Source organism: Triturus cristatus, chromosome 11, assembly GCF_964204655.1.
Source record: "Triturus cristatus chromosome 11, aTriCri1.1, whole genome shotgun sequence".
In the NCBI taxonomy this organism is placed as follows: Eukaryota; Metazoa; Chordata; class Amphibia; order Caudata; family Salamandridae; genus Triturus; species Triturus cristatus.
This window is the reverse complement of record NC_140594.1, coordinates 52123511-52245406: the sequence shown is the minus strand read 5'-3', so window position 1 is coordinate 52245406 and position 121896 is coordinate 52123511. Positions and strand designations below refer to the sequence as shown.

The 121896-nt window shown below is 48.5% G+C and overlaps 1 protein-coding gene across 1 annotated transcript; it reads left to right on the top strand.

The window, feature by feature from the left end:
* Positions 1-7270: 7270 nt before the first annotated feature.
* Positions 7271-83530, top strand: UFD1 (ubiquitin recognition factor in ER associated degradation 1). The gene is made up of 12 exons (XM_085633663.1): positions 7271-7495; positions 10378-10510; positions 14106-14138; positions 22247-22368; positions 23515-23645; positions 23819-23891; positions 25554-25622; positions 60865-60930; positions 70752-70799; positions 71197-71285; positions 82409-82490; positions 83404-83530. The coding sequence occupies exons 1-12, from the start codon at positions 7493-7495 to the stop codon at positions 83473-83475; spliced, it is 921 nt and encodes a 306-aa protein (XP_085489789.1). The 5' UTR covers positions 7271-7492; the 3' UTR covers positions 83476-83530.
* Positions 83531-121896: the final 38366 nt, after the last annotated feature.

Here is a 121896-nt window from a genome sequence, read left to right as displayed (position 1 = left end):
GACTTTAGGGCGTTGAATGCGATAACCATAAAGAATCGGTACCCCTTGCCTCTCATCAGTGTACTTCTGGAACAGGTCAAGAAAGCTCGTATCTACACCAAGTTGGATTTGAAAGGGGCATACCATCTGGTGCGCATGAGGGACGGAGACGAGTGGAAGACCGCCTTTAAGACCAGGTTCGGCCTTTTTGAGTACCTCGTCATGCCGTTCGGTCTGTGCAACGCCCCGGCAGCCTTTCAGTACTTTTTGAATGAGGTATTCAGAGAGGAGTTGGATATCTACGTGGTCGTATATATCGACGACATCCTCATCTACTCGTCCAGTGTGGAGGAGCACGTACACCACGTCAAAGCTGTGCTCCAAAAGCTGAGGGAAAACAAGCTGTTTTGTAAACTCAGCAAGTGTGACTTCCACGTCACGTCCGTGGAATTCCTCGGAGTGATGCTGAGTACAGAGGGACAGGAGATGGCAGAACGAAAGATCAAGGCGGTGAAAGAATGGCCGGTGCCCCAAAGCGTGAAGGACGTCCAAAGTTTCATTGGCTTCGCCAACTTTTACAGGCGGTTTATAGATGGATTTTCAGGATTGGTGGCCCCAATCACACAGCTACTGAGGAAGTCCAAGGGGTTTGTCTGGTCCCCTGAAGCGAACACAGCCTTTGAGGCCCTGAAAAGCGCCTTTGGTAAGGCGCCGGTGTTGGCTCACCCCGATCCGGATCTCCCCTACGTGGTGGAAGCGGACGCTTCGGATGTGGCGCTGGGGGCTATCTTGTCCCAACGCAACCACGACACAGGGGTGCTTCATCCCGTTGCGTACATGTCCCGCAAACTCAACGACGCCGAACGCAACTACCATATTGCGGAGAAGGAGCTTCTTGCAATCAAGGACGCCTTCACCGAATGGAGGCACTGGTTGATGGGGGCAAGACATGTGGTATCGGTGTACACGGACCATCGGAATCTACAGTTCATGACGGCCGCAAGACACCTTTCTCCCCGGCAGCTGCGGTGGATGATCTTCTTTGCGGGGTTCAACTTCCGCATCACATATCGGCCGGGGACGGAAAACCGGAAGGCGGACGCCCTGTCCCGTCAATCTGCAGTTAAGGAACCATTGCCTGCGACCGAGCGTTCCATCATTTCCCCGAGGATGGTATTGGGGGTTATCCAACCGGATACTTTCCTGAGGGGAATAAAGAGAGGGATCAGGTCGTTCGCATGGCGGAGGTGGCTCCTCAGTCACAGAGAATGGCAGCTGAAGGACGGGATACCCCTAAAGGGCAGGTGCCTATTGATACCCACGCCTAGGCTAAGGAAACAAGCATTCACCTGGTGCCATGACTCTCCATGCGCAGGTCATTTGGGCTTTGAAAAAACGGTGGCTAGCATGGGACGGCATTTCTGGTGGCCAACCATGAGAGTGGATGTCAGGAGGTGGGGACAGGAGTGTCCTACGTGTGCTACCATGAAGGCCGACCATGGCCGAACCCAAGGGCTCTTACATCCACTTCCGACCCCGGATAGACCATGGGATAGCATATCACTGGACTTCGTGGTGGGCCTACCGGTAGACCAGGGGATGACGGCAATACTGGTGGTGGTGGATTACTTGACGAAAATGGGGCACTTCATCCCCTGCAAGAGAGTCCCTACGGCCGGGGAATTGGCGTCACTACTTCTAAAGAACGTGGTACGACTGCATGGATTACCTGGGGTGATCGTGTCGGACCGGGGGTCGCAGTTTACTGCGCAATTCTGGAAGACTTGGTGCACTGCGCTGCATGTTAAGACCGCCCTGTCCACCAGCTACCACCCTCAAACGGACGGCCAAACCGAGCGCCTGAACCAAACGCTCAAACAGTATCTGCGATGTTTTGTGGACCAGGGCAGGGAAGAATGGGTCGACTTGCTATGGGTTGCAGAGATAGCCTATAACAACGCCACTCACAGCTCCACACAGTCTTCTCCGTTCTATAGCAACTATGGCCAACATCCCAGGTTCTTGCCATTTCTACATCCGTTCAGAGAAGACAGGATTCCCGCCACAGCGGACAGGGTGGCACACATAAAAGACACGTTGATGCGCTCAAGGGCTGTCCTAATAGAGGCCAAGAGAAAATACAAGGCTGCGGCAGACAGGAAGAGAAGGCCCGGGCCACTGTACCGCACTGGAGACTACGTCTGGATATCCACAAGAAACATGAGGTTTCGAAAGAACAGTGTGTTCCATCCCAAGTACATGGGCCCCTATCAAATTGCCAAGTGTATGGGTCCCGTGAACATGAAGGTGTGCTTGCCCCGGTCCTTGCGGATACACCCTGTCTTTCATGTATCATTGCTCAAACCTGCACCCTCCAAGCCGTCTGGGACACCTAGGCCGGTATGCGTGGATTCGGAGGTGGAGTATGAAGTATCGGGCATACGGGCGTCCAAATGGCGCAGGGGGAAGCTGTGGTACCTGGTTGCGTGGAAAGGCTATGGCCCGGAGGAGCAATCATGGGAACCGGCTGAAGGGGTTCATGCTCCGCGCTTGGTCTCCTTGTTCCATCGGCGTTTTCCTGCCAGCGCTGGACCCGTGGGGAGCCGCTGAGAGGGAGGATGTACTGTCAAGAATTCCTGTCATGCGAGGGGAAGAAAACGGTAACCAGCGAAAACAGACTACATCTCCCAGGATGCTTAGCGGTTGAGAGGTTATGTAAACAAGAGAGCTGTTACATAACTCCAGGAAAACACGCCCTTATGTAAACAGGAGAGCTGTTACATAACTCCAGGAAAACACGCCCTTATGTAAACAGGAGAGCTGTTACATAACTCAAGGAAAACACGCCCTTATGTAAACAGGAGAGCTGTTACATAACTCAAGGAAAGCACGCCCTTATGTAAACAGGAGAGCTGTTACATAACTCAAGGAAAACACGCCCTATAAAGGGAGGAACCGGGAGGTACAACGCTGTCGGATATTGTGTTTACACCGACGTACCTGCTTCGTGAAGAGCAGTGTTCCGGAGTGGAGCTCCAGTAAAGCAAGAACGGAGGTAGGTCGAGTCGTTACTCCCTGGGCCGTGTCTTGCCCCATCGTCACCTGTGAAGGACCCGGAAGCTCTACCGGTCAACCATTGAGCTTCGCTTCTTGACTCGGCTGAGTCAAAGCGCAGTGGCGCTTTTGCTGGTTGGAGTCGTAACTCCCAGCCAGACCAGAGATACAGGGGCTGCCAGCTGTAACGCACACCAGGAGGTGTTTGCCGCGTTACAGACTCGGAAGTCCACAGGATCGATCGAGCGGCTGCTCTCGGTTCAGTCTTCTTGCTATTTGATTGGGGTATCGGTGACGCATCACCAGGAGGTGACTCCGCGTCCCGGTGCAGTCTGAGGAAGAGGTTGAGCGGCTGCTCCCTTCAGGTAGAGACCCCGGCTGGGTGTTTCCCTGACTCCTCGATTCTCCCCAACACTCTTCGTGCCCCTCACAGCCTACCGATTGGCATTGTTGGCCATTTCATTCTGCCCTCTGTTGGCATACGCCGGGATCGGCGTATATGCAGAGGACGGTTAGGACCATCCGTGCGGTGGGCTGGTAACGTACTTAGCCTGGAGGATTCCAGTGACTATAACTTTTGTTTATCTTTGTATTATTTTTGCCTTCATTAAAATAACTAACCCTTCACAAGTGGTTGCGTCCTCATTATCGTGTCTGTTAAACGATCCTGAGGCGTTCAGGGCGTTACACATAGGCCAGGAAATGTCCCATCGGCAGTTCATAGTCCTCGGGTAGTTGACTGAAAGGTATGAGTGTTCCATCCATCCTTAAACAAATCTCCAAGAGTACTCACTCCGGTGTCCACCCTTGTCACCAGGCCATCCCATCCTATAAGTTCCCAGAATGGTGCTATGGTACTGATCCGTATAGCTGGAGAAAAGGTACTGTAGGAATTCAGGCCTGATTTATTTTCTTCGGCATGCATTCGAGCCCGATATACACAAGTTCAGGCAACGGAGCTGCTCTATTAGCCATGCAGCGACTTAAAAGCCTTATAGAACTCGATGGGTAATCCGTCCAGGGCCGGGGTCTTTTGTGTTGCTGTGCCCCTGATGGCACCACGGATGTCCTGTAGTGTGAGAGGGGCGATGGGTAATCCGTCCAGGCCCGGGGTCTTTTGTGTTGCTGTGCCCCTGATGGCACCACGGATCTCCTGTAGTGTGAGAGGGGTGTTTAGTTCCTCCCTTTCAAGGGGGTCGATGGTAGGTAGTGTGAGGTGTTCCAGGAAATCAGATACATATGTGCGGTCTTCCACTGAAGGGGGATCATATAGTCGCTGGTAATACATTGTGAAGGCTCCATGGATCTAATTAGGTAGTATATGTGGGCCAGAGGTTATCTAATCATTGTGATCACTGGTGTCGTACTACGGAGGAGCCAGGCCAGCCTGATTTAATGCCTTCGGCATGCATTCGAGCCCGATATACATGAAAGTTCAGGAAATGGAGCCGCTCTATTAGCCATGCATGACTTGCCTGTGCCTCCTCCAGTGTGGGCTGCGTTAAGGGGTTGTCCTTAGCTGCAGACTCCTGGGCACCAAGTGATGACTCAATCTGCATTAGGTCACTATGGAGCTTTGCCCTGGCCCCCCACCACTGTTCTGGTGCATTGCCCCCTCACCATAACCTTCAGTGCTTCCCACTCAACTAGTCTGGAGGTGGCTTTGTTCCAGTTATCCTCGAAATAGTGGGCAACAGTCTCATGAGTCTCTTCTCTGAAGGCTTAATCTTCTAGCGTCACTGGCTGTAATTTCCACCTGGGGGTCGGGGTGCATTACACCCCCCATCTAAGATGGATCTGTAATGGGTTGTGTTCCGAGAATGTCCTTCCTAGGTACTCAGCATTCATTACTTGAGCCTGAACTGTGTGATGACAGAAAATGTAGTCTAATCTGACGAGTAGGTAATGTGGGACAGAATTAAAGGAATATTCCCTGATGCCCTGGTGTAGCCTCCACCAGCTATCATGTAGTGACCATTGGCTAATCCATTGAGCGAGACAGGCTGCTGCTGATATCTCTGGGGAGGCCGGCTGTGGTGGTGTGTGAACGATGTAACTGTGGATCGTGGATGCAATTAAAATCACCTCCATTTAGCCAAAGAATTTGGGCTTAGCAGGTAAGAGCCAGGGAGAGACCTGGCTCGAATGCTGATTGGGCCATGTTTGGTGCATAGATGCTTCCTTTTAGAACTGGTCTACCATTTAATAGGCCTTCCTCTAGAACATGGCACTCCTCTGGTCTACCTCCACCGCAATGTGCAGAATGGACTCCAGGTCAGATCCATATAGGCGCCCTAAATAAAGCCATTTTTTTGCTTGAAAATCTCATACCTATAGACTGGGAAGTGGCCCTCATGCACCCACGAGAGACAGCAATCAAATTAGGATTGCGCCTTATTCAATACAAGATCCTTCATAGGGTCTACTATGATAGGGAACGTCTACACAGGATGGGGAGGGTGGACAACCCTGCATGCCTCAGATGCTGGGCGGAACATGGTACGTATATTTACACTCTTTGGGAATGCAGCTACATCCAGCCCTATTGGCGCACAATAGTGGAGGAATTAAACAAAATACTCGGGGCAAACATGGAGATGGATGTGAAATTCTTACTCCTAGGAATTCCCACGGATATTGACCTGCCACGCTATGGGTTCCTACTGGCCAACTTGGGGTTAGTGGTGGCTAAAAGGGATATTGCCAAGTACTTGGATGCACATCACCTTCCTACACTTATGGAGTGGAAGTCCAACATGGATCTCTACATGGCGGCTGACAAAGTGGTTTATAAGGCGAGGGGCTGCCAGCACAAATTTCCAAAAATTTGGTCCCCATGGTTGAAATATTACAAACTAGAACTTGGTGCAGAGGGAGGAGCCCTTCCATTGACTCATACCGGGTCTACACCTGGCCCTTAAGAAATTTTTCCCCACCATCCATTCGAGATTGGAACTCCGGGAGGTCTTGCCTTGTGTACTTATTGGACTTTCACTGTTGATGTGAATGTATGTATTTTCTTGAAGAATCCCCAGCAATGTTCAGTGTCCATTATTGTAACTCCATGCACATTTTTGATCGTATCTTTGGTGTTGATGATTTCTTTTCCCATCTGTATGTTTTGTTTTTTATTGATACAGGAAAATAAAAATAAAGTTATTTAAAAAAAAAAAGAAAATCTCATACCTAAGCAAGCTGAAACCTTGGCAGTTGAGCACATAGTTGTAAAGTTTCCCAGGTCCATGCATGATGTGCTGCTCCAGTTCCAAGGGGAATAAAACCTGGATGGGAGCAGCACATCACGGCTTGAGCTGGGAAATTTAGCAGGGCTGTTAGAAAAGCAAAACTACAGGGTGTGGTGTCTGCTTCCAGCTTGCTGCTCAGCCAGTGTATGGTGTAGAATGTTAGCATGAGTGTATGATGTCATAGAGTGTTGTGTGCGTGCATGAATGTCAGTTGAGAGTAGGGCTGAGCAGCAAGCAGGCTGCTCCTGTTGGGTTCGTTAATTGTACCTTACTTCATTTATTGGTTACCTAATAAACTACATGAACATACCATCTTGAATACGGACCATTCTTCCATTACAACACAGGGCCCAAAACGAAACCTATAGTTGGTTGGTGTCGCCCATGATGGAGAAAGTTTGGACCTATGTCTATTCAAGTAGAACGTCTTCTTCTCTGTATTTCCCCTTGGAGCCTCACCACTCCACCGTCCCTGGACTGTTCAATTGCAGTTTTGTTTTATTTTTGATAAGTGACACGCTGTCACAGCTGAGTTGGTTGTCGCTGTCCATTTGTAACAACCACAGACATTTAAAATTGCTCTTTCTAGTCCTATTTCTTCTGCGATGGACACACCGAGCAAAAAACCACCAGCAGTAGCCCAGTGACAGAGCACTCTCACTGTGCCGCTTTGCATAGAAAGAGGACTGGATAAATTCATTCCGCTGGGTTAACGTTGACGCCATATTGAAAGTTGTTTAGTAAGTGTAAAAATGATGCATTGATGTTCATTAAAGTAACTTTGACTTTTTAAACTAAAAGAATAGTAAGACAGTGAACCTTTTGCATTTCATAGTAAGAGGCGTCGAGATATATGTTACTTGTTACTATATTATTGTTGAGTTCACCAATGTCTTTTTACTAACTTGAAAATGTAAATGGTTTCGTTGTTATTAAGTTGGTGTAATTTGTGTAATAAATATAGAGGTCTGGGTGCAGGCCAAGGTATGATTACAGTGAATCAAGCTATAGTCCAAGGTGGCCGCCGGAAGAAAGTACTGTACGCTGCCTGACAGTGCTGGTCATGCTGGTCCATCTTCCATGACGCCGGCTCTGACACTCGGCACAGTTTGGTTGTTATTATTATTATCATCACTGTAAAGGGAAGACAGAAGCGTCCTGGAGAAGAGGGAAGAACCTTAGTAGTTCTAGAGCCCCCTTGTCACCCCGCCACCATGGTAAGTCTTTCATGTGGGGAGATTCTAACCTTCGACACAACTTGGGGATCAGTGACTTAAACCGGGGACATCTGATGGCATAAATAAGGAACGTTTGTTGATCTATAGGCATTGAACATGGGGCCACATAGAGGGACCTGTGGAGGGGGCGTCTGATGGTTGGGACAAGTACAGGGAGCACGCTTTTTGTTATCAAGGGGAAGACATCAATGGGACAATTAGAAGACATGGAGAGTCATCCAAGGGGCGCAGAGTGGTATGGAGCACTTCGGGGCCAAATAAGAGAGCAATTGGGCAGAAAAAGTGGGGCGCCTAGGATCCTAAGTAGGGACATTTGTGGTCCTGAAATAGAGTCCTTCGTGGACCCAGACATAGACAAGGGGGTCATATTATATTGCTTTGTAATAAGTATATAGCTCCCAGAATGCAACCATTCTGCCCACTTCAAATATGGCAGGACTCCTCTCCTGTGCAGCTCCTTAGCCAACCCAGAGGTGTGGCTACCAAAGTGGCTACATGCCCCATGAAAACTGGTTTGGCAACTGGTTTCTCTCTCCTGTCCCTAGCTCCAGCCTGTCTGGCTGAACAGTGGGGCAGCCCCTCTCCCAAGGGTTCCCCATTTGCCCTTCAAATGCAGCTTCTCCTTTGTAGCTCGCTATTTGGTCCAACACCTGTGTGGCTTCTTGAAGGAGAGAGGTGACACCTCCTTCCAGAGCAGGCTCCTTTTGTATCCTTTCCTGGGAGTCATTAGCACGTCTTCCAAGGAGTGCAGAAGACTGTTAGCAGGACAGATTCAGAGTGCAACAGTAAACAGGCACTGGAAACCTTGGGCAACTAAAGTGGCAACTTCTAAAGTTGCATTTTGCCCACCAGTGTTATATAAATTCGATGTAACCAATTAAATCAATTTTAATGCACTTATTCTTTTGCTACCATACAGTACCAAACTTTATTGGTCCCATTCAGAAGTTAGCAGGGCTGAGGTGTTAGCCTGTAACTCAGTACTTACTAATTGTGCTTCTAGAATTTGCACTGTAAAAATAACAATGCACGGTGTTTACTGCTGGGACATGTTTCACTTTTTAACATACAGCACCCCGCCTTAGGGCTTGTTAGGTCTCCCTTGGGAAGGGAGGGCGCTTACTTGTATTAAAAAGGGAGGTTTGGGGCTTTGCCATTATCTTAAATGGCAAAGTTGAGTTAGCAGTTCAAAACTGCCCTTCCAGTCTGCAGTGGCAGACTGGGAACCATGTTTTATCTTGTCGTACTTGTGGTGGCTGAACTAGTGCTTCAGTACATGAGACAACTCAACCTAGAGTCCCTAGGTGCACCTGGTACCATATACTACGGACTTACGAGTAAGTTGGGCTATGCTAATTGGGGACAAGCCAATTAAATATGCACCTATTTAAGAATCAGAGCTCATGCACGGAGTCCTGTTTAACAGGGCTCAGGGTATTTCAGAGCCATTACTCCAGTACCTAGTTGTCAAAATGGTGGAAAAAGTGGGGGGGTAAACCGACAAAAAGTTTGTTCCCTTACAGTAGGTGATAAGTGATCTGTACTTTTAGTGTTTGAGATGAGCCTCGCTACAACTTCAGGACTGCCTTAAAAGGAATCAGACTTTATTTTAGAAAGAACTAGGGATTGGACTGGGTATGGAGGGCTTGAGTGAGAGCAGGTATTTAGGATTACATGTAGCGCGGAGATCCTATTGAGTGTCTGTCACCCAAACTGCTGATTTTCCTATAGGCTAGCCACTCTCTGAACTCTGTCTCTAAAGGACTGATTACGAATATAGGCTGTATTTATCACACATGTTAGCGATACCATGGAATACGTTATTTATCGAGTGCGATAAATACCATCTATACAAGTTGTTGGGGAATAACATGACGATTTTGGTGTTTGTTTAATGCTCCAAACCCGCATAATAGTAAATATAGTATGGTTTTTCGTCATTAAACTTCGGCAGGTTTGACTTGTTGAAATTTAACAAAGGTTGCCCTATTTAACACATTTGACAATTATCGAATGCGTTAAATAACAAATAACTCGTAATTCTAACCCAGGCATAAATAAGGGTTTGTGCATGGCTAGAATTTAACAAGAATGCATATTCAGGCCCTGTAAATGGTTGTTCGTCTCGTTACATCGTTAGCAGACACTTGTGGTCTGCCAATCTCATCCATTGTCTCATATTTGGCTGCAGGTACCATGGGTCTTGCACTTACTTGTTGCTTCAGAGTGAGTGTCCATGGCCTGACCTGGCAAGTTGCATATGTCGGACATAATGCATGCCTCATAATAGCCCTCTTTATGTCCTCGTTTGCTGACACCACTCCCCTGGCTATAGCTGCATGTGTGCTGCAATATCCTTGCATGGCCTGGTGCTGAACAGGATGTCCATCCTTTTCCAGCCCTGTCACTCTTGACTGGGTGGATGTCTGGGGGTGGCACAGCCCTTCAACACTGTGCTTAACCGACTCTCCCAGTCCATCTAATGCTATAGACTGGTATCACTCCAGACCTTGTTCAGCCCAGTGCTAATGAGGTGGCACAAGAAGGCTGATACTGACAGCTGCTCAGAATTGGCCCAAATAAGTAGTACACTACCAATCTCACTTGTTGTCTGATTGAGCACCACGAGTTATTGGAGCTTTCCCATAGGGTATAGAAGTGTCTTTTTGGGGAATTTGCTTTCACGCCTACAATCTATATGCGTACGATTGAAACTTATCCAACACTTCACCCAGTCTGATCTTTCTTGTCCTTGTCTCTGTTAAAACAGTTACGAGTGGTGGTAATATTTGGCAGTGATCATCGTGTCAGTTGAATACGTTTAGTGATGACTAACTTGTTGTCCCCCTTCTCTTTTCTAGTTTTCCTTCAACATGTTTGACCACCCGATCCCGCGGGTCTTCCAGAACCGCTTCTCGACCACGTACCGCTGCTATTCGGTGTCCATGCTGGCCGGCCCAAATGACCGCTCGGACGTGGAGAAAGGAGGAAAGAGTATGTGCTTCAAGTGTTGTCATTTGTATGCTTCCACCGCTTGCATGAAGACTTATCAAGATGTGACAATGGGCCAGATTTAGAGTTCAGCAGTAGGGTTAATCCATCGCAAACGTGACGGATATCCATCTGCCATATTACAAGTGCATTATACAGGGGCTTAGCTTTAGGGGGGTGTTACAACCCCCTAATAAGTTTATTTTCTGATGAATAGTTGGGTACAGGTGCTTTCCATTAGGTATGGTGATGTCTGTCGGATTTCAACTGGCATTTTTGCATGCACACTGACAAAAACACAAACACATTCTCTCTGATCTCTGTTTTGAAAGTCCTTAAAATGTTGGTCATTTTACAAAATACTGTGTTCCTCTCACGTAGTACTCCTATCAATTTGCATTCCTCTCCCTTTCCACTGCCCCTTAATTCACTCTCATGCACCCTGCGTGTTGTATAATGTATTTTAACAAGATATGCCAGCTGATTGTTGGGAAATCTGAAGCTTCACCTCCCCAATCTTTCTGACCAAGCTACGCCCCTGGCATTATATCCAATGGCAGTTGTAATACGGTGGACAAGATATCTATCACGTGTGCTACTGAGAAACCCATCCGGTGAACTCTAAATCAAGCCCTATGTTTGTTTTACTCCTCATTTTATACCTTGCGATAACTGAAGACAGGGAAAGTGTTGGTAAAATATTGAAACCACACAGCTCAAATTTGGGGTCTATGCAGTGATAATTGGAGTGCTACAAGCCGAAACACGCTATAGTTACAAAACGTACTCATTATCACAAGATGTTCAATGTAGAGAATTGTAAAATGTAGGAAGAGGGATCTTCATGCACATTCCAATTTAATGTAGCTGTCTACAGATCAGCAATATCCAATCAATATGCTGATTGCATTAAAAATAATTGTAATTTAGTGAGTTGAGCACCAGTTGCACAGATGTGTGTACACAATACTCAGGTTTTGTGGCATGTAAATGGTTACGGGGGGTGTGTGTGTGTGTGGATGTGTTATTTATGTTTATGCATGATTTTCAAATTCATTATATATATGAAATGTTATACTTAGTGGAACGTTTTCCAAACGAATACAGAAATAGTTTCAGCTTATTTTTTCTGCTCCGTGCACTGTGTGTGTTTAGTGAAGGATTCTCTGGCCCTATAAAAGCAAAGGGCAGAGGTAGGGAGAGAGATTTGGGATGGGAAGGGGGTATGGCTGACCCTTTTGACTCTCTTATTTATCCCAGTGCACCACTAGTCTCCCTACTGGGCAATGAGCGGTGCACTGATATAACTAGTGGTTGTGAAGGAAGATCTTAAATAGGTATCAGCAACTATAAGGAATTGACGTTATACAAAAATGGATTGTAAAAGTGGTTCAAATAATTCCAGATTCACCCAGAATCGAATATGTATTGTCTCATCTGTTATCCATCTTTTACTGGATGAGTCACAGTAGATAAATTACCTAGCAACAGATTTATTTCTACTGAAGTGTGGAGGATCTTCTAGAATGCATCCAGCCTGCTTTAAGAGTGTGCAAACATTAGTGCATAGAATGAGCTGCACGTGTAATGTGTTTGTATGGTAAGCTGGCATCGCTATGGTGTAGGAGATTCCATTGTTCGTCCTGCTGGACCCAACGTGGCGACTTTGCCCAAACAAAAATCAGACCTGACCAATGAAGAAATGAGTACATTTTAATGAATGCAGGGGAAACACCCTTTATAGTGGGGCACAATTGGGGCTGACTGGGCAAAGTGGACATTTTGTTTCTGCACCTTGGCAGAGCTTCCATTCTCTATAAAGTGACTCCGACTCCTGACAGTGACCAGGTGCTGAGGCCGAGAGATTGCTTTGGCATAGAGTATCTCGGGGGTCCCACAATTATGATGAATATGCATTTATTGATTGATTTTGTATTGTCTCTTATTGTATGACCATAAACTAATCTCAAGAGCTTAACTAGCCCATAGTTTTGGGAAGGGGTTAGGTTTTGGATGTGGTTGACGTGTGACTGACTGACTTATGCCTAGCCAGAGCCTCATTTCTTATCTATCTATCTATCTATAGATATATATTCAGTCAGTTTTATACATTAGTAGAGAAGATATGTGGGACCTACCCTCCACACTCGTTAACTACTTTCCAAGGAGCCTTTCTACCCTCCTGAAACCTTAACCTGTCACTGGCTCAAAGCACCAGGCTGGGCTGGCCTTTCCTCTCATGTGCAGTACATGTGTTCCAAGAACTGTAAGAATGGAGGCCATCCAGTCATACCGTATAGTAAGATCAGGTAGGTCATTCGATAGAACAGTAGGTTAACGCCCCTGATACTGAGATCTCTGAGTACCCGAAATGTCTCAATTTCAAATGTTAGCAGGGTCGGTTCAGCATTTCTGCAGGGCTCAACAAAATGTCTGCTAATAATATGTATGTATATGCCATGTAAGGTTTGAACCAATGTAAATATAACGGGGACAAGAAAATATGTACAGATCTGCTTTAAAATGTTAATAAAAACGATTGGTTTAAAAAATGAAATACCTGCCAGTGATTTGGCCAATACCATTGTCTCTTCTTTGACCCAATGGCGAAATGTTGACTAGCAGTTTTAATATAGTTTTTCTTTACAAACTGCATCCAATGAGGCTCGGGTGCCTGAATAGAAGATATTGTGTATCAAGATTTCATTGGGTTTACCCCTCTGACTGTGGTTCCACTTTAAACAAGAAAGGTTCCATCCCTGTCCATAAAGTAATTTAGGATGTGAGGGCTTGTTCAATGCCTTACTGTCCATTGAACAGGGACAGCAAGAATCTGGCAGTCAGAGAGAAGGGCCTGGTGCACTGAGCGCAGTCCTAGCGGGAGATCTAAATGCTCTACCAGTTTATGTATGGGCAGTGGGTGCTGATGCTGGATGCTAAAGGACACTCACAACAGTGTCCTTTGGGTGTACCAGTCCTCATGGCCTTATACCACAGAGCTGATTGACATCAGTCATGATTTCCATTGGCGCGTGCACCCACAGGCCCAGGGTCACCTGTTGGACCCACAGGCTGATACAGTAGGGATTGCGCATTGGGATTTAGAGTCAGGACCCTACCAAGGATTATAAAACCCTGCATTGGTACGGCCTAAAGACCCAGTTTAAGTATTCTGTTAAAGAAGTAAAACATTTGTGGAGAGGTAGGGCTTTCATGGGCTCACTATTGATTCCGGGCAGATTGTAAAAGATTGCCCTACCTATAAAGCTTTAGGAGAGCCTTACACTGTTTGCCATGAAACAGTCTCACAGCGTGAAGCTCAGAGGTTCTTAATCTGAACCTGGGGCCTTTTTTTTAATGTGTTGCTGGATTTGATATTCATCGAATTCTGTGGCATCTACACAACGTTCTGCACTTGTCAGTTTAGCGGGGCGCTTGGTCCGGGAGCAAGGTTATCTGTTCTCCTTGATATGATTTGTTTTACATTTGTAATAATAATGAAGAGCTGGGGTCAGAGCACACCACCGACCCACTGCAGGATGTAGCGCGTGATGTTTGCTAGTTACTTAATGTTGTCTTTTTTTCTTTTTTTCTGTAGTAATTATGCCACCATCAGCCTTGGATCAGCTCAGTAAGTATATGCAACTAAAACCCATAAGAAGCTGAGTTTGAAAGCTTACTAGCTGGCACCCTAGAAAAAGCTTCCTTCTGTTTCTGCTTGCTTTATTTGTAGGCTAGATTTGTCTATTCAGTCTCTAGTGGCTGCTGGGACGTTTCTGCCAGTCCTCAGCAGGATATCACCAAGTGGTCAACCACGTTAGTAGTCTGTCCTGACCCTTAACCGTATATTTGGGATGTAAACCAAGTTGTGTTTTAATTCCATTTGGTGCCTGTTTTATAATTTGCTTGTGCATTGCACACCTGGGAAGATTGTAGGGTGACTGTGTGGACATGTGTCGTTTGCTGATCAGTCTAAACAGCACCGGTCTTCCTACAGCCTGATTTTCCTTCTTATATAGAAATGTCATACCCATGGCAGTGATTCTCATTACTCTTCACTAGGGTTCCTGATTGGATTTAGCACTTGCCCATGAACAACTCATTACAGAATTTGGTTCCCAATAAATCACTGCATGCTCTGAGATTGTTTATGCATGGTCAGACGGAACTGGGAGACAGACATTGGCTGTGTTATGGGAGGAGGATGTGCAGTGTGTATAAATCATGGAAAACCCAATCACTTACAAGTGAAGCCTGGTGGAAGTACCCTTGCCATCAATGGAACATCATCGGGTTCTGTTGGCATAATTGCAACATCAAATGGTGTCCTACATGGGTCCAAGTCTCTGTACTATTGATGGATTTTCTCATGTTACAATCTTCAGTGAACCCCCAATTAACTACAATTGAAAAAGTAACGTATGACCGAAAGATGTATTGTTGATGCATTTGAAGAACTGGCTCCTTTGGCTAGGGTTTTCCCATGGAGGCAGGCCTTTGCTCCTCCTCTTTCTGTATTCATTATTTAGTTCCACTTCCAGCTTACGCCAACGAGCCTTCACCAATCTCTTGAGTCCCATTCCTTCCACAAGCACCTCAATACGGCACAACCTACCCCGGGTCCACCCTTCCTTCCTCCAACATAGACGTCGGTTTTTTTGGCACCCCTGCAGCGAAGCTGACCAAGGAAGGATAGACAGAAGTGGAACTAGAGCCACTGGTAGGTGCCGCAATGAGCAGGCAGCCAATTAGTAAGGTCTGACTATATCAAAATGAAAGAGGGTTTAAAAGGAGGAAAGCGGGGGGCGTGGCCAAGATGGCGGGGTGAGCGGACGCTTCCTCCCGTAGCTCCTCCGGCCCGGCCAAGCTAGAGCCCTTTTCTTATGCTTTTCTCCCCCCGCTGAGGCTCAGCGCGGGAGAGGAGCGTGGCGGAGCATCAGGGGTGCACATTGGTGCTGTTTTGGTTCGGATCGCCTCGGGGGAACCCCCCCAAAAGTTCGATCGAGACCAAGGACCGACGACGGCGAGCCCGAGGGGCGGAGCGCATTGGAGAGCTGTCCGGGCGCCTCGGCTGGGCCTGGTGCTGAAAGTTGCGATCTGGAGGGGATCTGGCCCGCCGTTCGACGGTGACTGAAGGAGCCTTGCGGGAAGGGACCCGACGGTGTGGAAGGCTTGGGACGGATGCCCCGGCACTCAGACTGGTGACGGCGACGCCCCGCACTGCGGAGGCCCTAACCCCTAGCCGAGGTACAGCGGACTCCCTGATGGGGTTGGACCATCTAGGCCCCTGTGCGTGACAGACGGGGGCCGGTGGTGGAACTTATTTACTGTGGGGTGCCTCGGGGGGCCCGGTGGTGTCGTCGGGCCTGGTCGTTTTGGCCTGCTCCGCCCGGCCGCCATTTTGTCCCCGAAGGAGCAGTGGTGGCAGCCTTCGCCGGAGTCCTGGCTGCTGGATGCAAGCGACCCCCGCTGCTGCTGGGCTGATTACCGGAGGGATGTGCTGATGAGACCCCTCTGCTGCGGCCCCCTTGGTTGTTTCACACAAGCTCTTGCGGCTGACGGTGACCGGACTGGGCCGCCATTTTGTCACCTGTGACGCAGCGACCTCACTTGTGGGGGATACCCAGGTCGGGTGCTAGCCGGCGGCTGAGCATCCCTGGAGTGCCTGGATCGGTGCCCGACTGCGGAGCTAGCGATGTTTGGAAGAGGAGGCCCGAAGAAAGGGGACCGTACCCTGCCGGACATGCTTGGCAGGGCCCAGCACTTGTGGGACAGGACGCAGCCCTCGCCGGGGCCCTCCCGGGCTCCGGCGGATGTGACTGGAGGGGAGCCACCCGTCACGAGGGCCTTTATGGAGGAACTGTTCAGCTCCCTCAGGGAGGACTTCCAGACACTGAAGCAGGAGGTGGCCAGCGAGGTCCGAGAAGTACGCAGGGAGGTGGAGGGCCTTGGCGAGCGTGTGGAAGCGGCGGAGACGGAGGGCCAACAGCGAGCGGAGGAGATAGTCCACCTCCAGCAGGACGTTCTTCGCCTCCGGGAACAGTGTGTGGAGCTCCAGGCCCACTCCGAGGACCTTGAGAACAGATCTCGGAGGAACAACATCCGAGTGCGTGGCGTGCCGACTGCGGACGAGGGGTCCGATCTGGGGAGCTACTTGCGGGCCCTGTTCCGAGAGATCCTGGGGGAAGCTGCGGACTTTCCCATCAGCATTGACAGGGCGCACAGGGTTGGCCGGCAGCGCCAGTCATCGGCACCTCCACCGGACATTCTGGCCTTCCTGCCCGACTTTCAACTAAAGGAACGCTTCATGGCTGAAGCCCGCAGGAAACAGCCCCTGACTTTCCGGGATCGGCCGGTGGCGCTTTACCAGGACCTCTCCGCCATCACTCTGCAGAAACGCAGGTCCTTTAGGATTGCCACTGACTTTTTACGCGAGCATGAGACGCCGTACTCTTGGGGTCACCCCTTCCGCCTGATTTTTCGGTGGAATGGAGTGCTACACCAGCTACGCTCCTTGCAAGACATTTGTGGTGTCCTGGGGCTCACGGCGGCGGAGGAGGAGGGAGCTACGCCGTCGTGGAGGTCCTCGGAGAGACGGAACCGGCGGAGGTCAACGAGGCGGCGCTCAGCGACCAGTGTGGGGCGCCCGGACTCCCCTACCATCAGAGCGGACATGGCCGACGCCCTGAGGGTGGCGGCCGGGGACTCGACCGGCTCCTCTAGCGTGGCCTTGACGGCCTAACACACACTCCGGGGGGAGATGTCTTTAGCTTCTTGACAAGCTTGGTACGGGGCGGGGGGGTTGGGGGGGAACGGTTGGGGGTGAGTGGCTGGACGTCCACTTTGCTCTTTTCTACGGACTTGCCCGTTTTGGGGCTTGACTGAGACTATGGGGTGTTTGAGTTTGTGGGTGGCTAGTTGCCAGGGTTGGGTTTTGGGTGGGGGAGGGGGTTTTTTTGGGGTTGGGAAGGTCCCGTCCGATGTTGTCTATGCCCGCTTTGTTTTGGCTTGTCCTGCGCTGTGGCCCCGCGCGCCCCACCCGCTGATTCCCTGCCCATTGCATGGCGCTCCCGACCCCCGCGAGGAATGCCGGGCCTAAAGGTAGTGACCCTTAATGTTCAGGGTCTGAACAACCCGGTGAAGCGCAGAGCGATCCTGTCGCTGCTGGAGGGGACGCAGGCGGACATTTGCCTTTTGCAGGAGACACACTTATTGCCCCGAGATTGCCATAGGATGCGCTCTGCTAAGTTCCCTACCCAGTTCTTTTCCTCGGCAGCGAACAAGACGGCGGGGGTAGCCATTCTCCTAGCGAGCTCCTTTCGGGGGGAGGTGTTGCATAAGTGTGCTGAACAGAAGGGGAGGCTCCTTGCGTATCGCATGCGCCTGGGAGGCATAGCATTTACGGTCGGGTCCGTTTATAGCCCAAACGATCACCAAGAGCGCTTCCTAGATTCCGCGCTGGTGGATGTCACTGCTTCCCCCGACCGCCACATTATCTTGGGGGGAGACCTCAACATTGTCTTTGACTCTGCGACGGACAGATCGGCGCAGCGCTTCCCGCAGACGGGGGAACTGTCCCAGGCTGGGAGGGCCCGGATTGCGGAAATGGATCTGCACGACCTCTGGCGCTCCATGCACCCCACGGATAGGGACTACTCTTACTTCTCGCACGCACACCGAACCTACTCACGGCTGGACTACCTCCTGGTGAGTGGACCGATGCGTGCCGCTGCCACGGCGGCGGACATCGGGGTCCTGACCCTGTCTGACCACTCCCCAGTCACCGGCGTTTTCCAGTGGCCGGCGGCCTCCCCCTCTCGGGGGGTGTGGCGCCTCCGGGATACCCTTCTACACAAAAAGTCGGTGGTGCAACGCATCGGGGAGGTCATACAGGACTATCTCACCCACAATAGCAACACTGACACCTCGCAGGCGACACAGTGGGCGGCATTGAAGGCCGTCCTCCGGGGGGAATTCATCTCTATCTCGGCAGCTGAGAATAGGGAGCGGCAACTGAAGAGGGATGAGCTGACAGCTCAAGTCCGGGAGCTTGAGCAGGTCCACCGCCGTACGGGGGCGCCAAGGGTGTGGAGGCAGTTGAAGGCAGCGAGGAAGCTCCTGTCGGCTCTGGATCTTGACAGGGCGGAGTATGCCGCCCTACGCTTGAAACATGCCTACTACACTGGGGGGGACAGATGTGGCAAGCTCCTAGCACACCGGCTCCGGGTCACGCAACAGCGCAGCGTTGTGAAAGAATTGGTGGGCGCGGACGGGGGGGTTGTCTCCGGGGACGCGGAGGTAGCGGAGTCTTTCCGCGGCTTCTACGAGGCGCTGTATGCTGAGGAGCCCTCCTCGCCACGGGATGCCGACGGCTATTTGGAGTCGGTGACCCTCCCGGTACTGAATCCGGCTCAGGCTGACCACCTGGAGCGGGACATCCATGTTGAGGAAGTGATTTCAGCTATCGCGCGGCTGAAACATGGCAAGGCCCCGGGCCCGGACGGGTACACGTCGCTATTTTACAAGACTTTTTGCACGGCCGTGGCCCCTGTCCTTACTCGGCTATTTAACTCTTTCTCCGAACCCGGAGCCATCCCTCCGGACCTCCTGAGGGCGACGGTCGCGGTAATCCCGAAACCTGGGAAGGACCGGGCCCTCTGCGGCTCGTACCGACCCATCTCGCTTTTAAATGTCGACCTCAAGCTGTACACGGGGATTCTCGCGTCCAGGCTGAGTCCACACCTCCCCGACCTGGTGGAGGCGGACCAGGCTGGTTTTGTGCCAGGCAGACAGACGGTTGACAACACCAAGAGGGTGACGCATGTTCTGGAGAAGGCCTCAAGGATCTCGGGGGAGCGGATGTTGCTGTCCGTGGATGCGGAGAAGGCCTTCGACAGAGTTCACTGGCCGTATCTTGAGCTGGTCCTCAAGAAACTGGGAATCGGCGATAAGTTCCGCACCATGGTCTTTAACTGCTATAAGCATCCTTCAGCGTCGGTGCGGGTCAACGGGTGTAGCTCCGGTGGCTTTGCCATCGAGCGCGGCACGCGGCAGGGCTGCCCTCTTTCGCCGCTCTTGTTTGCCCTCTACATGGAGCCGTTTGCTCAGAGGATTCGTAATAATCCGGATGCCGTCGGGGTCCGGATGGGCCAGTACGTCCACACCGTCAGTCTCTACGCGGATGATGTCCTGCTGACTTTGGACGACCCTAGGAGGTCGCTGCCTGCTTGCCTCCGAGAGCTGGACGCCTTTGCGGGGGTGGCCGGCTTCAAAATGAATATGAGCAAGTCGATGGCATTAGACGTGTCCCTGGCTGTGGAAACCAGGAGGGATCTTCAGCGGCTCTTCCCCATGCAGTGGTCCTCGTCCACGGTGCCGTATCTGGGGATTCTGCTGGCGCCTACATTATCGGGGATGGTTACGGCCAATTATGCCTCCCTCAGCAGGAAGATCAAGGACGAGCTTGGCCGCTGGAACAAAGGCCTGCTGTCCTGGCTGGGGCGAATCGCGGCGGTCAAGATGACGGTGTTGCCCCAGATACTATATCTTTTCCGGGCCCTTCCGCTCCAACCCCCGGCGGGCTGGATACGACAAATGCAGGCTGACATCTCCCGCTTTGTCTGGCAGGGCCGCAGGCCACGCATGAAGAGGGTCCTCTCCACGCTTGCTCTGGAAGCGGGGGGTCTCGGCATTCCGGACCTCCGTAAGTATTTTCAGGCGGCACAGCTCCGCTATCTGGTGGAGTGGAGCAGGTGGGAGTCCGACAAACATTGGCTCTTCCAAGACCAGGCAGTGGCGGGCCGCACCTTACAAGAGGTTCCATTCCTGCGCCGCGCGCATCGCCCCCCTAATCTTTACGCTTCCTTTGTTACGCGGGTCCCCCTGCGGGTGTGGGACGCGGTCTGTGAGGCCCGGGGCCTTACCACCTTCCCTTCGCCGCTCACGCCCATTGCGGGCAACCCGGACTTCTCCCCAGGGATGGAGCCGGGGGTTTTCTCGCACTGGGTGCGGGCGGGCTGCAGGGCACTCTTCCAGATCTATGGCCCGGAAGGAGTGGTTCCTTTTCAGCAACTCCGCCAGGAGTTCGGCCTGACGGAGCTGGACAGATTGCGCTACATGCAAGTTCGGCATTGGGCCCTCCAGCCCCAGGTGCGTGCCACCGCCGCCCGTCCAATTACACCGTATGAGAGGTGGTTGGCTACTCGGACCTCCGACGCTAAACTGATCACCGATCTGTACAAATACCTACAACCCCCGCCGTTTCACTATGACAACCCGGGGAGGGAGCGTTGGCACAGGGAATTGGGTAGGACACTCAGCCACAAGGAATGGGACAAAATTGCGTATCGGGCGCGGCACTCTGCATACCACACCGGCCTTACGGAGACCTTTACTAAGGTATCCACATACTGGTACTACACCCCGGAGAGACTGTATAAAATGCATAAACACACTGACAGGGGGTGCTGGCGGAGCTGCGGGCAGGAAGGTACCCTTACACACATTCTTTGGGATTGCCCAGTGCTGACCGCCTACTGGAAGGAAGTCTTGGACGAGGTGGATAAGCACTTTGGGATAGAGCTACCGCGACTCCCGGCGTATGTCCTGTTGGGCCTCCCCAATGACCTAATGTACCCACTGAAGTCCCGTAGGGGTAGGCAGATCGCAATCGCGCTGGGGTCTGCGGTTCAGAACATCCTAATCCACTGGCGCACAACCACCGTCCCCTCCATCACCGGTTGGTTGCATAGGCTCTGGCATGTGCTGGGGATGGAGAAGCTGTCGCTTACGGTTGCGGGGGAGATAGACCAATTTGAAGAGCTGTGGCAACCCTTTCTAGCGCTGCTGTCCACTGAATTCCGGGAGCTCACCTGCCCGAAGTATCTTCGGCTGCTCAGGCTGACGCCGCCGGTGACCCCGGCGGACTAGCTTACATGTGAAACGGGGACCCCCCGGGGAGGGGGGGGGGGTGCGGGGCTTCCTGGTTAGGATTACTCTGATGCGGGACCATAGGACGGGGGGGGGGGGGGGGAGTGTTGTTGTTTCGTTACTGGGAGGATGGGGGGTGGGGGATTGTGTTCTATTGAGGTGTTGATGGGGGGGTTTTTATTGTTTAGATTTGGGGTGTCGGATACGCGTGCGGGGATTCCACAGCTTGTATTTCTAGCCTTCATTTACTGTGTTTTTTCCCCCTGACCCACCGCGCTACCTATTGCCAACCCTCTGGAGTTGCACCCTTTTTCTTTGACTGTATTCCATGTATCCTGCCCTCCTATCCCCCTCCCCCATGGTTTGTTTTGTCTTAATAAAAAACGTTTTAAACTTAAAAGGAGGAAATCAACAAGGACATGGGAGATAGCAAAAGGAACAAGCAGAAGATGACACCATGCTTTGGGGGAGAAGGATAGAGATCATACGTTCGGTGGCCAGGGGAGAATTTGTTCAGGGAAATTTAAATAAAAAATGACACCATGGAATAGCCAAATGGCACAATCGTTGCTTAGACTTAAGCATCTCAGTTTTTAAGTGCTGCATGTGTACTAAGGCAATTTTAACAGCCGGAGATTGACTCAACAGCATTAGACCCACTGTATGCGTTTGAAAGTCCTACAAATTAGAGTTCTGTAGCTTGCCACAGATCACCCGCCCATATGTACATTTCTCCAGGCCATCTCACAGGAGTCTTTTCTATTTATTGTGCTACCTTTAATGATATCACTGCATTTTGTTGTCCTCCAGGTCGACTTAACATAACCTACCCAATGTTGTTCAAGTTGACCAATAAGAATTCAGACAGAACAACACACTGTGGTGTGCTCGAGTTTGTGGCTGACGAGGGCATCTGTTACCTTCCACATTGGGTAAGTGCACAACTGGGTGAACAACTTCAGGTATAAAATAATTTTCCTTTTAGCAAGGAACCCTTGACTAAAACATTTCTGTTAGTGCAGCGCAAGAGCAACAACCAGATGTTCTGTGAAGAAAAGATAGTTAAGTGCATAGAATTTTGTCCAGAAGGATACTTTGTTTCAAAATAAATTACTATATTCCCCGAAAAATTCTGAAATGGACACCAGGCAGGCATGAATTTGCAGAAATGAAGACATTCCCTGAGAAAGAACCATCCACTGGGATTTGTCTTATTTTTCTGCCAGCATAGTGTGTGTGTGTGTGTGTGTGTGTGTGTGTGTGTGTCTGTGTATCAAAGGAAGGCACTGCAATGTCTTCTAAGGACAGGATACTAGAAACCACAGAACCACTGGTGTTCTAGTTGAAGGTGCACAAGTCCCATCATTTTGAGCACCTGTGCTGGATAAGCATGTGACACCTGTGGCGATTTGTAGCATTTGTTGGTAAGTAAAAAGAGGAACCGAGTGAGCCCAGCTTCAATTGGTTTCAGTTGGTGTTTCAGGCCAGGTAATGAAGCCATTCATGGGCAATACAAGTCTTCAAGGAAACTAAGTCCTGTCTTGGATGATTTGCATATGACTGGGTCCAAACTGGGGTGGTGTGGTGAACAAAAGACCATCCTTGTGACTGGGGGGTGAATATTTGCATTGTCCAGCGTTCCGTTCATCAATTGTTTCTTTTGCATATGTCGCCCTAAGTGGGATGGGTATGCCCAGACGTGGGTCCCTTGCTCACTACACCACTTGATTCAAGCTAGCCTGGCTGATGAGGGGTGATGCCCTGAAACCGGTCCCAGGAGGCTTGTTTCCGATCCAGGGAGGACCTGGCTTGGCAGTTCGGGCTGGACTGCTCCCACAAGGAACAGGGTCAAGACTGATTTGCATATGGCTGGCTCCAAACTGGGGTGGGGTGGTGAGCAGAAGAATGATGGATTAAACCCAGATCCTTGTGACTGGGGGTGAATGTTTGTATTGTCCAGCATTCCGTCCATCAATTGTTTCTTTTGGATACTGAAGGGACAGCTTTTCTTTTCAGTATCTGCTTTTTGCTTACAGATGCCAATGTCTATCTTTAAATCACACCCTTTGTTTCTTCAGATGATGCAGAACTTACTCCTAGAAGAAGGCGGTTTGGTGCAGGTGGACAGTGTTAATCTTCAAGTGGCCACATACTCCAAATTTCAGCCACAGAGCCCAGATTTCTTGGACATCACTAACCCCAAAGCAGTGTATCCTTTCCGCAATGGTCCGAGTCCTCTTGGTTTGGAGGGAAGGGGTAGTGTTCACTGTCCATCCATGTTCTAGTCGACGCCAGAGGTCGGTGATCCTTCCAGCGCGTGCATGTCTCGTTGGATGCATATTGTCAAAACAAGAGTGTCTTTCATCTTAACTCTGCCCTAAGATTGGAAAACGCCTTACGGAACTTTGCCTGTCTGACCAAGGGAGATGTGATCGCCATTAACTACAATGAAAAGGTAGGGATGCTGATTCAGTGATTTCAGGGAAGGGGTGGCAGGGAGAGCGCACTTATGGAATACAGAAATATCAAGCTGTCCTAGGTCAGGTGTGAATAATGCATCCGTCCTGTTGTTTTCATTCTGCTACTTTAAGACCAGTACTTCTCTTGGGAAATCAAAACTACAAGGGAAAAAAACTGCTTTGGCAAAGCCAGTAGGTCTGACATTGCCAATTATTAAAGTAGTTCCTAGCACCGTGTGTGGATGTGCTCCAATTGAAAGAGCAGAATCCCGACACTCACAACGAAGATAGTTGATATCCGAAGTGGATTAGCCCGCTGCCTCATGCTATATGCTGTAGTGGGTGAAAGAAATGTGTGAATGACACTACAACAGACCAATTGATAAAGAGGGCTGGCTGAAAGCCCTTGAACTAGGTATATTATATAGTTTTAGTAAAATCTGTAGGTCTTGCTGAATGCCAGACTTACAAAGGCTACATAAACCCTTTGTGCATGACACTGGATAACTTGAGAACTTTCTATGAAAAAAGATGCACAGCACATATTACATCAAAGGACGCCTGAGAAAGCGGAGGAACATACTACCAAACGTTGCAAATAATGCCAAAAATAAGATGCCAGAAGAGTTTACTTTGGAATTTTACAAGGTCATTTTTTGTGTTTCGTGAATGATGGGGTGCTTATAAGCAAGTTGTGATCAAGCTGGAAAAACTCTATTAATTATCTATTGCTGTGTGGTACTGAGTACATGTTGGGTAAAGACCTCTTTTCTGTTCAAAAGTTTGGGAGCAACAGAATATGCAGAGTTGTAGTATACTGTCCGGGATGGGGAGCTGTCCAGTTGTGGGTTCAAACCTCATTGTGCTCGACAGTTTCAAGTTGTACGGATAAAGCCCAACAAGGCCGAACATGCCTGGTTTGCTTATATTGCCATCCAGAGTAGTTATCACTTTTTGGGGGCACAGCTCAGACTGTTTGCCTTGTAGATGAAGGGACAATTAAGTTAAATATAGAGGAATGGAATGCACTAGTTATTGCCAGTGGTACTTATTAGTCAAGAATTTCCACCCATCTTGGGCTTTGAATCTCATACTGATTGTCTCTCTTTTTTCCTTGTCCTTGAGGGTTTCCTTTGGCTCTGCTGCTCCTTTTTATATTCTCCCTGAAGTTCAACCAGTACTCTGATTTCCCCTTTCTCTTCCAGCCCCTATGGTGTTTCCAAGCTTTATAACTGCTTTCCTTTTTCTAATCGCTGAGGATTTCTGACACTCCACTGGTGCCTTCATTTTGCACTTTCCTGCGGCTCCTTTCCTTTTGCAGTCCTCTGGGTTATCCTGAGGTCCTGTTCCCACTCTCCTTTTCCCAGCCCCTGGGGCTTTACTGATCTCTTCCTTTCCTGACCCCTAAATCTTCCTGAGCCTCTGCCATGCTCTGCCTTCTTTTGGCCCCTGTGGTTCGCAAAGGCTCTGCTGATACTTTGTTTTCTAATCCCTAACTTTTTGTTAAGCTAGGCTGCAATCTTTCTTTGGAACTACTGAGGAGTCCTAAGTGTTGACCTGGCCCCTTTGAAGCCCCACATCCCTGCTTCTACCTTCCTTCTACTGTGAGATCCTGGCATCTTAGATACATATGTCTGTGTTTTCTGCTTTTATTGCAGATCTATGAGCTGCGTGTTATGGAGACTAAGCCCGACAAAGCCGTATCCATCATCGAGTGCGACATGAACGTAAGTTTAACTTGACCTTTGGGACTATATTGGCTATGGTGCTGAAAGGATTGTTCAAGTCTCTTGATATACCTGTTCTGCTTCTTCTCTCTACCTGCACAAGTTTTTCCTCCATTTTCTACCCCCAGAGATACCACCACTCAGAGTACTGTACAGTACTAGCTCCAGTCCTGGTCTATAACATTATTGCTTCCACTCTGCCTCTGCCATTTCTGCCTCCACCATCACTCTCTCCTCCACAGTACTACCCCCACTCGCTGTCTGTACTGTCTTCAGTCTCAGCCCATCCTTAGCAGTACTGCCTCAACTCCATGTTTGTACAGGTACTGCTGCCTGTACTTTTTAGTGTAAGCAGTACACTGCCACCCTCTACCAGCACTTCCTCCACTACGTACCTGCAGGTTGAGTAGTATCCCAAGGACTAGTGTTAGCGCCAGGATGTCAGTCTGGTTAACCTACACTTCTGGACACGGCAGGCTGAGCACTTCCAGGCAAGAATTATGTAGTGCCTGTGAGAAAGTGCCATCTTTCTTGCATGGTATGCCCCCACTTTTTGCTGAATGTACTTTGACTGAGTGTGCCCTAGGCTCCTGCCAATCAGCTGCCCAGAGCCTATGTTCCTTCCCTAAAAACCGTGCTGAAACCTAAAACCCAAATTGGCTAACCCTGGCCACAAGTCAGTCCCTGGTAAATGGTACACTAGGTACCCAGGGCCTTGTGACCAGGGAAGGCCTCTAAGGGCTGCTGCACTTATTGTGCCACCCTTAGAGGCCCTGTACCCTGACACAAACACACTGTCCTTGCAGGCTGGGTGTCTGGGTATAGAACAAAACAGAGAGTCGACATGGCACACATCCCTGTGTGCCATGCCCCCCTATGCCAGTGGTGTGGGTACAGGCGCATGAGCCCTGTGCCCCTACAGTACCCAGGTCCATTCCTGAGTACTGTAAGTGCAGTGCAGCCATTTAAGAGTATATGGTGCTGGGAGCTTGTCAACACGAACTCCACAGCACCATGATGGCTCCACTGAAGACTTAGAAGTTTGGTATCAAACTTCTCAGCACATTAAACCCGCACTGATGCCAGTGCAGGATTTGATGTACAATGCACGACAGAGGGCATCTTAGAGATGCCCCCTGAACCTAACCTACAATCCACGTCTAGTCTGAGGGGCTGCCTAGGCTGCCACACAGCAGACATGTTGCTGGACCCCTGGGTAGAGAGCCATCCGCTCTCCTGGGCCTTCAACAATGCACCTCCTGGGCGAGGTGCTAGGTCTCCTCCCCCAAGATGGGCAGGGGAAGCTTCAAATGCATGCCGCCTTTGTGAGCTTCTCCAGGCCACTTGCTGTACTCCGCAACTGGCCCCTACCGGTTTTAAACCCCCACTCTGGCGGGAAGACAGGCCGGAAACCCCAAGTAAGGACGGGGGGTGTGCCAGCCTCTGCCAGCTTCTGCCAACCCTACCCCTCAGGTGGGGGAGGCGATGTGAAGCACATCTCCGGGCCCTCGCCATCTTGAAGATGGGGAGCCCTACCCCATCAGGACTAGGCCACTGCCCCCCTCTCACAGGAGAGTGGCAGGATAGGGGGTGTACCCACCCCAGGACAGGGACCCAGTGGTCCCTGCCCTTTACCTACCTTTAACGCCCCTAAATTTAGTATTTAGGGGCACCCTGAACCTTTCTTCCTCAGATCCAGATGACGAAACAGCAAGGAAGATCAAGAAGAAAGAAGACCTGCCGTGCAGCTGCTAACAAGAGGAAGACCCCAACTGCTTTGGCCCCAGCCCTATCGGCCTGTCGACCCTCGAACCTGCTCCTGCTAAATCCTGGCATCTCCCGTGGCCAGCAACCTCACAAACCCCGGAGGACCTGGCTACCTGGTGACTCTGAGCATCTGGAACTCCCACGAGCAGTGGCACTGCTCAAAGCAAGTAACAGACCCCTGGCATCAGCGAGGAACCGCAAACCCTGCACACTCTGCACCCGCCAAGCCTGGCCTGTGCTGGAGTGGACCAAGACCCCGAGGACGTCCCCCCGGCGATTGTGAACCAGAATCCGTCACCCAAGGACCCACCTCGACGCTCCTGACGACGCCTGGAGCCTCAGAACCAGGGACCCCCCCCTCAACCGCGATCAACAGAGGGTAAGATTTCCCGACACCAAAAGGCACCCATTCACCCGACACCCTGCGGCCACCTGTGCCCAGCTCCTGGGTACCTACCTATCCTCCAACTACCCAACTTACTTCTCGAAGTGGTGGTCGCACCTGAAGATTCTTCGCCCCTGAGCTTGCAGCCTTTGTTCGTTCTTGATATTCTCCATTGCAATCCATTGAGCACCCAACAGCTCAAAAGCACCCTGCACCCAGCCGCCCGAGTGGCCCTGGCTGTGCAACCTCTGCTCTTACCTACTTCCCCTTTTTCCCTGAGCAAGTGACCAGGAGCCCAGCTCCCACAGCCACGTGGCCTGCTAGCCAGCAGCCACCAACCAAGGGACCCCTGCCTTCCATAGGATAACATTGGGCCTAACTCACTCTGCACCTGGCTGCCCCTGTACCGCTGAGGGTGTAACAACTGTACTTACCTGACCCTGGGAGACCCCTGAGTCTATGCCCAGAACCTTAACTCTGCCAGTCGAGTACTTACCCAAAAGCCGATAACTCACTTTTCTTCCATAGGGTAACATTGACTGGTTTCACTTGAAAATTCTTGTATGGAGTTTCTAAACTTTAAAATATTCGCCTAAAATCAACCGAGTAACGAAAACAGAAATACTCAGCTGCTATTAGGAGAGATCCCAGTGCTGGATTAAACCCAGATCAGTTGACTGGGGGTGAGTGTTTGATTTGCTCAAATGCTCCGTCCATCATCCCCTTTGGTATCGCTTTGTTCGCTCTAAGTTGGCAGGGTATGCCCAGACGTGGGTCCCTTGCTCACTTTGCCACTGGATTCAAGATAGCCTGGCTGACGAGGGTTATGAACCCGAAACCGGTCCCAGGATGCTTGTTTCTGGTCCAGGGAAGACATGGCTTGGCAGTTCGGGCTGGACTGTTCCCATGAGGCACAGGGTCAGACTGATTTGCATATGGCCATGTCTGAACTGGGGTGGTGGAGTGAGCTAAAGAATGATGATGGATTAAACCCAGATCAGTTGACTGGGGGTGAGTGTTTGATTTGCTCAAATGCTCCGTCCATCATCTCCTTTGGTATCGCTTGGATCTTGGTTCCCAGCACTGACCCTGATAAGTAATTACAACCTTACTTACCGCTAACTCAATTTTCTTCCATAGGAAACCATTGACTGTTTTTCTGTGAAATTTCTTCTAAGTGTCAATTTTTGCAAAAATACAAATATTCTTTAAAAATCGCACCAACTGTGAAAACGTAATTACTTACCTGCTTTAAATAGATGCCCCAGTACTGAGCCTAGGAGCCCAGCACTGGGTTACAAAAGTAACGAGAACATACTTTACCGGTAACCTGAACTTTCTCCCATAGGAAACCATTGACTGTTTTTCTGTGAAATTTCTTCTAAGTGTCGATTTTGCAAACTTACAAATATTCATTAAAAATTGCCTGTATTACCTAAACGCAGTCTATCAACTGCTTACAGGTGGTATACTAGTGCTGGATCCAGGATCCAACACTGAACCCGAAAAAGTCACCATAGCCCCACCTAACTGCAAAGTGAATTTCCTCCCATAGTATAACATTGGTAATTTGTTTAGAAAAAGTTTCGAAGTGACAACTTTTAAAATACCAAAATATTGCTTAAAAATCACAACAGTAACTAAAACGTATTTACTCACTTGTTTCCAAGAATTGCCCCAGGACTGAATCTAGGATCCAGTTCTGGATTTAGAGAAGTAATCCTGAAAGTAATCAATTGCATTTAACTTAAAATTCCTATTGAGCTCAATGTATTATTGTGTTTGAAATTGTGTTGCCTATTGCAACAAACTGTAACTATTGCATTCAAAAGTCAATTGCCTATTGCAAAGTATTTAACTAAAGCATCTCATTCTGAGAAAGTATATTTTAATACCTATTGTTGGTTCTAAAATAAAACAACCATATATTTTTTGTATAAACCATTGGCCTAGATCAGTTATTGAGTGTGTGAGACCATTTGCTGACAGAGTGTACAACAAATGCTTTACACTGTCCTCTGATACTGCCTTACTGGTCGACCAAGCTACCACCTTAGAGAGTAAGGTTATATCTAACTTTAGCCTCTGCCAAACCTCTGGGGACTGTGGACTCTGTGCACACTGTACCTATTTGGGAACAGTATATACAGAGCCACTTTCCTACAGTGCCTTTGTACACTGCCTAAGACTGCTTACCCAGTACCCAAACCTGAGCAAGCCAAGAGTCTCGAGTTCTATGCAAATGCAAACTGCGATTTGGACTTCGGAACAAAATAGACCAAATATCCGACCACCGTTTCTGAAAATAGCCAAGAATTAGGGTGCCGGCATGAATAATATGTTTTTATGCACCGAGAATTTCCCCGTTTTTGCATGCAACGGTTCTTTGTGGCAACTTTAAGCAGCATGGGGCAGATCGTCAGCAGCTTCAGTTGGTGTTCGAGCACACCAGACAAAATTTAAACACGTAATGCCCCCTCTGCTGTACTGTGCTGTGATGCTGGGACAGACTGCTCTAGAATCTTTCAGATTCTGATAGGAAACTTTGAATTTGTATGTGAAATTCTATCCTTTGTTCTGCTGCCAGCTTCAGAGGTATGGGAGCCCCATATGACCAATCTTTATCCTCCCACCAATCAACCACAAGGCTATGCAGCCATGTTTAAATGGGAGTCAGTATCCAAACTTGCAGGAGCTGTTTCATTCCATCTGCTGAAGGCTGCCAGAGTAGATAGGGCTGCAGCACTGAAAAATTGCCCTTCGCTGCACTCCCTCCACTCTCAACCTCATCACCTCAACAGAACCTTATCTGGCTGTTTTCCATATTTCAGTGTTCAAAGGGGGTTTCACTGGTTGCTTTGCCAGATGCCTCGTTTTTGACAAGTGAATTTTGATTGGTGCCCATCAGGGGGTTGTATGATTGGAGAGGCAACATTCCTGAGGCAGAGCCGTTTTCCAGTCCGCAAAGACAGCACCTGGTGTAAGATGATCCCTCTTCCCTGTGGGCACTAAAAGTAACATCTCTGATAAATTGGAGGCCAGCATGTTACAAACAATACCACAAAATAAGCTTATATATGCTTATTCTGCAAGGTGGCATCACATTTGGCAGTAACATTATCACATGTCTATATTACCAGTCCCTCTGCTTGCCCGCACTAATATCAGTGGTACAGCTGGTGTCTCCTGGATGTAACACTCCAGGTGAGGCTTCCAGACCTGGGCACAGTACCCCAGAGGTCTCCCCATGAACAGGACACAATACACTAGAGGCGAGCTCCAGAAAATAACCCAGCTCTCTGACTTGTAACCTTCAGTACAGAACACCATATAACTGGGCTGCCTCCTGAATGAGACACAGTATGCCAGAGCTTACCTCTAAATGTAGTAATAATACTCCAGGTGGGGCATTGAGAGCTGAATATAGTGCTCGAGATGGGACATGAAGTACATGATACCACACACAAGATTTACCTTTTTGGACCATATACAACAACCCAAAAAGGGTCACGGTCCACCAGATGTGACCTCTCAAGTTATGATCTGTACTCCACAAGCATTGAGAACTAGACACACAATATTCAGGGTGGCCCATTATGATCTGGATAAACTATACCATATTAACTATTATGATGTTGCACAATGTACAGCTGTAACCCACCCACATTCCTTTTGTTGTTCCAGCAGCTTTGGCATATTTATTACCCCCATGCATACTCTACAATATCAATAGTAAAATTAGGACAAAAGCTGGGTCACAAAAGGCTAACTGCCTTTCACTTTTCCCAAGTGTGTGAGGAATGTGCCTCTGCAATAAAAGAGTACAGACCCCGAAGAAGGGTGAAAGGCTTTTAAGACTCTTTCATCTCTCAGAGAATGTCTTAAACCTTGAAATGCAAGACCTGGGTGAGGCCTTCTGGACTCTGAATCTCCAGCCCATCAGTGTGTCAGGGACACCATCTTGGTGCAGGTGTGCATCCACATGTGGGACTGCCAGACCTGCGACGAATCAGAGGAGGCCCTGCGACACAAGCAGGGCCGATCGCTGGCTTGCCAACTGGGCTGTGAGGTATACCACAAGATGGTGGTTGCTGGGGCTGCCTAGCTTTCTCGCGGGCAGCACTAGCAGCGGGAAAGAGATGTCTCTGGACATCGCATACCAGGCATTAGCGAACACCTCTGGTGATGCCTGAACTGATACGGAATCTTCTGACTGCAACTATTTTTTGTGTGCCTAAGACTGCATAGATTTCTTGCGGTGGCAGCCGGGAGCACCAGGCAGAAACAGGAGGCTAGAGGGGGAGCCACACGCAATTTGAATTGGACTGGCTTCTAGGGATTGGGGACCCATGGAGGCTGGAGGGTTTGTGATTCTCAGGCTCCTTCGAGGGAGAGCATTCACACTCTGGGCCCCTGCTCATCATTAGGAACCCACGCAGTGGGGTCAGGGGACCTTCCTCAGTGTTAAAGAATTAAACTCCAGTGGATGCATTGGGGGGTTATCAGGGGAATCTCTTGAAGTCCTCGTCCGGGGCGTGGCCTGTGGAACCCTGTCCAGAGAATATAGCTAGAGACTAACAGAGAGCAACAAGTTTCTGGAGCCCTTGTTGGTGGGGGACCTGCGTTCAGGTGTGCTGGCCCCACCTGCCCCAGCAGCCCTTGGCAAAGAAGCAAAAGAGGACGAGTGCTGTTCATGCTGGCAAGCAGCTGTTGAAAGAAGGTAGAGATCCCAAAGATAGCCAAATAATAAAGCCGCTCCCTGGGCCCCTGCTGGACTGAGTATGCACCGCTGTGGCGTGAAGCGGAACGCCCACCACAGAAAAGGCAAAACATAGATGTGATGAGTGGGAAGGGGAAGAAAGAAACCTCCACTATAGACCTGGTTAAAAACAAAGCAGAAGCAGAAGGCACCTGCATGAACAAGAGGACCACCCCAGGGTCAAGCCCAGAGTGAGGTATGGAACCCTAGCCTGAACCTGATCAGGGCATCATCAAAGACCTCTTGCTGCAGGCCTTCTTTTAGGTCAAAGATGACATCCCATCTGTCAAAACGGACATAAAAACATGCGTCACTACATCGTCGACCTGGACAGCCGAGTGAATGACATGGAGAAAGGTCTTCATGAACAAGTGGACGGTTGTGACTACCTACAATAGTGCATGGTCTCTCTCGAATCACAAGATCTCATCATCCATGAAAAGTATGAGGACCTCAAGAAATCATCATGTCAAAACAACATTTGCATACGTGGGGAAACCTTGGGAGATACCAAGTAGTGACTTCTAAAGTTACGCCCAAGATCTGTTTGAAGCGATTCTAGAAAGGGTGGTCCAGGAACTGGTCAAACTGGACAGAACCCCCACGCTCCCCAAAGGCAGGAAATGAGAACCAAGAAAAAAAGGTTTATGCTGTTCCTACAAAATGAGAGCGAACCTGACCAGAATGGTTCAAAGACCTGCTACCAATAAGAGCGCCTAACCGGAGACATAACCTCAGCCCAGCGCCTTATTGATTGTTTTTACTTAAGGTAGGAGACCCAGTGATTTAAAGTTGTCGTCTCTGGTACTCCGAACCCTATTTTAAACTCACCTACAAACACTGGTTTATCTACACTCAGTAGGCTCCCTCACCCCCACGGCACCAAATGGCTGTTGGAAAAGATCTCCGCTAAAGTGCGCCTACTATAGGGAGCCCGTCGTGTATTGCACCGCCGACCCGACGAGGAGCAGCCCGATGATGAACATGACACCCTACTGGGTGTGTGAGGGCATTATAATCCAATACAATGGATTCCCAACTTTGAACCATTCTGGTCAGGTTGGCTTCTGTTCTTTTCATCTGACTCTCATTTTGTAGGAACAGTATAACCCTTTTTTTCTTGACTTTCCTCTGGGCATTTATGCTGGACCTTCTCAAAAGCCCCTTGTCCCTCCTTTGTTAACAGGAAATCAGAGCCCCCACGCCCGGTGGATGTTTTGACTTGGATCCAGTTTTATGGGGATGCCGTTATGGATCGAGTAAGAGAATGTGGCCCTATCACCTTCAGTAGATCATTGCTCCAACTGTTCCAAGACCTGTCCTCTATCACTTTGGCAAGGCTTCGGTCTTTCTATGGGAAGCACCTTTGCTCCTAGTATAGCATGTCTATACATGAGCCATTTTGGAAACCAACATATTTGGAATGCTAACCCATACACTATTAACATCTGTAAGTGGTATCGCTATATCGATGACATTCTTATGGTATGGCGAGGCGATACCCAGAGCCTTTCTAACTTCAGTCTGTGGATCAATGATCTTAACCCTCATTTACGATTCACCGTCAACAAAGACAGAGAAACCATCCCGTTTTTGGACATCAACATCATTGCTAAAGATGGCACTCTGTGTAGCTCGCTATATACGAAACCGACTGACAGGAACAGCCTGTTGAGATTCGACAGTGCCCATCCGCGATCTCTCAGGGAAAATCTCCCGGTAGGACAATTCCTACGCATACGTAGAAATTGTTCTGAAATTCGAGACTACAAAAAAGAGGCAAAGACACTCACTAACAAACTGAAACAAAGGAACTATCCAACTAAAATAATCGAACAGGCTAATAAAAGAGCACGGAATACTCCCAGAGAGGCCCTGCTCGAGACTCAAGAAAGACAACAACCTCAAAATATGATCTGTGTTACCACTTTCAACTCGTCCTCCAACGATGTTAAAAAGATCATAAATAAAAGGTGGTCCATTCTCACCTCCAACAAACTTTCATTGAACAAACCCATGTTCTCCTTTAAAAAGAACCGTAGTCTGAGAGATACCCTGATCCATACAGACTCTTATGGAAGTGTGGGTCACGTTCAAACAACACTATGGGATACGCCCCCAGTGACTGGACATTACCCTTGCGGGTCCTGTGTGGCTTGTGAATTCACTAGAGCTAGCAAAACACTTGAACTCGGCCTCAACACCCCCTGGGAGCAACGATCTCATACCAACTGCAACTCTGAAGGGGTCATCTACCTCATAAAATGTCCATGTGACTTGACCTACATAGGCATGACCAGCCGAAAAATAAAAATTCGGATATGCGAGCATAGAAGTACCATCAGACGCATGGTCACAGCTACTAGACTCACCACACACTTTGTCGAGAAACATCATAAAGACACTGATATACGATGGACAGTCATTGAGAAGATCAAGGGCACCAGGAACCTACAGAAAAGACTCCTAGAGAGAGAACAACGGTGGGTGTATCGTCTGGGAACACATGAAACAGGATTAAATGACTCTATACCGTGGAGTCAACTAAATAAATAAATCAACCCCTTGGATCCTCCACCTGTTGACATTGAGCAACAGACACTCCGTCTGAACTACTTATTCACACTACTGACATTGTACATCCCCGCTTCTAAACCACTTAGATGCTGGTTGGGTTTTGGTTGTCACCAGTATGACAACATATTCTATCATAGAGTCACTTCAGCACTCAAGCAAGATGTCTTCCACTAGATTAATAATGGGCATTATTGAACCAACCATTCATCCCCCGCCTCTCAACCTCTGTATTCTAATTATACACCAATGTCGAACCATACGCAGACTACTATCGATCAACGAACGAATGACTATTACCATTTTTTTAGTCTTCACGTCTGGGCATTGCTGGCTATTTACGTTTTATCAGCGGCGTTTCTTAATATCCGGTTCTATTTAACCTATGTCCCATCCGCTGCTCACTACACACGAGCGCCCAGACTGGCACTCTAAACCCCCCCCCCCCCCTTGTTTAATTCCCTCTGGGTTACACACCCAGCTAAGATCAACTTCCATCTTTTGAGCGCCCAGACTTGCACTTGTGTCCTTCCCCTTTTTGATTCCCTTTTGACCCTCTCCGGGGCACAAATTCACCAATACCCAGCGTAGATCGCTCACCTTCAGTTCAGCCATCCATTATGAACTACAACTCCCATCTACCCCACACGCCGTGACGTCTGACGTCACTTCCTGTAACTAAGGGGCGTGTTTTTCAATCAACCTTCGATTACGGCGCGCCTTCCCCGTTATATTTACCCGTCCCAGGCTTTACCACTTTGCGAAAGCCGAGGACCAGAACCAAACAGGTAGCGGGCAGGGCGGTTGATCTTAACGAAGTAAGTACTTTTACCCACACGATGTCCCACTCACTGTGTATCAACCTCCGTTCCATGACCCCACCAATACGGAACGACCTGCTGTCATTTTTTCCAATTTACCGCGTGACACACTTTTCATTCACGGTTCCCCCAGGACAGCCCCATCTGGCCCCTGGTCCTGAGAGATTCAATCTACCTTCCCGATTTGGGTAAAGTATAACTGTAGATATATCACGTATGAATGTGTTGTATGCATGTGTAGTATGTTTTTTTCAGTCACTTATTTACCTGCCCACTCGTAGCATAGTTCTTGGTATCGCCAGGAACATACATGGTTTTTAATGTGCACTAGTACCTGGAGACACTGTGTGCACGCTATTTTCAAAAGAACAGACATCACTCTGTTATCGCTAGAATGCGAATCATCTCGCCACACTCACAGTATGTCTGTCACAATTTCTACGATATGTTGCAGTCATTATGAGTGGCATGATAGGAGGACACTCCTCTTCACGTGAGCATGCACACGAGGATCCACGCATGTTCACGGGCGGTAAACACTGTACCGCTCTAAGAGAAATGAAATAAGCGGCAACCTGACCGCTGGTACTTTTATATGTTGTTTGTCTCTACTTCTTCCCTTACAGATGGAGCCTGGCAGTTTACACACATCCACTGTTAATTAAACCACGTGGAGCAGCTACTCTGCCCTCACTATACTGACAGGATAGGGACACCCCATAACGTGTTAATTACACTCACATAGGGGAGTTACTTTTTTTGCCCTGAAGAAAGTCCTGGACCATTTTTTGGCCCCTTTTCGGACTGAAACATGTCGGCACTAGGGTCATAGGACCATAACACTCCTAAAAGACCCAATTTTTTAAGTATTTTAATTACCCGGACAGACCCAAGAATAAAGGGATACTGGGGATCTGTCTTAGGTATTTTATCTAGTTAACTCCCTCTGTCGTAGAACATATTAAAAGCACTCCCAACACTGTGGTCGAGCCCACCCGGACTTCTAGGGGTCTGGGTGACCCGATGATGAAGCATGACACCACTAGGGTGTGTGAGGGTAACTTAAAGAAAGACTTAGTTTCCCCACGACCACGGTTGTATTAGGCACAACCTTGAATTCTCATTTCTCTTCCCCTATTCCCTTATTTTACTAGATCTCCATAGATCTGTTAGAGTATTTTTTGTGCATATATTCGGTCTTTCAGGGCCATCACAGAACAGCTGATTATGAAATACACCAAGTATAGAGGGGGCGGGGGTGCATGGCTTCGCTGCGAAGCGTTATGGCCCGAGTTAGAGCGGCTCCTCACACACTGACTCCCTTCCTGTCACCCATAACACTGATCCGACCCCCAAGTGGTGACAGCGTCGTCGTAACCTGTGAGGGTGCTGCCGAAACCAAAAATCGTCATCAAAGGACCCGTATCAGCAGAGATACGGCCACTGTCACTTGCGGCCTTCTCTGGGCTTGGAGCCGGAAGCTGCAATATATATTCTGGCCGGGGTGCCAAGGCAAGAGGCGATCTGTGCCCAAAGTGACTCCATGGGCTGGGCCTACGGACCGAGGAAGAGGGAGCATAGCAGAGCGGAGACTCCGGGCCAGGGCTGTACAGCATTGACACAGCTGCCCTGAAGATTATGAGGTGAGCCTGGTCCTCACCGGAGGCAAAATCCTGATGCGTCGCAGCCGGGCCTGGGAGAGTGCGCCGGTAACTCCGCAACAGCGGTCTCTGCCCCCGGGAGTCGTGGCAGGAGATCAATATGGCAGAGGAGGAGGGGGCTATCCGGGCCCATTGGGACAGCGAGCCGGTGCACCCGGGGCCCCCGGAGAGCCTATGCTCCCCAGGTAGCCAGTATCTTCAGCCGTAGCCATAGCGCCCAAGCATAGCCCAGAGAGGAGACGAGGCGAGTGCAGTGGCTGGGCTCTGAGGGGCCCTGAAGGGATGTGAGCGTCCCAGGTCTGGTTGGCCCTAATAACCTGAGTGAAGCCCGCGGCGTTCACACGGCCCCGCAGTGAGTGACCATCCTGCCCTCTGTGGCAAAGGTGAGGAGAGCGCTCGTTGCGCTGATGAAGGAAGGCCACCTCTGGGAGTAAGGTGGTGGTAGAGCGCCGCACCGCCAAGCCACCTACATCCAACTTCCACATAGCACCTGGGGGCACACAGGGGGTGAGTCCTCCCCAACCCCCCCCTCCCCCCCCGCCTCGCCTCGACAAAGATTTGGCATTTTGGGCCCCGGTGTGGACTGACCCTCCGCCTGAACCGGTACAAACAGCGACTCCTGCAGTGAGAATAAACCGACTTGGAGGGAAGTGTCGACGGTTACGTCAGTGCTGCAAGACATGTCGGTTTCGAGGGGCCCCAAGATGACCCAACAAAATAAGTTGGACAGATCTGCTCTTCCGAAGGCGGCAATCACTGAGCATCCTACCAAGGAAAAGACGGCGGCAGGACCGGAGGAGGATCTCCCTGAGCTCACGTTAAAAGATGTCATGGAGGCCATCTCGGGGGTAAGATTGTCTCTGGAGCAGAGAATGGATGCAATTACATTGGAGGTGATGCTCATCAGGGCGGACCTCACCAAAATTGGCGAGAAAATAAAGCAAATGGAGACACCACCATCAGCCTAGTCGATAATACCTACCAACTCCAGCACGAAATACAAGAACTACAGGCCTTCAGGAAATTCGCAGAGGATAAATTAGACGACTATGAGGGGCGCACCAGACGCAATAACGTGAGAATTATAGAGGTGCCCGAAAAAGCGGAGGGGCAAGCGACCAAATTATTCGTGGAGGACCTTATTCTTACTCACCTGCAATCCAAGGGCCTGTCAAAATTCTTTGTGGTCGAAAGGGCCCATAGAGTCCCTCGGGTGCGACCAAAGCCTGAAGCCCCTCCTCGCCCTATATTGGCTAGGTTGCTGAACTTTCGTGACCGCGACACCATCCTACACAATGCCAGGGTGGCCCAACCTCTTCGCTACGAGAATGCAGAGATCTCTTTCTTCCCAGACTTTACCCAGGCGGTGCACAAACAATGACTATCATTTCTCGCCGTAACGAAAAAACTTAGAGACAAAGAAGTAAAGTATGCAATGCTGTTTCCGGCCCGACTTTGAGTGGAGGCAGATGGGAAAGTCTGTTTTTTTTAATATCCTGAAGCAGCTGCGGACTGGCTGGAGGGGTGCCAAAGAACATAACACTCGTTGAGTGTCTGACCCACCCAGGTCCATGGCTAAGGCTTTGTTCTGAATACTAGGTGCCCTAGACCGGTTTTATCCATCTAATTGTGTAAAACCCTGTAATTAGCTTGATCAGATGTATTATGTTTTTCAAGATATCCTCCTGTAGTTGACCGGCCCCACTCGGGGAGTCACACTAGTTAGGGGGGGGGGGGGGGGGGAGTGGCGGAGCATCCCACCCCCGCATTAGACTACTTTTAGTTTAAGTTTGGGCAACTGGCACTCTGCATAGTTGTTCAATGGGCAGTTTAAAGCCCAGAGTGCAGGGGAGCAGGGAGGGGGGTAGTTGGGTGGGGGATGGGGTTTTTCGATATGTACAAGTTAAGTTGACATGGTTTATCCGCTTACTAGGAAAGGAATGCACAATTCACACATGTTATAATTAGCATACACTGGGACAAAAGCTTTAGACTCCTGAGTTGGAACGTCAGCGGGCTTGGGGACAAATTAAAACGTTGCATAGTTTTACAATTACATCAAACAACACTCCCCGACGTCGTATTCCTTCAGGAATCCCACCTTGTGGGCAACTTCTGTAAAGTGATTAATAGATGGGGCTTCAGGCTCGTGGCACACTCTGGCTTCACCACTGGCTCCAGTGAAGTGTGCATCATGTTAAAAAATTCCTTTCCCCTTTCCATACAGCACACCTGGAAGGACAAATTGGGCAGATATACTGCGATCTCGGGACAATGGGAGGGGAAAACACTCCCACTAATGGCAGTCTATGTCCCGCTGGGCCTCCAAGGCCGTACCTTCAAAGACTTGGGTACCTTCATGCTTTCGCTCCCCAAAGGGCATCTAATCATAGGTGGAAACTTTAATTCTGTGGTATCGGGATCTCTTAATCACCATCCCCACCCGCAAAATTGGCTCCTCGTATCGATGGCTACCGGATTTTCCAGGCGCCCTAGGCCTAGCAGATGCCTGGAGGATGTACCAACAGATAGCGTTCAGCATACCTTTCATTCAGGGGCACACAACAGTCTATCCCGGATCGATTATATCCTTGTACCAGCATCTCGAATAGCAAACATCTAGGAAATCAGACACCTGGCATGAGGTATATCCGACCACTCCCCGATGTGGGCCCAACTAGTACTGGGTGAGAAAAGGGTGGGGAAGATTGCGCCCATCAACCCATAGTGCTCCCATCAACCCATAGTACCCCCACAACCCCTTGGTCAAGAAAGCACTCATACAAGCCCTGGATAACTACTTCCCTGAAAATGAGGGGTCGGTAGAGTCTTCCCAAACCCTTTGGGGAACATTTAAAACAGTAATAAGAGGACAGGCTGGCCCCCCGTTAGCTGGAGCGCATAAAGAGAAACTGAAGGATCTTGTTCTCGCGGAGACAGAAGTCCTCTGGCTGGAGGAGGAACTTGCAGAGGAGATTCCGCAGGAGAAACTGCATGCCCTGAAACTCAAGAGAAACGAATATAAATCCATAGCTACTGACATGGCCAAAACATTGGGCAGGGACAGAGATAGCAGAGTGTTTGATTTGGGAGACAAAGCGGGGAAGTTAATTGCCTGGCTGGACAGGAAATAAATGGCGAGCAGACTAGTGCCAGAGTTGATAGATGAATCGGGTGGGAAAATTACTGATCCCCAAGCAATCGCTAACGAATTCGCTGCTCACTATAGCACTGTTTACCGAGCAAGCACAACCCTATCAGAAGATGATTCGCGGGCTCTGCTTCTAGACGTACGGTTGTCCACCCTGTCTGCAGAGGAAAAGAGCGAGTTAGATAGTGACTTCACCAACGATGAAATGGCACAGGCGATCAGAAGTCTCCAATCCGGCAAGGCCCTGGCCCCAATAGTCTACCCATTGAGATGTATAAGCTAAAGCCGGACAAAATAGCCCCATACCTATGTGCCGTGTTCGAGGAGAGACGAAGATTGGGTATGCTGCCGTTGGACCAGAGGGTAGCAACGCTGGTTACCATATACAAAGAGGGTAAGCCAAAGGATAAATGCTCATCCTACAGGCCCATCTCCTTACTCAATGCGGAACCCAAAGTCCTTGCCAAATTGCTGGCGAGTCGCCTCGCCCAAGTGATATGTAAGTTGGTGCACCCTGACCTATCGGGCTTCATGCCCAATCGTTACACCGCACTAAACCTACGTAGAGTTCATGGTGTGCTGGGAAGAGTGGGTATGATTCAGGAGGCTGCGGTTGTGGTATCATTAGACGCCACAATGGCGTTTGACACCATAGAATGGCCGTAGCTCTTCGCAGTCCTAGCGAAAATGGGATTTGGGCCCGGCTTTATCGAGTGGGTCCAGCTCCTGTACGCGGAACCCCTGGCTCACGTTGTGGTCAACAATAAGAAATCAGAGGTCTTCGTACTGGGTCGTGGGACCAGCCCGGGCTGTCCACTGTCACCCCTGCTCTTCGCCCTCTCCCTGGAGCCATTGGTGGCATGGATCCGCAGAGACCCAATAATACGTCGGCTGAGATGGTCGGCAGAACGGGAGGACCAAATCTCTCTCTACGCGGACGACATCCTCTTGTATTTTGCAAAACTCCCCAGATTTGGTCCCCGCAGGGTATTTTAGGGAGATAAAGGGCCTGCAGAGAGAATTGCTGTGGGCTGGCAGGCCCCGTGTAGCCTTGGGGATCGGTCTTCCGGACCTCAAAACATATTACTGGGCAGCCCACCTGGTCACGACCAACCACTGTACCTATCGCCGCTGGGATGACCCAGGATACGCTATGCATAAATGGCTACTGCCGGGTGGAAATTATAACATGGCTCTTTATTCTAGACCCCCGACGATCCCCCTTAACAGGACCGATTTAACACTCAGTCCAGGTCTGACATGCAGCAAACAGAAGCCTGGGGTGGCAAGGGAAACTTACGTTGGCAACTCCCTTGTGTGATGCAGAACAGCTAGGTACCCTAAGGACCTCGAAGGGGTTTGAAAAATGGGATTTAATTGGGATTTCAAAAATTGGTGACCTCTGGGTGAAGGGCGAGATGATAACATTCACTTTGTTGCAGCATGAATACGACCTAGCAGATAAGGAGTACTTTAGATATTGTTTTTTTTTTTATGATGCAGTGGCGAATAGTTATGTGTATTTTTTAATTTATTTTTTTTTTGTACTTTTTTTACTGGGATTTTGTAAATAACAAAACCTGGTATTATCAATAAAATCAATGGTACATACATGTTGTTTCTTTACATTACTTATCAAGTGCATGATAGCTACTTTTTACTAGAGAGGTTCCATAGCGCTCCGCACTAATCGTCCAGGAAGGTTATTAATGCTACACAGATCATACTGTGGTATTTACTTCAGTCACTTACATCTAGCGACAAGTCCATACTTGGGGGTTCACAGATATCTCCACGGTAAGCGTTCCACTTACCCCATATCCGAGTCCATTTCTTGGGGCATCCTCTATGGGTACATACCGATTTTTCAGCCACTATTATATTGTCCATGTCACAATACCATTGGGGAAGGGCAGGGGCTTGTCATGGAACCCCAGCGTTGAGCTAAGTTTCGCTTCGCCACTGTTATACCTAGTGTCACCCAGTCCTGAATCACATGATTGAGATCTGTGGGTTCCCAGATGTTAAGAATGCATCTCTTTGGTTCTGGCAGAACCGTGACTTGCGAGATTGTACGCATAACTGCCTCCCAGTACCTTACAATCTTGGCGCATTGCCAAATCATATGTAGGAATGTGCCTGGGTCACCACATTGATGGAGGCAGAATGGTGTGTCTGATCTACCTATTTTATTAAGGAGCATGCTTATGTAGTATGTACGATGCAGAATTTTTAGTTGTATTAATTTGAATTTAGAAGATATCGCCACTTCTTTGAGGGACGCAAGTGCCTCCTGCCGGACGCAAGTGCCTCTTGCCAGTCTGTGTCATCCAAGTCTCCCAGCTCCGATTCAGAGTACTTTAGATATTTGCAAATCTGGCACGCGCTAGTGTCATGCCTACAGAAAGGCCCCTCTCCCCCTGAATCCTCGCCATTAGAAGACAGGCTGCTTGACGGATACTTGCCAAAGAAAGCTATATCTCTGACCTATAAAAAAAACTGATTAACAATACCTCCGACCTCCTTATGCAGATAAGAGAGCGCTGGGTGAGAGATGGGCTGGAACTCGATGACGAGGAATGGCAGGAGGCGGTGGCCTCCCCTCGAGAGGTGGTGATCTCTGCTAGGTTGCGCCTCGTTCAGCTTAAAATATTACATAGAGTTTATATCTTGGGGCTCTATCAGGTTCGAATGGGAAGGGTTGATGGAGGAGAATGTAGAAGGCGGTGCGGTCATGTTGGCACATTTATGCACATAATATGGGATTGTGGGTGCATCCAGGGATACTGGAAAAAGATACATGACATTATGAGTGAGGTACTGACAGTTGTTATTCACCCTGAAGCTAAACGATGCCTTCTGAACGTATAGAACCAACTGATCTAAATAGCAAAGACAAAATATGGGTCACGCTGGGTCTAATGGTGGCAAAACAAAACATTGCACGACATTGGGGAGCAGTGGTACCACCCGAAATCGAGGATTGGAAGGGAGATATGGACTGGTGTATATCAAGGAAAAAACAGTGTCGTAGCACGGAGTTGCCAAAAAAAATGATCCTCTATATGGAGCAAATGGAATGACTACCGGGGAAATATATGTATCCCTCCGACTGTTCCCTGAATTGATGAGCCATCTGCACCATGAACGTCGTACCCCCAGATGCAATTTCTGTGTGACATTTGAAAACTGTGACTGCGATTTTATCTTTGCACAAATTCCTCTTAATGTACTCTAACATGTCGAATTTCTCATGTTTAATGAGGGGGCACCCATTCCAGATTGTTTTCATGTGAGAAAGCAGACAGCATGGCTTGGCTTCCCTGAAGGAATCATGCACCTTGCTCGTATTGCAGGAGCAGAGCAAACTTTAGCGGGCGCATCGGATATGAGTGAGAAAGGATGGGACAATTACAACTTGCTAGTGAAGGAAGCCAAAACCTGGCATAGAGCAGATCGGGGCAGGCAAATAAAGTGTGCTATCGCATCTGTTGCATGTGCAGATGTGGGGAGAGTGTATGCCCAGTCCTTCCAGGTCCCCGTTGAACTATGGCACAGGATAACTTAGGCACCACATCAGTGAGACAAGCGATGCTCTATTATAGAACACAAGACTATTGGAAGGCTGGGGAAAAGGTTGTGGGTGGGGACAAGATAGTGGGTGCAAACAGGGCCGTTACACCCCGTTGTGGGAGCTTTAATGCCATTAACAAGTTTACTTCTCACAAGACACACTCATCCCTAACAGCACATGATATCTACTCTGCATGTCTCCTTTCCACACGTTCATACATGTGCTAGATAGAAACCTGCAATTGAAGATAGTGACATATAATGTCCAAGGCCTAAATAGTCCCACAAAATGTCTGCATGTCCTGGATGAACTTGAGGGGATGATAGCAGATGTACGCCTCTTGAAAGAGACATATTTGATAAGGGAGAATCATCGTCGATTATGCTCGAGTTTCTTTCATGCACAGTACCAGACAGAAATTTCTCATCCCGATTATACACGAGACAGTTCAAATCTCAGACAGACCAGTTATAATTGGCAGTGATTTTAACTATATGATGCACCCTACACTTGAGAAATCATTGACAAATCATGCCAGTGGGTAGTGGAAACAGCAGTTCTTTTAGCCACAAGCAAAACATTGCTCAATGACATGGGATTAGTTGACTCGTGTCGTCTTAGACATCAACTCATGACCGGTTATTCTAATTTCTCTACAGCCCACCAAAACTATGCATGCATCAGTCACATCTCGATAGATCAAAGACTAGTGCATAGAGTTCACAAGGTAAAGCAGGAATCCCAAACTGTATCCGATCATGGTCCGATTCAACTTACTATTCAATGACCTAGGAAATATAGAGACCGGAAGGCACTTGACATCTGACCAACTCGCTCTTAAAAGACCCAGTAGTCCTCCATAAAATCTGCGAAACAATATGGGAGTATCTGACCCTTAGTTATACCGGAGAAATTATTCTTGGATTGGTGGTTTGCCCTTAAATTATTTGTGAAAGGGGTATTTATTCAGGAGGCAAGTCACCTTTGTTACTTGAGGAAAGTTGCTCTTGAATGTCTCAGTGAGTAATTGGTACTCCTGGAACAGAGTGCAAATCAGCTTCATTCAGGGCGAGGCGACAGTTTACCTCGGTGAGAAGCCAACTATATCCTGGCTAGAGTTAAGAGTGTTCTTTCACGAAGAGGGCAGAAAAGGAGAAGCCCTATTGACAAACATGCTGTGAGCAGTACAAACATGACGGTACATTGGGGCGTGCGAAGAGCAAGGTCCAAAGAAATAATAAGGGCAAACTACAAGCTTTCCACGTATATTATATTATAAGGTCTACCCATCAGACCCAGCAGCAATAAACTCCTATTTCAGCTATCTCTTCCTGCCTGCCTGCCATGATTACCTTGGTAGAAAAGCCAGGCAAGGATCCCATTTTGTGCTCGTCATATCGCCTATTGTCCATGTTCAACACAGACGCTAAGATCTTCACCAAGATGTTGGGGAACCACATGAAAGGGGTAATTCTACTCCTGATACACCCCAACCAGACTGGCTTTTTCCTTACCAAATCAACTAGAGACAATTTGTTATTGGACTCATTTGTATGGCGCAACAAATCATCCCCAAGGGGATCTCTCGGCGCCTGAGAAGGGACCCCCTATAGACAGTAAGGTCTTTAAAATAGCCAGGGCTGAAGCATTTTCTTGAATTGAGATAAATTGGAATAGGCCCGGATCTCGTCGGGGAGACTGTTCCAGTGGCTGGGGGCCAGATGAGAAAACGCACACCCACCCATTTTGGCCTTCCTTATTCTCCGTGTGCAGAGCAGATTACGAATGCTAAATCTTAGCATTCAAGTTTCTTCATCAGATAGGCAGGGCCAGTCCCCTGGAGAGACTTAACCTCTTCTGTGCCCATGACGAGATAGTCTCGTCATGGAGCACGGTCGCACTGTGCCCATGACGAGACTATCTCGTCATGAACCCCACCCACTAATGCAACGCCCGGCACAGGAGGGGGAAAGGGCGTGGCACAGAAGGGGTTAAAAACCATACATAACAGCTTTAAGATAGCTCGTTTCCTGATAGGAAGCCAGTGTAATTGGCGCAGGAGAGGTAAAGAGGGGGTCCGCGTAGGTTTATTGAGGGCAAGGCAGGCTGCCGTATTTTGAACCACCTGCAATTTAGATAACAGGTCTTCCCTTATTCCAACCAGCAAAGAATTGCCATAATCCAGTCGGCTAACTAAGAGCGACTGAATGAGAAATTTTCTGGCATTAAGCGGGATCCAAGGGAAGATCTTTCTAAGCATCCGCATAGTTCCAAAACAGGTGCCTGACAAGGTTTTCACCTGTTCTTCCATAGATAGTTTGTTGTCAATTCTGATGCCTAGGTTCTTGGCCAAAAAGGTTCTCTATCTAATAGACTTGGTGCAGAAACGCCATAAAGGAGCATTGTTGTCTTTGGGGAAAGCGTTTGACAGGGTAGATTGGAGCATGATGAAGGTGGCACTCTCTACATTTGGGATTGGTGACGGATTCAGGGGCTGAGTAGATGTGCTTTTTTGCTTAACTCTGGGCCCAAATACAAGTGAACTGCAAAGCATCCATGTGAATGGAGATCCAAGGAGACACGAGGCAGGGCTGCCTTCTCTTCCCCATGCTTTTCACCATTGAGTTGGAACTGCTGTTACAATTAATTAGAGAAAGCAAAAGACACGCAATTGGTGGACGGAATGCAGAACAAATCAAAACATTCACCCTCAGTCAAAAGATCTGGGTTAAATCCTTCATACTTTTGCTCACCATGCCACACCAGTTTAGACCTGGCCATATGCAAATCAGTCTTGACCCTGTGCCTCATGCGAACAGTCCAGCCCGAACTTCCAAGCCAGGTCCTCCCTGGACCGTAAACAAGCATCCTAGGACCGGTTTCGGGGTTTCACCCCTCTTCAGCCAGGATAGCTTGATTCCAGTGGCACAGTGAGCCCAGGACCCTCGTCTGGGAATACCTGGCGCACTTGGAGCGAGAAAGCAAAAGACACACAATTGAGGGACTGAATGCAGAACAAATCAAAACATTCACCCCCAGTCAAGAGATCTGGGTTAAAGAGGGGTGAAACCCCGAAACCGGTCCTAGGATGCTTGGTTCCAGTCCAGGGAGGACCTGGCTTGGCAGTTCGGGCTGGACTGTTCCCATCGGGCACAGGGTCAAGACTGATTTGCATATGGCTGGGTCCAAACTGGAATGGCATGGTGAGCAAAAAAACAATGGATTTAGGCCCAGATCTCTGTACTGGGGTGAATGTATGACCTTGTTCTGCATTCTGTCCATCAACTGTTGTTTTTGCATTTGTCACCCCGAGTGGTACGGGAATGCTCATACGTGGGTCCCGTGCTCTCCATGCCACTGGAATCAAGCTATCCTGGCTGAAGAGGGGTGAAACCCTGAAACCGGTCCTAGGATGCTTGTTTCCAGTACAGGGATGACCTGGCTTGGCAGTTCGGGTTGGACTGTTCCCATGAGGCACAGGGTCAAGACTGATTTGCATATGGCCAGGTCTAAACTGGGGTGGCATGGTGAGCAAAAACATTATGGATTTAGATCCAGATCTCTGTACTGGGGTGAATGTATGACATTGCTCTGCATTCTGTCCATCAACTGTTGTTTTTAAAATGAATTAGAGAGCAGGGGCAAATCAGTGGATTTTATTTCTGCTAATACACAAAGTGTCACCCATTGCAGATGATATTCTACTATAGCTCTCTGCTACCAGACAGTTCCTGCGAAAAGTGATTACTTTAACTAGAGGAATATCACTAGCTGGCAGGCCTCCAAATCAATCTTTGCAAATCCGAAAGATTAATTCTGATGGAGTCGATAGCTAGCTTCACATTTGCAGGCTAAGACACCATTGAGATAACCACTAAAAGGGCTAACTTATTTAGGGATCTCTTGAGCCCCAGGCTTATATGAATGCACCTCAGGTAACTTTAAACTCCTTATGAAGGAGACTAATGCACTCTTGGCGCAGTCCTGCTCTATTATGACAGGAGAGAATTGCATCACCCAAAATAGTGTTTCTGCATCAGGTATTCAATGTGTTTCAGGCCCTGCCATTCCCCCTCTCTAGAGGTGAAATCACCCCGTTGTATGACATCTGCAACACTTTTGTCTGGGCCAGCAGATATCTGTCTGCACACACCAACATACATGTCACCCTAGACCTGTGGCCTCGGTGTGCCTCACTTGCATTATTATTCTGAAGCCACTCTTGCTTTATGTAATTGAGTGGCTGTGTGGCAAAACGGTTAAAATATGGTGTTTCATAAACCAGAACCTGAGGAAGGTGCTGTGGATGCTGAAGCGGGAACATTGTCAGAGTTTTTTACATCTCCAATGTTACCAGAGCAGAGCAACTTGGGACTATTTGGTGAAACACAAGAGTCTCACCACATATCCATCTCGAATGACACCCATTTTAGGAAACTCTGATTTCACACCGAGGTTATATAGAGCCCACCTCCAGATCTGGAAGATGCAAGGCTGTTTCAGACTTCGTGATCTTTAACACAAGGGGAAAATTCCCTCATTTGAAGAAATGAAGTCGACTTACAATATCCCTGAGAAGGAAAGATATCACTAACTGCAGTTTCAGTACTGGTTTGCACAAACCTTCATAAGGGAGGATGCCACAAGGTCACTGTAGGAAGCTGGCTCTCTATATACTGTACTAAAACGAAGTACACTGTGCAGAGTCCAGTGGGTCCCCAATTAGTTTACAGAGGCTAAAGTAGATCATACTAACGCTGTCTTTTCTGGCAGTGTGGTCAGGCAGCTAAGCTTATCAGAGGGTAGTGCTAAACCTTTATTGTACTCACAGAGGCAATAAATGAGAGACGCACTCAAAGAATAAATCAGACACCGATTTAGAAAAATAACACTTGTTATATATATTTTGAACTCAAGTACGTCGTTTGAAGGCAAGTACTGTTTTCTATAACAAATATTCACAGGTAAGGAAAGCTATCAAACCTGTGCTCTTTTACGCACAATGCAATACTTTGGAAGGAAATGTCGAAGATGCATAAAGGTAGGTACAGTCAGTTTCAGGGGTTCGCCTTTTCGGATCGTAGTAGTGGTGGGCCAAGGTTCAAAGTACTACTAGCAATTTGCTGGGATCCACCTGGTTCTACTGGGAGCAGGGTGCTGGTGAGTTTGGTATCTGGTGCTACTGAGAAGGTGGCCACCTGATAAGAGGCTGCACATATGGACTCGCAGGCTTTTCTGAGAGCTCCTACATGGGGGCTTAGGTCCCAAGGGGTCTTGGAGCACAGGGGGGCAGCCGGATCGTCAGGATCCAGGCTGGGGGGCTTGGGAGCACAGTAGTTTGGTTGGCCGGGTTGGGTGTGCAAAGTTGCACTTCGCGGTCAGGGACAAACAGCTGGCAGGGGCAACATCAAAGCAGCTAGGCCACTCTCAAAGTGGGTCTCAGTGATGCTGACGTCCCTCCTCGGCTACTTGGTCCTGGTGTAGTGAGAATCCAGACTAACATCTCTGTGTTGGTGTTTGGTGCAGGCCATCTGGGTTGGTACTGTACGGCTCCGGTTGGTCCTGGTGTCTTCACATTTGGTGGGGAGACAGATCTGACCTTCCAGAGCATGAGTACCTTCTCCTGGTCATCTGTGGTGTCGGTCGGACCGGGGAGCTGCAAGGCAGTGGACTGGATTCTGCTTGTCGGTGCCTGTGGACTGCAGGGGAGTAGCTTCTCTACTCCAACAGAGACGTCAGTGGTTTTTGAAGTACTGGCAGGCTACCCAAGGCTTTGGTAGTTCTCCAGTGTGCAGAACGAGTCACTCTGTCACGACTGTCGAGAGAGGGCAGGGTTTCGCTCCAAAGTTCTCCTGCAGTTCTCGCCAGGCTGTTACTCTTATTCGTCGTCCTTCTGTTGATCCATCAAATCTGAGTTCTTGGATTCAGGGGTCCCACCTAAATACTCAATTTAGGGTTGTTATGGGGAGTGACGTGTAGTAGCCAATGGGCTATCTACCTTTAGGGTGTTTACACCCTCCAGATCACCACTTCCAGTGGGAAGTGGGTATAATCCTGACCCTAGAATGCTAATTCCATCCAAAATAACATGGGGTAATCTGATAAGTGGGGTTCACATCAGCTGGCCCACCCTAGGGTGGTGCTGGCTGAATGTGTGCACACCTCCTAATCTTCCTAATTTTCTCGCCTGTCTTGCTGCCAAAAAGTAGGGTCAGGACAGGAGGCTGGGTACCTCCACTCTCTGGAGCGGTTCGGGGTCACATAACAAAGACGGCAGGGCCTTTGAAGCTTCCTGCTCTGGAATGCCCATCAAGATTTGGAAGAGGTGTGAACACCTCAGCCTGGAGCAGGCTTTGTTCCTGTCTTTCGAGCGAAGGCTCTCACCTTGGGAGGTCAGAAACCGGTCCATGGTGGCTGGCTGGTCGAGACAAACTAGTAGTCGGTAGGTGTTCAGGGGTCACCTCTAAGGTGCCCTCTTGGTGCTTTTGGTAATCACTCCAGCACTGGCATCAATGTGGGCTTATGGAGACTAGGTGTTTGGTATCAAATGTCTTGGGATACAGTGAAGGCATCATGTAGCTAGGGAACTCGTACTGGCAAGTGTCCATCCCATGTCCTAGTTATGGCTTCCCTGTGCATTGGTAATATCTAAGGGTGAACTTAGAGATCACCAGGACATATCCACACTCGAAGGTATGTCCATACATTGGAATAGTGCACCCTGCCTTAGGGCTGTAAGGCCTGCCGTAGGGGTGACTTATCTATACCACATGTAGTACTGGCAGGCATGGCACACAGGGATGTGTGCCATGTCGAATCTTTGGTTTTCTCTGCACCAAGACACGCAGACTGCAATGGCAGTTCGCATGAGCTTGGTGAGGGGTGCCGTAGGGTGGCACAATTCATGCTGTAGCTCTTATGGACCCTTCTTTAGTTCCAAAGCCTAAGGGACCAGGGTTACCACTTACTAGGAACGTAAAGGGATCCTAAAGGGGTGCCAATTGTGGAACAATGGTACAGTTTAGGGAAAGAACACTGGTGTTGGGGACCTGGTTAGAAGGAACCCAGCACTCTTTCAGTCAAAGTTGCACCAGATACTAGGCAAAAAGTGGGGGGTAACCATGTCAAAAGGGTCACTTTCCTACAGTCACAATTTTCTAGAAGTGTCTGCAAACTTTAACAACTACATGACATCTGGTCTCCAGAATTTATGCAATACTTAACGCATGGCCCCCAGCCATGTTTTGCTTCCGAAAGACAATGGGAAAACTACCTAATATCCCTTTAAAGCATAACAAGTGGGAAGAAATTTACACACTGGCAAACAACTTTGCACACCACACATGCGCAATAAATACTCTACAAGATCTTGTATCCATGGTACCACACCCTGACAGGCCAAATAAAATTAACAACACCAGATCTGTGGCATATTGAAAACAATGTGTGGGACCAGGTACAATGCTTGAGATGCCATGGATGTGGCCTCAGATCAGTGGGTTTTGGGATAACATAGCTAGTGTAGGAAAGTGCCCCTTTTTGACATGGTCACCCCAACTTTTTGTCAAGTATTTGTTTCACTTTTGACAGAAGTGCACTAGGTTCCTGCTATCCAGGTCCCCCATGCCAAATCTCTTTCCCTAAAACTGTGCACATGTTCCCCCAATTGGCAATACCTATAGCACCCCCTATAACTCCCTAGTAAATGGTACCCCTCATACCTAGGGCAGAGAGGCTAAATATGTCCCTAAGGGCTGCAGCATGTATTGTGCCACCCTAAGGTACCCCTCATCACACTCTTGCAAACTGCCATTGCACGCTCCCTGACATGGTACAGAAAAAAAGAAGTCACGACATGACACACTTCCTGTATGCCATGCCTGTAGACACTGCACGTAATATAAGTAAGTCACCCCTACAGTAGACCTTACACCCTAAGGCAGGGTGCATTATTTTACATGTGAGGACATATCTGCATGAGAAGATATGCCCCGGTGATGTCCATGTCGAGTCTTGGACATTGCCAGTGAACAGGGAAGCCATCCTGCATATATGTACTGGACAGTGGTGCTTAAGAGTTCAGCAGATACATGATGGCTTCACTAAAATTAAAGATGTTTGGTACCAAACATCTCATATTATTAGGCCCACATTGATTTCAGTGATGAATGTATTATTACATGCACCCAGAGGCCACCTCAGAGATGCCCCATTCAAACCTACCAACCTTTTTTATACTGGCTGACTGCTGTCGACCAGCCTGCCACCACAGACAGGTTTTTGAACCCCTGAAGGTGAGAGCCCATGCTCTCTGAGGGCAGAAACAATGACTGCTCTGGCCAGAGGTGTTGTCACCTTCTCCAAGCAGGATAGCTAAGAAATAAGCATATCCAGGCTGGAGGCTTCAAAGGCCTCTGTCGCCTTTAATATGTGACCCCCGGCTTCCTCCATACTTCGGAGATGCCACTCCCTGCCCTGAGGTCCATTTTGGCACCAGGACAGGTGGGAAAATTAGCTTGGCAGGAGGCGTGCTCCCTATCAGGGTAATACCACCCCTAAGGTGGGCTACCTGATGTGAACACGAAAATGAGAATTCCACCATCTTGGTTTTTTGGTGGAATTAGGCTCACTGGGTCAGGGTTATGTCCACTTCCCACAAGAAGTGGTCAAATGGAGTGTGTAGTCTCCGTAAAGGTAGGTAGCCCATTGGCTACTACTTGTCACAACCCTTAACGCCCTAAATTGAGTATTTATGGGCTCCATAGATTTAAATGGATCCAGAAGAAAAGGATAAAGAGGAGCCACAAGAGAACGAGAACTGAAGTCTTGCTGTGGACTTTGGCACCAAACCCTGCCTGCCTACACCAGTCTCAACAATCGTGACTGAGTGACTCGTCCCGCAGCTGAGCAACTACCAAGATCCTTTATAGCCTGACAGCCCTTGGCACATTGGCAGCAATCTACTTTGAAGTAGAGGAGCTACTCCCTTGCAGTCCGCAGGCACTGAAAAAGCAGAGTCCGGTTTATCGTTTTGTCGCTCCCCAGCCAGCCCGACACAGCAGCCCCCCAGGAAGAGGTACCAGTGCTCCTAAATGTTATATCTGATCCCCCCCACTGACTGAGAGGACACCAGGATACGGGGGTTACCAGACCCCTTGCAGCAACCTTTAAGTCTAGTCAAGCCTCTAACAGCACTGAGACTGAGCAGCCGTTGAGGGACGTCGGCACCGCAGAGACCCGCATTCTGATTTTGCACCCTCAACCGGCGAAACCAACAACCAGAAGGCCTTTGACGCACCAAGCCTAGCCGACGTATCTACTCCGCACCGAGCGGCCCAGCCCACCTACCGACGAGCCAGCTGTGCCCCCTTGCTCCCAGGACCGTTGTGCCCTGAGCCCCCAGCCTGGATCTCACAAACTTGTCCCCAAATCCCCCTCTGTAGCCTGTTTTTAGGCGGCCGTCCTTGCCACTGGCATAACACGCAAAGCTACCAACCCAACCAGCACCTCTGCACCTGGGCGCCCCAGGGCAGGTATCTAGTAATTGCTGGTGGTACTTTGGACCTTGGCCCCCTATGGATCTAAGTCCCAAAGGAGACCCCCAGAAACCGACCGTAAATAACTATGCAACCTATGCCTTTTTCCCCATAGGAAATCATTGCTGCATAAAGACTCCTTTAAGTGAACATTTTACTTACCTGTAAAATTTATATTTAAAAAAAGTACTTACTTGATAACAAAGTTTCTGGTATCAAAATGTATATAAAAATACAACTTATTTTTCTAAATTGGTCTTAGATTTATTCTTGAATGTGTGTCTCCTATATTGCCTCTGTGAGTACAACAATTTCTTAGCACTACCGTTTGATAACCCTAAAATGCTTGCCAACATTACCACAAAAGAGGGCATTTAGTGTTCTCAGTTTTTGCCTCTGTAAATCAATAAGGGTTGCCTGGACTCTACCCCGTTTACCTTATCTTCGTCCACTATATAAAGAGCTAGCTTCCTACAGCTAGTATACCTCAAATCAAAGGGAGGGATATAGATAGCAATCTGGAGCTGATCATCTTAAGTGTTTCAACCGCAGAGACCTTTCACTCAATCGGGGGGGTGGGATATCCCAGCTATTGCTAACTGCCAAACAGACCATTTTGGCACTCTGGGGAAGCACTACAACACCAACTGTTATCGATCCAGAGGCCTTAGCAACTACTTAGCCACGTTATGATAGCTTACGACCTGAATGGAGAAGCTCATACATGTCATAGAAAGTGGAAACCAGTTCTGAGACACCTTAATGAAGATAACAGAGGCCTAACTTTATCAAAAAGGCTCCAAGTCTTGGGTCCATTGGATGAAAAGAGATACCTGGTAATGGGGTTCCAGGTATAGCTTGCAGAAGTGAACATGGGCCAAGTTAACCTGATTTTAGAAGAAGGTGACACTGCATGGGTGGGGGAGGCTTTGTGGGAGGGTGAGTAGAGGTGCTTTTTAACTTTTAATATGGGTATGCCTGCTACAAGCTGTGTATCATGAGAATTCAATAAAAATTGATTAAAACCACAAGACCTTTTGTTAGTTCCATCCAAAGAATTAGTAAACAACAAAAGCTCTTTTTCATCAGTAAAATAGAAAACATAAGGTAACCATTCCCCATGAGTATTCGGTGGTGGCCTGTGCTGAAAGGGCTCCTCATACAGGTGCTCTGCCCCAGTAGATCAGATGGGGAGGCCGTGAATATTTCCAGTAGTCAGCAGTTGAGTTGGCTGTTGTCCACTACCTCCTCGTCTCTCTTAAGGCAACTAACTCAGTTTTAAATCTAATTTCTGTGTGGCTGCTGAGGATCAGACAGATGTGTTTGCCCCTGTAGAGCTAGAGCTCATTAGTAAGATGTTGTCTGAAGTAATTATGTCTTAAACAGACCCCGGCGACTGAGCATCTTGGAAAAATTGCTCTGGGTTCTACTTTACCTATTAATTTTAGTCCTATCGGCAAAATCCTTGTATTGACTTAAACACTAAAATAGTCACAAAAGTAATTCTTCTTGCCAATGCATCGGTCCTTTGACATGTGACAAGGGTTTTCATCATTTTCAGAAGGCCAAAGCAATTCTTCGAGTTTAATGGAAAGAGTTATCCTGGATAGTTACTGGGGTAGTACAGCTATCCTGTTGGATGCGTTGCAGCCTTCAGTATTGTCGACCATACTCTTCTTCTGCACAGGCAGGCCATGTTTAGCAGCACAGTGGACAAGACCCTAATTTGGTTTGAGATTTTTCTGAAAAACCAATACCAAGTTAATAGGATTGCCTGATTTCAGTTAAGTAAAACAATGTCCCAGGTTTCCACATTGTTCCTCGACATATTTACCATATGCACGGCACCTCTCTTTAAGACCAAAGCACATCTGTCTATTTTTCTAATGACTTCTTGAGGACATTCTGAAAGAGTCCCTAGTAATGCATTACACCCATCACTGCTTACCATTGACTTTGTAACTCACAAATGCTTGCTTTCTATTTGCTAGCTTTATTTGTTTTAGGCTGTCCAGCTTGAGTTTGTCCTTCACGTGGAGCATACCGTAGTTAATATATTCTTCCACTGTGCTCACTATCTCTAAACAGACCTTTGAATCTTGTTCTTATTTTGTCACATTTGCTGTGCATTGAAAGACCGAGGTCAAATGTCCGGTTCTGTCTTTCGAAGGATCGTAGTGTTAACTTTTGTTTCTCTGACTTCAAAGTGCGATGATTTATGTGATCATGCTTTTTTTCTAGCACACAGCAAAATGTAAATGTCTGTAAATGAAATGTGCTGATATTTCAGAATTAGGAAAGCTCAAACGGAACACATTGTTATGTTATTTTGAAGTGTGGTGGATAAAAAAATTTAAACAATCAAATCGATACAATAGGTGATGGCATTCCCACATTTTATTGTTTGTGTATTGTATACTTTTATCAGTAAAACTGTATATCTGCGCAAATGTAATGGTCATTTCAATTGTCTATAATGGCAGTGCACTACCACACCATGCATACTCCACACCATGCCACTTTACGCCACGTCATTCCACTCTACAACACGCTACTCCACTCTGTGCACCTCCACTCTTTGCCCTTCCACTCTACTCCCTCCACTCCATGACAATCCACAACTCTCTCTGTCACTCCATGTCACTCCACTCTACTTCACTGTACTCCACTGTACTTTGTCACTCCACAACACTGCCACTCCAAGACACACTTTGCCACTCTATTCCATGGCACTCTACTCCCCTCTAAGCCACAACAGTCTACTCCACCCTATGCCACGATACTGTACTCCACTGTACTCAACTCCCTCTATGCTATTCCACTAAACATTACTCCACTCTGTGCCTCTCCACTCTTTAAGACATTCTATACCTACCCAATCTAAGTAACTCCAACGTACAACACTCAACTCCACTCTACACCCATCCATTGTGCATTATCCCTCCATGACTCTCTATGCCACTCCACAACACACCACAACAATCCACTCTACGCCACTACACTCTCCTCCACGCCACACAACAACACTCCATGACTCTACAGACAGTCCACTCTTGGCAACTCCACTCTACAGCACTCTACTCCATGCCACTCTCCTCTACACAATAACTTTTAGCCACGCTGAACAGCAGCCGTACTTGTGTACAACATGGCTAAAACTCATTTTCAAAGCCAAAAGCTCTTGCATAGGCAAAACCTATTGGATTTGCCAAAGCTTGATGATGTCTTGGGAGAGTAGGGTCCCATAAAAATGCAGTCATATGCAGAAGAGTAGCTGGATTAAACTCCTTTTCATCCTTTAAGAAATGCTTCTTTGAGGACTGGGTGGCACGCAGCTAGCTACACTTCAACATGGAGTCAAGATGTGATAATCCAAGGTTTATGGGAAGGTCGCCATTCACCATCTTTGGGCGACTCCTTTTCTGAGTAAAACACACCAGTCTGCAGATAAAGTGAAAAATGTGGAGTGAATTCTAGACCGAGTTATCTCTTGCAAGTCAAAAATTAGAGCAACGTACAAAAATATTATCCTTCAGTGCCTCAGTATACTAACTCTCCCAAAAGGATTTAACTGGCATTGCTGGCCCTGAAGATACCTTGCAGAGGGATTACTCTTATTTACACAATGTAGAGCTCCCCTTAACCTTTTAGGAGCCTTCATGTAGCCCAAAATGCAGGCTTCTGCTTGTTGTGGATTTTCTGGTAAATGAACAAACATAAAGTGATGGAAGGTATTCTTTCAGATACTATTGGAAATGGCTCGGGTATTATTCCAACTCATATTGTTTTGCCTACTGTGTAGCCTCAGATTAGATCCAGTCATATGCAAATCAACCTTGGCCCTACGCCAATAAGAACAGTCCACCTCAAACTTACAAGCCAGGTCCTGGCAACCCAAGACCGGTTTCAGCCTAGCTGGGTCTCTCCAGTAAGTTGCAGCTTGGATCCAGGGGCACAGTGAGCACAGGACCCACTTCTGGGCATACCCTCAGCCCCTTAGGGCGTTAAATCAAGTACACAGAAAGTGAGGAGACGAATGCTTGCAAATAGTCTAACCACTGTCGCTTTAGGTAGCATTCCAACCCATAATTTTTTTCCCCACTATGCCACCTCAGATTAGACCAAGAATATGCAAATAAGCCTTGTTACTTTTCCAATAAGAACAATCCGGACTGAACCGTGCCAGTGGAACCATACTGCACCGGATTAAAGAGGCCCAATCAGGCCGAAACCTGTCTTGGCTTGCTTGTGTCTGATTCAGAGAGGACTTGGCTTGACAGTTCGAGCTGGACTGTTCCTATTGAGGAGGACCAAGTCTGATTTGCATACTCCTAGGTCTAATCTGAGGTGGCATGATGGGCAAAAGAAGAATGGGTTGGAATGCTACTCTGAGTGATTGGCAATGGTTAAACAAATTGTGTATTTCTGGGAAAAGAAACGTTTCTGAAGCTAGGCAAAGGTTATATCAACTTCTGGTTTCAACCTCGGCCCAGTTTTAGTCGGCATGCCATTTGATGAACTTCCTCCACAACCTAGGCCCACAGTATTTGTCTGAGAAAGCTCCCACTTATCCGCAGAGGCAGAGGCACGCAATCCTCCAACCTGAGTAATTAACAGTTTCGACTGCTCCCTATGGTTCTGTCTCTCCTAGTTTACTTTTCAAAAACAAAATGGGCTATTCCTCTTGTGCTCCGTGTGGATAGGGAACTGTTCTCAGAGATCCTTTTTTAGGCATATATAAACATGTAAAGTCACTAATGGAAAACATTTTTGAATGGAACTATTCAGCATTGTTTCAATATAAATATTGTAAAAGAAAAACATCTATGGCTGCTTAGTGTACATGGATAATATTTGTTGCATCTCTTTTGAGGTCTGTTTGAGTCTGGCACCCAAGGTGAGGGATTGCTGAAGAAGCTATTGCCCAGACAGTGGTTCTTCTCTACTAGCACTGTTTTACATACCCTTTACGGATGCGTCTTTTCATTGTCATTGAAGGCTGGACCGTGCAAATGTGCGTGCTAGGGTCCATGCGGCCACCATGTTGGGTGTGGGTATAGTTGATTGCTTTCTATGAAAGGAGTGGAGAACTGCTCCCAAAAACACTGATGTCTTTAACCTCCATCTGGCCTGGGGTTTCTCCAGGCCAGGAATCACCAAATATAAAGTCTGTGTATGGTTTAGCATCTGAGATGTGTGAGGGTTGGGTGCAGCTGTGGCATATGTGCTTTCAGAGATTGTGGTGGGTTCTTTGGTCCTGGAGGTGAGCACAGGCTACAGCCAGGCATGGAGATGTTGAAGTTCAATGTGCATCCTAAGATCTTGGAGGATTTTAGGCTTAAGGTCTGCAGTGAGTAAGATAAATAGCATTTGTTACACAAAGAGGACTGGTGCTATAAAGTGGTGACACATGGGGGAGAATGACCGCCCATTCACTATGAACAGTGAACAGTTGTCTCTCACCTCCTACCAAGAACCAGTCCATTCACTCTGTATGGGAAGGTGTTTAGTGGATATTCCTGTTGCCTCACTGAACCCTTTTACCAGGTCTGGTTTGTAAGTTGCTTCTTTTGTGTTGGATATTGTGTCTGTTTTGTGTGTGGGGGACGCCTGCACTGCTTTTACCTATCTTGTACCTGCCCTGTGCATGTGTGATTCTTATGTCTCTGCCATCTGTACTGTAACATGTGTTACTGGCTATACTACTTCCACTATGTATGGGGGGGTTGCTTTTACAGCTGCGGCTTGTTCAGCAGCAGAAGCCTGGACGTGGTCTGTGTGTGAGAGGAGCTTCGAGTGCTGCTGCCTGTTCCGCACTTTGTATGTGACCCTTTCATGTTTGCACTGATGTTTGCTATGTTGTATCTGATTTGTGGTTGAACTCTGCACTATTCCTGTGTGTGCTGCATGTTAGTGAAGTTGGCACTGCCGCTTCCCATGCTGAGGCTTTTGTTTCTGTCTCTCTAAAGAGGTCTCTAAAGGTACTTTGTACTGTTGCTGTCTTTGTTGTAGCTGCGTTATATGTGAGTGAATTATTCTGCTGTTATCTGCTGTATGTGTTTTCTATGTGTGTATGAACCTTACACTGCTGCTGTGTGCACTTGAGCTGGAGGAAAACCTTTCACTGTACTAGAGCCAATAAAACTGTGTATTTAATGTATCATTCTTCTTGGCATTTCCCTGTCCACTGTAATGTATTCTTTTCTCCTAGCCCCCTCCTTAGTGTATCACCACCCCATCTTGGTGTCATCTCGGTGTCCCCTGTGTTTTCTTGTTGCCTGTACCCAGTTCCCCAACATGCCAATGTTTTCATCTCCTGCCGTTGATGTTCTCTTACTGTTCCTACTGGTGTTTTCTTGTTTACCTTTGCTGCTATTTATTGATGTTGGGCTGCTCTGTTCTCTTGGGATTCCTCAGTGTTAACCCTTTCCCTAGAGTTTTAATGGTGCTTCCCTCCTCTGTATTTTCTTGATGTTCGTCCCCATATTTTCCTCCCTTCTGCCTTTTAGTATCTCCATCACGCACCAGTCTTTCTTCATATCTCTTCTTCCCCCATGTTTTCTTGGTGCTCCCACAGAACTGTCCATGTTGTTTTGCTGGTTTTCCAGAAGTGGTTCCCATAACTTTCTTGCCTTTGTGCTAACACTAACTGGCTACCTCCGGTTTTCCGTCTGCTTGGTCCTTTTCATTGGTTCTCATTTCTTTGCATTTCCTCAATTGCATTGAGTTGTACCTGTCACAATAAAACAATTATAAGCTGTGTCACAAGCTGCGGCCAGAAAGCAAGTACCTCATGACTAGTTGATGTCGTAGCTGTGCTTTGTGTATGGTTTTAAAGAGATGATTCGATCTCATCCGTGTTCTTGCAGTGATATATGCGGGTCCTCACTTTTTGCTAAATAAGTGAGCTTCTTTGTTAAACTTACCAATTAAATAGCATTGAGTGTCATCCGCTGTCTAAGTTAGCGTCCACTTCCCAAGATGCAAAAAGGTTGTGTTATCTTTTCTTAACAGGTGGATTTCGATGCCCCTCTTGGATATAAAGAGCCTGAAAGACATGGACATCGTGAAGAGATTACGGTAAGCTGTCTCACAGCAATCTCTGTGAAATTTCTGCTGCTCAGGTGGTAAAGGGCAAATATTGCATGAAGATATTAAATGATCAAGACAAGTAACATGTAATCAACTTGCCCAGTTTTATTTTTACAAAATAGACAAGATCTATATGTCTTTCCAGAAAGAATCCAGAGAGCCCCCATCTAGCATACATTGGTTCTCCCCTTCGCTTTCTCCAGGAGACTTTTCTCAGATAACTGATCTCTCTATTCAAGAATTTCAGTCGCTGGTTCTCAAAATTAAATCTGGCACTCTTTTTAATCCGGCCCCTCCTTTGAGACTAATACCCGGTATGGAGGCCTTGTTGCCTGTCTTGTGCGATTTGCTTAATCAATCTTTTTCTACAGGTCAGCTCCCCTCTCGGTGTAAATATGCAGCCGTTATTTCCCTGCTGAAAAAACCCTCCTTGGATTCGACCAAACCTGACATTTTCAGACCTATTTCCTTGCTTCCATTCTTTCTTAAATTAGCATTAAAAACACATAAATCAACAGCTGAAGGAATATATGGAGAGGGAAAAGATTTTGCTTGAGAGTCAGTCTGGGTTTCTTCCCCTTTAGAGCACCAAATCGGCTCTTCTGCTTGCATCTGAGGCTTTCAGTCTCCTGGCTGATAGGGGTGAGACTGCCGCTACTTGTCTTATTAGATCGGAGTGCAGCCTTTGACACCATGTCTCACAGCCTCTTTCTAGAGCGGTTGTGAGATTTTGGTGTCAGAGGGCCGGCTTTAATGGTTGGCCAGTTTCGTCCAAGACCGGACCTTTCAGGTGTTTCAGCGCCCTTTTGTATCCAAGATCTTCCCCCTGCAACAGAGGGTGCCACAGGGCGCTGCCTTAGCCTGACCCTATTTAAATAATATCTGTGCCCTCTAGCGGATGTGGTAGAATCTTTCGATGTCAAAATAGTATCTTACGCCGATGACACCCAGTTAATCATTTCCTAGTACAGGATGACGACCTGTCTGCTACCAATTTTAGGAACTGTCTGGCAGGCCTAGCAAGCTGGATGGATCGCAGCTGCTTGAAACTTAATGCCGGAAAAACAGAAGTGCTGATTGTAGGAAAACAACCCTTCATCTGGTCCATCACATGGTGGCGTGATGTACTGGGACCTATTCCCATTCCCAAATCTAAGATCAAAAATTTAGGAATATGGTTTGATAACAATTTGTCCTTTGACGAACAGATTACCAATCTTGCAGGGACCTGCTTTGGCATTTTAAAGATGCTGCATAGGATTTTGAAGCTCCTTCCTGACAAAGTCAGAAAAACTGTGGTTCAAGCTCTTTTGATGTCCAGATTGGTCTGTCTCGGTATTACCAAAGGTAAAATGAAATCGCTTCAACGTGTCCAGACTGCGGCAGCAAGGATGCTGCTTACCATCCCTAGATTCTTCTTCACCGGTTCTGCCCTCAGAAAGCTACACTGGCTTCCGATGAGGAAAAGGATCTCTTTTAAGGCTCTATGCTTATGTCATAGAATTTTTAACTCAAGGGGCCTCCGATATTTATACTCCTTGATTCAACCATACCTCTGAAGCTGCCTTGACGGCTGTTCCCAGGATAGCTAGAACGCGTTTAGAAGGGCGCTGTTTCAGCTATCCTGCCGCTTCACTGTGGCACACGATGTCAATAGATCTTAGGCAGGAACGGTCTGAAAATGTTTTCAGTAGGAAGTTAAAAACTTGGTTCTTTACATAACCTTTTATACGCTAACTTTTTATAGTCCTCTGTAGCCACCATTCTGTGTGGAGTCCTAATGCGGGGACACTCCGTTTGGAGTAACGATTGTGCTCTATAAATTGCTGTACTGTACACTTTGAATGTCTTGTGCATTGTGTGGCTTGTGAATAGTTGCCACTCTGTGCTGATGATCTTTGTAATCTTATAGAGACTTCTAGTCACAGATTCCTCATCTTAGAATCATCCCCAGGCGTCAGACTGGATCAGGAAGATTTTCGTGTGCAGTACCCCTGCGTGCGGTAGGTGCCATCGATCAGCTTCACGTGTCTGCGGTGTCGGCGGTGGCATCATCCGCGCTGGAAGTGATGTTTGCAGTGCCTATATAGGCGCCACCCCAGAGCTCTGATGTCAGTACTTTTCTTTCTGCACCAGTCAGCGCAATTCCGGAGAGAGCTATCCATTAGTCAATTTTAACTAACTTTTTTTGAGGTTTGTCGAGTCTTTTTGTGGTTTTTCCTCCTGGTGTGACGGAAATGTACTCCCAAAAGGCCAGCTTTAAGCTGTACGGTGCCTGTCACCGATCGGTGACTAACCAACATCTTGTATGCCTTTGGTGTCTCGGGCGCTACCACGAACTGAAGGCCTGCTCCGGTTCCCGCGCTATGAAATCGAAGGCCTTGAGGTAGCAGTCCCTCAAACATCTGGTGGCTCGATGTGCGACGATTCAGGTCCCGGTTGAGAGGAAGGTCCCCGGGAGCAGTCGGGTAGTCCAAGAACCACGTCGCACTACAAGTCGTTTTTCATTTGGGTAAAACCCACAAGAAGAAGTGGAAGAAGTCTTCGACTTCTCTTCGTCCATTGCAAATGAGACGAGGGAGTGTAGGCATCTGAGGCCTGACTCTGTGGTTGAGTCAGCACCTGTACTGTCTTTGCATCTCCCCCAATTTCTGGGAGCTGGAGCTACCCCAGCCCAATTAAGAGAATATGAGGATTTAATATTTGGGCAACCTGTTCCTTCTGGCTTGTCATTGGGCCCCGCAGATTCGGGTGGGGTCCTTACTGGATCCACACCCACAGCTCTAGCCGCCGCACCAGTCAGGCCCCTTGGATCCACAGATGGATCCGGACCCGCACCAGTTTTACCTTCCCTGACCCCAATGCCAACGCTCTCCATTCTGATTCCCAACTCCGACATGGAGCCAGATGGGTGTCGTCCGACTCCGGCAGCGACTGGAGCCATGTCTTCCAGGCTAGAGCCTGAGCCCTATTCATATGGGCTGGTACTCGGTGAGGAATGGGAGAGGTCCCTGGACTCTGAAAAATACCAGCATTATGACCCTAGCATGGACTGGTGTGAGGATTTGGCGGACACCAGCTACACTTCTCGAGATACTGGCATGCTTTCTCCCGCTACTGTGGCTACAGAGGAGGGAGCGTCAACAGGTGTTGAGTAGGGCAATTGAGGTCTTGGTCCTTAGCGTGCCCTTGTGGCTGTCAAGATGAACATCTTGGCAGAAGTGCTTCAGCTGGGAGTATACCCTTCTGAACCCCTCCACCCATTTAATGAAGCTCTGACTGTGTTCCTGCTTGGGACTTGGTCCAAGCCCAACACTGGGGCTCCTGTGAACAGGACTTTTGCCCACCGCCATCACCCTCCCCAGGGGACCCCATCTTCCTCATGCCACACCCCTACACGGGAGAGCTTGGTGGTCCAAGCCTGTACTACTCACTACTCACATACCACTGGATCGGCAATCCAAGAAGCTGGCCAACTTAGGCAAGAGGATGTTTTCTTCCGCCAGCTTGGCAATGCTGTTCTTGAACACCACATGTGCCTTTTGGGCCGCTATTTCTACGCTCTGTGGGATACGGTTGTGCGGGTGCTGCCAACTGTCCCAGAGGAGGCCAGGGCTGTACTCTCTCAGGCGATTGAAGATGGGAGATACGCAGCTAAGTTCATGACCAGATGTGGATTCATCATCATCATCACCACCAACTCACAGGGCAGAGCGTTTTCGTCGACAGTGGCCTTACGGCGCCCTGTCTGGTTGAGGAGGACTGACGTTTCTGGGAATGCCCAAGCATCTCTAATGGACATGCCCTTTGATGACTCCTATCTCTTCAGAGATAAGGCGGATTCAGTTCTGGAGCGCTTTAAGGACAGCAGGGCTACAGCCAGGTCTTTGGGCCTTTCCATGACCCCTCGTCACCCCCAATCCACCTTTCATGGCTACGGAAGGGGCTTCCAGCTGCGACTGTACCTGCCAAGCCACTGCGGCGCACAAGCTTCACAGACCTCTTGGATCGAGCAGCCAGTGGTCAGTCAAGTTCACCCCCGGCAGCCACAGCCTAAAAGCCCTAATAGTCTGCACCTTTATCATCATGGGCACCCAGTAGGCGGCAGGATTCCCCATCACCTGCACCACTGGCGAGTCCAGAATGTTCGGAATATGATACCAATGTTTCAGCATCTATCCTGGATTTCGGTGAGATCGACTCTGAGGCTGATGGGCCTCACGCATCCACGTCTCCCTTTATCATGCCTCAGTGGGACCTTAATCTCACCCTGACGTCCCTGATGCGCGCTCCCTTTGAGCCCTTACATAACTGTCCTCTCAGGCTCCTTACCATCAAGACGGCCTTCCTGGTTGCAATAAAATCTGCTTGGAGGGTAAGTGATCTTCAGGCTTTGTCATTCAAGCCTCCCAACCTGAACATCTACCCAAAAAAGCTGGTTTTATGAACTAGAGCTTCCTTTCTGCCAAAAGACATCACTCCATTCATGTAGGCCAGTCTGTCACTCTGCCTACTTTTTATCCTTTGCCACATCCCTCTAAGTAAGACGCTCTTCTTTGATTACATGAAAGAGTTCCAACAATGGATCGTGCTTTGAATTAAAATCTGCTAATCATTGGCCAAGAAGAACCCCCCCCCCCTCCCCCCGAGTGTTTGCGTGCTCATTTCAACACAGCCAAGAAAGTGACCACTGCATTAACACACAGAGTCGCAGTCCTGGACTTCTGCCAGGCTGCAGCATGGGCTTCTTTGCACTTGTTCACAAAGCACTACTGTCTGGACAGTCCGTTCCGTCAGGATGGGCACTTTCCGCGTTCGGTCCTGCAGGTCTTTTTGGTATGAAATTGTTTTGCAAACCCACCTCTGGGGAGGAATTGTTTGAGTATCTATCCTAAGGTAAGGAATCTGCATCTATAAAACTCTATCAGATGGATAAGGTATTACCTTTGGTAATACCTGATCTTAAAGGTGCTCTATATAGACGCACATCCCCCTCCCACCCTCCCCGCTCTTCGAACAGATTTCTAGGGACAGAGATTTCCCCTTTTTGGTGAATTCACTGACTTGTAAGATTCTTGGCTAGTATGGACTAAGACACTTACACCTCAGGCTTTGAACCTCAAAAAAGGGGTAGTGACAGCTACCTGTTGCAAGTGTGTTGTCACTTTATACTTGGGATAGTGGTAAAAACATGACTGAGTTCTTTCCACTTACCAAGACATTTCACATTTGTAAGGTGTCCCATTGTTATGTATCATACTTCCAGCTACTACTGGCTTTTTACCAAACTGCTCTTCACTGCTGGGGTTTTTGGCCCATAGTTACATTGTTAACACCAACATTATTGTCCCAGGATATAATGTGATGTTTGTTAAAAGTTCAGGACTGGGGAGGACGATTTGGGACCTACCCTGGCGGGCCAAAGATGACAGGTCTCCCAATGCTTACCTTAGTGTCCCTACCTCCACCACCCTCCACGTGTGGGATGCAGTAACCAAAACAGTACCATTGACTACATTCCCATCCTCTTATACCCCCATACACTTTTCCAAGATTGTTCCTCCTGCACTCCAAGAGGGGCCCTTTGACTTATGGAGGAAGGGGGGGGGGGTCTCATGATCTCCGACCTATTCCAAGGCACTAAGATACGGTCCTTTCATGATTGGATGAACCATTTTCACCTTCCAGATACTGAGCATTACCACTATACTCAACTAATACACTGGGTCCAACAGCTACAAATCCATCAAGCTGCCATTAGAGACTACCTACCAATGGAGAAACTTATACAGACTGGTACCACGGGCAAATGATGTATCTCTTTCCTATACAATCTACTTCGCACACTATCGGCATGACGCTCCCAACGTCATAGAGTATGTTGGGGAAATATGCTCCAGACACCGCCCTCGGATAAGCAGTGGGAATCCCTTTATGGGGACATAGCCAAGTTCAATAGATCCATGCACCTTAGGGAAGCCCATTACAAAATGCTGTATGACTGGTACCTCCATCCCCACAAACTGCACTCTATTTTCCCGGGCACCTCTGATCGTTGTTTGCGGGGTTGTGGGTCACTGGGTGACTTTAAACATATATGGTGGGACTGTCCAGTCATGAAAAACCTTTTGGAAAGATATTCTATCCCAAATTAAAGTCAAATTAGGATATCCAATTGGTGACTCCATAGAGCAAGTTCTACTAGGCCTCCGGCACCCACTGCTCAAATACCAAACGCATGCTGATAGATCTATTTTGTGGGTGTGCCTAGGGGCCGCGAAGATGGCCATAGCGGGAGCCTGGAAAAAGCCTGAGGCCCCCTCTCTCTCCCTATGGCACGCTCAACTGTGGAAGGCAATAGCGATGGAACGACTCACTGACCTAGCAGAAGACGCCAGGAAGGGATTTGACTATATCTGGTCCCCCCTGGTTAGCTACCTCTCAGAGGGTCTCCCCCCTTTTGCATGTAGTCCTAGATTGAGGGCGCTTCATCTCTTCCTGATCTAATTGAGTTCTGCCCTTCCTTAAGACAGCACCACTGATGATGTGGCCCTGACGGTGACAAGGGCCTGCTCTGATGGTGGGGGGTCCTTGTCCGGACGGGGCCTTTCACCCTCCCTCACAGCCCATATTGCTACAGCACCAAATTCCCTGGGTATCACCGCAGTTTGACTGTTCTTCTCTTTTTCCTTTTGGTTACTTTATTCTTACTTTCCTTTTGTTCTTGCTCTATGTTCTACGCTTCATTACAAACCGGAAGCTGTTTGCAGCAGGCATCCATCATGTTTGCATTGGGTGTGCTTTACTCATCTCTCAAGGGCGTATACCCGTATTAGCGTTATATGAAGAACTAGACCCAGTGTCTCCGGGAGCTTCCGGGCCTACTGTTGTTCGCTTGTGTTATAATGCGCAGATTCACGGGACACTATGGCGGGTGGCGAGCCTACCAAGTTAGTTAGACACTGCTTTTCACTTTAGCTACCTACAGCATGGTATCTGTCCCGTTGGAAAAAAAATCTTTTTTTTAAACGCATTGTGAGATGTAATCATTAAGCGCTGTTTGTACTTTGGGATAAATATTTTAATAAACACATTTTGACAAAAAAAAGTTCAGGACTGACTTATAGTGAGACATTTACCATGAGGACACTTGCTGCTAGGAATGTCCATATAAAAGCAGCAACATTTAGTCGGGCAGGGAGTGAAGAAAAGCAGTGATAGGCATGCTGAAATCTTCAAAGTCCAGGTGCCTTAAAATACAGGGTTACAAATGAATCTGGTGTAATATAAAATGTTAAAGGGTTCACAAGATACTATGCTGTTGACAGGGTTGACTACCCCTACAATGTTACAATATTCAGTAAGGTAGGTGAATGACCTCCAGCTGTTTCCAGGAATTTGTTTTTAATACATTTGAATATAGCAATCCATTAATAGTCCTGTAAACCTGACAAAGCCCTGACGGAGTGAATGTGAAATGTAATGATATGTGAGAGAGGGTAATGAGACGTGAGTGAGAGAGCAATACACAGATTTTCTGTGCATAAATCCATGTAAGATAGGTCCCTTGGACACACTGCAAATGGGAAGAAACTACATACCCTGCATTACTTTGCATTTAAATCAAACATTTCTTTTATAACAATCACTGCAAAAAGTACAATTTGGTTTAAACACTGGAAAAATACATTTTGTTCTAATTTAGGGTTAAGTAGGTGAAGCGCTGATGTGGAAAGACTTGGAAGCAGCTGAGAAAACACCACTGAAATCCTCACAAAAAATAAACACTGAAAACTGCACAGCCTATTGGTAGGACATCCTATTTAGCAGACCCAGAACCGCACCACTAATCATGTGGTACCCTTATCCTAGCTTTAATAGCAGTTAGTGATTAATATTAAATAAGAGGGCTGTCTGGGTATATATGTAACTGGGTTTGTGGTGCAATGGGTGGCATAACGTGCTGATTCACTCCGAATAAAGCACTGCATCTCTTTTACGCAAGATGAACCACAATACTACGAGGTGGCAGAATGGTACATGACAGACTGACTCTCATTCATGTCCTGGCCTGGAAGCACTGTGTGTTTGATTCTAATGGCTGTGAAGGCCTAACCTGTCTTTAGAGCATCTTGATCCCTGAGCTGTGACCTTCAGCCATGAAATGCTTGAGCTTGAGACTAAGGCATCCAGAGGCCAAAATTGGCCTACATTGGGTCTGAAGTGGAGAGATGCCAAAGCTGGGTCTAAGGTTTCCAGATGTCTAAGCCAGGTCTAAGGGGACTGAAACCCGAGATGTGTTGAAAGAGGCTGAATGCCTGAGCTAGCCTAAGGTTAGCAAAATAGTGAACTAGAACACATCCGTCAAGTGCCTAAGCTAGTTCGAGTCCCTGATAATGTCTGGGCCAGACAACGTATTTAGGTCGAAAGATTCAGGGTGGCAGAGTCAGGATGTGGGTGCAAGAGAGAGCGACACTACACTCCAATCTCCTCTTGGAGCACATTTATAATGAACAGTGTCCAGAGCTGGGTTACCCATTCACCGCGTATGAAGCATTGACTCTACTTTGAAATGTCAAGTCATTTGGTGTAAGATTCCCTGTAAGTGGAGGTTTAACTCCTATATGGCAAGTTTCAGCCTTTGTATCCCCATCTTTGTTTTTCATTGTAAAGAGTAACATTAATCTCTTGATAGCTCATTCTGCCATTTCAAAGCTCATAATTGATGCTGTTGATTCTTTAATATAAATATTTTACATGTAAAACATGTTACCTCACACTTTTTAAAAATGCATTTTTCCTGGTATGCCTCTAATTAAGATTCATCACTTTAACCAAAAGTATGTCTCAATTAGATAAGCGGGTTCTCTCTTCACGCATGGTGACAATTCCTCTCATTTGAAGGCCTTATCAGCTGGTTTGTTTAATGTTTGGTAATATTTCTCAAACTGTTTCCGACTCTTATCCTCTCTGTATTGGCATTTGTTCTATAGCCCATACCGAGTTATCCACACAGTTGTGAACTAACTGTGGAAGCCTCACCACACAAGTGTAAAATTGAAACTGTACTAATGGGTTCCCTTTCGGTTTGTCCCTCGCGCCTAACCCCATATGTAACATCCATTCTGGAAGAATATTGAAGGGCAAAGATCTGTAGATTGTGTTTAAGCACCCAAGTATTTCAGAAGGCAGAAAGGCTTCTGGAATGTTTCTGCTCCAGAGCACTACACTGAGTTCATAGTTACTGGAGTAAAGTTGTGCGCGATAGTCTCCATGATGCTAGTGCGTAAGCCTCACTGGTGTTCAGCTTGAAATCCTCCATGGTTACTACTACCAAAGGTTGTCTGGTGGCCAGTGTGGAAGCCCCTGCTCACCATCACCCTGGTAGTTGATGGAAAAGTTCCCCACCTGCTTGTGGAGAAGCTTCTCCAGTTGCCAGAATGCGCACCATTCTGCTGCTGTGGGGTACAAAATATTTCCTCGACCCAGTCTAGGAGACTTCCTGGTTGACGGTGCGAAAGCCAATGCTCCCTGGTCGATAGTATAAACATGTGCGTTATTAGTGAAAAGTATTCTGATGGCGATTGCAGCAGCCTCTACAGTTGTCAACCAACAGAAATCCATTTTGATTGTTAAATCCCATGCACACCTGTCAGTTACTGCTGGGAAGTTGTTTCAGGTGGCTTGTTAGTGAGTAAGCCATTGGATGCCAGTGTAAAAGTGTTGTATCTTGCATCGTCCCATGCTCTGTGTCACATGCTGATGTCTAAGTGAATTAAAATTATTTTTTCTTTATGTTCTTTCAATAGGACATTGAAGCGGACAACACTGAATACATGGCCGACCTGGGGTTCCGGGTGAGTCCTTTGAGCGCTTCTGTCCTCTAAGTAGGAGTACTTGCTCCATAGAAATAGTTTTCCTTATTTTGGAGTCCAAATCAAGCATTTTTGTCTGAAAGAGATTTCATTGTAATCCCTGACTCACTCTCTCCACCTTTCTATCCTTTTTCCCTTCCTCCTTCCTCTCCCTGATCTTTCTCCTTTTCTGCCCCTCTCCCTCCTTGTGGCCCAGTGTGGTTAGGACCACTGTTAGATCAAATTCACGTTCATCCAGTCTGCCCATTTGCCATCTACTTCTAACATGCAAATGCACATCAGGATGATGAAATTTGGTCCTGATGTGTTTTTTAATGTACACCCCCCTGGAATTCTTTTTTGCAGTCCATGTTTTCAGTAACGCATGCTTCTTTTACAGGCATTCACAGGCTCTGGCAATCGTTTGGATGGCAAGACAAAGGGCATTGAGCCAAGCCCCTCACCCATCAAGCCCGGGGACATTAGGAGGTAGGCTAAGTGTCCTATGCTGTCCACGCTGTACTGGGGAAAACACTGGTTGTCCGTGGTTCCCATCACCTTTTTCACTTCCAACTCTTCATGGGCCATTCAGCGGTTCACCCACCCACCTCTGGTAAAGGGCCCTCCTGGGCCTCCCACTCTTTGCTCTGTGAAAGGTCCAGGTGATTTTTTTAAAGAGCTGAACACTAGGCCACAGTTTCTAAGCCAGGGACACCCTTTTGTTGCTCTGCGAGAGGCCCAGTTGTCACACCAAGCTCTGGCAGTCCTCAAAATAGACCTTTTACATATTAAGCCCTAAAGGTCTCTTCCATTATTTCTCTTACAGCACTGTTTGTGTTACTTTAAAAAGTATTTCACATTAATACTGTGATATTGTGGTTTACAGTGTAGAGCTACCACATATATCCATGAATGTAGGCTTATCACCCAGGTTTCTTGTTAAAATGTCAGCCATAGATTGTGGGGTACAGCTAAATAGTTAAAACCAGAGCAATGTTGAATAAAATAGTAAAAATAAATGTCTTGATGTTCCTTTCCAACATAGTCAAGACACTAAAAAAAGTGAAGAGTTTTGCTGTTATTTTTAGAGGCATTTGACAATGCTAATGGTGTCTGCCTTATCAAACGATGTTGTCAGACTTAAAATGAGTTTACATGTCTGCCTGCTTTATGGAAGGTCTTTTTCACTTCTGTGACCTGAAACTGACTGAGATTTCAGGCTCCAGCAGTTTCTGCTGGTGCTGAGAAAAGCACTTGGTATTCACATGATAAGACACACTCCAGGTGCAGAATAAGCATATGGAAAAACTAAGGAAGTAATCTAAATCGCTGTGGGAATACATGCACTGTTGGCGGAAACCGACATAAATAAAGCAAGCTAAATATCCATCCTACTAAAAACATAAACATCAAAAATCACTTTAATCCATTTAGGCATGTCCTCAATACAAAAATAATATATGTAAAACCTAAATAAACAATTTATTTTAACAAAGGAAGTTTACTTTTAAGTAGTAAGTAGGAATCACAGTCTTAGTCATTTTTTTGTTAAAAAACAAACTCTCTGATTTGCCCCAGAAAAAAAGAACAAACTTCCTTCCAATATTGGAGAAACCGTGGACGCTCAAAAGTAGCAGCACACGTTTCGGTGGTGTTTCATGAGTAATACACTTCCTTCCTCAGGACAATGTAGCCTTGATCGACACTGGAAAAGTTGTGATTCATAAATCCAAGCAGCTAGAACTGGGGTCTGTTCATACAACTAAGAAATAAAGAAACCATATAGAAACATTTATCATTAACAAAGTAACATTCAAGGCAATGCTACAGTGGCATCAACAACAATAAAGAACCAAAAGCATTATAAGTATTCACAGTTCAACTAAAACAGATGAATAACTTCAGATAAACAAACATACCGTCCCATCTGTTATAAAATAGTGTCATGTGATAAGAGGATCCGTAAAGAGATGAATAGAAATAGGCATGCCTCTTCAACAATTCATTGCTATACTCAGAAGGTAACAATCTCTTGTCAAACATGATGTAATTCGGGATAATCTGAATCTGTTATCAAAGAATGTAAAACCTAACAAAAAGAGGCTGTTTGTCTAAACAGATAGGAGAAATGAAAAATGAGGTATGGAAACAAGTCACGGACATCACTTAAACAATCAAAGGTTAATGTATCCTGTTATAGTCCATCATTCTATAGTTACAAAGGCATATACATTGTATGGAAGATTTTTGTTATTCAATACAAATATGTGACCATGTATTATATGAGAGTTCCATAACCATTTAGAGGAATGAGGCTGAAGGCCATGTTCTTTAATAAGGTTATGGAACTCAGAGGTGACTTGCAATATCCTTATCATGTACACTAGGGGGTACTTTATCTCATATAATACATGGTCACACTATCCCGTTTCTCACAACCACCTAATGTTTTCAAACATGAAGAACAAAAATAAAACCTCTAGTGCAAAATTAAACACATCGAAAACCTGTTAGATATTTGTTGCAAATAGAAACCGTTCAATACAAGTACGTTTAAAAAAGAAAAAAACTGCAGTAGCTGTGAACGTGTAGAAACATGCACAAAGATTCTAACTTTTCTCTATGTAAGGAGTGTAAAATATAAACATATTCTCTTGGCGTGTCATTGTAAGCTATTAAAATAGAGCAGAAGAAAGAAAAGCAAAGTGCCCTTACTTTAAACAGCTACTTCGATTATGCTCCGTGACCTGACCCTGTGTGTGTGTGTGTGTATGTATATATATATATATATATTGCACTTTCATTATGTACATATAGATACGTAACACCATCTATGACCATTTTATTAGGACACCATACCTTTTATTTGTCAATATTCTGTGTGATACGTAGGTCTACCGCTTAGGATCACTCCCCGTCTGCAAAAACTATATCCATGATGCACTGACGTAAATGATTAATTCTATTAAGAAATCGGTTAAAATAATTGTCAACAAGCAATGGCTCTATACTTTAAAGTTTTTTGTTTTGAATAAATTGTATGGTTTTTCAAGCAATGTATTATTTGAACTGATGACACAGTGGGTTATGACTACTACAGTTTAATAACTCACGACTTAAAAGCAAATTTTTGTTTAATCCCACGATTGTCTAAGACTGTCTTCACTGTTATTTTGTGCACGCTGCGACGTGCTTAACGTGTAATTGTATTATATACTTCCTGGTTTACTGAAGAGGTCATGTGACCAAGGCTGCTTGACAGCCGAAACGCGTCTTCTGCCCCCTCGTGTAAATAAACCTACTATTTTGCAGCAAGATCAGTGTGGCTCGCCTTCTTTCCTTCGGAACTGTGGGGAGAATTCTGTGATAGATATATATATATATATATATATATATATATATATCTTTGTAGATCACATTTTTTTGATAAACAAGTTTTATTGGAGATTTTGAAAACACAGCAAAAGAAAACAAACCACCACTGTACAACCACACAGAGTGAGATCACTCCCCCCTCCTCCCCACCCGAAGCCCCGTCCCCCGCCCCTACCCCCCCAAAGCGCCCAATCAAAATACATTGCCCAACCATTTCCCCCATACCCTACGATATTTCTTGGGGCAGCCCCTCGCCAGATAGAGAGTTCGTTCCTGGGCCGCACACCAGTCCACACCAGCACTCCATTTGGCCATAGTAGGCGGTCGTGGGTGCTTCCATGCCGCTGCAATGTCTCTTTTTGCCACCATAAACGCTGTCATAAGAAACCGCTTCTCTGCGCGGGTGCCATGCAGACCATCTGTGATGCCCAGCAGGGCGTGTCTAGGGTTGTGTGGTACCTCCCAGCCCAACACCTCTGTGAGGTCAGCCTCTATGCCCCTCCAGTAATCTCCTAGGTCCGGACAGGACCACACCATATGGATAAAGTCGGCCGGTGCAAAGCCACAGCGGGGGCAGGATGCGTCAACAGAGAGGTCCGCGCGGTGTAGACGCGCCGGTGTGAGGTATGCAGTGTGGAGATAGTATATTTGAATCAGCCGCAACTTGGCGGAGGCCGTCACCAGCCGGGGGGCCATAAGGGCGTCCCTCCAATCCACCTCATCCAAGGGCCCCACCCAACCCTCCCATCGTTCCCTCAGGCCGTCCTGAACCGCGGGAGTATTGTTAATAAGAGAGCGGTGTATACGGGAAATACCCTCCCTCCCCAGGTTACCCAGCAAGGCCTGAGCTTCCGGGGGAATGTGGTCTGGCAATCGAACATCTAGAGGAGTATAGGTGCGAATGGCATGGCGCAGCTGGAGGTACTTTTAAAATTGTGACGAGTGAAGGGAGAAGCGTTCCTGCAGCTCTGCGTATGAGCACATGCGCCCCCCCCGCCAGACGTCCCCCAGCTGGGAGATGCCGAGCAGGTCCCATGACCGAAAGCCCTCCAAGGCAGTAACGTCCCGCAACCGCGCCCCGTGCCAAAGGGGAGTGGCGCGAGTCAGCCGTCTGGTCCACCCTGGTATGGCGAAGCGCCGCCCGCCAGGCCAAAAAGACCGCCCTAGTGATTCCGGGGCAGGAAGCGGGTATGGGAGCCCCGTATAGGCGATCCAAAATGCAGGGGAAACCCAAATCAGCTAGTTCCACCCTGTAGGCCGGGTCGGACCATCCCCCGCCGAACCAATCGTGAATGACGAGAAGGCGAGTGGCCAAATAGTAGAGGTAGAGGTTGGTCATACCGAACCCTCCATCAAAGGTGGGTAGACGACACGTCGACAAAGCCAGCCGCGGCCTCCCACCGCCCGAGAGGAATCGAGTCGCCAACCCGTCCATCTCGCGGAACCAAGGCCTTGGAAAGGACACGGGGGTATTTTGTAATATATAGAGGAACCGGGGGAGGATCATCATTTTGTAGAGTGCCACCCTCCCCAGCGGATTGAGTGGGAGCGGTTGCCAGCGTGCCAGGTCAGCCTTGGCCTTTTTGACCAGGGGAGCCACGTTAAGGGCCCAGCTCACTTCCGGGAGCAGGGAGACCCAGATACCGAGGTATTTAAAAGACAGCCGGCGGAGGGGAATCCTGTCCTGCCAGTCAAAGCATTCCCGAGAGGGGTGCAGAGGCACAAGGACCGATTTATGCGGGTGTAAATAGAGGCCAGACGCACGGCCAAAAAGGCCCAAGAGATGGAGGGCGCGGGGACCAGATCGCGCCGGGTCGCCAAGGTACAGCAACACGTCGTCTGCATAGAGGGCTATCCTGTCGGGCGCAAGGCCCGGCCACTCCCAGCCCCGAAGAAGAGGGTCCGCGCGGACCAGGGCAGCAAGGGGTTCCATGGCGAGGGCAAAGAGGAGAGGCGACAATGGGCACCCCTGCCGCGTCCCCCGGCCGATCCGAAACGGCTTCGACAACGCCCCGTTAACTAGCACTCTGGCACGAGGACGCGCGTAGAGGACCCGCACCATTCCGACAAATTTGGGGCCGAAACCCATAAGTCAAGACCTCAAATAGATAGGGGCACCCAACCGAATCAAACGCCTTTTCGAAGTCGGCGAGTAGGAGCGTGAGATATGGGGATATGCGGTGGCGATGAGCCAGGGCCACGTGAAGTCGACGGAGGCAGTGGCGGGTACCGCGGTCCGGCATGAAGCCACATTGGTCCGGATGCACCAGGCTGGACAGAAAGGGCCGAAGCCTCTGTGCCAGGACCGCCGCGTAGAGTTTGATGTCTGTATTGATGAGGGAGATCGGCCGGTAAGCTGACCTGTCACAAGAGGGCGGCGCGGACTTGGGCAGAACCACAATCGTGGCCACGTCGGCCTCTGGGCGGAAGGAGCCGTGCTCAACCGCCTCAGCATAAAGGGCGCTCAACCGAGGGGTCAGAAGGTCCTTGTAGGCGGCGTAAAACTCTTGCGGGAATCCGTCCGGTCCCGGGGTCTTCCCCGCCGATGTGCGCCCGATCGCCTCCCCAATCTCCTCCAGAGAGATGGGCACCTCCAGACTCTCCCAGTCACTGGACCGAAGACAAGGAAGTTGTACATTGTGAGCTGCAAGCAGCGAAGCTAGGGATAAGTCTGACGCCCGGGCCCAGTACAGCCGAGCGTAGTATTGAGCGAAGGTGTTTGCCATGGCCACGGAGGTGGACTGAAGCTGGCCGTGTGAGTCGGTGACCGCCGGGATGATGCGTGACGCCCCGGGGTAGGTGACCAGCCGGTGCAGCAGAGCCCCATTCTTGTCACCCCACCCGTAGACCCTCGCCACCGAGGATTGCCAAAGAAGCTTAGCCGCATCCATTGACCGCTGGCGAATCTCTTCCCGCAGAAGGCGCAGCTGACGATCCACGGCCGGATCCCCGTCCGCGGATAGAGATTGCTCCAGAAGCAACGCCCGGGCCTCGCAGGCAGTGAGTCGCTGAAGCTGCGTCCGGCGGTGCCGCACCACCAACGCCTTGGCGGCCCCCCTGATGGTGGCCTTACCCGCCTCCCAGAGGGTGCCCGCCGAGGAGACTGACCCATCGTTGTCACCAAAGTACTGCGCCAGCGCGGACCCTACCTCCTTGCAGAGTCTTTTATCCCGGAGAAACCAGGCGTTGAAGCGCCACATCTGACGGGCCCCTTGGGGCGGGGGCCCCAGACCCAGGAGGACAGGGGAATGATCGGATATCCCTCTGGGAAGAATGCGAACATCTTGGATGCCCGCACACTCGGTGGACAGGACAAAGATTGCGTCAATCCGCGCATGAGTGTGGTGGGCGGCCGAAGTGTGGGTGTATTGCCGCGCGCGCGGATGCCAGACACGCAGGCGTCACACAGGCCCTGGGCCTCCGCCCACCCCACCAGCTGTCTAGCCCGTGCGGCGCGTGGCGTCGAAACCGGGCCCGAAGAATCAAGCAGCGGTGCAGAGACAGCGTTGGAAGTCCCCACCCAGAACAACAGCACCCGGCGGGAGAGCGGCCAGCAGGGACGCGGCATGGGATAATGCTTGGGCCAGCCCGGTGGGCGGCGCGTATAACGACAGAAAAGTAAGCGGCCGACCTTCCAGCGTGCCACTGACGGCGATCCCCGTCCCCTGGGGGTCACGGGCCACCCGGGTAAAGACAAAGGGAGCAGAACGGCGCAGCAGGACGGCGACCCCCCCGAGACCCGCGAGAGAATCCCGAGTGCCACACCCGGTCGTACCCGTATCTGGCCAGGAAGGGACACCTCTCACCCAGCAGGTGGGTCTCCTGAAGAAGAAGCACGTCGATCTCATTGCGTTGAGCATATTTAAGGACTGCAGTGCGCTTGAGTCTATCCAGTAGACCATTCACGTTCCATGACAAAATGCGCATATGAGCCTTGGAGGGGAGATCATCCATGGGAGCGATAGGAGTAGAGCACGCCAGAGAGGAAGCGGCCAGAAGAGGCCTGGACCACAGGTCCTGCACCAGGGAGGGGCACTGGACCGCTCATGAGGGCAGGCGGCGGCGGGGCCCGCACGGGCGAGCGCAGGGAGGGGCACAGCAGTGTATCAAGTGTGGTGCAGTAACAGATGCTCAGATAAAACCAAATCCAACCCAAACAAAGCAATCCCCCAGGAAGAAACAGCCAACAGGCCCCCAACCCCAGACCCCCACCCCCCACCCTACACTTCAAAAAGGAAGCATCTGTCGCCCGAACAACCCAACAGTTAGAAGAGCCCAAGCCTAGATGCTCAGGTGTAAAGAGCGTAGTGGACCCCTCCAGAAGTACGGATTTCAGTGAAACGTCCTAGGTGTTTGCAAGAAAGCGTAGGAGCGCAGAGCCCCCTCCTCCCTTCCCTCAAAGAAGGTTGTCACCTCTCCCCGTGGAAACTTGGGTCAGACAACAAGTTACATGGCGGGACTACGGGAGAGGTCAGACAAGTCAGACTGTATAGTGAGGGGGGCGGGAGATCCCCCCGGCCTGGGTGACAGGCAGCGCCGGGGTCCCCCAGCCACATGAGACGATGCCCCAGAGGAGGCCGAGGAGTCTCTCACACGTCTCTCAGGAGCATTGGCAGACCGGGTCCGGGTCGTCGCCCCTCCGTGGTGCAGCCAGGATTGCGTGCGTTTCCTGCGCCGTGGTCGTCGGGCGCCAAGTACCTCCTTGCCCCGGGCCCCCGCAGTGGATGACAGCGCCACGGTTTGGCGCAGAGGCTTTTCCTCCGTGAGCCAGGTCCAGGCTGCCCGAGGGGTATCAAAGAACAAAGTCTTGTCCTGGAAGACAACACGAAGGTGGGCCGGGAATTGGAGCTGGTACTGAAGACCCAGGGAGCGCAATTTTGCTTCACCTCTGTGTAGGAGCGGCGCTGCTCTTGGACCTCCCGGGTGTAATCCGGAAAGACCATGATGGTGTGGTTGTTAAAGGTCAAGGGGCCACGCACCCGCGCCTCCCGCAGGATAGCGTCTCTGTCCCTAAAGTTGAGGATCCGCAGGATAAACGGGCGCGGGGGAGCCCCGACAGGAGGCCTGGCCGCCAGAGACCGGTGCGCCCTCTTCACCACAAACCAGGTTGACAACCCGGTCTCCGGCATCCAGGACTTGAACCATTGCTCGAGGAAGTCGTCGGCGCGGCCAGATTCCACTCCCTCCGGAAAGCCCACCAGGCGAAGGTTGTTGCGACGGGCACGATTTTCGGCGTCCTCCGCCCGCCTGTGCAGTTCTTTAGAATGGGTTGTGAGTTCTCTGACCTGGTCCTGCAGCAGGTGAATGTCGTCCTCCGCCGTGGATATCCGGGACTCTGCCTCCGTAATGCGGGCCGTGGCGTTGCGGAGATCCTGCCGCAGGAGCGCAACATCGACCTTCACCTCGCCAACCATCCCCTCCAGGGAGGTACGGGAGGCATCAATGGCCTGAAGGATGACGGCCAAGTCTTTGGGGCCGGAGCCCCCCCCCTCCCCGGAGGGTCCGAGCTGGCAAACTGGTCGATCCTCGTCTGATGGGACGTACCCGGCAGCTTGGGGCCTTTCTCCTTGCCCATGGCGAACCGAGGGAGTATAGGCCCGATCCGTGAGGGGGCCCCGGAGGGCAGCAGGCGACTCCCGCTCTGTGAACGGCGCACTTCCCCGCACCAGGTCAACAAGGGATGAGGTCGAGGATATGGGCGCAGGCACCACCCAGCCGCTTCGTCGGGACCGGACCAGGGCGCCGTCGCCGCGGCGGGAGCCCCAAGCCAGAACGCCCACCCGGAGTCCAACGATTAGCCGCGGGGGGCCACCGAGGCGTCGTCCAGTCAGGACAGCAGGAGACTTCAGCCCCCCCCCAGATCCAGGGGCAAGATGCGGCACCGGAGAGGGCGCGACGGGGGGGCCCTCTCCCCGCCGGCAATGGTCCCAGGGCAGTGACTCCGGGCTGCGGGGGGTCACCACAGCAGTCCGCACAGGTTGGCACCAAAGAGAAATGAGTGCTCCAAGCACTGCACCCCCCGGTCACCCCACCGGGAGTCCGCCAACAGGGGGGTTCCCACGCAGGCGACCACAACGCGACAGCTCCGTCCCACCAGCCTGGGTCTCTCCGCGCGGGCCGGCCTGCCCGCCGACGAGGGCCTCGCCACCCCCAAGAAGCGCCTCTCCGGCTTCACCCGTCCCAGCTCACCTCGAAATCGCCGCCATCTGGGGCCCGGATCACAGCTCCTCCGGGCGTGAGGCAGCCAACGACAGCTCCTCTCTCCCGTGTCACCCCCGGACTCCGGCAGTCAGGGATTCAGCAGGTGGGCACAGCGGGGCGGTCAGGGCGGTCCACCTCCCAAGAGGTGACAGCAGGGCCAAGCGGCCGAAGATAACGGGGACCAGCAGGCACCGACCCCCAGACGGCCCAGCGCCGCCGATGCGAATGCGGGTCGACCTCCCCGCCGAATAGAGCCCCTCCTCCGCCAGCGCCGGTGATCCTCAGCTTGGGCAGGGCAGCCAGCGACAAGCATGGGGCCTGCACCCCTCGTGGTGCGCCGGGGCCTCACGCAGCGGACAGCGCCGCACACAGAACCGGAGGGGACACAGCCAGGCGCCGGCGCGGCTCACGGGCCGTCTAACTCCACCGCGGAGATGCCGGAGTCAGTGAAACTCGGGCTGGGGGTAGGGCTTCGGTTCCCCCACCCGTGCCGATCTGCAGATGGGACCTAGGACGGCATCCACGGGTAAGGATCAGCGCTGAGGGGTCCGGCAGCCAAGAGCCTCACTCTGATGCGGCCATCATGTAATTGATTCCAAAGGCAGGCCTGACTAGACGAAAAAAGCAATCACCCAAACACAACCAAAGTTTGTCAATGTAGGATTAACAGAGCAGAGTATAGAAGGTGCTGCTAGACTTACCCCAAAGACTGACGCCAGGCATTGTCTAACGCAAAAAAAATGGACTATAACTTTAATACCTACTTACTAATTAGGGGCTTCCTTAAGATAGATTTCTCAATTATTTTTGTATAGATTCTTTTTATATAGATGTGAATGACATCATATGAGTAAGTGGATTCAGTAAATAAATTTCTGATCTCTATGAGTAGGCTGGATATTTAGCTTTGGCTTGGTTTTATGTGTTCTCTCTATATACATTCCTATGTACGTTTACTACAATTGGTGATTTCGATCACTTTATGTTTTTTATATATATTTGGGGATAGAGTGTCTTTTCTTGTACTCAATGTTCTGGTAATAGAACAGTCATTTAAAATAAAATCTCCAACATTAAAAAATACCTCCTTTAAAAGTCCCTCTAGCTCCCCTGATGTGGGAAGTAGCTGTAAGATAGGCATGCCTTTGTAGACTGAAATCCTGTCTCTAGTTAAGTTAATGCTCACTCATTATGGCTGCTTCCCTGGTTCCTAATGGAAAACCTTCTGAGACCTCCTGCTAGACTAAAACATGCTGTACCGGTCTCTGCCCTATGTATGGAGAACGTAAACACTAGCTCCCAAAGACAGGTTTTGGCTTCTGGGGAACGTCAGAGTATAGCATAAATGCGGGCTGTGTTCCATGGCATAGCTGAGCACAAAGTAAGGTCAACATATGCTTGCCCATAACGCAGCACACATAAGCCTAGCAAGTGCTGAGGGCAAGGACTCTAAATTCAAGCACACAGGACTGCTTGCATCAGAAGCTCTGAATCCGAGCTGATGTATACCCACAGAGAACGGTCAAGACTCTGCCCAACTGCAGAACTGGAACATGGTTACAAAATATACTGACATCTACAGATGAAAGCAAAACAGCTGAATCAGATGTGAAGCAAAATACCTAAGAAAATAAACCCAGCTTAACTTATTTTGAAATAGTAACAGGTTTAGCTAGAGTGCCAGTTTATATCACTTTCATTGCACTTATTTTGAAATAGTAACAGATATAGTTAAAGTGCCAGTTTATATCACTCTAATTGCACTTCAATACAAATATACTTTCAGCCACAAAAACCTTCCCTAAAGAGCTGTTCCAAGTAACTAACAAATGTGGAGAACTGATTAAAAGAGGTCCTAAAAGAGGAGCAAATGAAAGATGTTGTAGAGAGCACTGTGGGCATTTGTGAGTTGAAAGTTTGTTTTGCTTTGTTTTGGTGCTTACCGCCTTGGATGGGGTATGATTAACATTAGGCAGATGGTATGAATCAATGGCCTAGCCTTCAGATCTTCACATTTCTTGTCCTTCTTTTCACAGAGGAATTCCAAACTATGAATTTAAAATTGGAACACTTACTTTCATCCGGAATTCGCGCCCACAAGTCAAGCGAGTGGAGGAGGTGAGTCTACCCACCCCTACTTACACGTGCAGGTGACTGCACCAGCTGGTCCGGGTGTGATCGCTGGTCTGATACAGAAGGGGCATGACAAGCAAATGGGAGTTACTAACCCTACTCCCAGCACCTGGGGCACCTATGGCATTAGAGTCTAGACACCTGATGAGAGCTCTGGACACACTCTTCACCACAAGTTCACACAATGCACAAGTGCCTGAGCTGGGGCAGTACATGTGGTTGTAGGTGGCAGTGCCAAGACCTGCCTCCAGATTAGAGCCAGAGCAATTAAGCACCTGGTCATTCTATCAAAAATTAACTCTTCAGTTTCCAGATATGGTTACAAGTATGGCCTGTGTTTGGTGGCCTGAAGGGTGTGTCAGTGAGAGTAGGTCTAGTGAGTGATGAGTATTTTAAGGGTCCGGTGCAGCCATAATGTGGCCTACTTCCTTTGCATTTGAGTGCTTGGTGAGATCCATCACTCTGCACACAGTGATATCGTGAGTTTACATGACTGAGCTAGGAACAACTCTCACATATTCCAAAATCCAAATATCATTTGTAAGTTGGACTCCTATTCCTGATGAGGTGTAAATGGGCTGGGGGGGTCGTCTGTGATGCCTACATAGTTGGGGAAGCATTCCGGATCCCTCACTATGGATATCCTGCTATGCAGTGCTCCCTTTCCACCTCCTTTTACTGTCAATGTGTGGAAATATACTCGTAGTGTCATCTTGAGGATGATAGTGTAGTCACTGAGGGAGAAGCTGCTAGCTGTGCTGGCTGTATGTGGGCTCTCACTTTACCAGGATCACTACATCCTGTTTGCAGGACCCAGGATCCTCTCTTGGATTTTTATACCTGCTCATTGTGTCAGGCTGCCCTAAATGAATGTTTTTTTTCTTCACTCCACATTCAGGACGATACCGCACGGTTCATTGCGTTCTCCGGCGAGGGACAATCACTGCGTAAGAAAGGACGAAACCCATAGCTTATTCAACTTTAAACCCATTGTAGACAAAAAAATAAAACAAAAAAAAAAACTTTGCAAGATTCTGGCTCATCTGTTTTATGAGTTTGGGAGAGGGGGGTGCTTAAAGAAAGTTTAACGGCTGACATTTCTTCCTGTTGGATGATTTCTTTGCTTTATTGCCTACAAATTTGGAACTCCTCACACTGCATTGACTGACCACATTCTCACCCTACCCACCTCCAGTGTCAGCTTCTCATCCTACTGACCGCTGTTGATTTCTTCTTCCTATGCCTATCCTGAGTGCCACCTCTTTCTGTGCCAGCTTTTCAGGCTAAACCTTGGCTATGCCTCTTGTTGTTGGTTTCTGTGGTACCCTTTGTTACTCGTCAATGGCTGGTGGCAGAGGGATTGTCCATCGATGTACAGGTTTTTAGGTCTCGCCTGACCCAGCGCATGCGCTGGTCTGGCGAGACTTATTGAGAGGGCTCCAAAAAGTGCTACCAGGCCAGCCTAGAGCTACAGTGCATGTGCGCGCGCACTTGACCGCGATTACTTTCACTTTCGCGGCCGCATGGCATAGCCAATAGGTCTCGCTTTTGGGACCTTATAAGTATTTAGTTATGCAACTGTTGCATGGCTAAACACTTATAAGGTCCCAAAGTCCAGACCTATTGGCTATGCCAATGCTTGTTTACTTATCCCCTGGGGGAAGAGGCTTCTGGTCCTCTGAAAATTAATTTCAGTGTCTTCTAACTGGAGGTCAACACCGCACTCCATCCACCGTGCAAGTTGCGCGACCATACAGAACATGCCTTTGTGCACAGAATGCACAGTGGTGATTCCTCGCATTTGGGTCACTCGCTGGGGGTGTGGCCCTCTTCAGGTACCAGTAATTGGCAGCTTCCCTGCAAGACCCTATGGTGTGTACCAGATTTCAGGTTCTGGATATCAAATAGATATCCCGCCAGGGTTGACCAGTTCCTTCCTGCCTCCCTTTGAGGAGAAGTGAGCACATCTGACCATCAGTTGTGTTTGCTTGTCTTCTGTTTTTTCACAAAGGTAGCATCCCACCTGATTGGGGATTGGCTGGAACGAGTACTCAGTATTGCCCTGACTCTTGGATGCACTGTTTCTGTGCACCCCTAGGCTGCGACCAGGTTGTTTATGTGGGACATTGTTAAATTGCATTGTAAAATTGTGCATGATTCCAAGCAAACACTACCATGGTTACAGTTATAAAAATGTAAGGACGACTAACACTGCATTGCTTTGTTTTAATTTCGATTATTCATGCTCCAGAACAACACACACCTGACAAAAAAGGGAAGTCTGTGATCTCCCCATCCCAAGCCCTCAAATCCATGGTCAAGATCTTGGTTAGAGCTGGATCCTACAGCACTCCCTTTATTTATCGATTTGTTTATCTTAACACTGTGTTTTAGTGCTCCCCCATCACAAGTGTGTTATGGCATTTTACAGATAACCCAGTGACGCACATTACAGAGAAACATATCATCTGCAAGAAACCTATGGAGAGAAATCACAAAATGGAAAAAGATTGTAATATATAGAATGCAGGTTTTGGGGGCTTTGGGGAAAGGGGAATTATCTTATGTGGAGGTGGAAATATGGTTTTAAGTGTTTTCTCAAAGGAAGTAGGGTGGTCTTGGTTCTGATGCCTAGAGGCAGAGTATTCCATGCAGTTGTATTGGCACGAGCGAAATTCTAGAAGTGATACAATGGAATTTATTTGGGGTATTGACCAATATGGCTGCTGAATAAAGAATTCCCTTGGTGTTCTGAGTGTTGACTGTGCGACACCTGCTAGTTAAGCATTCCTGATGTCCAGTCTAGGGACGACAAGAGCATCAATTGTTGTTTTAGTTAATCTGGGGAGATTAAATGCTTGTTTTTTTGAGGATTTTGGGTAGACTCTTTCAGAATTAGTCACCCTGTTGATATGTGGCAGGATGGGGTAGATTTCAGAGGGAAAAATAGAGGTTTTACAATGGGAGAGCATGAAAGTCGAAGCTTAAAATGTGTATGAGGTCAGGTAGTGAAATGTCGAATTTACTCCTGAGATGAGGTAAAAAGGAGGGGTTCTGTTATTTGTGGGCTGAGCACAATGACATTCTTTGCCTCTCAATTCTGTAACCTTCCAAGGCAGGTGCGCAGAGAGAATGTGGCCTCTTTTCCGTTTCTGCGAGGTGCATTTCCCAAACTTCACCATTTGGCATCTGTGGGTGAGAAAGAAGGGCCACCAGCTTGAGACTTGACTGTAAGAGCCCATGCATGTTGCAGAGTTTGGATTAACCTGCTTTGATGAACTGTATCAAAAGATACCAGTGTGTTCTGATGATTGGATAGCAAGAAGACTCCTTTACCCAGTACGTGATGCACGTCTTCCACGATCTTCCGTGTGACTGATTCAATCCTGAAATCCAGACATGAACTGGATTGAAAGACCGAGAAGATGTACCTAGGAGATAATGGTAATCAAGTTAATCACCAGTGCTTTTCTCCATGGCTTTCCCGAGCCAAGTTAGATCCATGCCAATGTTTAAGACAAATAAACACTGGTACAGCTCCTCGATTGCTAGGAACTCCTGCACACATTTTTCAATGTCCATAAGGCAGATTACCTGGGTCACTAAGTGATGTTTTTTTTTTTTTTTTTTCTTGTCCTCATTTATGCGATCTTAAAGAAAAGAAGTGCAGTCAGGTCCTCTTAAATGTAGGCGCCCTTGGAGTAGAGTTAGAGGCCTTACTTCAATGTCACCAACTCCATAGATCAAGGATTTGATTCCTACTTCTATGACCCATCGTTTGATCACGGTGTTTAATTCATCGGACAGCCCTCCCTGCCCTACCATCTAATATTGTCCCATAGATCCCAAAATTCTGTGTGTCTACTTACTCCTCTAAATTTATCCATACATCTAAATTTATGCACAGACCCTACCCATTCATGAATCCGTGGGGAGGGAAGTATCCACTTAATACAAATTTCACGTCTCGCTATAAGTATAAGGATAAATAAAAACTGTTTCTGTTTTTTTGTCAAATTAATTTTACCGTCTACAATACCCAAGATACCAAAAATAACAGTGAAAGGTCTTACCTTGAAAGTTAAATCTAAGCCTTTACCAATAACTTTACCAACTTCAGTCCAGAACTGACCAAGTTGAGGGCAGGAATAAAACATGTGAATGTCATTTGCTTCATTCTCACCACATTTTGGACATTTTTTCATCGTCTCGATATTCATTTTGGATAACTTCCCAGGGGTCCAATATGATCTGTGCAGGGTAAATAAATGATTTTTCCTCAACGGTGCAGAAATAGTAGTAAACCATAAATAAGTATAAGATACTTGCCAAGCCTGTTGCAGGTCTTCAGCCGGGAAGATCCTCTTCCACTTGTGGTCTGGGACATCATAGTCTGATTTCTTCTTCTCTACCATAGACCAATACCACTTCGCAACTTCTTTCTTTCCAGGGGGTTTATGTAGATCATCCCCTACCGTTATGCTGTCCTCTGTTCCAATAATTTGAGATTTAACCCAGTTCGCCAATTGGTAAAATTTGAACCTTGAGATCCCATTCGCAGTTACTCTTGCCAAGTCTTCCCATGGTCTTAAGTTACCGTTTTCTAAGAGATCTCCACATGTTGTTGTTCCAGCTCTTTTCAAGGGAAGAGCTAAAGAGTCCTGCAAACATTCTGGAGTACCAGGCGAATTCCATATCGGAGCTTGTGAGCTATAGTATGGGTAGCTCCAAATTTTCCTTATATCAGACCATATTTTACATGCTGATCTCAGCACCTTTAACTTAATTTTCTTTAAAAATCTTGGCTGACCAAACTTATACAGACAGTTACTATGGTTTGTTATTGCTTTCCAATACGGGGAGTACAGAGCATAATCTTGAAAGAGATGTCTTATGTTTTTAAAATGAAAAGCCCAATAATAAATCAAAAGGTCTGGACTAGCAATCCCTCCTTGATGTTTTTTTTGGCTCAGATTTTTCCAGGCTATCCTAGATATTTTAGATGCACGAATAAAGGAGTTTAACTCACTTTGAATCTTCTTAATTTGGAATGCGTTGAACTCCAAAGGGATAGCATTAAAAACAAAGGTAAACTTGGGTAGGATAGTCATTTTTATTATATTGACTCTTCCTATAAAGGATAGGGATAGACAAGACCATGATTTCAATAATTTTCTCATTTCCTTAGTTTTTAATAGCAAATTCGCCTGAGTAATTTCATCAATGTTATTTCGATTTTGAATCCCTAGATATCGGATTTCCCTCTTGGAATCATGATCGGAGGGAGGTAAATTCCAAAACATAGTCTCTGTTTTTTGTTGGTTTATTTGGTACCCAGAAATCTGCCCAAAATTTGTCAACAATTCGTTCATAATGATAGTTTACTCTACTATATTGTTAGAATAAACCATCAAATTGTCGGCAAATAGTGCCACTTTTATCTACCAATTTTTGAAACTAAATGGGATAAGCTCCTTGGAGATTCGAATCATATTTGCCAGGGGCTCTATGTATAAGTTGAAAAGTAATGGGGAAAGAGGACACCCCTGTCTTGTGCCCCTCTTAATTTGAACACTATTAGTTGTGGCACCATTTATCAATATTTTCCCAGTCGGGTCAGAATAGATATTTCCTATCGCCTTAGAAAAATGTTGACCTAGATTATTATATGTGATGACTTGGTGTAAATATGCCCAATTAACCCGGTCAAAAGCTTTGGCCGCATCATAGGTAAATATTGCTAGAGGTACCTTCTCATGCGTTGCTATATCTATAGCTCCTATCACTTGGTGTGTTAAGTCATGCAACTGTCTCCCTCTGATAAAACCCTTTTGGTCTTCATGTATTAATTTACTAGAGAGAGAACCAAGTCTTTTAGCCAATATCTGACTGTACACTTTGTAATCGGAGTTGAGAAGCGAGATTGGTCTATATGACTCGCAGTGGGTGGGATCTTTCCCTGGTTTTAAAATCAGGCTAATTGTGGCTTCGTTCCAAGATTTAGGAATTGGTAATTCCTCAAGGAAGATGGTATTAAATAAATTTGTCAGTATAGGAGCTAGTAAGTCTTTCAATACAATATAGATTTCATTTGGTAGGGCGTCTGGGCCTGCCGCTTTATTTCTTTTAAGTTTATTCATTATATCTAGCACCTCCTTTTGGGTAATCCGAACATTCAGGGTATTGCAGGAAACATTGTCAAGTTTAGGGGTTAATGACTTGGTCAGATAAGTTTCAATTAATGTTTGCCGAGGGACCAACTCCTCCCCATATAATGTTTGAAAAAAGGACTCAAAAGCCTCTTCTATGCCTAATTTATCCTCGGTCGGCTGCATGCTGTTTTCTTTATAAATAGCAGTTATCTTGCTTCTATTGGAATCAGTCTTAAGCTTCCACGCTAAGAGCCTCCCACAGTTCTCCCCCCATTCATAATTAGCTAAGGAACTAGCTTGCCATCTTTCTCTTATCCTTTCCTCTAGGAAAAGTGATAGTTCTTGTTTCTTTACTAGACTCTCATTTATTAACTTTTTTTGATCCTCCTCTGACCTAGAGCAGTCTATTTTTGTTTGCAGTTTTAGTAAGTCAAATTCCAGCCTCAAAATTTTAGAATTCTTGGTTTTGTTTTTGCCCGCTGCTATGCCGACTAAGCCCCTCTAATAACAGCTTTAAATGCTTCCCACACTATTATGTCTCAAACTTCTCCTCCACTATTTTGCTTAAAATACTTTTTAGTTGTTGTTTCCAAACTATCGATAACTTTTTCGTCTAATAGAAGAGATCGATCTAAAGTCCACCTCCTATCACTCCTAACTGGCCCACAGTTTATGCTTAACTGAACTGAGGAGTGATCAGATAAGTGTGCAGGGTTATGTTTCACTAAATTAACTCTGTTACTTATTGCTTTGTCGACCAAAAAGAAATCTATTCTGGAGGAATGTCCGTACTTATAGTTCTTGTAAGTGTATTTGTTAAGTCGATTACCTTTAGTTCTCCATATATCGACTAAATTCAAATCCTCCATAAGCGTGGACAAACATTGTCGCATCTTAGGCAGGTTCAGAATTTTGCTAGGGGGATATCTATCCGACTTGGGGTCTAATAAAATATTAAAGTCTCCTCCCAAAATAATAGGTAGGTGCAACATTATCATTTGGGCGTACAAGGAGGACAGGGGTTCGGGGTCATCCATATTGGGGCCATAATAACCCACTATGGACAATGCATAATCTCGATGTTTAATATTGGCTATGGCCCACCTCCCTTTTGTATCTACACTTTGTGAAACCAAAGTGCAATATGGAGATTTTCTAATGATGATTGAGACACACTTAGTATTGCATGACTGGGTTGTGCAGACTATTTCCCCAATCCAGCTCTCGTTTTTAGGTCGAGGACTACCGGTCTGCCGAAAGGCAGAACCGGAAGTCGGAGATTTTATGACTTGGAGAAGAGGGGCTTTAACCCGCCCCTCTTCTCCCCTGTTCTCCATTGGCTGGCCTCGTAAATACTGGCCAGCCACTGGAGAAGAGGTCAGTCATTCCAAACAGGCCCCGTCCTTTTCGGATCGGGGGGCGTGTTTTTTGCGAGAAGTCTCAAGGAGGAGACAACAGCAAAACACGCCCCCGAATCCGAAAAGGACGCTGCGTTTCTCCGAGGCAGTTCTTATCTGCCTCGGAGAAAGGCGGTGGTGTCCCGGCGTTGCTCCCTCACCTGATCTCCTTGTTTAACACGTGAATTCACAATTTACAGTAGTTGCTTTGCTGAAATGGAATGTGCAGTCCTCGGTCTATGGCACCAACTCTGTTTGCCAGGCCCCGCACCCTGCACTGGAGTCCTGATCGCACGTAGCTCTGCGGCAGATTCAGCGTTAGCGAAGCTCGGGCTGGTTGAGCGTCTTCTCTCCATCCGAGCCAGGAACGGGTGGGAGTCGAGGCTAAAGCGAGAGCGGCACATCGAGAATAGACAGGTGAGATACGCCCTCTCTCTCCCGTAATACTGTGACACACAGGCAGGCTTGAGCACTCTGTCGTAGGCAGTCAGTAACCCTTGTTATTCAAGTCAAGGCTTGGCATAGGTGTCAGTTAAGAGCCTCCCAATTATCCCTAAATCCGACCATCTCCGTTCTGATAAAGGATGACATAAGGAACATTTGTGGGGTGAAATGTCTGTCAGTAGGCCCTTGGTATTGGCTAAAAAGACTCAACGCCCCGGAGTTGCACTCCAGCCAGGACCGCCCCTGAGCCCCCTCCCCGCCGATCACACGCAGGCGCCGGAGGCCCTGAACCCCAGATTCGAGGATTGCCCGAGGGCAGAACCTGGCACTCTGAGTCCGGATGCAGTGAATACTTAGTCGTTCAGACTGGCATCCGAACCTGCAGCAAGGCTCTGTGGGCAGCCAGGAATACGCAGATCAGCCTCATGATTCAAATGCCAGCTCTCCGCTGGGCATGATTCCCTTTCTGGGACACATTGATCTTGTCCTGAATTCAGAAAGGGACAAAGCGCTTTGTACATTGGGGTTTGAGGTAGAAGACACAGACTCAAAGCTCTGAGGCGACCTGCTCACTCTGAATCTCGAGACCTTCGACTCCCACACATTGAGTCCGTCTACTCGCCCATCACCGCTCCCAGTCGTTGTATTTTGTGCCACAAACAAGCCAGCCTCCATCATGGACCTTATTGGAAAGAAGCGAAATGTATTTGTTATACAAGCTCAAGTCAAAACTTTACATCAACCAAGCCCTTCATTAGGGCGGGTCTGACATCCTGGAAAATGTACACCTAGATATGGTGGGACCCCATTCCTCATGCCGCACATGGCATAATGCTGGCATACGAGGGGGGGGGGGAGCCCAAGGTGATCTCAGTCGTAGATCCTTCCTTTGAAGGAGCTCATCCGGATTCTTCCAGACCCTGTACTCTGTGACTTGTCTGACCGCCGCGACTGGTGAAATCGCCAACTCGCCCGCGCCTGGGGTGCGGGATAGGTCTAGATTTTGTGATCATTTTGAAACCTCCAGTGATATAACACTAAAAGGTTTGGGGCTCGCTGACAGGGGTGCGATGCTCTTGCGCATCTTAACTTCTACCAAAGTGGAACTGTTACCCAGCTGCACTAGCAAACCGCGTTACAGAGAGATCACGATGGAGGTGACCGCGTCACTTTACCGGATTCTCGTGACAGGTGTCAGAGAGGGACGCATAGATTTTAATACTTTCAAATTATTCCTAATTGGTGCTGCCCCCCCCCCCCCCCACCCCCTGAAATGACACTCCGGCTATTCAAAATGTTGGTGACGTGGTGAGCCGGAGTGTGATCTGGTGCGCACCCTGGGGAGCTGTATTAAATTAGAGTGTTATTGGAGGAAGCTGTGGTAAATGCTTCCGTCTATTAATGGCGTCACAATCCTTCCATCCTGCACTCGGTCCTACTATACGACCCGACGGATAGGGTAGTACATAATATTCACAAACACACAAGTATGGATGCCCACCTTCTGAGTGAATGGCATATTTGCTAGAATGACACAAATACCCAAAGTGCCATAATGGCATAATTTTGGGAATTTCATGGAACAAGCCTATTGTCTAAATCCCAAAATTATGCAGACCTCTTCGCCGCCGTTTACATTTCGACCCGGCCTAGCCGTGATGTATCGAGCTAGCCTTGCTGATTTCTCGTCGCTCGCCCCATCCTGCTACCCTTTGCATTGCAGAGATGTGACCCACATCTGCCTTTTTCAGCGTTGGACGATACAAGCACGCAGACCCCTGCCAGTGCGTCCTAACACATGAAGGGTGGTCGCAGTGTCTCAGCCCTGCTGAAACCTAGGGAATTAGTCCCTTCATGGTGAGCCCTCCTATTGTGAAGCTATGACCCGTAACTGCCTTTTATCAGCATTAGAAGATGAAAGTATGATGAGCCCTGCAGCCCAGGAAAAATCAAAGTGCCCCATCACATTACGGCTGGTCGCAATGTCTCGGGCGAGCCTCGCTGATTCTTGGGCGCTCACCCCATCCTGCTGACCCAATCTCATCGCATGGATGTGACTTACACTCTGCTTTTTAGGCCCGTCGATCTGTGACCTTCAAACTTGTTAGAGGCGGACTTAAATGACACCAAATTATCCCCCAGGAAGCCACATTTATAGCGAAAATACACAAGTAGGTGATGAAAGCCCTAGTGGAATCGGTGGATTGTCAGTTCCCGCAAGCCACTACTAGTCTGTTCGTGGTCAGCTTGACAAAGAATGATGTGCCCACTACTTTGCACCCACGCCCGAAGCTGGCACAAAGACGTGGTGGCAAACTCCCAAGTAAGCAAAGGCTCCAGATAGTCTCAGGAGCTGGCTGCGGTGAGTGCTCACCCCCCCCCCACCCCTCCCCCTTAGGCAGGGCTGCTGAGCCCGGCCATTGCCTTGGTTGCAGTCCGTCTGGGGGAGGGGGGGGGGGCGTAAGTCAGCTCCCGGGGCACATGGAGTAGCGGCCCCTGCCGGGGTCGTGGGCAGTGCAACCGGGATCCCCTCCACGGTTCGGTTTTCAGTGGAGTCGGGTCCGGACTCCGGCGATATTGCGCGGGTTGGGGAGGGCAAGGATCCCAGCCCCCTCTCCGCTGGCACTGCCACGGGCATTGCCCGGTCATGTGGGCTTGGAGGGGGAGCTGGAGGTGCCGCGAGGCTCCCCCTCTCCTGGGACTGCAACTATCCACAGGCCTCGGAGAGGAGGGGGAGGGGTAGAGGCCCCCTCCCCGGCTTGCTAATCCCTGGGGCCTGGGGTGGCAGCGGGACTTTAGTTTGTCGCCCCCCGTGTTGCTCCTTACCCGCAGACTATGCCCAATTTACAGCCTCCTGATCTGGTCTCCCAAACGAAAAGGAGCGTAGGTCCCAGGTTTCGGGTGCACAGTGCTCCTGCCCTGCACCTCGGGATGTCCACATGTTGCACGGCTCGGGAATGGTTGGATGCAGGTTTTTCTTGGGGGAGGCCTCATGTGTTTCTCTTCAGTTGGAAGTGAAGCTTACACTGTTGGGACCGCAGGACTTTAAAATTAATTGTTCTGTTCCAATTTTCAACAAGCATTTACAATGCAATGGTCTCGGCATTGGTAAAGTTAGAGCTATTGGCATTGCTCATGACATTATTTTTGTTTTATGTTTTTGTTTTTAAAACATTTAAAGAAACGGCATTGTCATGAGCAATGCCAATAGCTCTAACTTTAACAATGCCGAGACCGTTGCATTGTAAATGCTTGTTTATAAACTCGAGCCATTCTTCCCTAAGAAGATGAGTTTCCTGTAGTATAATTATATCTAGAGAAACATGTTTAAAATACTCAAAAATCTTTTGCCTCCGCCCCTTTTGTTCTTAGGCCATTCACATTCCAAGTTAATATTTTTAAATCAGACATTGGACTACCTTTCTACTGGATCAATTTTGGACCTGATTGCAATACAATTTACATATCGGACAATTATTATTATTTTTTCATTTTTTCCCCAATGCTCCCCACCAAAGAATAATTTAAATAAAGAAAAGAAAAAAAACCTGAAAAAGTGCCCACCCTGGAGAACCCTCCCCACTGTCATGGGCATCCCAGTTGCCCTGTTTGAGAACCGCAACCGCGGCATTCTTACGAATTGGCTCATAGAGCTTATGTGTTACTGTTGGATTTCATGTGTTCTAGAAACACTTCCACCTCCTGTGGATCTCTTATATTGTATGTTTTATTACGCCACATTATGCGGAGGAGTGCTGGGAATTTCATTTGCACAGTAGCGCCTTCTGCCCCTAAGTCTTGGATAAATTTCCCTAAAGCCCACTGCCTGTCGAACGTAGCCTTGGAAATATCTGAACGGATTTTATAATTATACCCATCTTTAGTAAGAACTCCCGAGATTAGGGCTTTATTCAAAATAGATTCTTTTATTGTGTATGATTTGAAATTAACTAAGATCCTTCGGGGGGTTTTCCTGTCCTTGTTTAATCTAAATGGTTCTCTGTGGGTCCTCTGTATATCACTGTCTAAATCTTTTTCGTCCATTTCAGGAACAAATTGATTTAAAAGATTTACAACAAAGGACCTTAAGTTTTGCCCTTCTTGGGCTTCCGGGACATTCAATATGCGAAGATTGTTCCTCCTGGAATTGTTTTCCAGGATCTCAATTTTGTCACGGAGCTCTTTCTCAGAAGCCAAGGCTTTTTCATTACTACTTTGGCAGAGCCTCACTTCCTCCTTAATCTGATCCAAGGCCGTCTCCACAGACACTACTCTTTCTAGTAATGCATTGAATTTACTCTCCAGTGTTTCACATGTAGCCTGAATTTTCTGTTGGTTGTTTTCCGACTTCGCAAACCCTGCTTTCATTTCATTTAATAATGTAGCCACAAGACCTCCAATATCACTCCCCATACCACTATTCGTAGAGTAGTCATTTTCTAGTACTAATGATGGGGTATCGGAGCTTGAGTTCAATAGAGATGTATGGCCCTCCATCTGGGAAGGCTGTCCTACCTGTTTTACTGAAGAGTGGTCTTTGTCTGCCTCCTGATCAGTTATTAAAAGTACCTGATATTTATTGGGAGACTCCATTGAGGCTAGAAGAGAGGATGATGTGGCTAAAGGATGTTCTGTAGAGGACAGAGTCTCTAGCGCTAATGCTGACTTGTTTTGTACTTTGAAAAAGGAACGCAATGAGGGCATAGTCTTAATACAGGGGGCTTTCTTCAATTGTTCTTTTATTGCTGTTTTGGCAGCCCTTGTAGAGACTACTGCTGTTTTGGAACCCGTGTTTTGAGCCCTTTGACTTTTCTTAATTTGTTTAATGGGGCACTTCGCATGTAAGTGTATTAGGTCCCAGCCATCTTCTGTTTTTTTTTTTTAAGGAGAAAGAAGGATTTTCATTCAGAGCTTGAACAGGTCCCCCAGTTGGTACCAAAATCGATGAAGCAGATTCACCGTGCTGATGTTTTTGTAGTCTTTATCCGATGCTAGCACGTGGCAACCGCCAGCCATCTTGGAGCCAATGTTCGATGGGACAAGTCATATTTGTTGTTTATTTCACAGTACTCTGTCGACCTAATTCATCTTTATGGATTAACAGACCTGTGTGCATGTTTGGATAAGTTGATAATTCATAATCGCCAGGTTAAAACTGCAGTACCTTACACGGATTGTTACTAAGCGATGGGGCTGTAATGGCCGTCTTAAAGTTAGTTAGCACACACACAGTACTGGTGCTAGCAGGAAGAATCGAGAAATCAAATATCTGCACTTTTTACAGGCACAGAAAGTCGCATGACAGAAACTTTTAAATGATAGAAAAAGAGGCCTTGTTTGCTAACACTGTCTGGGCAAATGTGAGGTGATCAGCTTTGTCTCAAAGTCTGTTATGAAGTTCTATGGTTATACTGAATAAACAGCTGCGTAATTATAATGTGAAATCTCTTTATTGATGTCATAACTACACTTTCAAAATTACTTTATTAACCTTCTTGCTGTCTCAAATGTGCCTGAAAATGCCCCATTTGCCGACTCTTTTTTCAAACCTTCTGTGGGACAGAACCCCTCTTAAGACTGTCAGGCTCGCTTGCTACACTCGCTTGCTACTGGCCACTCATCCTCAACACCTCACCACTTTCAAGTGTCACCAGCCGCCACTGAAAAACACGTTCCTGATCCAATTAGGATGGAGCAAATGCCGTTTGGAGGCTTTCCAAACCGCATCGTAATCGGCCCCTTAGACAGGGCATTGATTTTAATAAAATCATAAAGCAAATGCTTGTGCTTTCTTGAGTGTATCTGTTCAATGTGAAAAGAAATTTGGAACCTACTAAAAAAAATAATTCAGTAAAGTCTAACAGGACTGATATTTACCCAGATTGCATCATCCTCATGTACCGCTTAGCTGGTTTGTTGGCTATAGCCCCCTGAGTTTCTTGACTTCAGCTAGTATGTTAGCGTCAAGCCTATACTTAGAGTGGTTAGAAAGCCTAAATTCCGGGCATTTATTTGCATGAGTTTATAAAAGTATCAATTCTTCCGGTGCTGATAAACATGATCAAGGTCAACTTTCCCATTCAGGAGGTAGACCTTCGTTCTTATCAGCATCCTCAAGTGCATTTTTTGATGTAAACTTGATAGTGTTCATGAGGCTGAATCGTCGTTTACCATCTGGGTTTGATGTCTAGAAGCATGTGTAGCTATTAACAAGCAGCATCTTATACTCAGCAGGATCCCGCAGTGTGAAATCCACCATGTCTGTTTTTGGCACCGTTTATCACCACATACTTATAATGTGTGTATTGACTAGTGTTGTCAGATGTTTCACAGTTACCCCAGACCCAGACCATCTTATGCTTTTCGACACAGCTCTGAACATTCTATCCTCACATTGTAATTGTGTTGCTATAGCCTGGAATTCAAAGCTTGACCACTCCTTCATTTAATCTTTTTTTAAATGGGATTGCACATCTAAATATAAAATAGCCGCACAGTTGAACACTGGGTCTCCCTGTACAAAGCAATCCAATCCCTGGCTATGCTGCTCCAAAAGACAGCATCTCCCCAAGGACTGTTCCTTAATTTGGCCTATCCTGACTTTTGTATGCTGCCCAATTGTAGGAGAGTAGGACCTGCCTCTTATGGTTACCCCCACGTATTGCTGCTGTAACACTGTTTTTCGACTTTAGTCTGGCTGGGGCCCTGCTATTGAGGACCCCAGCCTAGCTGCTTCCTCTCTAAATTGATTCCATGTACTTTAGGTACACCACAGATTGGTTTGTGGGGCGCCATTATGAGTCCCTAGTATATGGTATACTATGTACCCAGGGCATAGGTACCCCAGAGGCCTACCAGGGGCAGAAGCATGTATTATGCCACCCCTGGGAATCCCTCCAAAATGACACCACAGGTCTGCTACTGCAGCCTGGGTAAGGTGGTGCATGCACCCCTTACAGAGATATAGGTTCACAATAGCTCACCTATCACTGCACATAGAAACCTATCAATCACCCCTATGGCAGGCCTTATCAATCCTGAAGGCAGGCTGCTTCTTTATATGTGAGAGGATGCCAAGGCATGAGCTGAGCCCCTCTGCAGCCTTCGGAATCTATCCTCCGGGTTTGCCAGTGGTGCAGCCTGACCATATACTCTTAAGTGCATTATAACCCAACGGTAAATGCTAACTTTGGACTAGCTGCACGGAAACATGTTGTGTTTGGTGTCAAACACCTTGAAATCATACCCCCACACTAGTAACTGGTGTGGAAGTAGGATCCCACCCTTCTAGAGAGAGAGACATGACAGCACCGGTATACCCGGTATCTACTTAACTGAGCCCTGGCATCACTAAATGGATGCTGCAGCCACGGGGGCGCTAGGTGGCGCGCTTACAAGATGGTAGCCAGTAAGTGAAGCTCCTGCCGCCCGGTGCCATCATCCTGAGAATTATCCTGTCTACTGAGCTATTTAACATCGCTGACACCGCCAGCCGCGGCATCTAGGCTTCCTGCCACCCCACGGAGAAGTCCGGAGCTGGCGACCGCCCGCTGCTCCAGTTACGCTGTGCTGAGGCTGGAGCCGGTGAGGAGAGCGGAGCGGGCAGTGAGCCGCGATCGGCCGCGGGGGGCACTCTGACCCGCGGCTTGCCACGAGGTGACTAGGCCGTGCGGGCTGCGATCCCCGTAGCGGAGGCAGGACGGCAGCTGGCTTCTCCAGCACGGAGGCCGGTACCAGTGGTGGTGAGGTGTGACAGAGCCGGTGACCTGCCGGTGACGCTGCGGTCCGTCAGCCGGGATCGGTGAAGCGGTGACTGCGGAGCAGACACGGAGGCGGCCGCTAACTGCTGGCGGCGACACGGAGCGCACATTTTCGAGGCGCTGCTGTGGAGCGGGTCTGCGGTGCCATCCCCGGGGTGCGGCCCGATACCCTGGCTTGGAGGGCCTCAGTAAGAGAACTTGCTGACTGCCTGATGGAGCTGTCCGGGTGAGTTGTGTGGGCCCGACCTCAGCACACTAACGAGGCTGAGGGGTGCAGCGGGGCGGCCCAGGGAGTGAGGCAGGCCTCTCTGCGTGCTGCAACGAAGCAGTGGGCCCGGCGGAGGTTGGTGCGGAAGACTGTGATGTGATGGGCTGCCCTAGCGCCTGCAGAAGTGAAACAGAGGCCCGGGACTTGAGGGGCCTGTAACCGGAGGCCTAGTCAGTGGACAGCGGCCAGGCAGGGCACAGACAGTGGGGTGGGCGGCTGTGGAGGAGGGGGGAGCCGCCTTGACGCTGCAACGAAGAGAGCATCTGGGCCTGCTGAGTGCCCCTGAGGTACCGGCACATAGCGGTGGGGCCTAAGCCCGTGTGTATCCGGCGCGGAATGGAGGAGGTGGAAGAGACGCGAACTGGACGGTGGGAGCTGGCGGTGGCGGGCCAGCGGGGGCTCCTTATATAGGGCGCATCCCTACTGGCGACAATAGTGTGGATGGCCCGGACATAGCTGAGACTGGAGTGCCGCCCCGGTTGTGCTGCTGTCAATACCAAGCCTGTGGCGGCAGGGGGGTGCCCCCCCCCACTTACCAGTGGCCCAGGAACGGTGGATGCCGGCAGCGGGGGTGGATAATTGTCAGACCTGGTCGACGTGGGACAAAGACGTTAAGGCGGAGGACAGGCGCCCGGCGGGGGACACTGGTGCATTGTGGGGACAGCACGAGGCGGTCTTGGCGGCCTCCGGAGCCCGGGGGTATCAGACAGCGGGCATCTTCTGGACGGTGGCAGCGGCCGCTCTCGGGAGGATCCTTGCCCTCCCCCTCCTTCCTCCTTCCTCTCCACACTAGCGGAGGGAAAGTGTTGTTAACTCTCTCATACCACGGTGAGACAGGAGCCTGGGCTTGGATTGTCCGTCTGGTGCCGGGGTTGCCAGCGAATGCCTTCAGCACAGCAGCTGGTCATGGGCCGGCTGCGGAATAAGCCGAATGAGGGCTGGTCGCAGGCGGATGGCCTGGGTTCCATGCCGGGACGTCACGACAGAGACGTGGCGCCTCAGGCTGCTACTCTTGCAGCAAAAATGGACACAGTACTGGCGGCAGTGGAACGGCTAGGCTCCACCTTGGAGCAGACTAGGGCCTCCTTGGAGTACCGGATCGACAAAGTTACGGTGGACTTCACCCTCCTCCACGCGGACCACCGCAAGTTGGCGGAATCAGTTGCCCAACAAGGCCAAACGCGCCAGGATGTCCAGCCTGTGGGGCGCAATCACACTACAGCCCTGCAGGACCTGATCGACTGTGTGCATGCCTTGGAGGATCGCGCCGAGGACGCGGAAGGTCGCTCTCGGCGCAATAATGTTCGAGTGGTGTGACTACCGGAGGGCGAGGAGGGACGGAACCCGGAACAGTTTGTTGAGGGGTGGCTCCGGGACATGCTTCCCCCGGAGGTGCTCTCCCCGCAGTTCGTGGTGGAGCGGGCACACAGGGTCCCGGCGCAGAGGCCTAGGCCCGGGGCCCGGCCACGACCCTTCCTTTTCAGACTCCTCAATTACCGAGACAGGGACGTGGTACTTCGTGAGACCAGGAAGTTGGGCACCATCACAGTGTGAAGTGGGCAGGTGATATTTTTTCCGGACTACACGGCGACAGTGCAGAAGCGGAGGAGCAGCTATCTGGCAGTGAAACGCCAGCTGCGCGATCTGGAGATCCCATATTCCCTGCTGTTCCCGTCGCGCCCCAGGGTGGTCACGAAGGAGGGGACTCGATTCTTCGACGCCCCATCGGATGTCTGGGACTGGCTGGAGGAGACAGGGCAGTGCGGAGGTCAGAGGCCCCCAGATCCGGGAGCTGGTGGACGACAGGAGAGGAGACTGCGGCGGCGGCGCCAGAGGGAGCCACACAGAGATGCGGGGTCGGGCCCCGCTGTGGCACCCAGTCCGGAGAGGATGCGGCTGGCGCGTCAAGGAGCCCTGGAGGCGGTAGCAACTCTAAGGTCCACGTGCAGCCAGGGCGAAGCGGAAGTTCGTGGACTTGGCGAACCCGAGACCAGCAGACCATCTTCCCTGTCCACCATGCTCTCAGAAGATCAAGTTATGCCGTTGGTGACACCCCAGACTGCCGACCACATTGTGTGAGCCCAGAGTATTGAGGTGGCGCTAGTGCGCGGGCCGACATGAGTTGGACAGTGTGTCATGGTGACTGTTAGTTTACATATTCCCATGCATGATGTGGTGCAGTGCCGCGTGCTGGCGCAGCCAAGTTCGCTGGGTCGCCTTGGGCGAGCGGGGTGGCGGGAAGTCCTGCTCGGGGGGGGGTCATGCGTTATGCGAGGTCAGCGGCAGGCGGTGTAGGTAGACACAGTTAGGCTACTCACACACGCTCAGTACTATCCGCATCACAGAAGGCACATATGACGAATGCAGGGGTAACGCAGCGGAGGAGCAGCTTACGTTAGCCCCAGCCGCACCGCGCACCCGTTAGCCATTACCTGGCTTAGTTTCACTCCATAAGCGTTTAGCTTTCAGTTTGGACGAATGCCCAGACAGGCTATTGTGTTTTGGGGCTGGGTGGGAGCTTTGAAGAGTCAAGCTTCACCTTCTTCACCTGAAATCACCCGACATCGTGGGCATTCGTCTATCGTGCCCATGATCACTGGCATGTGACCCAGACTATGTCCCCTCTGCTTTCAAGGTTCTTCTCATCTTTGATCCAGGCTTGGATCTCTTCGGACACTTCGCATCTTCCCGGCAGTAGCACTTCTTCGCCAGCTTCCATTGAAAACGACAACGCAACCCTACACTGGTGAGGTAACTCGAGTACTCCGATGCTCCCATGGGTGTTGACCCTAGAACTGTCTAAGTCCAAAAGGGTTTGGTTCCAGTCCATCTCTAAGTGTCCTTTATCTTTAAAAATCTAACCGCAACTTTCCCCATAGAAGCTAACGGGAGCTCGCTGCTGTGTTCTCACACTGCACACGACCCCCGTGGGTCCCCTGTGTCACTACCTTGGGTGGTTCCTTGGGGTCCCAGCGATTCTACAGGCTCTAGGCCTTGTGTCTAGGTAAGTCGTGGTTCTTATACCACTATTTTAGTATATGGTTTGGCTCGCCCCTAGGGCCTGACGTGTATTTGTGCTATTTTACTGTAATATTTGAAGTGTAACTTATGTGTTTTGACCTCTAGCCTCAGAAAGAGAGTAGTAGGGTGTGTTTAGTAATAAATACATATATTTTATATATACCTGGTGTGGCTGCCTTTCATTTAGCCATTCAAGAGATTATAGACTGGTAAAACAAGGTGCTTTACACTCCAAGACTTAGCATGAAGGCTGCTCCCCATAGCTACCACTAGGATAGCTTTCAATAAAGGTTGTCTTTAACCTATCATCAATAAGGGGTTGCTTGCACTGGTGCAGGGTGCCCACTATAACTAGTGGACAGCATATACCAGGCCCACTTCTCACATTGGTGTGCAGCGTGTGGGATTCCAGCTTGCTATTGTTTTACCAGATAATCTCAATTGAGTGACTAACTGAAAACCACTAAAGGTACCTAAGGTACATATAATACAAGCTTCAGAATACAGTATGTTCTACTGAACTTAGAGTTGTGTGTTAAGGGCTTAGCACGCCCTTTCTATGTTATGTTATGTTATTGTAATTTATAGCGCGCACAGCTACTCCTAGGAGTGTCCCGGCGCGAGCTAAGAGCACAGTGACACAAAGGCAGTTAAAACAAGAATGTTTTGAGGTGCTTCCTGAACAGCAATGAATCCTGAATAGCACGTAAGGATAGTGGCAGTGCATTCCACAGCATGACAGCCTTAGAAGCAAGAGATCTACCCCCCATACGATGAAGACAAACGTGTGGGGTGGACGCAAGGAGCTGAGAAGAAGATCTCAAAAGCCTGGTAGGCCTGTAGAAAGAGAAGCGCTTCCTAAGATAGAGAGGCCCTCCATCATATAAAGCGCAATGAGCAAGAACCAGATCCTTGAATTCAACGCGTTTCTTGACTGGCAGCCAGTGCAGCAAGTGGAGCGAAGGCGCGATACAGTTTCTGATGGGAAGATTAACCACCAGCCGGGCTGCCGCGTTCTGAATAACCTGCAATCTTTTAAGTAGATAGTCAGGAAGGCCAACATGGAGACTGTTAGCATAGTCAAGACGAGAGATGATCAAAGCCCGGACCACTGTTTCCTTAGCTGGTCTAGGTAGCAAAGGTAAAAACTTTCGCAGGGATCTGAGAATACCGAAGCAGCAGCCTGTAAGTTTTTTAATCTGAGTTTGAAAGGACAGCTGCTCGTCAAACCAGACCCCCAAGTTTTTGACTGGAAGACCCGTGCAGGAAGGCGAGTGATAGGCTGAGGGCCAGAGAGAGTCTCTAAAATGAGGAGGAAATTTACCATAAAGTAAGATTTCCGTCTTATCCTCATTGCACTTCAATTGAGCGCCGGATAGCTAATGAAAGACTGCTGACAGACAGCCCTGTACTCTGGTAGTAGAGAAATCAGATTTACCCCATGTGAACAGGAGCTGAGTGTCGTCGGCATATGCAACAACCTTTGCCCCACATTCCTCTGCCAGTTGAACTAAGGGTGTGACATAAATATTAAAAAGCAGGGGACTCAGCGAGGATCCCTGAGGCACACCGGTAGTCACAGGCTGAGGAGGAGACGCAAAAGGCGGGAGCCAGACCTGTTGAGACCGTAGAGAGAGAAAAGATTCCAGCCACTTCCAGGCCTGACCTGTAATGCCGATATCAGCTAGCCGAGACAACAACATCGCATGCGGCACGGTGTCGAATGCAGCCGACAAATCCAGAAGGATAAGGGCTGCACTTCCCCCCCAAATCCAGACACTCACGGATAGCTTCCGAGACCTCAACCAAGGCAGACTCAGTACTATGGGAGGCTCTAAAACCCGATTGAGCCGGATGGAGAAGCCTCGATTTCTCAACGAAAGCAGTCAGCTGTCTGTTGACTACCTTTTCACAGATTTTAGCCAGGCAGGGAAGTAGAGAAATCGGGCGATAGTTGGCAGAGTTGCCGGAGTCAAGGGATGGCTTTTTTAGCAGCGGGATGATTTTAGCTTGTTTCCATTCCCGTGGAACAACAGCCTCAGTGAGGGACAAATTAACAAGTGAATTTACCTCCGAGTTGACTGTCTCGGCAATGGAGGCCAAAAGCCTGGCCGGGCACGGATCTGACGGGGACTATGACTTTCGAGATTGCAATAATTTCAGGGACTCGGAGGGGTCCACAGGAAAGAAGGTAGAAAATAACACCGTCGGAGTAGGACCTCCAGCTAGAGGCCCACTATTACAGGCAAACGTCGCCTGAATGGACAGAATCTTAGCAGCAAAAAAGTCAGATAGCTTTCCGCACCAAGACGCAGAAACAGGGAGTTTGGTGGCCATAGCTTCCGGGGGCCACACTAGAGTAGGTAGTGCATACAGCACACCTCACTAGTAATGTCTTCAAGGCCAGGAACCGTTGGGCCCTTGCGAGAAGCCAATGGGCTTCTTCCCTCCAAGTATGATAACCTCCCATTCTTGGAATTGAGAGCATTATGCAGTACTAGGAGACTGAAGACAGGCAAAAGTGCAACCACCCAATGCCTCATAGAGGTACTGTGGTTGGATGATCTCCGAAGACCTATAGGGTCTGAAGGGGTAGGCAGAGTGTCTGGGGCAGCAGATGAGGAAGGGCCTAGGGGGTGAAATTCCCCATGACCAGACCTCTAATGCTGACCAGGAAGATGACAATGATCTTGACCTGGATAATTCAGCTCCCCTGGAAGGTGATGGGGAGGACCACAATGGCCCCCTCTTTATCCCTTCAGGAAGAGTTGGTGGTGAGCCTAGAAGGTCCTGATCTCCCTCACTGGAGTCTAACCATTCTGGTTCATCCATAGGGACCTCTATCTCTGCTCATAGGAGGGAAACCTCCCAGGAGAGGAGACAGAGACTGCTGAAGTATGAGGAAGCCCAGCTTAAGATCAGAAAGCAGCAGATAGCCCTAGAAAGGGAGTCCCTAGAGCTCTACAGAGCTAGAAAAAAGATGGGACTAGAGTCCCATGGTGGCAGCAACATCCCTATTGATAGGGAAAGGTCTCATGACCATAGAAACCTAAACAAGATTGTCCCTCCCTCCCAGAGTGGGGATGACATCCACAAATGGATAACTGCACTGGAAAGGGCCTGTAACGTACAAAGGGTCCCCAAAGAGCAGTGGGCAGCAATCTTGTGGCTCTCCTTTGCAGACAAAGGTAGAGTTAAGCTCCTCACTGTTAGAGAGGAGGATGCTGATTTATGCCTGTCTGAAAAGTGTATTGATTGAAGGGTTTGGCCTAACCACTGAACAATATAGGTTAAAGTTCAGAGATACCCAAAAAGCACAGAATCAGGACTGGGTGGACTTCGTAGATTGTGCTACTAAAGCTCTGGAGGGTTGGTTACTTGGCAGCAAGGTGCATGACTTTCAAGGATTGTACAATTTAATTATGAGGGAGCAGATCCTTAATAATTGTCAAAATCAGCTGATGCATCAGTACCTGGTGGACTCTGATCTGACCTCTCCCCAAGAATTGGGAAAGAAGGCAGACAAATGGGTCAGAACCAGGGTGAGTCAGGAGGTTCAGAACCAAGGTGGTGACCAGAAGCAAAATTCTAAGCACTCTGACAAGGGTGGGGAGAAGGGTAAAGACCAGAAGTCTTCACAGGGTCCCCAACAATCTTCTTCAGGGGGGAATCCCAATATAATAAAGGAAAAGGCCAAAAGAAACCATGGTGTAAAATCTGTAAGCAGAAGACTCACTGGACTAGTGATTGCACCAAGTCCAAAGACTCAACTCCAGCCACCATTGCCCCTAAGGCAACTGTTCCCCCTAGTGCAGCTACAATTGGTGGTGGTACTACTCAGAATAAGCGTGTAGTAGGGTTAACCCTGGGTTCTGAGATGGACTCTGGCCTAGTCAGAGTTCCAACTCAGGCTGTCCTGATCTGTGATGGAGGTGTGGACATGTCCTCCTTTGTGAGTCCCAGTAACTTGGGCAAATACAGACAGCAGCCTTTGATTAATGGAAAAGATGCTTTGGCATTCAGGGACACAGGAGCACGTGTCACAATGGTGACAAAAGATCTTGTGGATCCTGGGCAGATTATACTTGGGGAAATGTACCAAGTGACCAATGCTAGCAATGTCAGAACAGACCATTCTCTAGCAGTTGTTAACTTCTCCTGGGGAGGGGTAACTGGCCTTAAGAAGGTTGTGGTATGTGCAGACCTACCTGTTGAATGTTTGCTTGGCAATGATCTGGAAACTTCAGCTTGGGCTGAAGTGGAGCTCAGGAGACAAGCAGAAGTGCTAGAGATCCCTGCACATGTATTTGCTGTGACTAGGCAACACAAAAAGATGATGGACGGAATGTTGAACATTGTCAAACATTCACCCCCAGTCACAGATCTGGGTTTAATCCATCGTTATTTTGCTCACCATGCCACCCCAGTTCAAACATAGCCATATGCAAATCAGTCTTGACCCTGTGCCTCATGGGAACAGTCCAGACCGAACTGCCAGGCCATGTCTTCCCTGGGGAGGAATCAAGCATCCTAGGACCGGTTTCGGGTTTTAGCTATCCTGGCTGAAGAGGGGTGAAACCCCGAAACCGGTACTAGGATGCTTGTTTCCAGTCCAGGGAGGACCTGGCTTGGCAGTTCGGGCTGGACTGTTCCCTTGAGGCACAGGGTCAAGACTGATTTGCATATGGATGGGTTCAAACTGTAACGGCATGGTGAGCAAAAAAATGATGGGTTTAGGCCCAGATCTCTGTACTGGGGTGACTGTATGACATTGTTCTGCATTCTGTCCATCAACTGTTGTTTTTGCATTTGTCACCCCAAGTGGGAAGGGTATGCCCAGACGTGGGTCGTGTGCTCTCCATGCCACTGGAAACAAGCTATCCTGGCTGAAGAGGGGTGAAACCCCGAAACCGGTCCTAGGATGCTTGTTTTGACTGATTTGCATATGGCTGGGTTAAAACTGGAACAGCATGGTGAGCAAAGAAACAATGGATTTAAGCCCAGATCTCTGTACTGGGGTGAATGTACGACATTGTTCTGCATTCTGTCCATCGACTGTTGTTTTTGCATTTGCTGTGACTAGGTCACAGGCCAAAATGTCTAACACTGGACAGGCCGTGGATTCTAGAAAAATGGACCAGGTGCCTCCCAAGAGGAGGAGCAGTAGGGTTAAGGCAGTGCCTTCCCCCCGACTCAGAATACAGATCAGCCTCCTGAGGGAGATGATCTCGGACCTGAAGAAGGAACTGTCCCAGAGGAGTTTGAACCTTACCAGGTTGAGTTATTGGGGACAGGGTGCCCTTCCAGGGGAGATCTGAGCCAGGAGCAGAACACCTGCCCCTCTCTTGGGCCCCTCAGAAAGCAAGCTGCTGATGAGGCTGCTGGGAATGCTAGTGGCACCCATAAAATCTATTGGGATGATGGACTCCTTTATTCAGAATGTAGAGATCCCAAGCCTGGTGCTTCCAGAAGGTTGGTAATACCTCTGAGGTTTAGGGGCTTCCTACTGACACTAGCCCATGATATTCCCTTAGCAGGACACCTGGGCCAGAACAAGACTTGGGAAAGAATTGTCCCTCACTTTCACTGGCACCACATGTCTGAAGACACTAAGGAGTTTTGTCGCTCCTGTGTGACCTGTCAAGCCAGCGGCAAGGCAGGTGGAACCACAAAGGCACCCCTGATACCACTACCTGTGATGGGGGTTACCTTTGAGAGGGTGGGGATTGACATTGTTGGTCCCATGGATCCTCAAACAGCATCTGGGCACAGATTTATCCTGATGGTGGTGGACCATGCCACTAGGTACCCAGAAGTCATTCCCCTTAGGACCACTACAGCACCTGTGGTGGCAGGGGCCCTCTTGGGGATATTCTCCAGAGAGGGCTTCCCTAAGGAGGTAGTATCTGACAGGGATGCAAACTTCATGTCAAGTTACTTGACTGCAATGTGGAAGGAGTGTGGAGTGAATAACAAATTCACCACACTCTATCACCCACAATACAATGGGTTAGTTGAAAGGTTCAACAAAACCTTAAAGGGCATGATCAAAGGTCTCCCAGAAAAGCTTAGGCACAAATGGGACATTCTTTTTCCCTGCCTTTTATTTGCCTACAGGGAGGTGCCTCAAAAGGGGGTTGGTTACAGCCCTTTTGAACTTTTGTTTGGCCATCCTGTTAGGGGTCCTTTGTGTCTGGTGAAGGAGGGATGGGAGTTACCTCTCAAACCCCATAAACAGGACATAGTGGACTATGTACTTGGTCTCTGCTCCAGGATGGCTGAGTATATGAAAAAGTCAACTAAAAACCTTGAGGCTAGCCAGGAATTGCAAAAGGCCTGGCATGACCAAAAGGCTGTGCTGACTGTTTATAAGCCAGGGCAGAAAGTGTGGGTGTTGGAGCCTGTGGCCCCAGCCGCCCTGCAGGACAAATGGAGTGGCCCCCATACAATTGTTGAGCAGAAAGGGGAGGTCGCCTACTTGGTAGACCTTGGAACCCCTAGGAGTCCCCATAGGGTACTCCATGTCAACAGACTAAAACCATATGTTGACAGAGCAGACATGGGCTTGCTCATGGCTACTGATGAGGGACAGGAGGAAGAGAGTGACCCACTCCCTAACCTGCTATCTCAGAACCCTGATGATGGATCAGTAGATGGTGTAGCCTTGGCAGGCAGCCTCACTGTCCAGCAGCAAACTGACTGCAGAAAACTTCTCAGCCCGTTTAGATATATGTTTTCTCTGACTCCAAGTCAGACCACCTGGTGCATTCATGAAGTGGACATTGGGGACAGTCTGCCTGTGAAGAATAAGATCTACAGGCAACCTGATCGTGTCAATGACTGTATAAGGACAGAAGTCCAAAAGGTGTTGGATTTGGGAGTCATTGAACCCTCAGGTAGCCCTTGGGCTAGTCCAGTAGTCCTTGTGCCTAAACCTCACACCAAAGATGGCAATAGAGAGATGAGGTTTTGTGTGCACTACAGGGGTCTCACTGCAGTCACTAGGACTGATGCCCATCCCATCCCAAGGGCAGATGAGCTAATAGATACTTTGGCTTCAGCCAGGTTTCTAAGCACATTTGACTTGACAGCTGGCTACTGGCAGATCAGACTAGCGGATGATGCCAAGCCAAAGACAGCATTTTCTACCCTTAGTGGGCACTATCAATTTGTGGTAATGCCCTTTGGTTTGAAGCATGCACCTGCCACTTTCCAAAGGTTGGTGAATCAAGTCCTTACAGGCCTGTAAGACTATAGTGCAGCATATCTTGATGATATTGCTGTCTTTAGCTCCACCTGGGAGGATCACCTGGTCCACCTGAGGAATGTTTTAGTGAGGCCTGCTTTTTGCAGGGGCTCCATCAAGGCTACTAAGTGCCAGATAGGGCAGAGTCAGGTTATGTACCTGGGCCACCTTGTGGGTGGAGGCCTGGTTCAACCATTGCAGGGCAAAATCCAGATCATAATGGACTGGAATGCTCCCACTCCCCAGACTCCGGTGAGAGCCTTCTTAGGCCTGACTGGGTATTACAGAAGATTTGTCATGGGGTATGAATCAATAGTAACACCCCTGAATGACTTACCCTCCAATAAAATGCCCAAAAAGGTTCAGTGGACAGTTAGCTGACAAAAGGCATTTGATGACCTGAAGCAGGCCATGTGCACTGCTCCCATTCTGCAAAGTCCTGATTACTCCAAAAAGTTCATTGTGCAAACAGATGCATCTGAGTTGAGGGTAGGGGCTGTACTGTCACAGTTGAATGATGAAGGTCAGGATCAGCCAGTAGCTTTCATAAGCAGAAGGCTGACCCCCAGAGAGAAACGTTGGTCATCCATTGAGAGGGAGGTCTTTGCTGTGGTTTGGGCTCTGAAGAAGTTGAGGCCATACTTGTTTGGTACTCACTTCATTATTCAGACAGACCATAAGCCCCTCTTTTGGCTAAAACAGATGAGGGGTAAAAACCCCAAACTTTTATGGTGGTCCATTTCCCTACAGGGGATGGACTATTCAGTGGAACATAGACCTGGGAGTAACCATGCCAATGCAGATGGACTCTCCAGATATTTCCAGTTAGAACATGAAGACTCAATTGGTCAAGGTTAGCTTAATGTTCTTGCGTTTGGGGGGGGGGGTGTTGTGTAGGAGAGTAGGATCTGCCTCTTATGGTTACCCCTACTTTTTGCTGCTGTAGCACTGTTTTTCAACTTTAGCCTGGCTGGGGCCCTGCTATTCTGGACCCCAGCCTAGCTGCTTCCTCTATAAATTGATTCCATGTACTTTAGGTACACCACAGATTGGATTTGGGGAGCCCTTATAAGTCCCTAGTATATGGTATACTATGTACCCAGGGCATAGGTACCCCAGAGGCCTACCAGGGGCTGAAGCATGTATTATGCCACCCCTGGGAAGTCCTCCAAAATGACACCACAGTTCTGCTACTGCAGCCTGGGTAAGGTGGTGCATGCACCCCTTACAGAGATATCGGTTCACTATATCTCACCTATCACTGCACATAGAAACCTATCAGTCACCCCTATGGCAGGCCTTATCAATCCTGAAGGCAGGGTGCTTGGTTATATGTGAGAGGGTGCCCAGACATGAGCTGAGCCCTTCTGCAGCCTTCGGAATCTATCCTCCGGGGTTGTCAGTGGTGCAGCCTGACCAGATACTCTTAAGTGCATTATAACTAGGGCCGGTTTTATGGTATTTACTTTTTTGCCATTTCCGTCTGTATTTATCCATATTTATTTTTTGGCCATTTTATCTGTATTTATCCACATTTATTTTTGCCACAAGCAAAAGTCGACGCTGCATCTATGTATTTTTCCACATTTATTTAAATTGACAATGCACACATGCACTCGGTTGTTATTGGTCAACACTATACATCCATCTGAAAACTTTGCCATTTGCAGAATGTCCCAAATAGGCTTAAAAGTTATGAGGCAATGGATCTAAACAACCCTCAAGATGTCAGAACCACCTTTGAACATGCGAACATGCTGCAGTGAGGGAAGATGTTTATAAGCACTTATACTGTTAATATGTGTATATTTCCTTTCAAATAAATAGATTGTCTTTCTTTCTTTTGTGAAGCGCACCAATCTTTAGCCCAAAATCACAGAGGAAAAGGACATGGAGTCCTCAGTTAATGCTGCTAATTTTTACTGCTTATGCTGTTCAACGATCAGCTCAAATTGACTTAGAGCTTAAAGACCTGGGCCACTGTGACCCTAGAAACTCTCTTATCGTGTAGCGCTTCCGAAAAGACGTACTTGAACAGTATTAGATGTCACCTAGGTGTGACTTGGAAGTAACGTAATTTTCGGAGTAGTACAACTGTCACTTTTTTATTGTGATCAAAAGTATCCATTCAAAGTACTGATTGTAATAAAGAATAAAAGGTGTGCACCTTTTATTCCATGATCGGGCCTGGTTTTTCACCAGATCAATCACCTCTGTGTCTATTCCTCCGTCAATTCAAGCAGTTGATGCTGGCACCGTGGGCGGATGTGGAGCAAGGGACATCACGTTTCACAGAGGGTTCTGTGTAGAGAGCCATAAAAAATATTACAAAGGATGCTATAGAGGCTATAAAATGCAGTGGCCTAGCTATTGCCACCCAGTTCCGGTAAGAGCGAGGTGGGCGGGTTTGTGCTGGTGAAAGAACACAATGAGCGGGGTAGGTGCGAGCGACAGACGACAACGAGCGGGGGGCATTTAGCGACGCCGACGAGGGAGAATAAAGAACTGTTGCAATGCACATGCTTGTTTTTGTTGTGAGCCCTGCAGGATGCTCTGCTTTTCATTCATGCAGGGGCAGGGCTCACTTCACACCTCAGGAGAGTTCAAGCATCGGCCTAGCCGCTGTTATCATGCAGATGCAGTGATTAGGCTAAGAGAAAGAGCTGTCAGTAAAGGATAGATGATACTGGCCAGAAACGCTGCCCTGACAGTCTGCCGCAGCTGAAAGTGATGAGCGCCGGCCCTGCGTGGCGAGGCAACTCTCTGCTGGAGCATGGCAGCTAGTATTTTCCTGTTTTATATATATATACAAACAAAGGAAAACTTGTTTTCCGTCTGTATTTATATGTAAAAATCCGTTTAAACGGAAAACCGGGAGCCCTAATTATAACCCAACGGTAAATGCTAACTTTGGACTGGCTGCACGGAAACATGTCGTGTTTGGTGTCAAACACCTTGGAATCATACCCCCACCCCAGAAACTGGTGTGGGAGTATGATCCCACCCTTCTAGAGGGAGAGACATGACAGCACTGGTATACCCGGTATCAACTTAACTGAACCCTGGGATCACAAAATGGATGCTGCAGCCACAGACATGGGTCTGGCCTCCTGCTGCTGACCGAAACTCTTGCAGGGGAGGCCTGGACAATAGGTTTCCTGTCACAGAGAGGTGTAACCACCTCCCAGACAGGCTGATGTGTATTGGGGCTGGGTGGAAGCACTCTGAGAGTGCTTTGAAGTCCTGCATTGGGGGCACATTTGGTGTCCCTGTGCATGGTCCAGCTCAAACCGGTTCAGGAGCTACCAGCCCCTGCTCTGGCAGAAAACTTTACAAAGGGAATGGGTTTAGCCACCCCTCTTTCCAAACCCTCCCATAGGTGGGTCCCCTGAGTTAGTCCAAACCCTTTCTTGGGTTTAAAGTAGGAACCCCTGGCAACAGGACTTTAGATATCCCTGGACGAAAGTCTGCAACTGAATCCTGGAACTTCGACGCTATACTCAAGATTAGAGGACTAAAGAAATCTCCCTTGTGGTCAAGGAGTGACTCCCCTGCTTGGCAAGCACCAACGAAGCATTTTCCAGTCTGCATCTCTGAAGCTCCCGCCGGACTCCAAAGTATCTGCAGGCCAGGAAGAGGATTTACAGACTTCTCAGAGGCCGATTCAAGTCCTCAGCAAAGCTGAGACCCGCAGTCCTCGTTAGTTGACGTGGAACCGGAACTCCTACTCACCTTGCACATTTGCAAATGCATTGACTTCTCGACGTCTCTTGAAGTTGGGCTTTGTAGCCAAAGCCCCGAATACTTTTTGCACCAAAGATTGTGGGCCTACACTCCACGAGTGTTCCGTGAGCCCGCTTCTTGCATTTCCGCTTGAGGCCCCTTTGCGATCCCTGGCCCATCAACTGGTTGGTCCCTGTGAAGGCAACTCTGATTTTCCTTGGACTTCTCTGGCGGTTCCAGACTCCCCACTGCGTGGAGAGTCCCTCAGACCTTGCTGGTCTGCACCAAAGCATCTTTCTCCTTCCTGCGTGGGTTGCTGTTGCCAAGGCTTGTTGTGTCCAATCCGGGCACCGACACTGCAGCACTCGACATCCTTTGTGGGACAGCTCGAATCCAGCTCCTGGTAATCCTCGACACCTCCTGGTCCTCATGGCTGAAGAGTCGAGCTTCACCTTCATCACCTGAAATCACCCGACATCGGTGGGTATTCGTCTATCGTGCCCCTGGTCACTGGCTAGTGACCCAGATTCTGTCCCCTCTGCTTTCAGGTTCTTCTCATCTTCGATCCAGGCTTGGATCTCTTTGGACACTTTGCATCTTCCCGGCAGCAGCACTTCTTCGCCAGCTTCCATTGAAAACGACGAGGCGACCCGACACCATTTGACACCTATGCACCCGGCTTCCCTGGGTGAGGTAACTCGAGTACTCCGGTGCTCCCGTGGGTGTTGACCCTAGAACTTTCTAAGTCCAAAAGGGATTGGTCCTAGTCCATCTCTAAATGTCCTTTATCTTTAAAAGTCTAACCGCGACTTTCCCCATAGAAGCTAACGGGAGCTCGTGGCTGTGTTCTCACACTGCACACGGCCCCCATGGGTCCCCTGTGTCACTACCATGGGTGGTTCCTTGGGGTCCCAGCGATTCTACAGGCTCTAGGCCTTGTGTCTAGTTAAGTTGTGGTTCTTATACCACTTTTTTAGTATATGGTTTGGCTCGCCTCTAGGGCCTAACGTGTATTTGTGCTATTTTACTGTAATATTAGAAGTGTAACTTATGTGTTTTGACCTCTAGCCTCATAAAGAGACTAGTAGGATGTGTTTAGTAATAAATACATATATTTTATATATATACCTTGTGTGGTTCTCCTTTCATTTGGTCCTTCAAGAGATTATAGACTGGTAAAACAAGCTGCCTTACATTCCTTCAAGACTTAGCCTGAAGGCTGCTCTCCTTAGCTACCACTAGGATAGCTTTCCATAAAGGTTGTCTTTAGCCTATAACCAATAAGGGGTTGTTTGGACTGGTGCAGGGTGCCCACTACAACTAGTGGACAGCATATACCAGGCCAACTTCTCACAACAATTTCAACAGTCTTGCAAAAGACTTGCACTTTGAGTTCACCCAAAATATCATTCATTGTTGCAAGGGAAATATGATAGTCTGAGTCAGCCAGCTTCTTTTTCCAATATTTAACACAAAAGGCGTTCTTCTCAATGTTCTCAAATTCAGAGTTCTTAAGAACAATCCCACTGTTATGCATGAGTGCACCAGATGAAAACCTTCAATGGCACCACACTCATTCAGTGGCCAAAGGGAGTCTGTGTCATATTCAGTCACAGTGCAGTTTTGTCCAACTTGGATTTCCTTGCAGGAGACTGGGAGAACAATGTAAGCTTCCTCAATAATGTCTTCATTTCTTTGATCATCTGCATCTTTTTCCAGGCATCATCACTGTATTGAAATAGCTCCCCAAAGGGTACGTGAACCTTGCTCTGTGTTGTTCGCGTCCCAGTCTTCACAGTATCCTTCATCCATTCATCCTCGAATTCCAGACAGCACCTCTTTCTTTGTGAGGTAACACTAAATCCTGCAGAAGTGCTAGCTTTTCTCTAAAACATTTAGCTGATGACCAGTTTTGGCTGTTACCATGCAAAGCTTACCAAAATGAAAGGCAAATGCTTAAAACCGGTTCCTTGACTCATGAATACAAAATGTCAGACCATCTGGAGGTACCTGAACTGAAATGTACTGAGTAACTACCTGCTGTTCTTTTCTTCTTCTGACACCTGCTGTCCAAATCTGTTGCACTGTTTGTGAGGCCTGAAATAGAGGAAACAAACCTGTTTAAAGCAGGTTGTTATATTACAATGTTCCAGGCAGATCACAAAAAACTCTAACAAGTAATTCCCTGTCTCTTAGTACCTACATCCGTGCATCCACTTCTATGGGTGACACTGCCTGAGAATACTTATATATAAGACAAGGTGTTGATTGTGAATACAGTTTACCCCAAAGACCTTCAAATCTCACCAGGAACATCTACAGATTGACCTGGCCTGTACGAGTTCCCACGCCTGTCTGGTCAAACCAAAGTGCATTACCATCCGGAAATCCCCTAATTGAAGACAAGATGGTTAGTGCAGGCTGTTATGATTGCGAACAGATGATGTACATGACAGTTCTGACTTTCCACTTGGAAATGCAAACGAATAGTTACTCAAGGTTTCCAGTTTAGACCAACACTTGTTTGTTAAAACCAAGTATTTCACTACTGAACATTTGAAAACCCACTCAGACTGGAAACAATGAAAGAAGCAAGCCATCATTCACTAAATGCCATTCCCAGAAGGATTCTGTGGTGTGGTAACCTGCCCACAAATGCACAGTGAAGAGGAAAACATTGTTCATTATATAAACCTGCTGCTTTGTACTACTCAGAATAAAGGGTTGCTAAGGCACTGATGTTACACAAGCAGGAATGTCACAAGTATAAAGAAAATAGGAAGGTAATGTGTTGTGAAGGAGTGCACTGTGATGTATACCGTGGGGGGCCACCTAAAAACAGGCTGCACAGAATGCCTTCTGGAAAAGTCCGAGAGCTCCCAAATGTGGGTCGCAAGGGTCTTTGGAGCAAGTGGGCACAGCCAGTTTGTCGATACCCAGGTAGGGCGGCTCGGGTACAGAGCAGCTTAGACCGGACGGGCTGGTGCGTAAAGCTGTTCTTCGCTATTAGGGTCAAACAGCGGGCAGGGGCCAAATCAAGATGGGTGGGTCACTCACAAAGTGGGTCTCGGTGATGCTGATGTCTCTCGACCGCTGCTCGGTCGTGGTGCAGTTAGAATCTCAACTGAACTCTCACTGTTGGTGTTTGGTGCAGGGCGTCCAGTACCCCGGCATTGGTACTGCGTGGCTCTGGTTGGTCCTGTTGTCTTCACACTCAGTGATAAGACAAATCGGACCTTCCAGAGCATGAGTACTTCTTCCTGGTCATCTGCGGCATCAGTCAGGCCAGGCAGCTGCAAGGCGGTGGACCGGACTCTGCTTGTCGGTGCCTGCCGACTGCAAAGGAGTAGCTCCTCTACTCCAAGGGAGACTTGAAGTGATTTGCGAAGTGCTGGCAGGCTATCCAAGGCATTGGTAGCTCTTCAGCTGGCAGGATGGTGCACTCTGTCGCTATTCTCAAATGAGTTTGCAGGCAGGCAGGGTTTCGTGCCAAACGTCCATAGTTCTTCTGCTGATCTCGCCAGGCAGTGACTCCTCTTTAGCCTTTTTCTCTTGAACCGTCGGATCTGAGTTCTTGAGTTCGGAGTGCCACCTAAATACTCAATTTACTGGCATTAAGGGGAATGACAGGTAGGAGCCAATGGGCTACCTACCTTTAGATGTGTCTACACCCTCTATATGGCTACTTCCTTTGTGAAGTGGGCATAGCCCTGACCCTAGAATGCTACGTCTGCCCAAAACAACATGGGGGAATCTGAGAAGTGGGGTCCACATCAGCTAGTCCACCTGAGGGTTGGTGCTGGCTTGATTTGGGCATACCTCCTCATCTTACTAATTTCTGCGCCTGTCTTGACGCCAAAAAGGGGGGTCAGGTCAGTGAGATGGGCATCTCCACTATCTAGAGAAGCCTGGATCGCATAACAGAGGCATCAGAGCCTTTGAAGCTTCCCGCCCTGGAATGCAGATCCTTCGTGGAAGAGTGTGAACACCTCCGCACAGACCAGGCTTTGATACTGGAGGTCAGACACTTGTCTATGGTGGCTGGCTAGTCGAGACCAGTCAGTCTACACCATGGGTACACACAAACCTTCTCTCGGGGGCCAAATTAACAGTGTGGTTTGTGGCCGAGGGCCGCACCGGTGGGGGCGGGGTCAGTGGGGGAGGAGGGGTGGGGCTAGAGTAACAAAAAAAACTGTGGCCATGAGGTTGAACACAGGCCCCTGCATCGGACGCCTTCGTCTACTGAGCCACCAAACCCGGCATACACACATCGTCCACTGAGCCACCAAACCAGGCATACACGCATCTTTCTCTCTCTCCCTCTCCCTCTCCCTCTCCCTCTCCCTCACCCTCTCCCTCTCCCTCTCCCTCTCCCTGTCCCTGTCCCTGTCTCTGTCTCTGTCTCCCTCTCCCTCTCTCTGTCTCCCTCTGTCTGTCTCTCTGTCTGTCTCCCTCTGTCTCCCTCTGTCTCCCTCCCTCTGTCTCCCTCTCTCTCTGTCACCCTCTGTCGCCCTCCCTCTGTCTCCCTCTCTCTCTGTCACCCTCTGTCGCCCTCTCTCTGTCTCCCTCTGTCGCCCTCCCTCTGTCGCCCTCCCTCTGTCTCCCTCTCTCCATCTCTCTGTCACCCTTTGTCGCCCTCTCTCTGTCTCCCTCTGTCGCCCTCTCTCTGTCTCCCTCTGTCACCCTCCCTCTCCCTCCCTCCCCCTCCCTCCCCCTCCCTCTCCTTACCTCTCCTTACCTCTCTGTCGCCCTCCCTCTCCCTCTCCATCTCTGTCTCTCCGCCTCTCTGTCTCTGTCTGTCTCAGTCTTTGCCTCTGTCTGTCTCTGTTTCCCTCCCGCCCCCCTCTCTCTCTCCCTCCCTCTCTCTCTGTCTCCCCCCCTCTCTCTGTCTCCCTCCCTCTCTCTGTCTCCCTCCCTCTCTCTGTCTCCCTCCCTCTCTCTGTCTCTCTCTCTGTCTCTCTCTCTCTCTCTCTCTCTCTCTCCCTCTCTTTGTCTCCCTCTGTCTCACTCACTCTGTCTGTCTCCCTCTCTCTCTCTCTCTCTCTCTCTCTCTGTCTGTCTCCCTCCCTCTGTCTCCCTCTGTCTGTCTCCCTCTATCTGTCTCTCTCCCTCTGTCTCCCTCCCTCTCTCTCTCTCCCTCTGTCGCCCTCCTTCACCTGTCTGTCTCCTTCCCTCTGTCTCTGTCTCCCTCCTCTGTCTCCCTCTTCCTCCCTCCCCTCTGTCTCCCCCTGACTCCCTCCCTCTGTCTCCCTCCCTCCCTCTCCCTCCGTCTGTCTCCCTCTGTCTGTCTCCCTCCCTATGTCTCACTCTATCTGTCTCCCTCCCTCTGTCTGTCTTCCTCTCTCTGTCGCCTTCTGTCTCCCTCTGTCTGTCTCCCTTCCTCTGTCTGTCTCCCTCTGTCTGTCGCCCTCTGTCTCCCTCTCTCTCTCGCTCCCTCTGTCTCCCTCTGTCACCTCACCCCAAGTGTGTGGCAGCCCAGGCTGAGACAGATTCCCGGGCACCCACACAGCTGCACCCGAGTACTTCACAGGTCTTTGAAAGACCATTTACTTGTCAATGGGGCTTTGTTGTATTTCACCTCTTCTTAGGCCCCTGCATCTCCATTCTGACTATCACTAGAATCGCCCGGCCCCCATAGAGCAGAGTGTCTCAGTCCGCGCTGCTGCGGCGGTGTTTGCTGACACTCTTTACATTTTTTTTTTTTTAAAACAAAGGTACAATGTCTGCAAGGTCCGCGGGCCGCCAAGGCAGGCTTGCAGGGCCGCTGGCAGCCCGCGGGCCGTATTATGAGTAGCCGTGGTCTACACACTAGTAGTTGGTAGGTTTGCAGGAGCGCCTCTAAGGGGCCCTCTGTGTGCATTTCATTATAAATCCAACACTGGCAACAGTGTGGGTTTACCAAGATGAAATGTTTGGTACCAAACATCTGGGGTACAGTGAAGCCATCATGTAGCTAGGAAACTTGTAACGACCAGTGTCCAGCCCATGCACTCGGTATGGCTTCCCTGTCCACTTGTGGTACCTAATGGTGAACTTAGATATCACAGGGACACATCTACTCATGCAGAGATGCCCAAACATGGGTATTGTGCACCCTGCCTTAGGGCTGTGAGGCCTGCTGTGGGGGTGACTTACCTATACCACATGCATGGCACACCCCGGGTGTGTTCCATATCGACTCTTTGTTTGACCCTGCACCAAGACACACAGGCTGCAGTGGCACTTTGAGGGAGCTTGGTGAGGGGTCCCTTAGGGTGGCACAATTCGTGCTGCAGTCATTAGGGACTCTTTTTAGTGCCAATGCCCTAGGTACTAGAGGTACCCAAAGGGCTTAAAGGGTTGTCAAGTGTGGATCAATGGTATAGTTTAGGGAAAGAACACTGGTGCTGGTTAGCAGAAACCCAGCACACTTCAAGTCAAAGTTGCATCGGGGGGGAGGTGCAGCCAAACCTTCAAAGGAATAGGCATGGAATTAATGCAGAATGCACTATGTAAAGCTATGAGAAAGACTTGTACTTATGAAAAGTGGTTACTTCTCTAACATTTGCTTTTCACTCCCGTACATGGCATGAAAGCCCTTCATTTACATCTGTTAAACACAATTGGTTTTGAAAATGAAGTTTTCTCTACCTCCAATGTCCTGACAAATACTGCCACGAATGAGCTAAGAAATGTCAGTTTTTCATGTGCACAATGAATGTGGTCATTGTTGTTACATGTGCAGCAACATCACTGTCTGTTAAACCATACACAAGTGAGGTTTCTATTGAGTATGTATTGTCTTGTGTACTGAATTTCTTTTTCATGGTGGTCTAAAGTGTGATCCACATTTTAAATGAGGCACAGTAGAGTTGAGTGATTTCCAAGGGACCACAAAATTCAATCAAAGAAGGGGAGCTGGGATTTCAACCCATTTTCCCTGGCCAATTTATCCAGAAGCAAACGGCATGTGCCGCAGTAGAATAGCTTTTTTATTTATGGGAATCAATGACAAATAGATGGTAATGCCATAGATATGCCACATAATATGCCTTTACCTCTAAGTATGCAGCAGAATTTGCCCTTCCGTTGCCACATAATTTGATCCTCCATTTCTCTACAAGTTGGCTACACCGGTTAAAGTCCTTTGTACAACATGCACTAGGCAACGGATGTCCTTTCTACAGCTTATCATCAATCCCTTTGTCAATTAATGTATTTCATCCGCTAGCGACTCGCCGCTCATAGTTATTATTTCTAAGAACACCTTTAACATGCTAAATAAATTCACAAACCGTATCAAGGTGGAAGCGATCTGGATGTCGGCTAACTGCCTCAATCGGACAAGACTAATATTTTGCTCTTCGTCTCCTTCCCCTGGTCCCGTTGGCTGATGGTCAGCCGAACTGGGAATGCCTCCAACTCACTCTTCCTCGTCAAAATGCTGTGGCATCTGGCTTAATGATAAATTCTTCTTCACAATCCAGATCGCCAAAGTGTTATCCTCCTGCTTCAGCAACCTGAAATCCTTCAAGAAATGTTTTCCCTACCTCCTGTTGTCTTCTCCCAAAATTATAACTCAAGCTTTGATCACTTCCTGCTTGCACTATGGGACGCTCTACTTTTGAAACTCCCCAAAGCGCTGATCCAGAAACTCCAAGTGGTCCAGCACTCTGCAGCAAGACTCTTGCTCAAACTTCCTATACGGCGCCCCATCTCCAGGCAGCTCTCAGACCTTTGTCTCCTCATTCTTAAGATACCTATATTAAAGACTGTGTCTTTTCTTTAGGGTTTTTTACTACAATGGCCCCAAACCTCTTTGTAGCATGGTCACCATTTAATCGCCTGCGTAAAAGCCACGCTCGGCCAACAGCATTCTTGTGGTGATTCCTAGGATTAAAGAAATCTAGACAGGGTGACTTCTGTCCTCTGGACCTCCATGGCCCTGGACATCTGCAAATGCCAATCCGAAATCCAGTTCAGCAAAAAACTCAAAACCTGGCTTCTCACCCAAAAACTGCTCTTTGCAGTTTCTCCAGGCTTCAGTGCAAGGATGCCCCATTTCTGAGGCAGCAGAGCACTTTACAAATTACATAACATATCATAAAAACTCTGACCCTGGATACCAATCCTGCAATGAGTCTAAGACTATTAATGGCACCTCTACAGAGTGGCCTTGGCTAAGAGCGAACATACTGCGGTGTGCAACTCTCCTGCAATGCAGCCTTGCCAATAAGGGCTGTTTGTTCTAATGTGTGAATGGCTGTCCCAGAGTACAGCCTGGGCACCTACTACATCTACACTTTATTGTAAACTGTTAATGACCTTGCACCACAGCCTAGACTGTGATGGACCTTCTAGGTCTATGACTTACTCAAAGACGGACCTTCCTACGGGATATCTAAGCTAGGAATGGCCAAAGCATACTTCTTTATGGAAATTTTCAGTGTTAGACATATAATGCAAGAGTAACATTAGCATACTCCACAATCTACAAAGTACAATCATAATTATGGGCATCAAAATTCTTTAACAACCCCAGTGATCCACAGGAGGGCGTACCTTAGTCAATGAGATTTGGGGTGGGTGAATTTCAAATTAGCAGACTAAAATAGCAGTGGGCTGCAGAGTGGAGGGGCGAGATGAGTAAGGTTCAAGATGCCTGTTTTTATGAGCAACAGGGTCAGAATGATCTGCATTAGGTGGGCCTCTGTCTGGAGTGGCACAGTGGATGAAAAAGGATAGCTTGGAATGCTACCCCAATCATTTTTCACTTGTAAGACTACGTGCAAGCATGTATCATATCGCCTTTTGGTGTTTTATCGCCAATAGTATGCCTGGAGACCAGAGGCTGGAGCATCTTTCCAAGCCTACTAGTGCCAATCTTTGTGAATTCCAAAAATAGCAAATTTGCACATGTTCAAGGAGTACTTCAAAAGGTGCAGGTTTTCTACCTTTTTGGTAAACCGGTCACTATATATATATTTAAAAAATGAACAAGTTAAAACATCTTAGTGAAATAAGGATGAGAAAAACCATCACTAACACAGTAGACCCGAATAATGGCCCGGACCCAACTACCAAGCCAAGAATGCATTGGAGGGGTGTTTGTAGAGCTCTGCTTGTCACCTGTGAGGGTATCCGGGCGCTCTTCACTAATGGCAATAGCATCAGGGCGGAGGCCAGGAATGTGTATAAGTTCATGTTTAAAAATGATCACTTTTAATAGTTACCTCTCAATGCAGTGATGTAATCTGAAGTACTAAGGTGAAACGCTTCTGCATGTTAAGCTGAGATTATATGTCAAGTATCCTAGCTCCATGGGTCAAACATACCCACTTGAGTATGTCCTATGGCAGTAGGTGGGGACTGGCCAGTATGGATGGAATATACTGATATTT

Coding starts and splice junctions, on each gene's coding strand:
- UFD1 (XM_085633663.1), top strand. Junction 23,646..23,818: donor ATCACTAACCCCAAAGCAGT/GTATCCTTTCCG, acceptor CTCTGCCCTAAG/ATTGGAAAACGCCTTACGGA. Junction 23,892..25,553: donor CCATTAACTACAATGAAAAG/GTAGGGATGCTG, acceptor CTTTTATTGCAG/ATCTATGAGCTGCGTGTTAT.